Source organism: Equus asinus, chromosome 17, assembly GCF_041296235.1.
Source record: "Equus asinus isolate D_3611 breed Donkey chromosome 17, EquAss-T2T_v2, whole genome shotgun sequence".
Taxonomy (NCBI): Eukaryota; Metazoa; Chordata; class Mammalia; order Perissodactyla; family Equidae; genus Equus; species Equus asinus.
This window is the reverse complement of record NC_091806.1, coordinates 17,667,822-17,812,000: the sequence shown is the minus strand read 5'-3', so window position 1 is coordinate 17,812,000 and position 144,179 is coordinate 17,667,822. Positions and strand designations below refer to the sequence as shown.

General features: G+C 38.0%; 2 protein-coding genes and 1 pseudogene across 4 annotated transcripts; all 3 read left to right on the top strand.

Moving 5' to 3' along the window:
* The first annotated feature begins 33,162 nt into the window (after nucleotides 1-33,162).
* On the top strand, nucleotides 33,163-129,148 carry LOC123284635 (ubiquitin carboxyl-terminal hydrolase 25-like). Its single transcript, XM_070487734.1, has 10 exons — nucleotides 33,163-33,352; nucleotides 60,251-60,337; nucleotides 60,961-61,038; nucleotides 64,312-64,462; nucleotides 74,482-74,565; nucleotides 82,025-82,148; nucleotides 93,091-93,253; nucleotides 101,931-102,017; nucleotides 125,412-125,465; nucleotides 128,171-129,148. Exons 1-10 carry the CDS (start codon nucleotides 33,308-33,310, stop codon nucleotides 128,174-128,176), a joined length of 879 nt encoding a protein of 292 aa, XP_070343835.1. The 5' UTR covers nucleotides 33,163-33,307; the 3' UTR covers nucleotides 128,177-129,148.
* LOC139040758 (olfactory receptor 5L1-like) lies at nucleotides 115,346-139,712 on the top strand. 3 transcript variants are annotated; one of them, XM_070487732.1, is made up of 2 exons: nucleotides 115,346-117,544; nucleotides 137,289-139,712. In XM_070487732.1, the coding sequence occupies exon 2, from the start codon at nucleotides 137,370-137,372 to the stop codon at nucleotides 138,303-138,305; it is 936 nt and encodes a 311-aa protein (XP_070343833.1). In that variant the 5' UTR covers nucleotides 115,346-117,544; nucleotides 137,289-137,369; the 3' UTR covers nucleotides 138,306-139,712. The 3 variants fall into 3 exon arrangements, with proteins under 3 accessions (XP_070343833.1, XP_070343834.1, XP_070343832.1); XM_070487733.1 differs by lacking the exon at nucleotides 115,346-117,544 and adding an exon at nucleotides 135,476-135,603; XM_070487731.1 differs by lacking the exon at nucleotides 115,346-117,544 and adding an exon at nucleotides 135,996-136,126.
* LOC139040757 (olfactory receptor 5D18-like) lies at nucleotides 128,201-129,137 on the top strand (annotated as a pseudogene).
* Nucleotides 139,713-144,179: the final 4,467 nt, after the last annotated feature.

Here is a 144,179-nt window from a genome sequence, read left to right as displayed (position 1 = left end):
CCAGAAATAGGGGCTGGCCCAGTGGAGTAGCAGTTGGGTTGGCACAATCCACTTCAGCTGCCTGGGGTTTGCTGGTTCGGATCCCAGGTGTGGACGTGGGAACCACTTATCAAGTCATGTTGTGGCAGATGTCCTGCATATAAAGTAGAGGAAGATGGGCCCAGATGTCAGCTCAGGGCTAATCTTCCTCAAAAAAACAAAACATAAAAAATCCAGAAATAGCAAAATTAAAAGCATCAAATAAATAAATAATATTTGGTAAGAGTTAATTGTGTGTATATGATAGTGTGTGAACTGGGAGCTTCCAAACTCAAAGACTGATATGAAGCTCAAGGATGGCTTGATATGAAGATGCAGGATGGCTTCTAAAGTGAAAATAAGGAAGTTGTGGACCTTTATAATGATTGGTAATTACGATGGGAGTTTCCAGATGGCAGGGGATTGGTTGAAAGTGATTATCTTGTACCATTTTTAGGAAGATGACTTTTAAGTTTCTTTTATGATTGTCAGAGACATTTATAAGAAATAGCCTAAGTTAAGTTTTGCTCACATTCATGAAATAAGCTAGATTTGGTTTTGCTTACGTGGCTTAAATGGTATTGTCTGCTCAGGGGATTCTCAAGTTCTGTGTCTATTTTGTATTTAATTTTAACAATTCCCCCCTTTTTGCCATTCTCTCAGCAAGGTGAGTGTGTGACCAACTAGTACAGCATTATTCTTGGTCTCCACTGTTGATGTAGCCACACTGAAGAATTACATATGTGCAGTTTCCACTAGTTGAGTAGTCAAGATGGAGAGTCATGTAGTTGCTGTTACCAGCAGTTATATCATCATCATGGTGATGGGCAGTCAGATCATTGAATTCCTCAAGTTGTCTAATCCTGATGGATAGACTTTGATGTGAGTGGCTGTCAAAAGGCACTTAAAACCCTTGAGAGGATACAGTGCACTAGAGAGGTTAATATAATGACTATCAGGAGAAAAATAGCCAAGGACTGAAAAATTCCCCAGAGCAGATATTCCCAGAAGCCACGATTTAACCAAATAAATAACTTATATGGGTTATAATCAGATTCAGGTCTTACCTTTCTATGTCAATGTATTTTTTTTTTAGTTGTTTACTTAGGCACAACATGATGGGTTAAGCAATCACATAACTTCATGATTATTTAGGACAGGATGAACATGAGGATATTTTATTTCAGGAGGTAGTATTGCAGGTAAGGTTTTGTCTAAATTAGGTCTGTATATAATGTGAATAATCAAGAAATTTAATAAGAGGCATTTCTTTGGAAGTAAAATAAAAACAAAAGTTGATAGTTTGAGTAAATTATAAATTCAGTTTCTGTGTTTGGAGAGCAGCCAGGTGAGAAAATTCATAAATTTGATTTTGAAGTATCTTTAGATAGTGGAATGAGGATGGTAGTTTCAATCAAATTGATTTTCCTAGTTTGCAGTTTGACTGTTTCTGATGGTGCCATTCGATGTTCATTGAACTTTCTTAAGTGGCACAGACAGGAACGGCATGAAGGATGTCCATATGTGATCTCGTGTGCTGGTTTCTCTGAGGTCTATAATTAGATAAAAAACCTCAAAGACAATTAACAGGACTAGAATCTGATAATGGATACACCACCATTTTCTCTTGAAACAATTTTTTCCATAATTATTCCATTTTTATCAAAGATATTTACAATTAAACTAATTTGTTTGTAAAATAAGTCTAGTCTTATCAAACTGGAATTATTTACATAAACGTAGCAAGAATAGTAATTCTATGCATATTCTCAAATATGACATTTCAGTGAAATCTTTGGTAGTATCCAAGGGGGCTTATCAGCACCATAAAGTCAATCTTAGTTCTGTAATATTGGCTTGTAGTAAGAAATCTCAGATTAAACCTTTAATGTCTCTTTAGGTTAAGATGGCAAGCTAAGGACTTGTCTACCTGTATCCTATTACAATAACAGATTCTTATTTAACATGTAAATACATATATAATCATGAAACATTAAAAAAAAGAGTTTCTTAAATCTGGAGGAAACAGGCAGGGAGAAGAAGATAAATATTTCAACTTTGTTTACAAAAGTATACTTTATCATCTAGATGTACGTTATAGACAGTTTCATAGAGAGGAGTAAAAAGAGTCCTTTAAATCAGGAAAACAAAGCATTAAAGAACCAGCAATGCTTTAAATGAAGTCATAAAAATTATAATCATCCTCATCATTCAATATCCTGGAATTAGTTCTTATTTTGCTTAATCTTTGGTTATCAGCTTTATGAATCAATCAGCTTTCCATTAGAGTTTTAGAAATTCCTACCCAATTCAGTGTTATGATCTAAAGTTATCAGAAAACTGTATTTTAAAGTACTTGTCAGATTCTTTACCATGAATCTCTTTGAAAATGGAGCATTTTTGCCTGTAGTTGATTATAAACGATTTCAGAGAAGACTCAAGAGTAAAACAGTAACTGTCTGTGAATGATAAAAATCTTAAAATTAGCCATGGTTAAAGATCTGGTGAAAGTTCACCAAAAAAAATTTATGAAATTGAGAAGCAAATTGTTACTTTTGTAATATACAGTATTGAAAACTAATAACTGGAATTATGACTGATAACATTACACTAGAACATATATTTTTAGAAAATTTGTATAATTTTTGGAACACATTCATAAAATATCAGATGTGAATGTATTCTGAGAAGGTTAAACAATACTTTTTATTTAATGATGTTTCTCATGCAATTTAACATATAAAATAAGCCTAAACAAATTAACATTTCTCTTTTATAAGGAGAGAGAGCAAATCTTTTGAAATCTTCCCTGGGCCCTGTGGAAAATTCCAAAGTTAGTTTGAGGTCAAAAAGACGTCATTGAGCATTTGATTTGGGGAAGTTTGTTAAAAATGTCAAAAGATTTAAACACTTGATCAATTAGGATCATAGGTCACTGTGAAACAATATTTAGTTCTTTAACCAAAGCAACAATTCAAAGATTTCAAAGGCAAATATAGAAAGTTACATAGTTGTAAAAAATCTTAGCTTTTTTAAAATTGAAAAAACTCAGTTTTCCTAAGTAATCAAAGATCTGATAATGATAATGTGGAGCACAGGAAATATTTCCTAAGACACAGAATCATGTTTTCCCAGGCAGGTTACACTAAAAGTGAAGAAAACCTTTTAGATTTTTTAAAAGAGTTTGATCACTTTCTTATTTATGCTTTCTTTTTGGGGGGAAGTGGTGAGGAAGGTTGGCCCTGAGCTAACATCTGTCGCCAACCCTCCTCTTCCTTTTTTCTCCCCAAAGCCTCAGTACGTTGTTGCATATCCTAGTTGTAAGTGCTTCTGGTTCTTCTATGTGGGATGCCACCACAGCGTGGCTTGATGATGCTGTGTAGGTCCATGCCCAGGATCCAAACCTGCAAACCCTGAGTCACCAAAGCGGAGCATATGAACTTAACCACCACGCCACCAGGCTGGCCCCTAGAATTTTTATTAAAAGCAGACCAATAATCTAAGAAGTTTTGTGATTTTAACAGGAAATTAAAGTAATTTTGTGTCAGTACATCATTGAGCTCATTTAAAAATGCTTATATATAAATCTATTTAATTTTAGCCAGCTCTGACCTCATAACATAAAATATCTTTTCCATAAAACTTCTGCTACTTTCCATATCCTTTTAGATTTTTTCTTATTCTTTTTCATTTCTTATTCTGCAACAACCAATCATGTTATTTTAGAAAACATTACTCTTTTTCCTTCAGAAAAACACATCCTATACTCCTTGCATATTCTACATATAAAAATACAACCAATTTTCTTCTCATACACTGTAAACAAAGTTGTTTCCCTTCACTCTTATTGTTTCTAGTCATTCTAGTTTTACATATTTATTATAGATTTTAACTATTCATAATCTTTACTTTCCAGAGAATACTAGAAAGCAGGTAATTGTGAACTATCATATATTAGCTTTCTGTAGTAGATTAGCAAATTTACAAGTACACAATTATACAAACTTATACTTTTTAGAGATATATGTTTTTCATAGTACTATTTTTTAATATGACGAAGGATATATTTATTAATAGACCCAAATACCTTTTGTCTCTCTACAAAAAATTAAGAAGCCCAAAGTAGATAAATTATAAACTTATGTTTAGCAATCAATGTCTTAGTTTGTTATTTTATTTAGAAAAGATCTAGATATTCAATGAATATCCATTATTTAGTTTAACTTAGTATAAATTTTTATTTACATTTATTTAAATTACGTGTTTTTAGCAATTATACTTAGATTAGACATCAAATAGCTAGCTAACATCTTAAGTTATTTTTCTTGCTGACACGTTTGATAACATATAGTATGAGCTTATTTGACTAGTAAACCCAGGTAGATAGTGCTGTATGTTTGCATTACATTTATTATTGACAATTCTGAAGACATTCTTGTTTTTATTAAAACAACAAACTTAAACTAGCTTTTATTTATCAAAGATTATCCTGATCATATGAACTTGAAAACCATTTGGGTTTGATTAAATATTTCTGAGAGTTTTAGGAATACTTAATTTATATAAGTGTTTATTTTTCTTTAAGCCAATTAAATGGAACTCTTTTAAAAATCACATGTACATAATATACATAAACACATAGATACACATAAACATATAGATAGACACACAAATCTTATAGCTTTTATTTTAAAATTTTAGCCATGTCTCAGGTATAATAATACAAAACTCAAAAGAGAAGCTTGATCCAAATTGTGCTTCTGCAAGATGGACTAAGCTAAGGTTATCTGCTCAGTTGGAAAAAGTTTTTAAGATTTTTTATTTGTACACTATAAGGATTCTTTTAGAGAAGCTATTTTTGGATTCCTTTCAGTCTTTTAGAAGCTTCCACATACCAATCAAAGAATGCATTCCATTGTCCCCAAGATGTTTGAGATGTTCTTTTCAAAGGTGCTTCTTAAGGTTGACTACCTTATCTAAGTCAAAATTTCTCCAAAGTGGTCCCTAAAATTCCGAATTATCCAAAAGTTCTCCCATTTTTCCAGAAAGCACAAGATCCCGGTCCACACTTACTATACATATGACAGACAGGAGTCTTCTCTTTTTCTTTTTCTTTTTTTTTTTTTTGCTGAGGAAGATTTGCCCTGAGCAAACACTTGTGCCAATCTTCCTCTGTGGGTCATCACCACAGCATAACCATCGATGGGTGGTGTAGCTCCACACCTGGGAACCAAACTCAGGCTGCCACAGTGGAGCACGTGAAACTTAACCACTAGGCAATGGGGTCAGCCCCAAGACAGTAGTTTTTAAGGGAGGAGCAGAAGGAGATTTTGACCACCTGGTTATTGGATTTTGGATTCCCTGAAACAAATAATCCATGGGAATCCTGGTAATTTTCCTGCTGCCTAAAACCCAGGGAATCATGGGTCTCTCCTCTTACAGACAGAAGGGTGACCCACCAAGAAGCTTCAACAAACAAAATACAGGTATGCATAACAATCTACATGTTGTAAACACATTGCACATGATTCATCTTCAAGGTAAATCAAAATTGAAAGAGCACAAACTATCAGCTCTCTATTGAATATAATCTCTTTTTGTTGAATTAATAAATAATAATAAAGATACATAAACAGGCTTCTGTTCCTGGATGAGATTCAATAACGTGTGGCCTAAAGTGTTGTTGTCATGAACAACTAGAAAAGCCAGAAACAATAGAGAAATCATCTGTATGAGGTACTGGAGACCTGCTGAGGTAAGCGAAACTGAAAGGGAGACAAGATCTTCAATAAAGTGAGTTGAATTCTGTGGCTGCTTTTACCCTGGGAGCATTTGTTCACTCTGGGCATAGACAAGAGGCTGAGAGTCTGGGCTTTACACCAGTGAAGTGTTCCTCCTGGGGCTTGGGTGAGGTCAGAGACAGAAGCAGAGTTTTTGGAGGAAATTTGGAGAGTATCAATCATACAGTATTTTTCCTTTAGGACGTGATCTCCAATTCTAGAGGCTGTATAAGGTGTGTTGTGGGTTGAATTATATCCCCCCCAAAAGATCTTGAAGTCCTAATCCTGAGTGGCTGTGAATGTGAATTTGTTTGGAAATAGCGTCTTTGCAGGTGATTAAGTTAAGATGAGATCATTAGAATGAGCCCTAATGCAATATGACTGGTGTTCTTATTAAAAAAGGAGAAGGGGCGGAGCAAAATGGTGGGGTGAGCTGACCCGGGACTCTCTCCCCTCCAAAATACAACAAAAGATTGGAAGAACTGAATTTCGGAGAATAAACATAATGCCAGCTCGTTAGAGACCTACAGTACCAAGAAGGCAGAGATCATAAACCTAGCTTTATCCCTTCGGAGGCGCTGGAACGGTAGGAGAGAACATCGCTCCCTCCCCTAGAGTCTGCGATCGCTGCGGCGCGGGTAGGGAACGAGCGGGGGAGGGGCCGCATGACCAGGGGATCATCCAGGACTCCTGCCGCTGATTCAGTGGAGACCCGCTGATGGGGGGGAAGCTTCCGTCCTTGGGGACCCTATAAATCAAGGGCCTTGGGAGACCAGAGAACAGAACTGATGTGAACCCAGACCAGCGCGTGTGAGTAACAGCCACTCCCCCCCAGCAAAGCCAGTGGGCGCAGCCATCTTGCCCCAAGGCAGAGAGCCAACGCCACTCTCGACCCCCATCTAGTGGCGACAGGCTGTAACTGCAACTGAATTCTACCACCATGAGAAAAAACCACTCCTCTACCATCCAGCAATTTATAAAAGCCCCAGACCAGAAGGAAAACAATAAAAACACAGAATTAAGTCCTGAGGACTTGGAATTAGGTAAACTAAGTGATAATGAATTCAGAGCAGCTATAATCAAAAAACTCAATGAGGTAGCGAGAAAGATAGAGAAACAAGCTGAGTTCTGGAGTTACGTCACAAAAGAGATTGAAATCATAAAGAGGAATCAAACAGAATTACTTGAGATGAAAAACACAATGGAACAGATAAAACAGAATACGGATTCCCTGAATGCCCGTGTAGACAACCTACAGGAGAAAATCAGCATAATCGAGGACAGACAGGCTGAATGGCGCCAGACAGATGAAGAAAGAAAACTAAGAATTTTAAAAGATGAGGAAAATCTCCAAGAGATAATGGATTCAATGAGGAGTAAGAACATAAGGATCATAGGAATTCCCGAGAATATGGAAAAGGAAAATGGAGCAGAAAGTGTGCTTAACGAAATTATTGAAGAGAACTTCCCAAATCTAGGGATCAACGGAGAAATGTGTCTAGAGGAGGGTTTTAGATCTCCTAGATTTGTCAATGTAAAAAGACCCACGGCAAGGCACATAATAGTAAAGTTGGCACATAGGAATGATAAGGAAAGAATACTCAGGGAAGTAAGAAAAAAAAAGAGAATAACCTATAAAGGAGCCCCTATCAGACTGTCAGCCGATTTCTCTACAGAAACCCTACAAGCTAGGAGAGAATGGAGTGATATATTCAAAGCTTTAAAGGATAAAAACCTTCAGTCAAGAATACTCTATCCAGCAAGAATTTCCTTCAGATATGAGAGAGAAATGAAGTCTTTTCCAGACAAACAAAAGTTAAGGGAATTTGTAACTAAAAGCCCTCCATTACAAGAAATCCTCAAGAAGGCTCTCATACTTGAAAAAAGAAAAAAGGGAGAAAGGGGACACAAGCCACAGACTAGGGAGACTGATGGATAGAACCAGAACAGGATAGCAAATATTCAACTATAGCATTAGGGTAAAAATAAGGAAACTACCAAAACAAGGACGATCTTAGCAGTCTAACTACCAATTAATAAGACGAGTTGGAATAAAAAATGAAAATAATTATTTAGGAGGGGAAGAGCAAAGGGTCTAAATCAGTATTGGTCGAGTAAGTAAGAGACCACCAGAGAATAGACTATATTATACACGAGATTCTAAATTCAAACTTCAAGGTAGACACTAAAATAAAGTACAGAACAGAGTCACAAATCATAGATAAGGAAAAATCTAAGAAACCCAGCATAAGAAATTGCAGTATTAAATGGGTAGTCTAAAGCACACAGGAAAAGAAACACAGGAAAACAAGATAATGAGCGACAGATTGACAGCATTAAGTCCACATGCATTAATAGTCACTCTCAATGTGAACGGATTGAACTCTCCAATAAAAAGACACAGAGTGGCAAAATGGATTAAAGAAGAAGATCCAACAATTTGTTGCCTCCCGGAAACACACCTCAGCCCCAAGGACAAACACAGACTCAGGGTGAAGGGGTGGAGGACAATACTTCAAGCAAATAGCAAGGAAAAAAAGGCAGGTGTTGCAATTCTCATATCAGACCAAGTGGATTTCAAAATAAGACAGGTAAAGAGAGACACAGAGGGACAATATATAATGATCAAAGGGACACTTCATCAAGAAGAAATAACGCTTATAAATATCTATGCACCCAACACAGGAGCACCAAGATTCATAAAGCAACTGTTAACAGACCTAAAGGAAGATGTTAAAAACAACACAATAATACTAGGGGACCTCAACACCCCACTCACATCAATGGACAGATCATCCAGACAGAAAATCAACAAGGAAATAGTGGAGCTGAATGAAAAACTAAAACAATTGGACTTAATAGACATATATAGATCACTCCACCCTGAAGGAGCTGAATACACATTCTTCTCAAGTGCACATGGAACATTCTCTAGGATAGACCATATGTTGGGAAACAAGACAAGCCTCTACAAATTTAAAAAAATTGAAATAATAACAAGCATCTTCTCAGATCATAGTGCTATAAGGCTAGAAATTAATTACAAGAAAAAAGCTGAGAAAGGCACAAAGATGTGGAGACTAAACACACTACTGAACAAGCAATGGATCATTGAAGAAATTAAAGAAGAAATAAAAAAATACCTGGAAACAAATGAAAATGATAGCATGCCATACCAACTCATATGGGATACAGCAAAAGCTGTATTAAGAGGAAAATTCATGGCAATACAGGCACATCTTAACAAACAAGAAAAATCCCAAATAAGCAACCTTAAAGCACACCTAACTGAACTAGAGAAAAAAGAACAAATGAAGCCCAAAGTCAGCAGAAGGAGAGAAATAATAAAAATCAGAGCAGAAATAAATACTATTGAAACGAAAAAGGCAGTAGAAAGGATCAATGAGACAAAGAGCTGGTTTTTTGAGAAGATAAATAAAATTGACAAACCACTAGCCAGACTTACAAAGAAAAAGAGGGAGAAAGCTCAAATAAACAAAATCAGAAATGAGCGAGGAGAAATAACAACAGACTCTGCAGAAATACAACAGATTATAAGAGAATACTACAAAAAACTATATGCCAACAGAATGGATAACCCAGAGGAAATGGATAAATTCTTGGACTCCTACAGTCTCCCAAAGCTCACTCAAGAAGAGGCAGACAATTTGAACAGACCAATCACAAGGAAAGAGATTGAAACAGCAATCAAAAACATCCCAAAGAATAAAACCCCAGAACCAGATGGCTTTCCTGGGGAATTCTACCAAACTTTCAGAGAGGATTTAATACCCATCCTTTTCAAGCTATTCCAAAAAATTAGGGAAGATGGAACACTTCCTAACACATTCTATGAGGCCAACATCACGCTGATCCCAAAACCTGACAAGGACACCACGAAAAAAGAGAACTACAGGCCAATATCACTGATGAACATAGATGCAAAAATTCTAAACAAAATTTTGGCAACCAGAATTCAGCAATTCATCAAAAGAATCATACATCAAGATCAGGTGGGATTCATACCAGGGACACAGGGATGGTTCAACATCCACAAATCAATCAACATGATACACCACATCAACAAACTGAGGAATAAAAACCACATGATCATCTCAATAGATGCAGAGAAGGCATTTGACAAGATCCAACAGCCATTTATGATAAAAACTCTGAACAAAATGGGCATAGAAGGAAACTACCTCAACATAATAAAGGCCATATATGACAAACCCATAGCCAACATCATACTCAATGGGCAAAAACTGAACGCCATCCCCCTGAAAACAGGAACGAGACAAGGATGCCCTCTATCACCACTCTTATTTAACATAGTACTGGAGGTCCTGGCCAGAGCAATCAGGCAAGAAAAAGGAATAAAAGGAATCCAAATAGGGAGGGAAGAAGTGAAACTCTTGCTGTTTGCAGACGACATGATCTTATATATAGAAAACCCCAAAGAATCCATTGGAAAACTGTTAGAAGTAATCAACAACTACAGCAAAGTTGCAGGGTATAAAATCAATTTGCATAAATGAGTAACATTTCTATACTCCAGTAATGAACCAACAGAAAAAGAACTCAAGAATACAATACCATTCACAATTGCAACAAAAAGAATAAAATACCTTGGGGTGAATTTAACTAAGGAAGTGAAGGACCTATATAATGAAAATTACAAGGCCTTTCTGAGAGAATTGGATGACGACATAAGGAGATGGAAAGACATTCCATGTACGTGGATTGGAAGAATAAACATAGTTAAAATGTCCATTCTACCTAAAGCAATCTACAGATTCAACGCCATCCCAATCAGAATCCCAATGACATTCTTTACAGAATTAGACAAAGAATCCTAAAATTCATATGGGGCAACAAAAGACCCCAAATTTCTAAAGCAGTCCTGAGAAAAAAGAACAAAACGGGAGGCGTCACAATCCCTGACTTCAAAACATACTACAAAGCTACAGTAATCAAAACAGCATGGTACTGGTACAAAAACAGGTGCACAGATCAATGGAACAGAATTGAAAGCCCAGAAATAAAACCACACATCTATGGACAGCTTATCTTTGACAAAGGAGCTGAGGGCATACAATGGAGAAAAGCAAGTCTTTTTAACAAATGGTGCTGGGAAAACTGGAGAGCCACATGTAAAAGAATGAAAATTGACCATTCTTTTTCACCATTCACCAAAATAAACTCAAAATGGATCAAAGACCTAAAGGTGAGACCTGAAACCATAAGGCTTCTGGAAGAAAACGTAGGCAGTACACTCTTTGACATCAGTATTAAAAGGATCTTTTTGGACACCATGCCTTCTCAGAGAAGGGAAACAATAGAAAGAATAAACAAATGGGACTTCATCAGATTAAAGAGCTTCTTCAAGGCAAATGAAAACAGGATTGAAACAAAAAAACAACCCACTAACTGGGAAAAAGTATTTGCAAGTCATATATCTGTCAGAGGCTTAATATCCTTAATATATAAAGAACTATCTCAACTCAACCACAAAACATCAAACAACCCAATCAAAAAATGGGCTGGAGACATGAACAGACATTTCTCCAAAGAAGATATACTGATGGCCAATAGGCACATGAAAAGATGCTCATCATCGCTGATCATCAGGGAAATGCAAATCAAAACTACACTAAGATATCACCTTACACCCGTTAGAATGACAAAAATATCTAAAACTAATAGCAACAACTGTTGGACAGGTTGCGGAGAAAAAGGAACCCTCATACACTGCTGGTGGGAAGGCAAACTGGTGCAGCCACTATGGAAAACAGTATGGAGATTCCTCAAAAAACTAAAAAGAGAACTACCATTCGATCCAGCCATCCCACTACTGGGTATTTATCCAAAGAGCCTGAAGTCAGCAATCCCAAAAGTCCTGTGCACCCCAATGTTTATTGCAGCACTGTTTACAATAGCCAAGACGTGGAAGCAACCTAAGTGCCCATCAACAGACGAATGGATAAAGAAGATGTGGCACATATATACAATGGAATACTACTCAGCTGCAAAACAGAACAAAATCATTCCATTTGCAATAACATGGATGGACCTTGAGAGAATTATATTAAGTGAAATAAGCCAGCAAGAGAAAGATAATCTGTGTATGACTCCACTCATACGAGGAATTTAAAACTATGGACCAAGAACAGTTTAGTGGATACCAGGGGAAAGGTGGGGTGGGGGGTGGGCACAAAGGGTGAAGTGGTGCTCCTACAACATGACTGACAAACATTAATGTACAATTGAAATTTCACAAGATTGTAACCTATCAATAACTCAATAAAAAAAAATTGGAAAAAAAAAAGTGCCATGGATGGTGCACAGATTGAGGGAATCAGGTGAGACTAGAAATAGGTCACTGGAGGAAGGTTTATGTACAAAAGGATTATTTACAAAAGTGTGGGTATAGGAGAACTTCAAGGCATGATGCATGGTGACGTAGAGACAATAATGGTCCCAATGATGTCCACCTTCCAATCCCCAGAACCTATGAGCGTGCTACCTTCCCACGGCAAAGGGGACTTTGCAGGGGTGATGAAGGCAAGGGTCTTGGGATGTGAAGAGTTCCCTGGGTGATCCATGTGGCACCAATGGCATCATGAGGGGCCTAATAAGTGAAAGAGGCTGGTGGTAGGGTCATAGAGGGAGATGTGGTGACGGATAGAAACAGATATCACAGATGAGAGAAGGTGCTGGGTGGCTGGACATGAAGATGCAGGAAGTGGCCACAAGTCAAGGATTGTAGGTGGCATCCAGATGCTGGGAAGTCAAAAGGAGACTCCAGAAGGCACTAGCCATACAGACATCTTAAATTTAGCTCAGTGAGACTGATTTGGGATGTTTGTCCTCCAGAATTGCAAAATAATAAATTTGTGTTGTTTCAAGCCACCAGGTCTGTGGAAATTTCTTACAGCGGCAATAAAAAACCAATAGGTAGTAACAAGGGGTCCTTACAGCCCAGTTGTCACCACCTACAGGCCTCAAGTAATCAAGAGAAGAGAGCCCAAGGAAGAGAACCATGCTGAGTCAGCCCTTGAGAGGAGCTGGGCCTCTAGCCACAGACGGAGCCAGCGCAAGGCCATCTTTTCAGGAAGTAGCCAGGAGGTTCAATGCTTGGGCTCACACTCCTGCCTCCCTCCAGTCTGTTCTTGGGCTTCCCCATTGGTGACTCCAAAGGGAGCTGGAAGGATATGAATCTGCTTGTGGCCAACACCCTACAGGTCGGCAGCAGACAGCAGGTGGAGAAGGACAGAGAGTGGATATGAAAGGACATACTGATGACATCTTAGAACAGGAGGTCATGAGCTGTCGGAAGCGAGGGACCCAAGTGCTGGATCAGAGGAAGGCACAGGCCCTTTCAACATAGGCCTAGAGTTGATGGCTTACGACAATGTAGTTCATCTTTGCCATGCATCAGAACCCTGAGAGAGACTTGCACAAAATACAAATTTTGGGGTCCCACCCAAGAGCCACTGAATCAGAGCCTGGCAAGGAGGGGCCCCAAAGGAGAAGGTCACTACCTCCCTATCTTCCTCCTTGTGCAGTCTTTCTAGGAGCCCTGTTTTGGGCATAGAACTTCATGACTGTCCAGGGTTGCATTTGGATTTAGATTGAAATCATGCTGTCTATTTTCTCATGAGCTTGTATTTTTTTTTTAAATTTTGCACTACTGTTTGGAAAAGTTTGAACTCATGCAAGGTATTAGTTTGGTGGCCATCAAATTTCTTGTCAGAACTGGAGCCATTTTATGAGTGAAAAGGGGAGCTATCCATAACATGCCAGGCACCCACCAAGCACTGCCTGAGCTGTCCAGGCTGCACTGGGATGTGTGCTCACCCTTGCCGTCCATGACCCAGAGGCAGGAGACAGGGGGCTGAGGGCAGGGGTCAGCCGCACCTTCATCACACGCACGTCCAAGCCTGGCTTTGTTCTGGCCCTGCCTGGGTCATGGGTTAAAGAGTCTGCTGTGTCTGCCGAGAGGAGGTCAATGGGAGGATGCATGGTGACCTGGGCCCCATAGGCAGGACAGTCAGCAGAGCGACAGTGACCCAGGCAGGAGACAGAGTGGTGGTCTGTACAGGAGGGTGTTGGCAGAGATGGAGAGAACAGAGGGAGTTTGAAGGAATAATCTATGGACTGCCCTATGCATTGCATGGAGAGGGTGAGGACGAGGAACAGGTCAGGAGGGGTTCCCAGGTGCCTGGGCTGTGCGAACCGGGAAGGTGGAGCTACCAACTGACTAGGGCATTCTGGAGGTAAAGCAGGTCCTCCATGGCTGGCTTCCCCAAGAGTGACCCCAAGTGTTTGGTTCCTCATGCTCCTCTGAAACAGGACATGAACTTGGGACAGGACCCATCCATGGGAGATAGGAGTGTTTCAGAGGGTAATTGGGGGCAGGTCACTTGCATAAGTTCTACCTCTGCTCTCCCAGGCTGTTTGGAGCTTCGCGTCTGTGCCTGGGCTGAAATGTGGCCAGAAATGGTGCTTCCCTCTTTATCTTTCCCACACTTTTCCCCACAATCATCTCAAGATCCTTGCTATTCTATGTCCAGTCCAAGCATGGATATCACTGGGGAGCAGGGCAGTCTCAGACCCACTCAGGAGCTGATGAACTGGGATCTGCCCTGTAACCAGATCTCCAAGTGATTCCTGTGCCCCGGAAAGTGTGTCAAGCACTGTGGATAACTCCTTTTCCCTCAGCATTCAGCTCAGGGCCACCTCCTCCAGAGACCCCTCCCTGACCTCCCACCCACCGCCCAGCCTGCTGCAGGGACAGTTAGAGAGCCGGGCACAGCGCCTGCAGTGGGTGCACACGCCACCTCCACGAGCACTTCTGGTCACTGTGTCTTCCTCTTCCACTGGCTCTGCGCTCTGCTGGGGTCCACTGAGTGTTCCTCTTGGCATCTCCACGAGCAGCATCGTATCGGCTCCACTCAGGGAGCGGATGCATCACCCTTGGGAATCCTCACCGTGCCCTCGAGCCCCTTCCGGAGCTGCCCTTGGAGCCCCTGTTGTGGGAGCGCCTGAGGGGTGAGACCCTCTGATCCCCAGGGCCTTCAGGGATGGTCGAAACCCCATGGATGTCCAAATGGGCATGGCTACTCCCTACTCTATTCCTTCGAAAAATAGGCTTCTCACTGGGTGTACTTCATCTGTGCCCAGCTGCCTTCTTTTCGGATTCCCCTGCAGAGATTGTACAAAGGTGTCCTTAAAGTAGCGCAGGCAATACACAGGTTATCAGAAGCGTTCTCAGTCTTCCTTCGTTCCTCTTCTCAGACCCCACAACAGTCACACACACTCCTCATCTGAATGACAAACACCCCAGTGCCAGCCCCAGGGCTCCCTGCAGACTGCTGTGAGACCCCTCACCAAAACGCTGCGCCTCTCCCCTGACCCACATTCCACTGTCTCCACAGCCACAGACATCTGTGTAGAAAGCACATCACACTATGTCCCCAGCCACCCTGTCTCCCCTCCAGGTCTACACCCTTCCCTGGTGTCACTCCCCTGCACTACAGAGACATCTCTGCTGTGGGCCCTGCTCCCTGCCCACCTCCCCTCCCCCTCATCTTAGTCCCATTTCCGCTGCCCCAGAAGCCACCTCTCAGGCCTCTGTACTTCCTGTTCTGTCTGCCTGGAACATTCTGCCCATGACCTCCCAGACTAACTCCTCTTACCTTTCATCTCAGCATAAATGTCACCCACTGAGTGTTAGCCTGTCACCGCCCTTACCATCCCCCTATAGGAATCGTCTGTAGAGCACGTATTTCCCTCCTTCATCTCTTTTTCTTTATTATGTGATCTTGTCCCTTGCTAGAATGTAAGCTGCGGGTCCCCAGGCCTCATTAGACCGTTTTGTCCATCACTGCATCTTAAACACCTGGAACAGCGCAGAAGACATCACAGAAGCTCCACATGTAACAAAACAATGGATGGGAAGGAAGGCAATGAAACCCTCCCACTTCAGATTCAGCAGAGTCCAGTGTGCTGGTCACTCTCCAGATTCCTTTGGGGCCCCTTTCTGGCCGGCTCTGTGCCCAGGCTGACTCCTCTGCCTGTGCTTCCCGGGCCTCTGGGGGGCTCCCAGGCTCCAGCAGGAGGTGGGACAACAGGAGGGCAGAGGGTGGGGGCAGTCTTCCCTGTTCCCTGACAGCCCCTCATGGGCCCAGAGGACACCACTTCCCCTCCTCCCTCCAGCCCAGGGCTGGGAACAGCTTCCCTCCCGCTGGCCCCTGGGAGCCCCGCATCCCTGGCCTTTCCCTCCTCCCTGTCTCAGCTCCGGAAACGGCTGCATCTCAGTCTCTTCATCTGCACCATTGGGGTGAAGTGTTTGTAGTGGGAATTTTGTCGGCTACATCAGGCACCTCTCCTTTTCTGTGTGCAGGACTTAGGATTCTTGTGTGTACATCGCGGTAGATTGCATGATCTTTTTCTTTTATTTATTTTAAATAATTTTTCAAAATTGAATCTCTTAATTTTACATTTTCCTTAGGTACTGAAATAACAAACTATTCTACATCTTTACTGTAGTTTGTGCATGTCTGTGTGTGTGGGTGTGGGTGCATATGTGATTGCCACCAAGGGAAAACTGCATAAAATGGACTGCAAAACATTGAGAAATGTTTTGGCAAGAAACACTATCTTAAACAATACAACAAAGATTTAAAAAATTACAGAACAAAAAACAGAGTGCAAATTATCTAAAATTACCCTCTAAATTAATCTATAAATTTAGGAATAAATCAAAACATTATGAAATGTGAACGGGAGTATGTTGAAGTCTTTTTTTTTCCCGCTTTTCCATTGGTTTTTACTAACAATCTAATTCATTCAGGCAAATATTGTCACTTCGCAGATTCCTAATAAGGGCTCAGGGCACACAGAAACAGTCTTTATTGTTTTCTACATCTCTATGTCCTACTCTAATGATGGCTTAATGAATAGTGACCTTTCATTTAAATCTAAACTCAATCCTTACACTGTCTTATTCTAGAGGGTCCAAGGACAGAGAATGCAATTGATAAGCAATGTATTAAATGAAACTTTATTTGAAAAAATATCTTACACATTAGAATGCTTTATCTACTTGAATAAGAATAATTAAGTAAGTAATAGGAGCTAAATTAAAAACAGAAAAAAATCAAAATTCCTTTGAAAAGAGAACACCCGTGCAGATGTCCTGCTGTGGCTGGGGTGCTGAAGGCCCAGCTGCTGTGGATGCTGAGTCAAATCTGCAGGTGACCCCAGGCCCCTGAGGCCTCATGGCAGGGCCATCCTCCTTCCTGGGGGGGTCCTACCGGCCCAGGGGATCCCCCACACTTCTGGGCCTCTGGGGACCGTGGGAGGAGCAGCTGGAGGAAAACTGCCTCTTGGCAAAGGCTGGAACGAGGCCTCCAACATGGCCAGCCTTTGCCTGTTGTGCTCGTTTTCTCTTCTTAGCTCCTCGAGCTTTCTCTCCGCCAACACGGCTGCCCTCCCGCTTTCTTTGGCTCTTTGCATCTGGAAGAGGTTCTCCTCGTGATAGTAGGAAGTGCACATCTTCACTTCTTGGGCCAGGTCTTCAGCCATCTTCTTGTAGAGGTTGTGAAGCTGGTACGTGGAGTTCATCTCCCAGCACACGTTGAGGAGCTTCTTGTTCAACTCGGAGCAGACCCTTTCCTCCTCAAAGAATTTTCTGTAAAGTGGCCCAACTTCTTCATCATGTAGCTCATGCAGATTTTGAAATTTGAGCTTCAGCTGCTGAATCTCACCTTCAAGCTTGGTGTTTTCGTGCTGCAAAGTTGCTTCCTCGGTTTGGAGGGAGAGGATTTCTCCTGGAAGCTCTTCCTCAATTTGCTTTTGTTGCTGCAAACATCTGGCTCTTTCCTGATGTTCCTCTTCATCAGTTGCTTTGGAGACTTTAACAGGCAGGCTCTTCAAAGCCTTTTCCAGAAGGTCGACAGTGTCCTGAAGTGCTGATGTGCTCAGGATTGTATTCATCGCTGCCAAGCACAAGGTTCGTAACGGGAGAGGACTGGCCTCCACCCGAGGGCACTGAAGGGCTTCCACGGCTCGGTTCTCAGGTCCGGTATTCTCCCCACATTCTCCACTGACTTCACCGCAGGCAGAACACCTTTCGCCTGGAGACTTCCCTCTTCTGAAAATATGTCCTGTCTTGACTATCAAAGCCACCACCACAGTACATACCAGGACCTCCCAGGGGAACGCAGGGAGACCTGGCCTCTGGCTCAAGCTTTCCGAAATCACCAGCAGAGCACACCACAGGTGCCCCAGGATCAGCTGGAAAGCGGACGCGATGGCAGGCAGCAGGCCCTCCATGGCTGGGGAGAGCTCCGCAGCTGTGCCTCTGAGTGCCAGTGCCCTGTGGGCCACAACTGACCGCTCGGAACCCTGAGGAGTGTTCCATCTCCAAAGTAAACAGGTGGCTGGAACCAGGGTGTGTCAGTTGGTTGGGGGAGGGGAGGCCAGCCAGGGTCTAGGAAACAGACTCCTAAGTGGGCTCTGAAAGTGGAAGGGGTCTTACTTCTCCAGGCACTGGGGGAGGTGGACAGGGCTGATGGCAGCCTGGCTCTGCCAGTCGAGGCCCACCTGGCCCTACCACACCCCTCAGGGGGCAAAGCAGGGCCAGGCCATGTCCCTTTCTTGCACGAGAGCAAGTCAGGGCAGAGTGGTGGGGGCCGTCCCTGAACCAGAACCGGTCTCCCGTGTTAAAGTTCCTTTCTGCACAGGCGCACCTTGAACTGCCCGCAAACCTCCCAGGATCTTCCTAGTCTGAGGCTCCCTTTCTACTCGTGCTTGGTCACTGGGGCCCACGACTGAAGGGTGTCCCCAAGGGTATGAACTAAGAGACTAGGATTCCACTCCAAACAACTCAAGAGTCATTAATGGGAAGTGGCAGTCTTAACATTTGATGGATTTTGGTTCAGTCCAAGTGTTCCTGGGTATGAGTGACTCTCTTGGGGTGACACAGTGATTAGGGCTCCTTTTCTCGTGTGACCTTGCCATTTTCACCACAAGCCTCCCAAGGTGGCCCTAAGGAGGGTCCCCTCTGCCACATGGTCTTCAGAAGTGGGCCTCTGGGGAGGGCCCAGGTCCTCTTCTGGCTCTCTTGCCATCTTTTATTTCATCACACCTCCTCACCGGGCCGGGCTCAGACCCTCTAGTCCATCCCTGGGATTCTGCCGTGAGGGGCTGCTCCGTACTCTCATTAGTCAAAGGGAAGTGAAAGAATTGTCATCTGAGTCCTATTTAAAGGTGTTGAGGGTATCAGGGCTCAAGAGCTCCATGGGACACAGAGTGGGCTTGGGGACAGTGGCCCTTCCCAGGGGATGTCAGACTCCTTTCAGGGCAACAGGAGCCAACTCTGCTACTGCAAGTGGTTGGTCTTTATAAAGGATCAAAAATGGGTCAAAGAAATGATAATATTCTCCCAAAGGCCGTGCCAGTCCCAAAGAGAGTGAAATGGACTTAAAACAGTTCTTATAAAGAGGTCCAGGATATGTTATGACGTCAAACAGGAAGATGCAAAATAACATGTGGACATAGGATTGCAGAAAAAATTCTGGAGGCATAGCCCATCCACAATCCCCTATACTGGGAACATGGAAAAAGGCATGTTTATGTTTTTAGGGGGTGACAAGGTGGCACTTTGGAGGAATATGAGAAAGCTGCATTCCTTTCCTATCCCTGCTGTAGCAAATTACACTCACGCATAGCTTAATGGCAGGGGTACGTACGTCATTAGGGGATTTCATTTTTGTGCAAAAATCACAGAGTGCACTTACACAAACCTGGATGGTATCGCCCACTACACGTAAGCTCTATGGTACAGCCTATCGCTCCTGGGCTCAAACTTGCACAGCACGTTACTGGACTGAATACTGGAAGGAATCGTAACATAATCATTAAGTATTTGCACATCTAAACATATAAAAGATAAAAAATGGTGCACCTGTGTAGGGCACTGACCATGGATGGAGCTCACAGGACCGGAAGTTGCTCTGGGTGAGTCAGTGAGTGAGTGGCTAGTGGCTGTGAAGGCTAGGACATTACTGGACACCACTGTAGACCTTATGAACTCTGTACACTTAGGCTACACTAAATTTATAAAAAAATTTTCTTTCTTCAATAATAAATTAACCTTAGCGTACCATAACTTTTTTACTTTATAAACTTAAATTTCTTTAACTTTTTGCCTCTTTTGTAATAACCCTTAAAACACAAATACATTGGAGGGGTGTAAAAAATATTTTCTTTCTTTAGATCCTTACTTTTAAAGATTTTATTTTTTTCCTTTTTCTCCCCAAAGCCCCCCATTACATAGTTGTATATTCTTGGTTGTGGGTCCACCCAGTTTTGGCATGTGAGACGCTGCCTCAGCATGGTTTGATGAGCAGTGCCATGGATTCGAACCAACGAAACACTGGGCCGCCTGCAGCGGAGCGCGCAAACTTAACCACTCGGTCACGGGGCCAGCCCCTTTAGATCCTTATTTTATAAGGTTTCTTTTACTTAAAAAAATTTTTATTACAAGGTTTAAAAAACTTTTTTATTAAAACTTAAGAAACAGGGGCTGGGGCTGATGACGCAGCAGTTAAGTTCTCACATTCCACTTCAGGGGCCTGGGGTTCCCCAGTTCGGATCCCGGGTGCAGACATACACACTGCTTGTCAGGCTGTGCTGTGGCAGGCGTCCCACAAATACAGTAAAGGAAGACGTACAAAGATGTTAGCTCAGGGCTAATCTTCCTCAAAAAAAGAAAAATTAAGACACAAACACACTCATTAGCCTAGGCCCACACAGGGTCAGGATCATCAATATCACTGTCGTCCATCTCCACATCTTGTCCCACTGGAAGGTCTTCAGGGGCAATAACACGCATGGAGCTGTCATCTCCTGTGATAATAAGGCCTTCTTCTGGAACACCTCCTGAATGATCTGTCTGAGGCTCTTCTTGAGAAGGTGTCACCCTTTTCGGAAATATGTCCACGATGCTTTGCTTGATTTGTTTTTTTTTTTTTCACATCGTAGAATTGCGTGTAAGCAGATACTCCACCATAAACATTCCTCTCTATTAATAAAAACCTTTGAGTGTTGGGGCCCATGTTATCAAATGTTTAAGGAGCCTATTGAGGTCTGCAAAAGTGTCTGCGAAACCCTACCCTGCAAATTTTCTTGGAGGTTCTTCTTTTTCTTCTCTGGTAGTGTAGAGAAAAGGTTCTCTTGCTTCTTCTTCAGCCATGCATTCCTGTTTCAGGTCCAAGAACTCCTCATTCATCAATCCCTCAGGAACCACCTCTAGGAGCTCCTCAATGTCATCCTCCTCCACACCCAGGTTAAAGTTGTTTGCCGTCTCCACCTCAGCCTCATTGATTTTTGCAACCTCCTAATACTTGGCAATCCCTTGAAATTACGACTGAATGTCTTCAGCATCTTCTTTCAGATGCCAATCATACACTCCTTGGTGACATTACTCCAAGCCCAAACAAGGTTCCTGATGCAGCCATAGAATTACATAGCGGTAATTCTCCCAGAATTGCATCAGTGTCTTCACAGCATCTTCCTTAGTTGCAGTAATAGCCTGGGCAAAGGTCTTTGTCAGATTGTAGGCCTTATAACTCCCCGATCCGTTGTTTGAGTCAAAGAGGTGGTGTTTGGAGGGAGAAACACTGCTTTAATATCAGGATAAAGATCACCAAGAAAAGGAGGATGTCCAGGAACATTATCAGCAATAAGCAAAATCTTGAAAGGGATGTTATTCTCCAAATGGTACTTCTCCATTTTACTCTCATAGTAATTGAAGAGGGCCTCTTAGAAGAGCAGCTGGGTCATCCATGACTTCTCATTGCTCCTGTAGTACACTGGCCATGTGTCCTTATTGATATGCTGGAAGGCCCTGGGGTTCTCACTGTGCCAGATCACAAAGGGTTTCAATTTGTAGCCTGCAATAAGCAAGACTGTTATCCTGTCCTTAAAAGCTTTGAAACCTGGCAAACTTGCCCTCCTTATGGATGAAAGTCCTTTCAGGCATTTGTTTCCAGAATAGGGCGTTTTCATCCATATTGAATATCTGCTCTGACAAGTAATTTTCCTCCTCAATCAGCTCATCTAGAGTTTCCAAAAATTCCTCAGCTGCCTTCACATCAGCGCTCACAGACTCACCGCTCACTTTCACATTATGTGATGAATAAGGATTCTTGAATTGTTTAAGCCTCTCAGAGCTGGCAGTAAATTCAACATTGTAGTCAGGTCCAGTCTTTTCTTTCTACATCAAAAACAAACTTTTTGCTTTGGCTATGATGGTCATGGTGCTGACAGAGACTTGCTTCTCTGTCTGGTCTTTAATCCAGGGCATCAGAAGTTTCTCCGTGTCTGATGTGGGCCCTTCTCAAAGTTGTTTTAGTCTCTTTGCCTTCATGATGCAGACGCTTTAACAGCTTCTCTCACTTTGTTCTTGTTCTTCACATAGCTATGGAGGAAAGGGACATGCCTGACTGGTGAGCAACAACCTTGACTGAGTTTCAGTCTTTGTACTACTTAGTCACTGAATTTTGTTTCCAGGCTAGTCACTCAATGTGGCTTCTTACTCGCAACATTAGCAGTGGATTTTGTATGCTTAGGGGCCATGATGAACAAAACAACACTAGATTAAAGTATAGTATAGCAAATATGTAAACCAGTAACATAGTCATTTATTATCATTATGAAATATTGTGAATTGTACATAACTCTATGTGCTATACTCTTAGACGATTGGCAGTGCAGTAGGTTTGGTTACAGCAGCATCACAACAAACATGTGAGTAATGCAATACACAATGATGTCACAATGATGTCACAATGGCTGCAACATCACTAAGTGATAGGAGTTTTTGAACTCCATTATCATCTTATGGGACCACCTTCTTTATTTACTTTTTTTATTGCAGTAACATTGGTTAATAAGATTATATAAATTTCAGGGGTATATCATTATATTTCGATTTTTGTGTAGTTTACATCATGTTCACCACCCAAAGATCGATTACAATCCATCACCACACACATGTGCCTAGTCACCCCTTTTGCCCTCCTGCCTCCTCCCATTCCCTCTAGTAACCACCAATCCGATCTGTTTCTGTGCTTTTGTTTGTCGTTGTTTTTATCCTCTACTTATGAATGAGATCATATGGTATTTGACCTTCTCCCTCTGACTTATTTCACTTAGCATAATACCCTCAAGGTCCATCCATGCTGTCACAAATGGCTGGATTTCCTCATTTCTTATGGCTGAGTAATATTCCATTGTGTATATATACCACATCTTCTTTATCCATTCGTCCCTTGATGGGCACCTAGGTTGCTTCCAAGTCTTGGCTATTGTAAATAATGCTGTAATGAACATAGGGGTGCACGCATCTTTATAAATTCGTGTTTTCATCTTCTTTGGATAAATACCCAGCAGTGGACTAGCTGGATCGTAGGTAGTTCTATTCTTAATTTTTTGAGGAGTCTCCATACTGTTTTCCATAGTGGCTGCACCGATTTGCACTCCCACCAGCAGTGTATGAGAATTCCCTTCTCCAAATCATCTCCAACACTTGTTTCCTGTCCTGTTAATTATAGACGTCCTGACATTGTAGTTTTGATTTGCATTTCCCTGGTAGTTAATTATGTGTAACATCTTTTCATATGCCTGTTGGCCATCTATATATCTTCTTTGGAGAAATGTCTGTTGAGATCTTTTGCTCATTTTTTAATTGGGTTGGTAGGTTTTTTTGTTCTTGAAATGTGTGAATTCTTTGTATATTTTAGATATTAACCCCTTATCAGATATATGATTTGCAAACATCTTCTCCCAATTGTTAGGTTGTCTTTTCATTTTGTTGATAGAACAAAAAGAAGGATAGACAATTTGGCTCAGAAAATGGGTAGGAACCTGGGGAAGGCAGAGGTTAGAACTCCAGCTAAAGAGATGATCTTTAAGTAAGCAGTGCAGTGTGTTGCTACATCCTTGCCTTGACACTGGGCACCACTCATGAAGCCCTCACCACCACCACCCTTCTACCCCCTCACCACTCCTTCCATCAGAAAGAATTCTGAATCATTTCTTTCTTTGCCTCATTAGTTAAAGATTCAGTGGGCCTGGGGAAGCATCTGATTGGCAGAGTTCATTCTATGGCTCTGAGAAAGCAAGTATCTGGAATTTTTGGTTTTGGGGGCAGTAGATGTGGCCCTACCTTTCACCAAGACACAAGTGCCAACTGCCCAAACATAGGGTTCAGATAGTGGGCTGCACCCACCCAAGAATACAACCCCTAATACATACAGTACAAAGTGTTTTTTTCGAGAAATTGGCTTTGTTTGACAACATTATTGAAAGAAAATATGCAGCAGATATGAGTTTCAAGAAAGACTTGAAATAAGGGCAGAGAAATCTAGAACATGCAAGTAAGATTATTTAATGGCCAAGTGTACGGCCGTACTTGGCAATAGTTACACAAAGAAGGAGATAACACAAAATGGTTCTGGAGACGTCTCATCTTCCCAGAAGTTGCCATTTATATGCACAGCTGTGGATAATTCCATTTAAGTGGAATGAAGATTCTGCAATGTTCAAGAAGTGTGATTGCCATTCTCAAGGGTGTTTTTCCCCACCAATGTCTCCTACTCACTAGTCTCACTGTTATAGAGACTCTGCCTATGGGACTTCCTACTCATCACATGCAGATAATTGGTTCAAAACAAACACAATAGGTTCGTGATCTTTTACTTCAACTTTCTACGATGCAAAGGGAAAGATAAGGTCGTTTTTAGTGCCTTCATTCAGTAGGCTGGGACCTGAGGCCTGTGCTGTCAATTACTTCTACTTCATTCGTTCTCCAAAATGCCACCTTCTCTGTGAAATCTTGCTTCATTCTCTCAGACTGAGTCCATTTCTCCCTCTGACTTCCAGTAATTTGCAAATAAATTTGCTTATTAACAGCTCCTATTCTGTTGTTGATATTCCTGATTCTCATACCAGATTGTGAACTGTCAGAGCAAAAATGTCTTCTTTAGGCAGGGTTAGAGACACCCTATTCCTGGTGCCCTCATTTTCTTGTACGCTAGGACGTTGTTTCTATAGCTGACTCCCCACCAGGCTGTATGCTTCCAGGGGGTAGCAGAGCATTTGTTTTATTTCCGACTTTGTCCATGGTACTGAAATTTGAAAGAGCCAATAGGGTGGGATCATTGGTTTGTTTTCAGTGGACTTGTCATAAACAAGATGTATGCTAAATTCCATTTATTTGGTAAAATTATCATACTTTTAAAGTTCCAATGAAACTCATGTGTGTGTGTGTGTGTGTGTGTTTCTGTTTTTTGGAAGTTAATCCTAACACGCCAGATGAAAAAGAGTTAGCATTACATCACTTACTCTTTGAAGATGGGAAAACATAAATTTGAGGATTGAATATAAGCCTTTGATATAAGAATGCATATCATCTTCATCTGTTACTGCTCTCCTGACAAAGATCTGCATAAGTGAGAGCTAACTGAATACCACCATGTGCCTTTTTGAATTCATTTTGAATACTCTTGGCAAATGAGGCATGTTGCAAAATCCATTACCCTTTTAAATCAGCATATGCCAGAGCTAAGACACTGAACCAGGAGTCAGAAGACCTGACTTAATTTTTTTATTTGATAAATATTTGCTGAGGTATTATGCTAGCTACAAGTTTTAAAACAATCATATATTTGCTGTGTACTGTTGGCAAGTCATTCAACTACTCTGAGACTAGGTTGCCACATTTGTAGAACGGATATAGAGTATGTCCTGCCTTGTCTCATAGCATAGTTAGTGAGATTCAAATGAGACACTCTGTATATTAAAGTGATTTATATATGGCAAAGCATTTAAATAAATATAAAGTTATGGTATTTATTATGTTAGTTATAACACATATATAATATAGCTATAAATTATATTAGCACAATAAAGTTATATTTATTAACTAGCACTAAGGTTATCTCTCAAAGCCAATTCCTTACTCCCATAATTTCATAATTACAAAAATATTATAATAAATTATAACAATATCATACATTTGAATTGCCTTTAACCATTTTCAGAGTACTTTCAAATAATTCATCTTTCAACAACAAAGAAGGTGGTTTCACACATTTTCATCCACTCAGTTTTAGGGTTCTACTTTTCTACATGATAATTTCTAAACCTAGAGCTAAACTGGCTTTTAAATGGCACTTGGAGAAGGAAGAAATTTTGATTCAGTTTATTTCTACCTCACTTTCTCGAAGGATCACAATAGTGATGCATGACACCTGAGAAACATAAAGAGCTGTCAGATCAGTTTTATTTCTGGTTCTTGCAAAATGCCTGATGACAGTGGAAGTCTACAGCAGTGGGTCTCAACATTTTTGGTCCTAGGACTGCTTTATACTCTTAAAAATTATTGAGGACCCCCATGAGATTTTATGTCTGTAGGTTACATCTATTACTCTTTTTTGTATACAAAGTTAAAATGGAGAAATTTCAAAAATGTTTATTATTTCATTTAAAAATAAGAAACCCATTATGTTTTAACATAAATATTACTTTTATGAAAAATAACCATACTTCCCAAAACAGAAAAGATTAGGGAGAAGAATGACATTGTTTTACATTTTTGCAAATCTCTAATATTTGGTTTGACAGAAGACGATGGAATTCTCTAATCTTCTGTATTCTATCTGTTATCATACATTGTTTGGGTCGAAGTATACAAGGAAAATTTAGTCTTACATAGACATATAGACAGAAAAGGGAGCATCTTGCCAACCCCTGAAAGAGTTCTGGGGACCCCTAGAAATCCATCAATCACACTTAGAAAATGGGTGGTCTACAGTGCAGGGGGTTTAAATTCAGAAGCTTTGAAGTCAGACAGACTTCCTTTCTGGGTTCAAACGGGTTTAATATATTTGGGTTGTGTGTCCTTGGGTAATTACTTAAACAATAAGCCATAGCTTCTTCCTCTGTGAAAAGAGTCTAATAACTCCAGCTTCATGGGGTTGTGGTAAAGATCAAATTTCTTGAAGTGTAGAGTGCTTGGCACAGGTCCTGGGACATAGTAAGTGTACACGAAATAGTGGCTGGCTCTGATGTATCACAGACTGTTTCCCGTACGCCTCTCAAAATAGAAGGCCTACAAGAGCCATCCCAACTCACCTGACATAAGGCCAGTCTTAGAGGGAAGGTCCTGAAATTGAAACCAGTAGGATCTAATTTTAAAATAGGCTATCCTATTTTCACTTATACAGGATTTATTCCCAGTCAGTACTCCCATACAGTTATGGGTGTTTATAACACGATAGCCCAAACTTAAAGCTGTGGTAGATTTGAACAGAACCGTTTAATAATCTTCACATAAAAAAATTCCCTGTATTGTTCTCAATGAGAAACAGACCAAACTAATATGCTGAGACAATAGTCGATTACTGTATATTTAATTTTATAAGGTGATAGTAGATATACTGAATATACTAAAAACAGTTTCTGAAAGCCTAGAAAGTAGGAAAGGAGGTTTTTAAAATTTGCTTTTATTTTTGTTTATAAATTAATTTTAATTACACTTACTAAGCAACCATTCAGTATAAAGATTTGGATTCTATGCAGAATCCAAAATGAATAGCATTTCTGCCTAATATGTGCATTTTTGGTTTGTTTCTACTTGCTAATAGCTTCATTTATCAAAAAATCAATTTCAGGCTTGCCATATCTCTAGTATGTATTTTTTAAATGTAAAGACACGTACTTCTGAACTTTGCATCTTTTCTACTATCCAAGAGAGAACACCAATAATCACCAAGGGTCTGAAGCTAGCAATAAAGCCTAGGAATAACTAAACAAGTTCTTTTGTACATGATTTGATATATGAAACTATCACAGAAATGTCAGTGGGACAGCCCCTTCTTAGACTGGCAGATTTTGTAAACTGACCTCACTTAACTCAGCTTCTTGCCTTGTTTTCCTGGACTCAGAATATTCAGTCCAACCTAATTCTTCTTCATGGTCATTTAATGGTTTTAATTTCTCAATTTATAGGTCAAAAGGAAGCCCTAATAATAATAATAGCATGAACTTGCTCACATTTATTACATACTTACTTTGTGCCTTACAGAGTTCTAAATATCTTACATGTACTTAATCATTTAATCTTCAAAATAACCCTATATTATTATTCTCGTTTTATAGATGAGAGAACTGACCCAGAGAGCATAAGTCAATAATGCTCATGTCAGAAAAATAGAATGCTCTGTAAATATTTAAATCAAAGGATACCGAAAAATTGGTTTTACAGGTAATGGAAGGCGTCAAAAGGGGCAGTGAGTTAAACTAGGGTTTAGCAATAGCAAGAAATTTTTGTGACTCTTAATTTGGAGGGGTGATGGAAGGAGGCAAGATTTCCAGAGCTCAGGGAACTACCTCACTGAGAGGACCCTGAACCAGCATAGGCCAGTCTGGTGAGAGCTGGAACCACCAAAGAGATACATATGGATCCTCGATTCACAATGGGATTACATCCCAATAAACCCATCGTTAAGTTCAAAGTATCATAAGTCGAAAATGCATTTAATACACCTAACCTACTGAACATCATAGTTTAGCCTAGCCTAGCTTAAACATGTTCAGCACACTTACATTAGCCTACGGTTGGGCAAAGCCATCTAACACAAAGCCTATTTTATAATGAAGTGTTGAATATCTCATGTAATTTATTGAATATTGTACTGAAAGTGAAAAATAGAACGGTTGTCTGGGTGCAGGATGGTTGCAAGCGGATTGGTTGTTCACTCTCGTGATCGCGGGGCTGCCTGGGAGCTGTGGCTCGCTGCCACTGCCCAGCATCATGAGAGAGTATCATATGGCAAATCGCTAGCTTGGGAAAAGATCAAAATTCAAAATTTGAAGTACGATTTCTACTGAATGCATATCACTTTCACATGATCATGAAGTCAAAAAATGGTAAATCAGGGATGTGCCCTGTGGCCGAGTGGTTAAGTTTGCGTGCTCTGCTGCAGCGGCCCAGGGTTTCGCTGGTTCGAATCCGGGGCATGGATATGGCACCGCTCATCAGGCCACGCTGAGGCGACATCCCACATTAGAGGGACCTGCAACTAAGAATATACAACCATGTACTGGGGGCCTTTGGGGAGAAAAAGGGAAAAGTAAAATAAAATCATCTTCTAAAAGATGGTAAATCAAACCATTGTAAGTCAGGGACCATCTGTATAGCCCAAGGAGATGCCACCCAAGGGGAGGAGGAGAAGGAGAAAGCAAATAGCCTGGCATCTCCCTTTGTCTAATCCCCCAATACCCAACCTATGCCTCTCATTGGCCAAATCCATTCTGAATCCAGCTGATCTGAGAGCATGTGACATGCAGGGATAGTCAGTTTCTGATGTGTGGGTTTCTCTGTCCATGTATGTCTTAGGGTAATTTCAGGGAAACATATGCTTACCACTATAGAAGGGGAAGAAAGGTAAGAAATGAGGAAGGGTCTGGGGACTTTAAACCATTTTCAGTGTCAGAGTATGGCTTTGGGCACGTTCAAGGTGAGGGGAGCAAACGATCCAAGAAATCTCTTCTTTTGCGCTCTTGCTTGACAAAGTGTAGCTTTTTCTCTATGTAGCCCTTGCTTTCAAAGAAATCCTTATAAAGAAATAGTTCACATTAGACTAGATTCCTTTTTCGATTCACAGAACTCTTTCCCCCAAACTATTCCAATTGAAAGTGTCAATATTAGCAGAAAATGTGGAGATACTATCCTTTAACACGTTAATGCATCTCTTACGAACCTAAGAGGTTATGGGACAGGGCAGGAAAAAAGACAGTTGATGGCATTTAGGTATGAAGTGGAGGATTAAGTAAAGCAGACTGAACATCACTGTCATGGGCTGAATTGTTTCCCCTCAAAATTCATATGTTGAAATCTCAATGCCTAGAACCTCAGGATATAACCATATTTGGAGAGAAGGTCTTTAAAAAGGTAAGTTAAAATGAAGCTGTTAGAGTGGGCACTAATGCAATCTGCCTGGTGTCCTCATAAGAAGAAGAGACCCCAGGCCAGTGTGTACAGACAGTCAAACATCTATGAAGGGGCAGCAAGAGGGTGGCATCTGCAAGCCTAGGAGAGAGGACACGGGAGAAAACAACCCTGCTGGTACCTTGGTCTTTGACTTCCAGCCTCCAGACTCGTGAGAAATTACATTTCTGTTGTCAACACCACCTAGCCTGCGTTAGTAAGCTAATCAACTGACCAAAGAAGCGACATCTGGAGACTAAGTATGTGAGGCACCACTGATGTCTGGAGATGCTAATAATGATATCCTTTATCATATAAAACAATATGGCTGCCAGGACCACAAAGCTGTTCCAGTTGGAATGAAAAGCTAGAGTTAGACATGCACTGTAAAAGCATAAATAAACTTGTTTTCTCTCCTTCATGGCTGCCCATTTAATTCAATATGCATTGTACTGTGCATGTATTAGGCAGATAGTTCTCTTACAGGTTCTCATCTATGAACACCGTGTCACTGAATGACATCTCTATCACAATGGTGACATCACAGCAACTTCCTCTTTGAATGATTGCTTATGGTTCCCTTATTGGTGAAAATAAAATTATCCCAGAATGTCAATATACATAAAGAAGGAAAATAATTCTTGTCCTCCTCAAAGTAGATTTAAAAACCACTCTTTTGTCATGGAAATTGTTCCAATCTACACTATGAATTTAATGTTTCTCTCTTATTTATGTCTCACAAATGTGCTTTAGCAACATGTTAGACTTTTGGTGTCCAGAAATGGATTTTTCAAAACTTTCTAAATAAAAAGAAATGAATAGCCAAGATAGAAGAATACCAGTTTCCTTGGTTCACATACAAGGCACACACTGAATATTCTTAGAAACATCACTTTGATCCAAAATAGAAAAATAGACTTGGTGTTAAGAACTATATTTTTAATTTTATATGAGATCTATCACTTTACCTGTTTACTTGAGTGTCAACAACCTAGAATAATGCAACAGTTTAGGAATTATTAAGTAAAGTCCTGAGAATAAGTGATTCCAACAGCCATACATATTAAGACTGACTCAGGAGCAGCAAAACTGACATTGCTGTCTGGCAATTAGGATATCTGGCAATGGGTCTTATGTACAATTTTATCTTAAATTCCCATCCTCAATTCATTCCAATTGTACACGTTCTAAAAAATATTGTCTACAAGGAAACTTGAAGTTTTCTCCTCGAAGTTTTACAAAAGAACAGTTAATATTAAAAAATAAAAATAAGTAGAAAATCATTAGAAGCAACCTGGGAAGGTATATCACTGCGGGCAAGTATGACTACACGATAAAGAGCTTTATTTGATGATTATGTAGTGAGCGTTGATAGGTAGTTTTTTTCATGGAACTAAAAAATTTAACTCAGAGGAACATTTATTGCCAAATTCTTGAAACTAAACTTTAGCATCTGGCAATATTTTTTTAAACCACACTACTAGATTTTTACGTTACATTTAACTTTCTTAAATTCAAATGTCATGAACTGGATAGATCTTTTTGTTAAACCTAAAATACAGAGAAACGTGAAGCGATATGTTGGAAAGAACTTTGGGCTATAAATGAGAAAAACTGGACTCTGGTATGCTCCCTTTGACAAGTCGCCCTCTTTGGGTCTCAGTGCTCTCATAAAAATTTGTGCATTCTATCACGAGTGTTGCATTATTCCTAAAATTCTGGGTTTCCAACCATTTCACAACTTTACAAATTCTTCTAGCAAAGGCATAAGGTATCGATAAAATAAAATTTGCAATTTGTTAAAATCAAATGAAAAAGGTCTTAAAAGGTGGTTGAAGATATCTAGGGTACACAGCCAAGACGGCCGTAAAGCGCACAGATTTGTTACAAAGCCTTGAGTTACAATGATCCATGAAGACTAAATAAAGCCAGACAATATTTCAATGATCATTTTCTTAGCTTGGTTTTCTTGTCATCAGATTAAAAAATATACCTGGATTAGCATATGTGATATTGTATTTGTAACAATGTGCACTGATTATTCCGCCCCTCCCACAGCCGCACCCTCACCTCCTATCCCCGGACTAGCTGTGAAACTCGAGATATTTTTGAGGCCGGAGATTGGTTTCTTAAGGTTAGGTTTTCTCTATAATTCCATATAGAGTCAAATATTCCATGCGGGGTCGTTAACTGATAATTGGCAACTGGGAATTAGAATTCTGTACCATCTAGGCAGTGAAACTTTGTAATGTTGCCTGTTGTATAGACCATATTTCACTTGTATCAAATCTCCGGGAAATAAATCTTATTTCCCCAGAGCCTACTAGTGACTGGCACATGTTTGAATGAATGAAGTAGACGGAGAATGTCAATATTCATTTATGTAATAATTAGTTAAGGAAAAAAGTACGTTTCAGCATAAGAACTTCGGACAGCCCTTTGCATAAATCGCACTTGACTTTTCCTGTCAGGCAAGTTGATGGCTTGTGAAATTCCTAGAAAAGCGAGGGGAGAGGACTCAGAGACCAGCCGGCGTTCCGGACCCAGCGCGGTCTGGGGACCTTACTGGGCCTGAAGGGAAACATTTTGTCGCGGAGGAGTTCGGAAAGCCAGCGATCCCACAAGTCCTGGGCACGGGGAAGAAGCCGCCCTCCAGCCTCGGGTTGGAGCTTCGCCGAGTCAAGCGCAGGCGTCGCGCAACCTGCCGCAGGGGGGATTCCGAGGCCGGACCCGCGGGGCTCGCCCTCGCCCCACCGCTGGAGCGCCGGAGCCGCGAGCGGGGGGCGGGGCTCCGAGGCGGCCCCGCCCCGCCTCCCCGCCCCGCGGGTCACAATGTAGGGTTAGGGCGGCCGGCGGGCGGGCTCGGCGGGGCTCGGCGGGGCTCGGCGGGGCGGGGCGGGGCGGGGCGGGGCGGGGCGGGGCGGGGCGGGGCTCGGCGGGGCTCGGCGGGGCGGGGCGGGCGGGGCGGGCGGGGCTCGGCGCGGCTCGGCGCGGCTCGGCGGGGGCCGAGCCGGCGGTTGGGAGGGAGGAGGAGTCGCGGCGGCAGGAGGACAGCGCCGTTCCGGCCGGCCGCTCCCTGCGTCCCCTCTCCCTGCCCCGCAGTGGCCCGCGAGCCGCCGGCGAAGGAGCGCGCGCCTGACGCGGCCCGCCCTGCTCGCTCCCCGCCGGCGTCCGCCGTCCGTCCGCTCCTGGCCCGGGCCGCGGCCAGCGAGCCGCTCTGAGGCGGGCCGCGCGGAGTCGTGGGGCCGCCGCCGTGGCCCTCGCTGTCGGCGCCTCGCCGCCCGCCCGCGGCGCCCGCGCACGCCGGCCGCCATCGTCTTCGCGCCTGGCTGGCGGGGCGCTGTCCTGCCCGGCCGTCCGCGCCGCACATTGGAGCTCGGCGGAGCGCGGCAGCCAGGGCCGGCGGAGGCGCGAGAAGCCGGCCGCCGGCGCCGCGGGGGCCATGACCGTGGAGCAGAACGTGCTGCAGCAGAGCGCGGCGCAGAAGGTGAGGCGGCCCCGGCCCCGGCCCCGGCCCCGCCGCCAGGTCCTCCTCCCCGCGCCCCCCGCCCCGCCGCCTTTGGGGCGTCGTTCCCAGGGCGGGCTGCGTGTGGGAAGCGGGGTGCACTTAGCGGGCTTCCATCCGCTCCCTTCTGGCCGATTGTTTTCCTGGAGCAGACGGTGCCGGGTCTTTATTGGGAGCGACCCTTACATTCCTACACTCCTCTATGTGGCTGCTTAATTAAACTTTCTCCTCCTCCTTCCTTTTTAAAAAAATAGAATAGCCACTGGTCATCCCTGATGAGCACGGTTTGTGTTTTGAAGGTGGGAGCCTTCTGGGCCTGCTCTTTGCAAAAGGGTCTCCAGCAGGACCGAATTGCCTGCCTGGCGGGGCAGGTCCGTTTACCAGGTGACTCTCTGTGGAAGTAGAGGGTTCGGTTGGTTCCTTTTCCTCTTTCTGTTTCTTTTTCCCGTTTTCCCCCCCTTGAGTATAGAAACTGTCCTTAAGAAGGGAAACCTTTCTGGCCATGTTTACTCCAGGAATCTTTTGTCCCCTGGGTTTGACCTTGTTCCATCGTTTACCCTTTGCTCTTGACTCAGCCACTCATTCAAATGGTCACTCACCTAAGTTAAAAAAAAAATCTGTTTTTGAAGCTTCAAATCTTTTATAGTGAGTAATGAGAAATGCTCATTTTGTTCTGGATTTTGCTTTCAGGATGTCAAGTGCACTATCATGGCTTGCACCATATCCTGAAGAGTAGTTGGCTATGACTTATTTGTCTTTTGGGTGAAAAGCATTTTGGGCAAAAGGATAACATTGCTTTAGTCGTGTTGGGGTTACGGGGGTAACTGGAGTCTATTGTGAGCAGCTCCCGAAGCCATGTTGGTTTATCAGGGTGAGTAACGAGCGCCCCACCCTGTTGTAGTTTTGGCATAGTTATCTCCTACCTGTGCTTGGTTTTCGAATAGGGTCTGCTGTCCTAAAATGGACTGTGTATATACTCACAGCCTGCTAACTTTCTGCTTTGAGATTATTTTTAGAATTTTATGGTAGTACTTGAGGTAATTGAAGATGCTCAAGAATTTTGGAAAGCAAGGATAGTGCATTGTTATTTTAGGCACTTTGGGAAAGTTGATTTTGGAGCTCTTGTGTGTTAGTTAACTGTTACTGGTTAAATTTAGAAGATTATTGCAGGCTGCAGTTTATTTACAGGGAAATAATTTTGGATTTAATATTGGGAGTTAGAACAGTTTATCTGCTAATCCCCTCTATTCTACTTTGAATACCTTAAACTTTAGTTTTTGATGTTGAGTATGTGATAAAGTGTTAATACTTAAAGCAGGATCTCGTGGTCATATGTATACTAAGCAATATTTAATAGATTTGGTATCATTTTTGTTTATAGTTGTCTTCAGTGTTGAGTATTTATTCCACACAGCCAATTTGTTTCAAAGTGGGAAAAGTAGCTCATATTTTTCACATCTCTTAAATGTGAACAGTGGAAAGAAGTTTGTGAGTTTTTTAAATTGGTTTTCACTAGAGTACTTCTTTAACATAGAATCAGATAATGCAGATCTGCCTGCTTCAGAAGTTTAGGCATAAAATTGTAGGATCGAGAATCAAATTACTGAAAGTGGTCTTGGCCATCAAGTTTAATGAACTCCTCCTTACACAAAGGCAGTAGTTGTTAATCCAAAGTATTACCATTGTGCTGCTGTTTTCAGTGTGTGTGTCAGATCGTCTCACTGGTATTGGGGAAATTTTTTTGGTGAGGAGGATTGGCCCCGAGCTAACATCTGTTGCCAGTCTTCCTTCTTTTGCTTGAGGAAGATTGTCGCTGAGCTAACATCTGTGCCAGTCTTTCTCTGTCATGTGAGATGCCACCACAGTGTGCCTGACCACCGGTGCTAGGTCGCCGACCACATAGGAACCTGCAAACGCCTGGCCACAGAAGGAAGTGGAGCCGGAACTTAACCACTACCCCATGGGGCCAGCCCGAGGGGGGAAATATTTTTGGAGCAGTATAATGCATGTATTTTTATACTTCCATCAAGGTATTCATGTGTTTTTTAAAAAGAAACAATATATTTGTTTGCTTTCCATATTAACATAGTATTATATTTTTACTCATATTGGAACTATTTAAAAAATATTTGTATGGGTATAAATACTTTAAGCCATCTACTTCAAATAAGTTGGTAGATTTAAATCCACCAAGCTAGTAACTAGGAAGTGGACTTAAGCTAGTAACTAGGAAGTAAACTTCAAACTTTAGAAGAAACAAAAGTGAAACACTCTGTTTTCACTTAGAAACTTTATGAATTGTCAGTCAAATGAGGTAACTAGTGATATTGCATAACCAAAATTGAGCCTATTTTCTGCTCTCCTCAAAATACTTGTGTGTGTGTATGTATGTGTACAACATTAGTTTCATGTGAATAGCTGTGTTCTGGGGATTGGAACGCTTCCCTATATTTTCAAGATTCTTTTTTTTTCCTTCCAGAAGGATGACTCTTTCATAAAATAATATAATAATCCTTTATTTAAAAAAAGCGTGCCGCAGAACTTTCATAGATCCCTTTTCACCTGCAAGGTAGCTTGTCACAGTATATTTGTAAGGAGAGGGGCTGTCTTTTCCTCTGATGTGTTCTTTGCGTGATGGCTGAAGTTTGGCCGTGGCCGGGCGTTGTGACATGTAATAAAACTGCAGAGAGCTGCTTTTCTGAGGTTTAAAGGAGACAAGTGAGGTGGAGTTGGGGGGAGATTAGCTGCAGTTAAATCCTGTCAGAATTTTGGTCTTGAACATGTCTTCAGCCTTTGAGCTTAATATTTACCTAAGTGCAGGATCTTTAGATCTCAGAAATTTGATACCTAGATTCAGGTCCCAAAGAGGATTCTTGAGGGCAGCAATAGATGGCTTCGTCCCAGGGACCAAATTAATTTATAGCGTGAAGTGAGCTGGATACCATTTACATTAAATGTATCTTTCTGAGTTGAATAAAATATAAAGTTCCTAAGGGCAGGTATTTTGCCTGTTTTGTTTCACCCTGGTTCCTTGCACATAGTACGTTTCAGTAAATATTTGATGAGTGAAGCAGTGTGTGAATGTTTTCTAAGAAGAATGAGAAGTGCAGTAGTTATTTTAGTTCCCTAACTGAATCTCAGATTTAAGATTATTGAGAAACGGTGAAAGCTCAAGACTGCGGACAACTGTTGGAATTTAGGCAGTGTAGTGAAAAGATGGTTGGATCTGTATCACCTTTCTGTGACCTTGGACAAGTCATTAAATGCCTCTGAATCTTCTTTTAAAGCCTTAAAGTTAGTATGATTAGACATTAGCAACTTTTTTAGATCTGCGTGTTCGGTGGAGCTAAGCATACATTTATTCCAGACAGGGAGTTTAAAAAAAAATAGTAGGGGATGGCAGCAGAAGGAATTTTATGGATCAACAATTTTCAGTTAATTACGGGTGGGGGAGGGAGGGGTTAGGTGGGCAGGATTAACCAATCACAGATTAACCAAATTAAGAGTTTAAAACAAAACTTGAAAAATAATACAAACTGGATTCAGAGTAAATTTCTTAGTTAAAATAATGGAGTATTTTCTAATTGAGGTTATCATCTAAAGTTATAGAAATAAAGTAGAGCCTTTCAAGGGACAGTTAACATTTTGTAAATTGCTGTAAACATTATATACAACTGACATTCCGTAGTACTAAATAGTTGGTTATCTTGTTATCAGCATATGCCTTCGTTTGGGCAGAGAGATGGGGAGCCAGCTGCTTATTCCCACCTATTCCTTCCCTTTCTCACCTCATTTTGATTTGTATACTAACATTGTATGCAGCTGCCTTAATGAATTCTCATCAGATCTGATAAATATTCTGTGAGTTTTCTTTACTTTTCTGTGTATACAGTCCATATCATTTGTGAATAATTATCATTCTGACCTCTTCCTTGTCAATATTCAGATTTATTTTTTCATTTACTATTTTTATTGCTTTAGCTAAGATTGCAGAATACTACTAGGATTGATGTTAGTGTCTGTATGTATTGTTTCATTATGATATGGAAATTTCCCTATAGTCCTAAGTTTTAAAAATATTTTGAAATCAGATTTAGATGTTGACTCTTTATCAAATGTCTTCTTTTGTTGTTGAAACGACTGATGTGGTGTTTTATGTGTCAATAAGAACAACAATTGTAATAGATAGCATTTATGGGATATTTACTATGTACTATGTTAAGGAATTGTAATAAGAGCAACAATTGTAATAGATAACGTTTATGGGATATTGACTATGTACGATGTTAAGGAATTGTGCTGAGAGTTTTTTAGACTGTTTTTCATTTCATCTTCCTAACTGCCTTATTAGGTGAGCACTACTTTTTCCCTTCATATTGTGATTGAGGAAACAGTACTAGAGAAGCTAAGAGCTAAAGCAACATTTCACTGCTGGTGTGTGTGAAGGGTGGGCTTTAACTCAGGGCTGTGAGACTCTCGAGCCCCCCATTATGATGGATTGCATTCTGGTAAAATCTCATGTAGTCGTGATGCCTCCAAATTCAATATACTAAATTTTAATCTGGAATTTAATATCTGTATTCTTAAATGAGATTGGTTACACGGTTTGCTTTTGTGTAAGTGGGTAACAAGGTAAAATTAACTCATAAAATTATTAGAAAGCTTTTTGTGTTTTCCTATGTTTTTGGAATTGTTTAATGTAGGATTGGGTTAAACCATTCAAAATTGGGGACATTTAAGCATTTTTTGTCATTCAATCTAAGTGCTTGCTACTTTGAAAGGTTGATGAATATGACTATATCAGGCTGACTTTTTAGAGCAAATTTTAGATGAACTTTCCAAATTTTATCTTTTTTTTAGGTTTTCTACCTCTTCCAGTGTCAATTTTAAAATTGTTTTTTAGATGTGGATTTTATTTCATTTAGCTTTCTCTCCATATAGGTATGTATATGGATCTGATGTTTTCTCTTAAATCTGTGGGTATATAGATAGATCTCTTTCTCATTCCTGTTAGTTTTGTTCTCTTCTCAGTGGTGTTTGCCAGAAGTTGATCTATTTTATTGGTCTTTGCAAAATTCAGCTCTTTGTTTCATTTATAACTTTTGTCTTCTAATTTACTTTTATTTTTCTTTAGTAATTCCACCTTTCTACTCTTTTTGATGGTTATTATTCTTTTTATACTTATATTCAACGTTTAGTGAATTTCCAATCATGTTTAATGAAAAACATTTTGGGCTGTGGATTTTCATCAGTTTTGTTTTGAATTTGAATTTATTTTTTGTTCACTGTTTAAAAGATTTTTTTTGGTTTACTTTCCAAGATGTTGCATTTTTAAAATTGTTAACTTTTAGTTTCCATATACTGTGTTTAGAGAACATGATTTATAATAGTTTTAGAAATTTATTCAGATTTTCTTGGGGCCAGCACCGGGGGCGTAGTGGTAAGTTTGTGCGCTCTGCTTTGGTGGCCCACCGTTCGTGGGTTTGGATCCTGGGCATGGACCTGCACACTGCTCATCAAGCCAGCCTGTGGCAGTGTCCCACATACAAAATAGAGAAAGATCGGCACAGATGTTAGCTCAGGGCCAATCTTCCTCACACACACAGAAAAAGATTTTCTTATGTACATGAGGTTTTAAGGAGCATATGAAAAGGATGGGTATTCTTTGAAAGTTGTAGAGTTTGGGGCCAGCCCCGTGGCCTAGTGGTTGAGTTCGAGAGCTCTGCTTCAGCAGCCCAGGGTTTTGCCAGTTTGAATCCTAGGTGCGGACATGGCATTGCTTGTCGAGCCTTGCTGGGGTGGCATCCCACATGTCACAACTAGAAAGACCCAAAACTACAAATACACAACTATGTACTGGGGGACTTTGGGAGAAAAAGGAAAAATAAAAGTAAAATCTTAAAAGAGAAAGTTATAGAGTTCTTTATTTGTATATTAAATGAACACAGTGTGATTTGAATATTTCATGTTTTTTTCCTTTATCTCTTAAATTCTGAGGGATGTGATATCTCTACTTTTAATATAATTTCATCAAATTCTCTTTGTATTTCTAATGGATCTAATCCAAACTTGTGTGTCTTTGCTGGTGTTTTAGTAGAATTTCATCATTTACATATATGGTGATAATTGATAAATTTTTTTATTGTCATCTGAGTTTCTGTTTATTAGTCTTGTTTTCCCTACTCAGTTTTTTTTTTTTTTTAAAGATTGGCACCAGAGCTAACAACTGTTGCCAGTCTTCTTTTTTTTCCCCCCTGCTTTTTCTCCCCAAATCCCCCCAGTACATAGTTGTCTATTTTAGTTATGGGTCCTTCTAGTTGTGGCATGTGGGACACCGCCTCAGCATGGCCTGACGAGCGATGTCATGTCTGTGCCCAGGGTCTGAACCAGCCTGCTCAGTTTTCATGGATTGATCAGATTTTCCTTGTGTCACCTCCCTTACCCTTTCTTTTTTACAGCCTGTCATGATTTGGAAATCGCTTTCTCATTTCTGCTCTTTTAATTTTAAACAAATATATCTAAACGTATTTTTCTGGTAGAGTCAAAAATTGATAATTAGCTTTCCCTCCTTCCCTCTACTCTCAATAAGATAAAACTTTTTAGCTTATTTTTATTTACAGCATTCCTGATTTTGTTGGGATAATATTGAATGTGATTCTGAATGGTCACTTCTTAAAAAAACAATTCTTTTGTTGAGGTCATATTGGCTTACAACATAGTGTAAATTTCAGGTACACATCACTCTGTTTCTGTTTCTGTATAGACTGCATTGTGTTCACTGCCAACAGTCCAGTTTTTATCCATCACCATGTGTACATGTCCCTTTCCCCCTTTGGCCCTCCTCCCACCCCCTTCTCCTCTGGTAACCACTCATCTGTTCTCTAAATGATGACATTTTAAATTTCTTAGGGTGTACCTTGTGTCAAAAATATTACTTAATTGTGTTACACATTAGCAGTTAGTTTTTAAAAATTATTTTAACTATATGTTTTTCTGTATAGTATAATACTGTTTCATGTTACTCTTTGTTTTTATTGTTGTTGACTCTTCGTGGAAACTTGTATCATTTCCCCTTTGGTTTTGGAATCCAGAAATTTCACTGTGTGTGTGTGTGTGTGTGTGTGTGTGTGGTGTGTTTATCTTTTTAACAGTTCTGCCTAGGATTTTTGATCTGAAAATGTTAGTGTTCTTCTCAGTAAAATTATTGCTTCTACTGTATTCTTTTTTTTCCTTCTATAACTGCATTATTTGATTAGATACCATTCATGTCTTTTCCTTGCTTCAAATTTTATTTTATGATTTCTTTCTCTCCCTTTTTGTCCTATATGCTCAGATAACTTTTCAGTTTGATCATCTATGCTAGTTCTATATTTACTGCCTCCATAGGTGGTCAGATCTTTTGGGGGTTTGTTTTAATAGTATACATTTTTAGTTGGTTCTAAAGTGCATAATAATAATAGAATTATAAACATTGGTTCATAATAGCTGTCCATGAAAATGTTTATGAAATTTCTTATCAATTTTTAATAATAAACACACATGAACCCCCTAGTTAAAACAAAAGCTGCAACTTTGAAGGGAATCTATATCTAATCATAGTCCCCTTATCCCATCCCTCTCTTTTAATTTGAGATTGTAATCATCTTGAATCCTGCGTTCATTCTCCCTTTGGTTTCTTTTTACTGCATCTCTATATGAGTTCTTGAAGGTGTACATTTTTAATTTTAGTTGTTTTAACTTTAGGAACGTTTTTCTACCTCTATATCTAAAAGATATTCACCTCTGTTTTCTACTAAGAAGTTTAAAGATATGTTTGCAACACTTAAACCTTATTCCATCTTTACTTAATTTTTGTACTTGGTGTGAGATAGGGATCCAGTTTAATTTTTGTTATGTATATGATTTATTGTTGTTAGTCGTAGCTTATTGAAAAGTTACTGCTCTCCCTCAATGAACTGACATGCCATCTCTGTCATATAGAGAAGCTTTATGTAAAGTGTTCTTTTTTCCCCGTTGTCTCAGTTTTGTTTCATCATCCATTTTGTGAATAGCATCCTGTCTTCATTGCTGTAGCTTCATAATGATCTCTACTACTGGAAAAGTAAGTGGGCTCCTCCTCTTCCAAGGTTTCATGGCACTTCATTCTTCCTTGGAAATTTTAGAATAATCTTACCAAGTTCTCTGAAAAACTCTTGTTGGAGTTTTTTATTAATTCCATTGAATCTTAGACCAATTTGGGATCATTAACATCTCTACAATATTGAGTCTTCCTATTTGTGAACAGAGTATACTTTTTCCTTTGTTTAGATCTTTCTTCATTTCTGTTATTCAGTTTTAATTTTAACTGTAGAATTCTAACACATCATTTGTCCTAATAGTTGCTAATTTCTTATAACAATTATATGTAGCGTTTTAAAATATTTGTTATTGGTTACTGGTGTGTACAGATGCAACTGGCTTTTGTATGTTGCTCTTATATCAAGCCACCTTGCTAAATTTTTCTATTTTAACACTTTTCCAGAGATGATTTTGGATTTTCTCTGTAAAAGATCATACTGTGAGTAAATCATGAGAGTTTTATTTATTTCCAATTTTTATGCTTGTAATTTCATTTTTTTCTTGTGCTAGATGAGACGTCTAAGAAGTAATAATACTGACTAGAAGCAGTAATAGTAGATATTGTCTTATTGCTGATTTTAAAGGACAGTTCCTTACTTTGGTACCTAAGGCATTTCTAAAGTATTTACACGTGTTAGTTGCAGAAACTCGTATGTTATAAAGAGGGTTCTATTTCTAAAGAACTAAAAGATATTGTAGTATTTTAAATTCTGATGCTTGCACATACTTTTTCCTTTGAGTGCTGGTGACTCTTGTGAAAATTTTCGCTCTAGGCATCCTGGTGTGGAAATAGCTGGTTTGTCAGCCATTTCTCTGTCATCCTAGGGCCTCTAAAGTCAGGCATTGCATTTCTTTTTTATCATGGGCAGTCCTTTCTCTCTTTTCCCAGCGACCACTTCACAATTGTTCATTTCTGCCCTGATATGCTTAGTGTAAGAGTGGTTACAAGAGTCTTTCCCCTGACACTACACACACACTTACTCTCTAATGTCACAGAACTACCATTTTTACTGAAACCCAAGTGGGTTCCTTCCTGGCGAGTTGAATCAGACCCCCACCAGAAGCAGTTGTCACACAAAGTAGGGCATGTTTGCAGCAAAGAGGAGGCCACGCAGAATCATTTCCAAAGTCATGGCATCCCCAACAAAGGGAAGCAGGGGCCTTTTATTTTGGGTGGGAATGAATATTCAAAACAGAGAGGTGGGTATTCGCTTGCGCAGGCTCAGTTGGAAAACATGCTTCCACATACACTGCAGGTTAAGGCAGTAAGGCCTAAGCTCCTCCCAGAGTGGATATTTTAGCATTAAAAATGAGGCAAAGGTCATAGGTCTCTCCCTTGTGCTGGGGCTCAGTCTGCTTCAGGTTGGTTGGTGATTGCATCTCTTAACAGTTAAATGCTTCTGACCCCACCGTTGAGTTCCTTGGAGCAGTGAGTCCCTGACACCATGAGCACTGACTTGCAGCAGTGGCCTGCCTTTTTCCTGCAAATATAAGTGATGAGTATGGTGACATAGCTCATAATAATTGTTGATTTGTGTTATACAGGCACGCCTCATTTTACTGTGCTCTGCCTTATTGTACCTCACAAATATTGCAGGGGGTTTTTTCTTTTTCTTTTTTTCTTTTTTTTTTTTTGGTGAGGAAGATTGGCCCTGAACTAACATCTGTTGCCAGTCTTCTCTTTTTGTTTGAGGAAGATTGTCGCTGAGCTAACATCTGTGCCAGTCTTCCTCTGTTTTGTATGTGGGATGCCGCCACAGCATGGCTTGATGAGCGATGTGCAGGTCTGTGCTTGGGATCCGAACCCGTGAACCCTGGGCCGCAGAGCAGAGTGTGCGTACTTAACCACTATGCCACTGGGTTGGCCCTCAAATACTGTATTTCTTACAAGACCCTCAACCAGCAAAAATATTATGACTCATTGAAGGCTCAGATAATGGTTAGCATTTTTAGCAATAAAATATTTTTTATTTAAGATATGTACATTGTGTTTTTAGACATAATACTCTTGTACACTTAATAGAGTACAGTATACTGTAAACATAACTTTGATAGTCACTGGGAAACCAAAAAGTTCGTGTGACTTGCTTTATTGCAGTATTTGCTTGTTGCAGTGGTCTGGATCCAGACCCACAATATCTTCGAGGTATGCCTGTTTATGAAAGACCAAATCTGGCCTCTGAAAGCCAGTTTTGGAATGTCACTATGCAGTGTGGGTAAGTAGATGATGTGAAAGTTGAATTTATGAAATGACCTCTTGCGTTTATTTTGGCAAACTTGTGTAAGTAATTTTTCTAAGTTTTCTCTCTCTTTTTTCCTCCTTGACTATTTTAATACAGTTTATCTGCTTTGTTTATAGTCTTGGTCTTTCGAGCCACTGAATATTTTAAAATGTACGTTTTCCTTGTTTCCTTAGCCTTGTTCAAACAGGTGTAGATCAGAGCTTATTCTTACAGTGTGATTTGTGGACTATCTTCATTTCCTCTAGTGCTTGCTAAAACTGTAGAATTCTGTGCCTCACCCCAGACCTGTTGTTTCAAGACTCTGATGGTTGGACTACTTTCTTAACAAGAATCAGTGATTCTTCTGCACTTAAAGTTTGAGGAGCACTAGTTGAAAGTATTCTTGAAGATGAGAGTGCCTTAGCACTTGTGTGAATTGATTGCAGAGGTTGAATTATTACAGTACACCCAATTTAACACGCAAGCAGAGTCTCTTTGAACACATTGGCTTTCTTACATTTCGAGTGTTTGTCCCCATGAGTGTACTTACACTGACCTGCTTTTCTGTTGTAAGGGAAATGCCGCCTCCATCAGGCTATCATGGCCACCATCTCTTGGAAACCCAAAGCTTCAGGTGCCCAGGGGACACTGGAACCCTGAACCCAAATAGGGCAAAGTTAGTTGTCTTTTTATTCATTGAATCATATGTCAGGGAGTTGGGAAGCTATTGTACATGCTAAGGTTGCAGTCTCCCTGTTTCTTTTCTTTTTGGGGTCTGTGTGTGTGAATCATTTTTGAAAGATTTTTTTGTGTGTGAGAAACATAGCATATGAGAACTTATGTATACCTCAGAGATACGTAATAAGATTACTGCCCTTTGTACCACCTTAGATGTGAAATAGAACATCTTATTGTTACAGAAGTTTTCTTTGTGCCTCATCTGAACTGTCCCTTCCTTCCACATCCCTCTAGCTGCTATCTTGACTTTTCCAGGTTGATGTTACCATAGTGTAATTTAGAAAATATAAAATGAAAATACCCATTTAAACTGTTTTAATTAGATGAATTTTGGCATATGGAACATTTTTGACACTCCAGAAGATTTTCTTGCATCACTTTTCCCATTTAGTATCCCCACCCTCCCTTTCCAGATAACCACTTATTGGATTTCTATCACAGTAGATCGCTTTTGGCTGTTTTAGGTCTTCACATAAACGGAATCATAAAAATTCCTTTCTTTTTTTTTTTGCATTTGACATTTCTGCTCAGGAAACTGTTTTTGAGATTCAGCCATGTTATTGCATGTGTTAGTAGTTTGTTCCTTTTTATTGCTGAGTAATATCTTATTATATGAATATTTTGAAACTTGTGTAAATATGTACCTATTGGTGAACTTTTGAGTTGTTTCCAGTTTGTGGCTTTTATGAATAATATTGCCACGTGTATGTGTGTAAGCAAGTCTTGAGTAGACATATTTGCATTTCTCTTGGGCAAATACATAGCAGTGGAATTGTTGTAAAATATTGCTAAATGGTTATTTAAAGTGGTGGTATCACTGTCCATTCCCATCAGCAATGTATGAGAGTTCTGGTTGGTCAACATTTTTGGCAGCACTTGATATTGTCAACTTTTATGTTTTAGCCATCTTAGCGAGTATATAGTGGTACCTCATTGTGATATTAATTTGTATTTCTTTAATGGCTCATGGTTTTAAAGTCTTTTCAGGTGCTTATTGGCCATTTTTGGATGATTTTTAAATATTGCTTCTCATACATTTTCCAGTTTTATGTTCTTAAAGGATTAGCAATAACAATAGCTAGTTGTTCTTCCAAGTCTGAAAATGGGAAAAAAGTTGAAGATATTGCTAGAGTTAAAACATTTTAGGAGCAAGTACTGATATGCTCTCGAAACAAAATGAAATTGCACAGTTTTTTCTTCATTTTATTTTTTTTAAACTAATACGTGATAAAAAGGCTCACTGCTGAAGAAGGAAGTCCTTTCTCTTCTTCATACCTCAAACTAGCATTGAGTTAATCTCTTAGATAGTTAATTGTGCACATAAGAGAAATCTCTATGATGTATACTTTGTTCACAGGGTACAAAATACTTTCACACTGTAGTTGGTTTGGAAGTTTGGAAAGGGCCTGGAGGACCAATGGCAGGTGGGAGGAACTGTGGAGAGGTAAGCAATTGGGCAAAGAAAAACTTTTCTTACAGTTTCTGGTCCATGTGAGAATCAGAAAGAAGAGGAGCTCGTTTTGAACTGGAAAGGAAAACACTTCCTGTTTGCTGGGTTTTTATTGGTGCTGTTCAGCCTGGAAGTGGGTGGGGTGGGCGAGCTCCGCTAGGCCTGAGGGCAGGATTGACTTCGAGCTGAGAGCTAAGTCCTCAGAGAAGCAGGAAGGATGTAGAGGAGTAGGGAGAGAGGGACCAGGAATGAAGAACCATTAGTGGCCAGGATCTGTTACTATGGTAACAGTAACGTGAGAACCACTCACATATACACAAGTTGGTGTGTTATAATTCATGCCAGAATACATGCAAGATCAAATGTTTGATTTCTTTGAGGTGGAGCTACAGAAGCGAGTTTGGGCTGGAGGTGTGGGGCTTGCTGTGTCCTCCACTGAAGCATCTGAGCTGGTCTGCGTTTCTCATCAAGTAGGCCCCACTCTTCCCATTAGGCCTTACAGAAAGCCTCTGGGGCAGAACAAGGCCAAGGAAGAGGATTGAAAGGAAACCAGAAGTGATACCACACCTCTCAATCTCAAGTTCGCGTGCCCGATGCACAGCAAGCCAAACACTGAGACATTGCTGTTTGTAGATGGAGACAGATTTTATTCGAATTGGCCAAAATGAGAAGGTGGGAAAGCCCCTGGACAATCTGACTTCCGCAATTCCATGGCTGCTGAGTGCATTCTCCTTCTTCTACAAAACAAACTCACAAATCTTCGAGACCCCTGAGTCACCCCCTCAAGTTAAACAGGAAACAGCAAATTGGTTTAATATCTACAGTGACCCTCAGGTACCCAGCTTCGGCCCAGTCCACTGCCTCAGGTTTAAAATTCCCAGTTTTTGGAGGGCGGAACAGCTCTCTGCACAGGCCTCCTGGGGTCAGTGGACACTCTTTGTGCCTATTCTGGTCACATCATTCAGGTTCTCAGAACTGACTTTTGGGCTTCTTCCCCAGTAGAGCGGGGACTTCCAGTCGGTGATAAGACTGCAGAACTAACGGAACTGACAGTATTTCCGTCCTTGCTGCTGGTGTCAGAGGGAAGGCTCACTGCGTCTGCGCTGCGGGGCTGTGGCTGGATAGATGAAGGTGGCGTAGCTCAGGCTGGAGTCAGCTTTGTGGTTTCTGTGATGTTTGCTGGCTAGGGGCCCAGGCTTCTGGGGACGTGGGGATCAGAGTAGCCCGCCAAGGGCTGGGGTCCCGTGCGAGGAGGTGTGGTGCTAGGGCCCTGTGAACATTGTTGTTGCCATTAGCTTACTTGGCCATCTTGGGGGTTGCCTCAGGCAAATTCTAAACTCAGGGTCTGCAGTTTTTGGATGGAAGTGAATGCCCTTCTGTGCATTCTTGGCTGTGCCTGTGGTGCTCAGGGACCCTTCATACCCCTTGCACTGCTGGAAGAGAGGGTAGAGCTCTCTGGGTTTAATGTGCGAAGGGAGGGGCTGACTAACAGTGCCTCTGTTCCTCCTCTTCCGCCTGTCTTAGGGCCTCAGGGGGCTTTCTGTGGGGGCGAGGGGGAGCGAGGGTGGGAGGTGGTCAGGGAGTGTGGCCAGGAGGTACTGGGAACCTGCTGCCTTTGTCTTTTCCTTACTGACCGTTGTTATATCTTCTATAGATATACCTTGTTATTGAGTTGCAGGGATTTATATATTCTGAATATGTCATTATAAATTATAAATATATTTTTTCTCAGCATGTAGGTTCTTTTCATTTTCTTATTAGTTTCTATGAAGTCAAGTTTTTTAACACTGTTCATTGTACCACTTTTTTTTTTTTTACGGTTAATGCTTTAACAAATTTTTGAAACTTAATTTGCAAAAACTTTTTTCCTGTGTTTTCTTCTAAAATGTTTTATCATTTTAGTTTTTACATATACGTCTGTAATTTATGTGGAGTCCGTTTTTGTGTGTGCTCTGAGGTGGAAGAGTTCAGGTTTATATGAAATAAATGGCCCTTGTGTTATAGTTCATCTTTACTTCTGGATGCACCAGAACTTAACCATCCTACTGTTGGTAAACTATTTGGTTATCTTTTTATGTGTTCATGGACCTTTGAGATTTTTTGTGTGAAATTTACGTTTGTTTCTCTTGTTTGTTTTTTCTTTTGGGTGGTTTTACCTTTTCCTTTTTGATTTGAAGGAGTTCTTTAGTCTACAGATAATTTTTATTTTCTACTTAGATATTTTGAAAATATCTTTTCCCATTTTCAGGTTGTCTTTTTACTCCCTTTATGCTATTCTTTCATGAATAGAAGTTCATTTCAATTTAGTCTCATATGTGATTAGTTTTCTTTATTATTTGAACTTCCATACTCTTTCATTAAGATGGTCTCTCTCTCTCTCTCTTTTTGTTTTTTGGTGAGGAAGATTGGCCCTGAGCTAACATAAGTTGCCAGTCTTCCTCTTTTTGCTTGAGGAAGATTGTTGCTGAGCTAACGTCTGTGCCAATCTTCTGTTTTGTCTGTGGAATGCTGCCACAGCCTGGCTTGATGAATGGGGTGTAGGTCCCTGCTTGGGATTCGAACCACTGAACTGCAGGCCACCAAAGCAGAGTGCTGAACTTAACCACTATGCCACCTGGTGGCCCCAAGATACTCTCTTTTATTGTCCTCTAGTCTTTTTCTTGTTTTGCCTTCAGTATTTGTCTTATTCCACTTGGATTTGAAGTTTGGGCATATTGTTTGCATAGGTGTCCAAATTCATGATTGGAGAACCAGCAACTGTATTGAAAAATTTCTCCTCCTCCTCATTAATGCTCCACCTGATGACAATATTTTTTATCCTTGAATTGGGACTTTTTAAAATAGGTCTCAGGGACTCTCCCTTGAATTAAAGTATTTTTCATTATAGTTTTACTGAAGTGTGCGTAAACGTAAACGAGGCATAAATTTATTATGTTTTATTATATAGCTCTTATGCACCAAGATCAAAACCCAACTAATAACTTAGATATAACCAAAACTAAAAAATTAGTAAAATTTGGAAGAATAAGGTTAACTTAATTTTAACAGAATGGTAGTGTTTTACAGAAGCTAATTTGGCACTTCCAACTTCAGCCAAGGAAATTAATATATGTGCATCAGGATAGTCTTGTAATAGTTATTGTTAAAGTTTGGGAGTAGATTTTATTGCCATTGTCGTCCACTTTACGTCTGTGACCCTGGTACTCAGTTGACAGCCATTGTCTTAGAGTGAGGTTCTCAGCCTTTTTGTTGCAGTTTTCACAGATGTGCCTTCAGGTTTGGTCATAGTTTAAAACTTTTTTTTATTTTTTGCTATACCTCAGTATAGTAGTCCCATTTTATCCGCAGTTTTGCTTTCCATTGTTTCAGTTATCCACGGTCAACCGTGGTCCAAAAGTATTGAGTGGAAAATTCCAGAAATAAACAATTCATGTTTTAAATTGTGCATCATTCTGAATAGCCTGATGAAGTCTCACTCCATTTCACCTGAGATGTGAGTCATTCCTTTGTCCAGCATATCCACACCATATATGCTACCCACCTCTAGTCACTTAGTAGCTGTGGGTTATCAGATTGATGGTCGTGGTATCACAGTGCTTGTTTTCAAGTAACCATGATTTTACTTAATAATGGCCCCAAAGCGCAAGAGTAGTGAGGATGCAATTCGGATATGCCAAAGGGAAGCTTTAAGTGAAAAGGTAAAAGTTCTCAACTTAATCAAGAAAAGAAAAAAATCTTATGCTGAGGTTGTTAAGATCTTGGGTGACTTTTATTATGCCATATTGTTATAATTGTTCTATTTTATTATTATTGTTAATCTCTTACTGTGCCTAATTTATAAATTAAACTTTATTATAGGTATGTATGTATAGAAAAAAACCAGTATATATATGATTTGCTACTGTCTGTGGTTTCAGGCATCCACTGGGGGTCTTGGAACGTATCTCTCACAGATAAGGGGAGACTACTGTAAATGTGCTGTAATTATTGCTGTATCTCTCAAGCAGAATGTTGAACTGAACAGGTTGTGTGGTTTAGTGTAGAGTGGGATACAGATGATCCTCAACTTACTATGTTTCTACTTAGGATTTTTCGACTTTCATTGGTGTGAAATTGATAATGCATTCAGTAGAAACTGTACTTTGAATTTTGAATTTTGATCTTTTCCCAGGCTAGCGGTATGTGGTACACTCCTCTGTTGTGACGTTGGGCAGCGGCAGCGAGCCACAGCTCCCAGTCAGCCACGCGATCACGAGGCTGATAACACTTACAACAGTCCTGAACCCATAAACCATTATGTGTTTCGCTTTCAGTACGATACTCAATAAATGACATGAGATATTCAACACTTTGTTATTAAACAGGATTTGTGTTAGAGGATTTTGCCCAACTGTACACTAATGTGTACTATTTAGTCCTTTTTTCTGGTCACTGTTACAAGGTTCCTGTAACTCTTGAAATTTACTGTCTTTTGTATGCTAACGAGAAAACTTTTGGTTGGAGGACAAGATAGCTTCAGGAGAGGGGCCGGACCTCAGAAAAACCAACCACTGTGATTAGAGGGTTAGAACTTTCAGCCGGTTCCCCAGTCCAGGGAGGGGAGAGGGGCTGGAGAGTGAGTTCAGTCACCAGTGGCTAATAATTTCAATCAATTGTGCCTACATAATGAAATCTCTGGTGCTTTATATACTTTTAATAAGTGCATAGTAAATGAGAGTTCTAGGATAGAACTTTGCATGTATGGTTAACTTTTTTCCTTCCTAATTTTTTCTGATGTTTAGTCTCCTAAGAATACAGAATTACATCATTAATATATTGTTAGAATACAAAAATTGCTTTTAAGGAAGTTAGATCAGTAAGGGTCCAGTTAGGACACAGAAAACACACAATAATTTGGACAGGGAAAGTTTAATACGATTCACTAGTAACGGTGATTGGCTACTAAAGACTAAAAACTCTAGAGAAGAAAAGGAGGAGTAAATTTTGGAGAGGTCCTCCACAAGCCCTGAGGCTCAGATTCAGGTTTTGTTGGAGAGGTTGTGATTGAAGCCCACTGGATAGCGGGCAAGTTTGCTGAGGTGCTGGAGGTGGGGACACTTCTGCCAGTTGCTGTTTTATGGGTCCAGGAAAGAAAGTGATATAGAGCGTATGCTTTTTTACACCTAGCATTTTATCTAGATGAATGGAGTTTCTGATAGTCTGGAGGGTGTGTTATGTGTGTAATTAGTATGACCAAAAACTATATTTGCTGTAAGGAATTGTTTGTGACAGATGTAGCTGCTAGGAATCGTATAGTGTTGTAGTTTATTTTGTTTTATTAGTATAGGGATTTTATTTTTGGACTGTAAGTTAATTATGAAAATTTAAGTATGGAAACTAGAGATATGTAAAGATTTAATTGGATGAGAGAGATATATTAGGAATCAGTCAGATTATTAGCATCAAAAATAAGTTAAATATGTTTTGTCTAAACTGCTGATGTCATAGTTCAAGGATGTCATTTGATTCACAAAACTTTTTTTTACCCACGTTTTCCAGAATATAGGCGCTCTAATTTAAAAGCACACTGTTCCAAAAGCTTTTACAAATTGGGTTTTTGAAACTCAAAATGCATGTTCCCATAGAAACCATGTTTCATCATGTTGGGTTCTTATTTGGCCTGGAAATGTATTTAATTCTGTATGGACTTAGCTTATAGTGCAGTGAAACAATATTTTTTGCATGTAGAGTTTCTACTTATGATGCATTCTTTTGTCTACTAGTTAATAGGGATGGGGGATTCTCTTAGGGGCATGGACATTATGTGGATGTTAGATTGGTTGAAGGGTTGAGGTGGCAGGTGGGGTATGAACTCTGAGGTGAGGAAGGATGGAAACAAACATTTACTGAGGACCAGCTATGTCCATTGCTCTTTGCTGCCTGTTTCCCGTAAAGCATCTCATTTCTTTACTTTTCTTCCTTTTTCTTTTTTTTGGATTATGTGAATGCTTAAAGATTGTTTGTAGCTCTGGGATTCTGTAAAAAGGTAGGAAAAGGTTTTTTAAATTCAGAAATTCTGGCATTTCTAAGTCTAAATGTAAATAGTGAAGTATAAAAAAGCACATCTTGGGGCTGGCTCTGTGGCCGAGTGATTAAGTTTGGGTGCTCCGCTGCGGCAGCCCAGGGTTCAGATCCTGGGCGTGGACATGGCACCGCTCGTCAGGCCACGTTGAGGCGCCGTCCCACATCCCACAACTAGAAGGACATGCAACTAAGATATACAACTATGTACGGGGGGTTTGGGAAGATAAAGCAAAGCAGAAAAAAAAAAAAAGAAGATTGGCAACAGTTGTTAGCTCAGGTGCCAATCTTAAAAAAAAAAAAAAAAACTACCTGCTTCGTTTATATTAAAAAAAGAGTACATCTTCAGATTTTTACACCCAGAGGAATATATGATTAATTTACTTTAACACTGACGTGCTGTTAACCCAAAAAGGTTGAGATAAACCTTGGCTCTGTGCCAGTAGGAAGTACAAGGTACCCCAGCCATTCATGAGATAGCTCTTTGGGGTATTTGCAGTGGAGAATTTCAATAATATTGTCCTGTGCACTCACCTTCAAGCAGGATTGACAGGACCAGAACTAAGAAAGGAAGCCTTCTGGGAAATTCTAGATAGACTGTAGGAGAGTGTAGAAAGTTTGTTTAGTAAGTGGGCCTGATTTAGGTATGCCTCTTGTTCCTGTCTCCAGTAATTAGTACCTCTTTCTTGTGGATGAGTTCAAGCCCTGTGATCTGACTTAGTCCACTTATCCTCTGTAAACTCTGCTATGTTCATTTATTCAGTCAATATTTATTGAGTGCCTACCACGTGCCAGCACTGGTACTAGTTGCCAGGACTACAGTGATGAGTGAAATAGACAGACTGTGCTCCTTTTGGTGATTAACCGTAGTATATTATTATAATGTGGTGAGTGCCAGGAGAACCTCTAACCTTAACAGAAGGCAACTGAATATACACAGATCTTTGAATTAGGAAGCAGAGTGGTATTTTGTAGACCCTGAATAAAAGTTAGAGGGAAGAGGAAGATGGGAAAGTAGTACAAGGTGAGGCTAGAGAGAGCCGCAGCCTGCAGACAGCCCGTTAGGCCATGATAAGGATTGTACTGCAGGAAAATTCTCAGAGAGTTCACGGAATATTACATGTGAAGGGAAATGAAAGATCACGTTGTCCTCCTTAAAATGAGAGATAAAAATAAAAGACAAGCCTCGGGAAATAAAAGTTTTTTGTTTTTGTTTTTTGCTTATAGCTTTTAGCTGGCCAGGGGCAGGTTTGGGGCTTACGAAGAGCTATTCGAAGGACACGTGTACTAGGAATTATCTGTCAACGAAGTTTGGGGATTTCTTGTTATGGTGAGATAATACCAACTAGGGCAGTTTAGTGTTATCAGGTAGACGCAGAAGGTATTTGTGGAAACAGATGTGCGTATGGTTATGTACTTTAAAGGCAGTGGTGTTATTAATCCTTTCATTGATAGGTAACTTTGACCTGCTTACCACTCAGTGCCGGAAATACTTTAGTCTTTAGTGCATATGATTCGAAGTTTAAGAATGCCTTGGGATTGTCTATCTCATTGGGGTTTTTTCTTTTTTCTAAGAGAATTTGAAAGTTTTTTTAGAGGTCATTCTAAGAGTTGCCTTTTTTTCCCCTGAAGAGGGAGACCTTTGACTTTGTTTCTTTTGCGCTAAACCAAGTTTTATGTATATTTGGAAATGCAGTTAAAGGAACCAATGACTGACTTATGAGGCATTCACCTCTTAACACAGAAAGCTTTCCTGCCTTCTAGTCAGCAGTGCTCCAGTCTTCTCGTACCGCTATCTAAGTGTTTTACATCAACATGGTAGGGGATTTTTCCACCGCTTACATTTTTTACTGCATCTTTAATCTTCAAAATCAGGTACCGTAGAGGAGAGAAAATATGGAAAGGACATGGGCTGTGGGATTTGAAAACCCTGTTTTCATTGCTGTCTCTGCACTTGTTCATCTCTTGAAGCCCGTTAGCTATAAAATGAGAGGAACTTCCTAGAGGGTGTGTGTGCATGTGCACATTTGCATGTGTCAAATGAGATTATATGCTGGGAACACTTAAAGCAGAGTCTGGCATACAGCAAGAGCATAATTGCTTATCTTTTTCCTTGGCCTAAACCAGTGATCCCCTATTTTTGATCCTCAAAAAGTTATACCGATGTTAAATATTCTGCAGTCTTTACTGAAACAGATTTAAAACAGACCCAACATTAAGTAGGGTCAACTGAGGGAGGAAAGAATTTCAATGAAACCCTCTGATCTTTAATTTATATTGAAATTACTGATGTCTCCTTCTCCCTGGAGTGTATACTACTGTCTTTTCCACAGAGTAGGCACTTAAGGATGTCATCATGTAGTAAAAATTACTTTGAAGAAGGAATCTGAAGGTCTGTAGGTAGTCTTGGCTTGTTCCTTATTGATTTTTGTGGTATTTGCAAGCCACTGAATCTCTTTGAACATTGTGCCTTGCCCTTCTTGGTTGAGCAGTGTGTTAAACAACAAAAAATTCAGCTCAGGGGGCTGGCCTGGTGGTGCAGCAGTTAAGTTCACGTGCTCGGCTTCGGCGGCCTGGGATTTGCTGGTTTGGATCCTGGGCACAGACCTACACACCGCTTGCTCATCAAACCGTGCTGTGGCAGGCATCCCACATATAAAGTAGAGGAAGATGGACACAGGTGTTAGCTCAGGGCCAGTCTTCCTCAGCAAAAAACAGGAGGATTGGTGGTAGATGTTAGCTCAGGGCTAATCTTCCTCAAAAAAGAAAACAAGGAAAAGAAATTCAGCTCAGTCGATTTAAAAAGTCAAATTGACTTTATTGAGCAATTTATTATTGGGCCATAGTTCTTAGCCATAAAATAAATAGGTGTGCCAGAAGGTGACATGCTTGACTCTTTAGAATTTAAAGATCCCGTTAGCTAAGACTTTGGGTTTTTTGGAGCCAAATTAATGTGTAAAAAGAGTGTGCTGCTGGGTTGAGGATTGTGTGTGTTTTACAGTATACCTCGTTGCATGGAAGTTTTCTTGAGGTTGGCAGGTGGCCTGGTGTCAATCTAACCTGTTCCGTGACCACCTTCTCCTGACAGGAGTCTTTGAGTTAGGTGATGAACTCTCTAACAGCCTTTAAATACTTGATCTGTGCCCATGATTTTTGTGATTTTTTGACTTCAGAGATTCCCGTTAGCCTTTGTCTACATGAAACAAGACAGACAGGTGCACCTTAATGTTTCGGCAGTAACCAAGAGATGTTACTGTTCCTGGCCAAGAAAAGGCCCTGTGTGCAAAACCAGCAGTTCCCAACATTGGAACCTGAGACTGGGGAACGACTGAACCAACAGACCTCAACAAATGGGGACTGTGGACTGATTCCAAAAAAATGGGGAAGTGCACTTGCTGCTAGCAGTTCCCACCGTGGAATCTGGGGAAGGATCCCAAACAAATGGGGAACTGCAGACTAAACCACCAGCAGTTCCCAACACGGAATCTGGAAACATAACCAAGGGCTAGAGTTTCCAATCAAATAGGGAATTGTGGTCCAAACTGCTAGCAGCTCCCAACGTGGAACTAGTGATTCTAGACAAATGGGGAACTAACTGGAAAGCCAGTTAGATTGGGAGCTCAGTGCAAAGAGAGCCGAGCTCAGAACCCAGAGGGAACTTACTCACAGCCCTTGGAAATGGTGAGAAAGACAGTGAACTCAAAAACGGGTTTGCAACTACCATGCCTGTGTTTCTTGTTGTCCCTGCATGCCACTGGAAGTCTCCTTTAGTTCTGCTGCTGCCACCAAATCTTCTAAACAACAAAAAATTCAACTGAGTAAATTTGAAAGAGCAAATTGGCTTTATTGAACGATTCATGAATCAGGCAGCATCCTGTCTACCAAATAGAAAGGAGCTCCATAGAGTTGGAAAAGAAATGATTTTAAAGGCAGAGAGGGAGGGGACAAAAGGCAATTATTACCAAAGAATGCATTGTTTTAGGCAAGGTTGCCCTCCTAAGGGGAATGGAAGTGGTCTGTCAGTGGATAACCCACTAGGGCTGACCAGGAAATTCTGTGTTGACTGGTCCAAGGTTACATTCCTGGGGAGTTGAAACTGCAAATTAGGTTAGGTATTAAGTCTTGGTTTTCTGACTGTGGGGCCTTAACATTAGTGACTCCATTTTGGGCCTGCTGTCTCCTTATTTATTTATTTAGGAAGATTGGCCCTGAGCTGACATCTGTTGCCAACTTTCATTTTCTCCCCAAAGCCCCAGTAGTACACAGTTGTATATCCTAGTTGTAAGTGACTCGAGCTCTTCTGTGTGGGTTGCTGCCACAACATGGCTTGATGAGCCATGCTAAGTCCGTGCCCAGAATCTGAAGCTGCGAACCCGAGGCCGCTGAAGCAGAGCGAGTGAAATTAACCATTCGGCCACAAGGCTGGCCCCTGCTGCCTTCTTTTTAACAAGTGTGAATATGTTGCACCCACCTCCTTATGCTTATTAGATATGAAATCTGTACAAGGAAGACCTCAGAGCTCAGAAGAGGAGCTCTAGACATGCAAGTGGGTTGGATCCACCTTGGATCCCAAATTGCTAGTCAAGGAGGAGAGAATCATATGCAGGACATTTTCAGTTGAGGATCAGGGTGTATCACAGACCAGAAGTTTGGTAAATAGGAAAGTGCAAACCTTGAAAGAAAGACCAGGGTCTTAATCACAACAGAAATAACAGCAATAAAAACATATGATTACGGGAAATGAAGGTGCAGGTTTTCAAAGACAGGAAAAGCACAGCTGTAAGATGCCAATAACAAAGGGGAAAACCTTACAAATGAGGTGGTTTTTCTGCCATAAACTGAGAATTTTTCTCATAGGTCACCTCTTTCGATTTCTCTCCCATTTCTTGGTAACTTAGCTGAGAAAGTTCTTTCACCTTCTCTCCTTCCTGCTCAGCCTTCTTTGGCACCTTAATCCTTTTCTCTTCATTGTTTCATTTTCAGTCAAAATTCATGCGGTCATAAAACTATGCTAGAGATACATCTGGATTATTTTTTTTCCTAGGTTTTAGCTGACTTAATCGTGAAAGATGGTAAACTACCAAACCATAACAAAATTTCAAAGATGTTGCTTTTCTTGATAAAATACTCAGTGTTCTTATTGCACTCTGTATCGGTCAACTAACATCATAAGAGCTCACTCCAAAAGTTGGTGACATACCAAAATATTATCATCACGTTCACAGATTTGTGGGTTGATTGGAGTGGCTCTTCTCTACAAGCGCCTCATTCTTCTGGGGCAAGTGGGCTTCCCAGGTCATGTTCTTCTTAAGGAAGAAGATGAAGAGGGCAAGCCCAACCATGTAAGCACATTTCATGTTTGCTTGCATGCTGTCTGCTATTATGTCATTGGTCAAAGTGTGTCACATGGTCAGGCTCCTCAATGCAGCAAGGAAATATATGGTATCTCTAGTGAGAGAAAGGGAAAAGTTGCAAAAGGTGTGAGAGCAGAGATGGGAGAATTGGGAGTCTAACAGGCCCTGTAATGTTTTCTGGGTTTTACATTTGTATTTACATTTCATCTTGTCATTAATGTATATGTATACTATTTTGTATCCTACCACTTCAGCTTAATGCGATTTTGTAAAGATAACCTTCTATATAGATTCACTACTTAAAAATATACAGTTGTTTGGATTTGTCCATCTGTATCAAAATCTTTTGAGATGCTTATTAAAAATACAGATTTATTAGCCTTAACTCACACCCTCCTGGAATCACAGTCTCTGGGGTGGGGCCGGGGAATCATCATTATTAGAAAACTCATCAGGTCATTCTTCTGTACATTAAAGTTTAGAATGTCTTCCTTAGTGGAAGGACATTTGCATCTTTTTTCATTTTTCTAGCATTATAAATAACAGCCAGCGACGTTTGTACAAATGAGTAGTTTCTTTGGGGTATTCAATAGTCTTTCCCGATGCACGATTGAATAATTCGCAGTTGAGGAAAATAATGGTCTGTGTAAAGGATGGAGTTTGGAGTGCTGGTGGTGGTGAAATTGCAAACAGGCTTATAAAATCTTTCAAGTATTTTATGTTCACTAAAATAAAGCCTTGAATTAGATAAGGGGAATTTCTGTAAAATTTTTATACATCTTTAATTTGTAATGTTGGGTATTATGTAACTTAGTCATGGTTCTGTTGCTTAGTTATTGTAAACTTTTTAAAAGAAAGTAGAAAAGTTGACAAGTTTAAAAAGAATTTTATTTTTCTTGTATTTCAGCCCTGGAAATTTGGCAATTTGGTTCTTTTATTCAACTATTTTGATTCTTCTTGGCATTTATATGACCTTGTTTATGTACTTTATTATCTATTTTATTGTTAGATAGTCTTGGTTATCTCAACTCTTTAATAAGATTTTTATGGAAATGAAAATTCATTGATGGCATGGCAGATAGTGCCAATGCCTATGCAATATACGTTCTTTCTTTTCCCTAACAAACAGAGCCTTGATTTCATCTTCAGAGTGGCTTTTTGCGTTGCTGAAAAATACATTTCCCAACCGCTTTTGCACTTATGAGTGGCCAGGAGGCTTTGTTCTGTTCAGTGAGGCTTTAAGTGGAAGTCGCCAGAAAGGGCTTGATAAAGAAGGCAGAATCATTTGGTAGACACCTTTTGTCCTTTGCCCTTCCCTTTGTCCTACCTAGAACTTGGACAGGATGCTGGAGGAGGAGACATGGAGTGACAGACACTTGCTGAATGTCATATATAGGAATGTTTAGTGGGAAGACAGAAGGAGCTTAGATCTTTGATATCTTGTGGGCTGTCCTTATCAGATCTGGACTGCCCACCTCCAGTCTAATTATATTAGGAAAAGACACTGCAGTATGTTGAAGCTACTATTTAGATGGGACTCTGTTACATGTAGCTGAATATAATTTGTAACTTATATGTGTGGCTTTTGTAAAAGATATCTCGACTATGTTCTCTCAAACCTGACTTTCAAATTGCTTTTATTTATTTATTTTTTTCATTTCATTTTCTAATTTCTTTAGGACCCTTCACTTCTGAATGTATATACATTATGCATGTTTAAATTGTCAAGCATGTTTTGAAACACACATTTTACAATCCTGACATCAACAAATCTGTATGCATAACATTTTAAAACTTTATATTTTGAAGTAATTTCAAATTTAAAGTTGCGAAATTAGTACAGAGAACTTCCCATAACTTTTTTCCTGAACCATTTGAGAGTAAGTTGCAGACATCATGTCCCTTTACCTCCTGAAATACTTCAGGGTGTATTTCCTAAGAAAAAAGATATTTTCTTAAATAACTATAGTGCATTATCAAATTCAGGAATTTAATATTAATAAAATATCATTACTAAGCAGTCCGCATTCGTCTTTCTCCAGTTGTCCGAATAATATCCTGTATTGCGTTTAGTTTGAGATGTACTGTGGTCTCCTGCAGTACCTTTGGTTACCATGCCTTTTTGGTCCCCTTTAATCTGGAAACTTGTCCTTTGTCTGTCATGATATAGACATTTTGAAGATAACACAATAATTATTTTGCGAAATGTTCCTAGTTTGGATGTCTGATACTTCCTCAAGATTCGATTCAGGTTATGGTTTTTGGCAGGAAAACCACGGGTGATATTGTCTTCTTGGTGTATTGTATCATATCATATCAAGAGGCACACGCTGTCAGTCCCATTATTGGTAATATTAGCTCTGATCACTTGGTTGAGTTGGTATCTGTTAGATTTCTTCAGTATAAATTTACTTTTTCTCCCTTTATAATTTGTAGGAAGAATTTGAAACTGTGTAACTATACTGTTTCTCATTAAACTTTCACCCCGTAAAATTCTTACTGAGATGACTGTAAAACATTTTCAAGAAAGATTTCTGCAGATCCTTTCATTCTAGTGACGACTTGTCTTCCAGATCATATCCCTTGAGCTTGCATTATGTCGTGGTGCTGTCTTACAGTTTTTGGGAACTTGTTTTGAGAAATACAGAGATGTAGGGAGGAACATGGTTCTTAATTAGGGAAGTTCAGGGAAGGGTTTGGTAGTGGGATGCTATCCCCCCAATAGAGTGTAATAGATTATATGGTACATAGACCAGTAGACTGTAAACAGATCTGAAGCAAATGGGGGCAAATGATCAATTCTGTTTAGGATCTTTTATGACGGATGGGAGGATGAGATGGTCCTCTTTTTCCTCAGACAGATCGTAGGATGCCAGTGATATAATATACTCACCTAGTGCATGGCCTGCCAAAAGCGTGTCTTTTTCACATATCCCAGGGGCCTGGATGCTGGCTGTCCATAGGGACAGGGAGAGATTACCAGAGCTGCCTCGATCTCCATCACTGGTTCCATGCCCTAGTTAAAGTAAGCCAATGGATACTTGTTTCCTTAGTTTCTCAGGGTTAGCCTCATGCTAACCACTCCTTTTCTTGTTGGGTGGCATAAATGAGGTGGTGAAGAATGGACCAGAAATTGTTAATTCAGTAAGACTTCTTCTTGGGAAGTAATGTAGAAGTTCCCTTTTGGAAACATGAAAATGGAATAAGGGCTCCCCACAGCATGGTCCCTTCTTCCTAAAAGAATGAAATTTGTTCAGTCTCTCTCAAGTTTGTTTGTTTTTTCTTTTTGAAGAAGATTAGCCCTGAGCTGACATCTGCTCCCAATCCTCTTTTTGCTGAGGAAGACTGGCCCTGAGCTAACATCTGTGCCCATCTTCCTCCACTTTATATGCGGGACGCCTACCACAGCATGGCTTGACAAGTAGTGCTATGTCTGCACATGGGGTCCAAGCCAGTAAACCCCGGGCCGCCAAAGCAGAGTGTAGGAACTGAACTGCTGTGCCACCAGGCCTGCCCCTGATTTTGTTTTTCTTTTTTACTCTAGTTTATTTTGTTTTCTGTTTGTTTGCCCAAAGGTCATTTATTTTCTTGTCCTTGTATATTTTCAGATTTCAGAGTGTAATGATTTTGGTTTTTCCTCTCTTCTAGCACCAGCAGACATTTTTGAATCAGCTGAGAGAAATTACTGGGATCAACGATGCCCAGATACTACAGCAAGCTTGGAAGGTATGGCCTCTGTTTTATGACCTACAGTTGTGTTACACCCTCATCTCTACTGCCTGCCATATTTGAAAGTTGAGTTTTTTAGTTATACTGTGTGGTAGTAGTAGAGATATAGGAAAGAACTTGTATAAAGTAAGAGCCTTAGCTAACATATACTGCAATTTTGAGCATGTTAGCTTTCAGCAACCTAATGTTCCAAGATACCTTGGAGTGACAGATGACTTCTCTCCATAGGAAACACTTTTCATGCAAAATAGGGGGATGTGAATCCAAATGCTAATGGCTGGTTTTACTCAAGAACCATGATTTTAGAGTTTAAATAGGGGCAGAGGGTGTGGGAGAGTAGAGAGAGGAGGAGGAGGGAGAAATAGAAAATTAATAGAGAGTCAAAAGCTTACATTTTTTCCTTCCAAGAAGGAGAAATAGAAACTGGCTAACATTCAAGTAATTTACCTTAAGAACATTCAACATCAAACTTTTGAGTATATGCAACAGATAAGATGCATCATTTTGTTGTATCTTATGAAGTACCCTCATTTCCACACAGAGGCACTCACATGAGTTAAATCACATGGGTATGCACATGGAAAAGATCAAGCGAGTGAAAGATGTTCAAGAACTATATATATATATAGCTACAAAGGCTAGCAGTGAGAGCCTTTTTGCCACTGTAGGCATGCACACAGCTTCAATCCTTTGGAATTTGCTCCATGAGACAAAATTATGTAATTTTTGATGTTGACACAAAAGTTCTTCATTTGTGTCTGGAAGCAATTTATCTTTTAGGTGAGTGTAATCATAATCCTCATAATAGTAGTGATAACAACAAGCACTTAGTAAGCACTTACAGTACTAGGTGCTATTCCTAATAACTCCATGGGGTATTATTTTCATCCCTTTTTAAAAGATAAGGAAACAGAGGTTAAAGTGACTTGATCAAGATCACACAGCTGGTATGTGGAGGAGTTTGAAATAGAAACCAAGCGGCCTGATCCCAGAGCATCACACTTAATTTCTGCTTTCACTAGAGGCTTTGCTTCGTTTTGGCCTCATCAGGACAGTGATGAAGCAGTACTGTTTAGAGCATTAATGCAGGGTTTATGAAGCCACTGTAAGCATTTAGGGAGGAAACAAATGTGTTGTATGTCAGTTTATATGATGATGTTTAGATGATTGCCAGTCCTTTCTTTTTTTTTTTTTTAAAGATTTTATTTTTCCTTTTTCTCCCCAAAGCCCCCCGGTACATAGTTGTGTATTTTTAGTTGTGGGTCCATCTAGTTGTGGCATGTGGGATGCTGCCTCAGCATGGCTTGATGAGCGGTGCCATGTCTGCGCCCAGGATCCGAACCAGCAAAAAACCCTGGGCTGCCAAAGTGGAGCACGCGAACTCAACCACTCGACCGGCCCCACTAGTCCTTTCTTTATTGTGATAAATATGACTAAATCATGTCTATTTTCAGAATGTACTTTTTCCATTCTGTGTCAGTGAGTGTGACACTACAGTCGGTACCTTGTCAGGGCACTTTTCTTTTTCTTGACTTGGGAAACATGTAGAATATGTTTAATTAAATAAATGTAAAGAATTAATCCAATTACTTCTTGTCCACATTTCCTTTGAGGTAGGCTGTGTGACCTTAGTTTTTTTTTTTAACTTTCATTTCAGTTCTCGGTAGCTGGAAGTGAAAACAGTGTACTTAAACCTTAACTGTTGCCCGGTATAAATTTGTAAGAGGTTTATTAATGAGTTGAGTCTCTCAGTAAAATACTGATATGGAGTCTACTTTTGGGAACCACATGTCGTTGATTGATTTCAGCACTTTTATTTATTTTGAGCATCTATTTTTAGCTTCGCAAAGTAAGTGACCTTCGCGTTGTGTAAGTCCCTGTTGTAGTCAGCTAATTATTATATGAGGTAGTCTGTGAAGAGTACTTGGCACATGTTTTGGCACATATTACTGCTCAGTAAATCTTAGCCATTGTTATTGCAAGTTGTTTTACTATAGTTTACTTATCTAACTATGGGATATGTTATACCTGTATTTTGGATGAGTCATTTGAGAATCTTACAGTGGTTGTGACACCTAACAAAGGTGAAAGCAGTGGTGCTTTTCCAACTGTACTCTTACTTTATCTCTTCAGCAGCTCCTAGAGTTGGAGTCGAGGTGGGTTGGGGACTTCATTCTTCTAGTTGTTCACTCCTCAAATCTTGGAATCATTCTAATCTTTCTCCTTCTATCACCCGCTACATTTAATATGATAGCAAATAATAGACTCTCTGCCCTTTCTCTCCTATAGTCTCAACACACAGCCAGAATGATCCTTTTAAAATGTAAGTCATACCAGGTCATTTCTAGGCAGAACCCTCGACTGGCTTCCTATTACACTCCTCTCGTATCCTAAAATTTCTTAAGGCCTACACAGTCTTAATGTGTTCTGGCCTTGTGTCACAGAGATAACTTCATTATTAATACCTGGATTTCCTAATGTTGTTTCAACTAGCTGTCATAGAGCTAGTGTTATATTTATTGTTAACTGGACAGAAAATATAGAGATATAACTGGGCAGGTCTCTTATTATTTTACTGTTTCAAAAATTCTTAGTTTTTTAGCAGCTACTTCCTTCTAAATTAACTTTAGAATTTTGTCCAGGTATGCTTTTGATGAGAACTACATAAAATTTATATTTAATTTGGGCAGGATTGTTATCTTGACAGTATTGAGTATTTCTGTCTAGGAGTTCTTTGTGTTTCTCCATACTGTCAAGCTTCAGAACATTTTGCTATTTTCTTCCTATAAGTCTTTGACATTTCCTTGTTAAGTTTGCCTTTAGGTATGTGTTCAGCACCCATTTTAAAGGGAATACCTTTTTTTGTTCTTATTTGCAGAAGCACTGTTTTAAATATTCATTTTTCATCCTTGTGTATGGCAAGTTCCAGAAAACATGTTTTAGTTTGTTCATTTGTTTAGAAGTACAAGTTTGTGATTGGCTTTTGTTAAGCAGATATGAAAGTAATGGAAAACTGAGAAATTAGTTATAGAGTTGATTTTTATGTTATATTAGTAGTTTTAATTAATAGAGAAAGGAATTACCATTGATATGGTGTTCTTTGTTTATGATGAATTTATACTATAAAATCAGAATCACACAGAATGATTTTGAATCTGAAAATGATTTTTGCTTTGAGAATTAGTTGTTATGGAAAAGCTTACATAAATCATGTGAGAATGTACAGAGTTATTCCAAAATATTTGATGTTCTGTTCTGGATCTTTGAAAGATAGCAATGGAAACTTGGAGTTGGCAGTGGCTTTCCTCACTGCGAAGAATGCCAAGACCCCTCAGCAGGAGGAGACAACTTACTACCAAACCGTGCTTCCTGGCAGTGTTTAGTGATAGATACATCAGTGTGGGAAGCCAAGCAGATGCGAGTAAGTTTACTTCTTTCTTAATATTTTGACAGGAATGTAATGAAAAATTTTCCTTGGGGATATATTAATTTTGTTGAAGCAGAGGTAAAGGACAAAAGAAAAGACTACTTTAACCTTGGTTCTTCTTAGTGTATTTGAAAGGAGCATGTTTTAATTAGCTGCATTATATTTTTTTCCAGATTGTATTTCATTGGTATATCCTTTCATAGAGCACCTCATGGAGTATTCATTGTTTTGAAATATGGAACAGCTACAGTGTTACTCATTAAAGAAACAAAAATTTCTAGAATTTTAAATGGGCAAAATCATTTGTTTTATGGATTTTAAGTGTTGGTAGAGGCTTAGTATTATTTTTGAAGATAAAGTAGTATTTTTAATTACTGATAGCTTTACCATTTAGTAGAATTTCCCTTCTTTCACTCCCTGCCCCTCCCCAAAATAAGCACACATACATGCGCACACACAGGTCCATATGGAAAATTTTATGGACTAATTTTTATTCATAACATGAATACTTTGTGCTTATATAGCACTGAGTTTTTCAAAATACATTCAGTTACCTCCATATCTCATTGTGGTGTAACTGTATTCTATAAAATGTAGGTATTTATTTTTATGCATTCTCAATTAGAGAAGTTTGATTACTAACTTGTATTGGAAGAGAATTTCTGATTTTGTTTATAGACTTTCTCAAAGTTAGGAAATAACCAGGAAGAACCCATTCACATAGATGTTTATAGCTATTAATTGGCATTAAATACTGTTTAATGTTGGTTGATGTCAAGTTTTCAGGATAATCTTAGTATTTTTGCTCTACAAATGATCTTATGTCGGCTAAGCCTGGAATACTTCTACTTCACACAGATAATAGGTGATAATCGGGAGAAGTTTTATGTGTGTAAGACAGACCCAGTTGCTGTGTCCAAGTTGAAGACACACTGTGGCTTGACTCCTGTCTGCATCTCTGACTTCGTTTTCTACTGTTTTGTTCTTTTCTCTTTACACTGTGATGACGCAGAATGGCTTGAAGTTCTCATCCACCCAGTGCTATTTAATTTCTTTTGTCTTTATGCTTGCTTTTCCTTCGAAGGAATCCCTTCTAGCCTTTATCCCCAGCCTAATTTCTTCTGGCGTTGTAGGATTTAGCTCAGGAGCTAATGGCTCTAGGATGTTTCCCCTGGCCTCTAGTATGGACCAAGTGCTTTTCCAGCCCCCAGAGCATACCTGTGTCTTAATGAGTACTGTGTTATTTTAAAATTATTTGCTTGTGCCTTTCTTGCTTACCAAACATGAAGCCTAACAGGGCAAGAGACTATTGATGTTCCCATCATCATATTAGAATGTCATAGTTTCTCAAAAAGTGTTTGTTGAGTTATTTTTGATAATATGTGTAAAAACGCCATCCCCAGAGGCCCACCTCTGAAGACAATTTGGTGGACTGGACCCTCCTCAGGGCCACCTTGGGAAGCTTATACTGAAGATGGCAGGGCCACATGAGGAAAGGAGCCCTGGTCACTGTGTCACCCCAGGAGAGTCACTTCCACCCAGGAACACTTGGATTGAATGAGGACATATTGTCTCAACCAAAATCCATAAAATGTTAAGATTGCCAGTTCATATTGATGACTCTTGAGTTGTTTGGATTGGAATCCTGGTCTCTTAGTTCATACCTTTAGGGACACCCTTCAGTCTTTGCCCTTGCTTGTCCCCAGTGACCAACCAGAAAGACAGAGGGAGCCTCAGACTAGGAAGATTGGGGAGCTGTGTGGGCAGTCCCAGGCGTCCCTGCACAGAAGGAAACTTGAAAACAGGAGGAGAGTGGGCCTCACCCAGGCATGGCCCCCATCACTTGCTCTTGTGCACAGAAAGGAACGTGGCCTGGCCCTGCTTTGTCCCCTAGGTGTGCTGTAGGGCCAGGTGGGCCTAGACTGGCAGAGCCAGGCTGCCATCAGCCCTGTCCACCTCCCCCAGTGCCTGGAGAAGTGAGACCCCTTCCACTTTCAGAGCTCACTTAGGGGTCTGTTTCCTAGACCCTGGCTGGCCTCCCCTCCCCCAACCAACTGACACACCCTGGTTCCAGCCACCTGTTTACTTTGGAGACGGAACACTCCTCAGGGTTCCGAGCGGTCAGTTGTGGCCCACAGGGCACTGGCACTCAGAGGCACAGCTGCGGAGCTCTCCCCAGCCATGGAGGGCCTGCTGCCTGCCATCGCGTCCGCTTTCCAGCTGATCCTGGGGCACCTGTGGGGTGCTCTGCTGGTGATTTCGGACAGCTTGAGCCAGGGTCCAGGTCTCCCTGCATTCCCCTGGGAGATCCTGGTATGTACTGTGGTGGTGGCTTTGATAGTCAAGACAGGACACACTTTCACGAGAGGGAAGTCTCCAGGCGAAAGGTGTTCTGCCCGCGCTGAAGTCAGTGGAGAATGTGGGGAGAATACCGGACCTGAGAACCGAGCCGTGGAAGCCCTTCAGTGCCCTCAGGTGGAGGCCAGTCCTCTCCCGTTACGAACCTTGTGCTTGGCAGCGATGAATACAATCCTGAGCACATCAGCACTTCAGGACACTGTCGACCTTCTGGAAAAGGCTTTGAAGAGCCTGCCTGTTAAAGTCTCCAAAGCAACTGATGAAGAGGAACATCAGGAAAGAGCCAGATGGTTGCAGCAACAAAAGCAAATTGAGGAAGAGCTTCCAGGAGAAATCCTCTCCCTCCAAACCGAGGAAGCAACTTTGCAGCACGAAAACACCAAGCTTGAAGGTGAGATTCAGCAGCTGAAGCTCAAACTTCAAATTCTGCATGAGCTACATGATGAAGAAGTTGGGCCGCTTTACAGAAAATTCTTTGAGGAGGAAAGGGTCTGCTCCGAGTTGAACAAGAAGCTCCTCAACGTGTGCTGGGAGATGAACTCCACGTACCAGCTTCGCAACCTCTACAAGAAGATGGCTGAAGACCTGGCCCAAGAAGTGAAGACGTGCACTTCCTACTATCACAAGGAGAACCTCTTCCAGATGCAAAGAGCCAAAGAAAGCGGGAGGGCAGCCGTGTTGGCGGAGAGAAAGCTCGAGGAGCTAAGAAGAGAAAACGAGCACAACAGGCAAAGGCTGGCCATGTTGGAGGCCTCGTTCCAGCCTTTGCCAAGAGGCAGTTTTCCTCCAGCTGCTCCTCCCACGGTCCCCAGAGGCCCAGAAGTGTGGGGGATCCCCTGGGCCGGTAGGACCCCCCCAGGAAGGAGGATGGCCCTGCCATGAGGCCTCAGGGGCCTGGGGTCACCTGCAGATTTGACTCAGCATCCACAGCAGCTGGGCCTTCAGCACCCCAGCCACAGCAGGACATCTGCACGGGTGTTCTCTTTTCAAAGGAATTTTGATTTTTTTCTGTTTTTAATTTAGCTCCTATTACTTACTTAATTATTCTTATTCAAGTAGATAAAGCATTCTAATGTGTAAGATATTTTTTCAAATAAAGTTTCATTTAATACATTGCTTATCAATTGCATTCTCTGTCCTTGGACCCTCTAAATAAGACAGTATAAGGATTGAGTTTAGATTTAAATGAAAGGTCACTATTCATTAAGCCATCATTAGAGTAGGACATAGAGATGTAGAAAACAATAAAGACTGTTTCTGTGTGCCCTGAGCCCTTATTAGGAATCTGCAAAGTGACAATATTTGCCTGAATGAATTAGATTGTTAGTAAAAACCAATGGAAAAGCGGGAAAAAAAAAGACTTCAACATACTCCCGTTCACATTTCATAATGTTTTGATTTATTCCTAAATTTATAGATTAATTTAGAGGGTAATTTTAGATAATTTGCACTCTGTTTTTTGTTCTGTAATTTTTTAAATCTTTGTTGTATTGTTTAAGATAGTGTTTCTTGCCAAAACATTTCTCAATGTTTTGTAGTCCATTTTATGCAGTTTTCCCTTGGTGGCAATCACATATGCACCCACACCCACACACACAGACATGCACAAACTACAGTACAGATGTAGAATACTTTGCTATTTCAGTACCTAAGGAAAATGTAAAATTAAGAGATTCAATTTTGAAAAATTATTTAAAATAAATAAAAGAAAAAGATCATGCAATCCACCGTGATGTACACAAAAGAATCCTAAGTCCTGCACACAGAAAAGGAGAGGTGCCTGATGTAGCCGACAAAATTCCCACTACAAACACTTCACCCCAATGGTGCAGATGAAGAGACTGAGATGCAGCCATTTCCGGAGCTGAGACAGGGGGGAGGGAAGGGCCAGGGATGCGGGGCTCCCAGGGGCCAGCGAGAGGGAAGCTGTTCCCAGCCCTGGGCTGGAGGGAGGAGGGGAAGTGGTGTCCTCTGGGCCCATGAGGGGCTGTCAGGGGAACAGGGAAAACTGCCCCTGCCCTCTGTCCTCCTGTCGTCCCACCTCCTGCTGAAGCCTAGGAGCCTCCCAGAGGCCTGGGCAGTGCAGGCAGAGGAGTCAGCCCGGGCACAGAGCCGGCCAGAGAGGGGCCCCGAAGGAATCTGGAGAGTGACCAGCACACTGGACTCTGCTGAATCCGAAGTGCGAGGGTGTTATTGCCTTCCTTCCCATCCATTCATTGTTACACTTGGAGCTTCTGTGATGTCTTCTGCACTGTTCCAGGTGTTGGGGATGCAGCGATGCATGAAAGAAAACAGCCCGATGAGGACTGGGGGCCCCAGAGCTTACATTCTACTGAGGGGCAAGGTTAGATCATAAAGAGCAAGAGACGAAGGAGGGAAATACGTGCTCTACAGACGATTCCTATAGGGGGATGGTAAGGGCAGTGACAGGCTAATACTCAGTGGGTGACATTTATGCTGAGATGAAAGGTAATAGGAATTAGCCTGGGAGGTCATGGGCAGAATGTTCCAGGCAGACAGAACAGGAAGTATAGAGACCTGAGAGGTGGCTTCTGGGGCAGCGGAAATAGGACTGAGATGAGGGGGAGGGAAGGTGGGCAGGGAGCACGGCCCACTGCATAGATGTCTCTGTAGTGCAGGGGAGTGACACCAGGGAAGGGTGTAGACCTGGAGGGGAGACAGAGGGTGGATGGGGGTATACTGTGATGTGCTATCTACATAGATCTCTGTGGCTTCGAGACAGTGGAATGTGGGGTGGGGGAAGAGGGGGCAGCGTTTTGGTGAGGGGCCTCACAGGGGTCTGCAGGGAGCCCTGGGGCTGGCACTGGGGTGGTCATCACAGAGGTGGAGGAGCAGGACTGATGGGGCTGTGTTTGACTGTTGTGGGGTCTGAGAAGAGGAATGAAGGAGGACTCAGAACTTTTATGATCACACGTATATTATCTGCGGTACTTTAAGAAAATCATAGTAAAATCTTTGCAGGGAAATCCGGAAAAAAAATCAGCTGTGTGTGGATGTAGTACACTGAGTGAAAAGCTTTTTTCGAAGGAATAGAGAGGGGAGTAGTCATGTCCATTTGGACGTCCATGAGGTTTCGACCATCCATGAAGGCCCTGGGGATCAGAGGGTCTCACCTCTTAGGCGCTCCTACAACAGGGGCTCCCAGGGCAGCTCCAGGAGGGGCTCGAGGGCAGGGTGAGAGTTCCCAAGGTTGATGCGTCCACTGCCTTAGTGGAGCTGATATGATGCTACTCGTGGAGATGCCAAGATGAACACTCAATGGACTGCAGCAGAGCGCAGAGCCAGTGGAAGAGAAAGACTCACGGACTATAAATGCTCATGGAGGTGGCGTGTGCACCCGCTGCTGGCGCTGTGCCCGGCTCTCGAACTGTCCCTGCAACAGGTTGGGTGTTGGGTGGGAGGTCAGGGAGGGTCTCTGGAGGACGTGGTCCTGAGCTGAATGCTGAAGGAGAAGGAGGAGTTATCCACGGTGCTTTACACACTTTCAGGGGCATATGAATCACTTGAAGATCTCGTTACAAAGCAGATCGTAATTCATAAGGTCCTGGGTGGGCCCGAGTCCCTGCACTGCTCCCAAGTGATGTCCATGCTGGGAATCCACATAGAATAACAAGGATCTTGAGATGAATGAGAGGAAAAGTGTAGGGAAGATAAAGAGGACAGTGCCATTTCTGGTCAGGGTTCTGCGCAGACACAGACAGGAAGGTACAAACAGCCTGGCAGAGCAGATGTACAACTTCTGCAGGAAATCTGCTCCCAATTATCCTCTCAAACGCTGCTAACTACATGGACGGATCCCGTCCCAAGTACACGACCTGTTTCAGAGGAGCATGAGGAACCACAGACTTGGGGTCGCTCTTGGGGAAGCCAGCCACGGAAGACTTGCTTTAGCTTCAGAATGCTCTAGTCAGTCCACAGCCCCCCACGTCCCCTCGCTTTCAGCCCAGACCTGGAAACCCCTCTTGACGTGTCCTTTTTCCTCACCGTCTACATCCAATGCATCAGGCAGTCCATAGATATTTCCCTCAAACTCCCTCTGTTCTCTTCTCTCCATCTCTGCCACCACCCTCCAGTATAAACCACCACTCTCTCTCTTCCCTGGGTCACTGTCACTCTGCTGACCGTCCTTCCTACTGGGCCCAGGTCACCGTGCTTCCTCCCATCGACCTCCTCTCGGCAGACACAGCAGACTCTTTAACCCATGACCTGGGCAGGGCCAGAACAAAGCCAGGCTTGGACGTGTCTGACCAAGGTGGGGCTGACTCCTGCTCTCACCCCCATGTCTCCTGCCTCTGGGTCACAGATGGCAAGGGTGGGCTCACATCCCACTGCTGTCTGGACAGCTCTGTTGGTGCTTGTTTTGTCCCTGGCATGTTATGGATAGCTCCCCTTTACACTCATAAAATGGCTCCAGTTACGACAAGAAATTAGATAGTCACAAAACTAATACCTTGCACGAGTTCAAACTTTTCCAAATAGTAGTGCAACATTTTAAAAAGTATATAAGCTCATGAGAAAAATAGACAACATGATTTCAATCCAAATCTAAATGCAGCCTCGGACAGTTGAAGAATCATCACTATTTTGTCAATTTAGCCAGAGTGAGGACATCACGTTTTTGGTTCAGATGATTTCACATTCCTTCTTCCAGGCCAAATAGAAGCCATCTTTGTTTTGAGAAGCTCACAGTAAGAACTGAATGATATCAGGCATAACATAACACCAAATATGTTGGATTCAAGTCAAGGCCTTTCCAACTTATTGAGGAACCAGAAGGGACTGCTCTTGAAAATCTTTTTGCAAGAGTCCAAGTAATGTAGATTTCAAAGATTGAAATCATCTTGTGAATTATAGATAAATAACGCCTATGTTTGTTCGACTCAGTTACAAGCACGTTTTGTGGGGAAGTAAGAGATTGAGTCACAAGGTAGAAGGTAAAGACATGAAGTTGCTATACCCAGAAAAGGGCTCCTAGAAAGACAACACAAAGAGAAAGACAGCACAGTAGTGATCTCCTGGTGCTGGGGCTCCTCCCTGCCAGGCTCTGATTCAGTGGCTCTTGGGTGGGGCCCAGACATCTGTATTTTAAATATATTAAATATGAATTAGTATCCTGGTTAGAAGCACAGCACATTTTATTGATAAAGAAACCACAACAGCAAGCAATCTGCTCAGTATGACAATTAATTGAGATAAACCAGAAACTCCATTTCTCTACCATTTCTTTCAAGTGGAATATAAAATTACTTAGTGGATATTTTTCAAGAGCTACACACACATACACACCCACGGTGAAAAGATGCTCAACATCATTAGCTATCAGGGAAATGCAAATCAAAACTACAATGAGGTATCACCTCACTCCCGTCAGAATGGCTATAATTAACAAGACAGGAAACAACAAATGTTGGAGAGGATGTGGAGAGATGGGAACCCTCCTACATTGCTGATGGGAGTGCAAACTGGTGCAGCCACTATGGAAAGCAGTATGGAGTATCCTCAGAAAATTAAGGATAGATCTACCATATGATCCAGCTATTCCACTGCTGGGTATTTATCCACAGAACTTGAAAACACAAAGGCATAAAGATACTTGCACCCCTGTGTTCATTGCGGCATTATACACAATAGCCAAGACTTGGAAGCAACCTAGGTGCCCATCAAGGGACGAATGGATAAAGAAGACGTGGTATTTATACACGATGGAATACTACTCAGCCATAAGAAATGACGAAATCCAGCCATTTGTGACAACATGGGTGGACCTTGAGGGTATTATGCTGAGTGAAATAAGTCAGAGGGAGAAAGTCAAATACCATATGATCTCACTCATAAGTAGAAGATAAAAATGACAGAAAGAAAAACCACATAGCATTGGAGATTGGACTGGTGGTTACCATTGGGGAAGCGGGGAAGGGGGAGGGCAAAAGGGGTGATTAGGCTCACATGTGAGGAGATGCACTATAATTAGTGTTCGGGTGGTGAACATGATGTATCCAGAATTTGAAATATGATGTACATCAGAAAAAAATAAAAATTAAAGAAAAAAAAGAATTCACTAATTTGGATAGTGTGTCCATAAAGTTGCTTTGAGATTATTGAGGAAAACTGTTGTAGAAATATAATGTGGTGATTTCATTATAATAATATTAGTATCAAACTGGGAAAAAGTAGCCGATGAATAACAATAATTCTTTTCCAGTTAACAAATTTGTATCATATTTTATCAAGTTCTAAGAAGTACAGCTGCCTTTTGGAGATAGTCTTGATCCAGCATTTAAATTTGGCAGCGTCATAATAGTGTTTCATAGTTTAAAACTGAGAAAGTAAGGAGATGTCATGCATTTAGCAGATTCTTTAAATTATTATGCTATATTGCTGATAAGAAATGAAATCTTTCATGTATTTTTAATTCTTGAAAGGAGTGGTAAAACGTGGGAAGGAAAGATGTATATTCAGACACAGGCCTCCTTTGAAAACACTACCTGCGCGCTGAAGGAATGTGGAGTATTGGAGTGATCAGAGTCTGAGGAAGTTTTCAAGGCAATGTTCTAGATACAAAAACTCTTTTTGAACATTTTCTTAACTTTATGTGAAATATATTTTTATTTGAAAGTTGACCATGGCTTAACTAATTCTTCAAATATGGCAGGAGTTTTTATTTTTTTTAATTGCTTGTTTTCTTTTTTAAGTAAAAAGTCTATTACAGACAGGACTATAGCATAGACAGAGCCTGGCTAATTTTAAGTGTGTCATCTATTGGTTGTAGTAGTGACAAAACATCTGTATTTTGACGTGAAAGTCTTTAATGCTAAATACATATGATTACTTGTATAAGCTAGAATATAACTGTTTATGACTGGGCGTCTCTTTTAGAAGGAATAAAATACATGTGTTTTTAATGACTAGAAAAATTTAGCTTTTAAACTAAAATATCCCATAAAAGTTACATTTGGGGCTTGTGGGGAAATTTTCATTTATTCATACCTGGGTACATCAGAAGATAAAGTAAATTATGTCACTTGATTTGAAGAACATATATTTTTGAACCTTCACTTAATATTCAAGAAGTTGTTACATTTTCACTAGTTAGTAGGACAATGATTGGCCTTTAGTGCATTTTCACCTTCCATTTTTGAGAGAAGAAAAAGAAACATTTCAAGGAAAGCTTGTATTCTGTATCATAGAGAATTAAGAAGTGGTGTACCTGGTGTTTGATATTGTTTTGGTAACATTCTATACTGTAATTTAATACTCTGTTGAATTCTGGGAAAAAGCCCAAATCATTTAGAGTATTAACAACACTTTTAGGTACTTTTTTTCATTACTTGGATTTCCTGTCCAGATTGGATATTGTGAATTGTCAGATGAGTGCCTCCCACCTCCAGCTTAAATTGGAAATAAAATTGTGTTGGAGTTTGGCAGTAAAAAATGCAAATGCAAGGAGGCAGCAATGCAGGATACTAAGATATCGTAGGTGAACTTAATAGTCAGAGGAGAGATTCTTCGAAGTTTTTGTGTGATGGCAAACTCTGTCATAGACATGACCATACCAGGCTTTTGCCCACTTGAAATTAAATAGTAATATTCTTTCTTTCATGATCATTAAATTCTTTTGAACTTTTTTAAAACAGGAAAAAAACAGTATATGCCCACCAGAACGAGATGTGCTACAATTGAGCAATCAAAGAATGGATCAAAAGATAAGAGGGATTTGGGTAGGTAATTTTAGCACAGAAAATAATGCCACATATTGGCTTAAGTTTTAGAGAAGTTGATATAACACATTGGAGTAAGTGTTAAGTGTTACCAATTTAGAATCGGTTTATTTGGTAAGGATTGCATAGAAAGTGAGAAAAATGTTGAAGTTCTGTCCTAGAACTCTGCTCGTAGTTATGTTGCTTGGCCAGCCTCAAAGTGATCTAAAGGACAAGTGACAGATCCAGGTCTAGTGCTCTCATCTCTGCTGAGGGCAGATCACGTATGTTCAGCAGTTTAGGAATTTATTAACTGAACCCTGGTATTTTTCCCACCCCCCACATTTGTTAAACAAGTAACTTCAGATAGAAAAAAATTAATGCCATGAAAGTTAAATCTCTTTTTCCGTAGAGATTTCTAATGTAGAAAACTGTTTTGATGATTCACTGAAAGTTAAGGTTAAGCTTAAAAATGAGATTCTACAATGCTCTGAAAGTTACTTGTAAATGATTGCATGCAATTAGGCTTACGTTCTATTACAATGTTCTGTAGAATGACTTGTATAACTTTGTGAGTTTTCTTTAATTTTAGGGAAGAATGGTAGCCATGGACCTTTGTACTTTTTGTTGACTTATATAGAATGTTAACTTTAATTTTTTTTCACAATTTTAGTTTGAAAACATAGTAAAGTTGATGACAGAATTCCCAAATGGCTCCTTTGCTATTCACTTTGCCTTCTTACCAATGCTGCCATTATAATTTTAGCAGGAATTATTAAAAATAGAACAAGACCATTTGGAGCTGAGCTGTTCAACATAGTTGCCAACGGGCACATGTGACAACTTAGATTTAAATATAAATTAAAATTAAATAATATTAAAATTCAGTTCCTATGTTGCACTAGACACATTTTAAATGCTCAGTAGTAGGCAGATGTGGCTAGTGGTCACCCTACTGGACAGCGCAGATAATAGTACATTTCCATCATCATAGAAAGTTCTAGTGGAGAGCACTGTTGTAGAGAATCTGAGTTCCGCAGTAAGAAGATTAGAAAAGTAGGAACATCTTAAGAGAGCTGACTGAGGGCAGAGGAGAATGGGAGAGTCAGGTAGGAAACACAATTTACATTATTTATGTCTTCTTGATTTTAAGTATTCTTTTAACGTGATACCTTATTCTATTTGTCCTTTGACTTACTAGAAAAAATTTTATATGGATAAAGCCTATGTTCTTAAGTCTTCTAGTTAGTGCCACTATGAAGATGACTCACTAATTTTTATCTCTATTCCATAGTCTAGATATCAACCTTTATTTGCTTAACAAATATTTATTGATTGCCTAATATGTATTAGATAGGTTTTTAGGCCATTAGAAAAAACACAAAGTGTCAGTTTATATAGGGGGAAGACAGACAGTAAGCAATAAATAAATAATGTCAGGCAGTGGTAAGTTCATGAAGAACAAGAGAGCAAGGTCAAGGGACAGATGGTGACAGGGTTGCGGTTGTAGGTCAGGCATGGGATATGCTATTTTAGATAGAGGATCCGTCAGGGAATGTTTCTTGGATGAGGTCACATTTATACAGATACCTGAGTGAAGTGAGGGAGGGAAGCTCGTGGATGTCTGAGGGAAATGCATCCCAGGCTGGGGCCTCCAGGCAGGAGTATATTTGGCTCAGGAGATGAATAGGGAGGACGTCACTGTGGCTGAAGCAGAATGAGTGAGGGCGAGAATGGTAGTATTCTCCCTTCTCAGCTCCTGCTGACCATCCCTGTGTTCGTATTTGCCTTTCTCTCTTAAGGGCATCCCCATCCTTCCGGGGACCCAGTGATTTTATTTTGTATTAAAGGTTTAGTTTTTTTTACTGCTCTTCATAATCTCCCAAGTCAGCCATTTAGTCTGCAGTTCTATGAGTTTTTGTCTGCGTACTTTTCCTTTAGTTGCTCCTGCCCTGATACATATTCTTACTACAACTCTTCTCCAACTGTTGTTCAACACTTAACCTCCTCACTCCCAAAACAGAGTTCTTTTTGCTCATATCATTCCCCTGCCTAGAGATCTTCGCTGGTGGTAAATATAAATGTGGTTATATAAAAAAGTGTTTCACCTATGCCTGGGCTTATGTAAATAAGGAAAGCAAGGAAAATCACTTTCTTCTAAAGTCAAAATCTCTGCATATATTGTAGTTCAATTAGATTATGGGCTAAGTGGATTTCTTTTGAACTAACTTGGAAGGCTTTTGTCATTTCATACACTGTCTTCATGGGAAAATGAGTTATGAGTTGTAAACAATGCATACAGTTAAAGTCTGCTTCATTGACCAGTTGATGATTGCCTGTATTTCAGATTTAGCAGAAAAATGTTTGGTAGTTGGTATTTAAGTTTTACTCAAATGCTAACTCTTTGGAATGTACAAGATTTTTTTAGGTTGAGTGTTATGTTTTGGTATATATACTTGTGACCTTACAGAAAAAATGTTTTAATTTGAGCAGTCTTGAACATGTTGAAGATTCCTGTTCATAGGCTTTTGTAATGTGTGATTTTCTACACTGGTATCCAACTAACACTAACATGCTTGTGCCCTTGAGTTGTGTTCACACTAATACTAGAGGGAGGGTTGGTGAAAACAAAGTTTGAGTGTTTTGCCAAGGTCCTCGCTTGGTACAGATATAAAAATATTTATAACACTTTGGTATTTGGATGGGATTTTTGCATAGGCTCAACTTTTATTTAGTTTGGCCAATTAGAAATTGTTTCCGCCAAGTTTATTCTATGTTCCTTTTTGAGTGTGAGCGTATAAGAAAATCACAGAGGGCTAGTTTTCATTGTGAAATTGATAGTTCATTACGTGTTTTTGGAAGTCATTCCCCTAACTCCAGAAAAAGAAGAAATTCAGGTTTTACCATTCTAGTGAAATAGCATTTTATTTTCTTAATATGTGGTTTTAAAATCTTATCTGTATTTAGTATGCGAGTAAGTTATAATAGTCTTTCACGATTGCTGTATTGTTCTAAAATATCTTCTGGAACGAAGAGGATTTATGGAGTAATGGGAACATCCTGGAAAAAATTATGATAATTATAGTGAAGCTACAAATAATAAATAAACTTTCTCCACTGCTTAAAGGAAAACGTCTCAGCTTTTCAGTTAAGGACCAATAACTTCTCGCCAACCAGCCTTTCTAGCATCAAAAGCTACTATTGCTTGTTTCTTCCTCTGCCCTCACTCAATACTTCTGACACCAGATATGTGAGTTTTTACCCCACACCCGACCAATTTTCTGATACCAGCGGAGTGTCCTGCAATTCAGTTCAATTCTGACACTACCTGGAGTTGGTATCGGATCCCACAGGTTAAGGGCTCAGTTGCACACAACTGCCTCCACCTAAGATGCCAGTTACAAGTAATGGGTTCCCAGGTTACTCACACTTCTCTCTGACTGGGCTACAAATTGAGGGTTCCCATGACCCCCTCCTCAAGTTTGATAATTTGTTACAGTCGCTCACAGAACTCAGGGAAATACATTTACCTGTTTATTATATAGTAAAGAATATGATAACGGATACAGATGGATAGCCAGATGAAGAGATGCATAGGGCAAGGTCTGGAAGGGTCCTGAGTGCAGGAGCCTCCGTCTCATGGATTTGGGGTACGCCACCCTCCCACCATGTGGATATGTCACTAACCCAGGAGCTCTCAGAGCCCTGTACTTCAGGGATTTCTATGGAGACTTCATCAGGTGTGCTTGATTGATTTTAATTTAATTTCCAGCCTCTCTCTCCTTCCCAGAGGATGGGAGATGAGGCTCAAAGTTCCAAGCTTCTAATCATGGTTTGGTTTTTCTGGTGATCAGTGCCCACCCTGAAGCTATACAGGAGGCCACCAAGAGTCGTCTCATGAGAACAAAAGATGCTCCTATCACCCAGGAAGTTCCAAGTGATTTAGAAGCTCTGTGTCAGGATCCAGGGTCAAAGACCGAAGATGCTAGAAGCGTCTTTATGGCTTACCTTGCTCTTTGAATGGATTGTTTACCTATGCATGATTTTGTAATACTGTGCATTGGTAATTTGGAAAAGATTTCCTTCCAAATCTTGGAAGAACGTCTGCATCATAAAACAAATTAAAATTGTCAATATCACCTGATTTCACCAGAAATCCTTTAAGTATTGGGGAAATATCAAGCTCATAATGGTAGAAACAAGTTTTCCAAAATTCTGATTTTTGCTTGAAAATTCTGTGTTAATCATTGTCAACAAATGCTGTCATTCATTCTCCCTCATGTGACAGGTTCACTTTATTTTCGAGAAAACATCTGTCAAATACTCAAGTCTGCATAATCATAGTTTGTGGTTTGTCAGTTGTTCTTTCAAGTAAAAATAGTGTTCCATGAAAAAAAATCAGTTCAGTTTGCAACTCAAGCGTTGCACTTGTGTTTTTTCTTTAGCAACAGTGTGCTTTGGATATACAGCAGAAGTACTGTGCATACTTCTTATTTGTCATGTAGAATTAAAAGAAAATTTAAATCAGTATTTGAGATTTAATAAAATTGATTTTTCCATTTTTATCAAGGACTTAAGAGAAACTGGCTTTTTCTTTTTTGAGTAACGAGTGTGCCTATTTGTGAGTAATAACAATGAATTGCTCACACAACTTGGTGCCACTGCCTTGATTTGTGTGCTAAGATGCAGCAGTTTAATGCATTGTTGTTTCGTATCATCAGTGCCAATATGACCACGGTAGAAAAGGCAGATAACACCTTAATATTATTATGAGAATATATTTTACTTAAAGACCTCCTTTCCCTCATAGGGCCATAGGGGATCCCTGAGGATCCATGGACTCCACTTGGAGAACTGCTACTGTGGAGGAAAGCCCACTGGATTTAATAGAAGACTTAAATTTGAAGTCTCGCCGCCATTTTTTATTCTTATGATGATATACTTCATTTCTCACAATGTCAGTTATCTGTCTCTTGTATCAGATAGAGTTAAAAATATCTTGCCTTGTGTTTTGCTTTTGTGTTGCTTGAGTTACAATTGATAAATTATGAAAAAGCTCTAAGTTTAAGTTGTTGCTATTTCTGAGTGAGTTTCTGCCTTAGCTGGTTTGGTTTACTTGTCAGTCACGAAACAGTAAACACTCTAGATAGTTTCATAGAAGAAATTTAATCCAGAGGATTAGGTTCTTAAAGAAATCACTGGAAGCACTGGAGAGAGGATCTCTAGCTCAGCTTTCAGAAATGACTCCTGGATTCTTGTGGGACTCACCAGCCAGGGAAGCTCTCCCTCTGCCACAATCAGGAGGGTAGTGAGTGAGTGAATCAGGAGGCTGCCTCTGGGACTCCTGGGTTCAAGAACATGCTTCTGTAGCTGCAGCCCAGAGAAGAATAAGCATCCAAGATTAGGGAACTGCCGCTGAGCTCTGCCCGGACATTGGAATGCAGAGTCTAGTTGCCGCTTCTACTCTTATCTCTTGACATCCCTGAAGCTGGAAATTGGACACTGGAATGCCACTGTGGAACAACCCACATCTCTTCAGTCATGCTGGAGAGAACAGCCAAAAGCAGCAGGAGTAGGGCTTCCCCCTCACTCTGCCTTCCAAAGCTCATGTTAGTGCATCCAGTTGGTGGAACCTAAATTTTATCCAGAACCTTAACTGCCCATGAATTGGGAAAATAGATTTGTTTGTATCTTTTAATCTTTCCAGCTTCTATAGTTGAATAAAGCATACTTGGAGGATGAGAGAATGGAGTCTGAGGGCTAATTGATCATATCCCCAAAACCTGTTTTTCTGCTGCTTGGTGATTTTCAAATTGTTTCCCTTACTTCCATTATTCTCTCTTTACTCACCTCTATTCTAGTCATTATTTAATGACCAAGGTAGTTCTCATTTTCATAAGGCCATTTCATCCCTCTCTAGTCCTGACTTCTGCTTCATCAATATTTAAGTTGTTATACCCCGGTGACACCCATGTTCAGCCGTGGTCGACCTGTACTTAGGTCTTGTAAGCCGGACTCAGAAAGCCTTTGGCCTGCTGATAGATCTAGGCATGCTCCATCGTTTCAGTTACCTTGCTATGTGTTCTACATTTTACTTGACTGAATTTTTTTGGACCCTACTTACTACATTTTTGTGAGGTTTTATTATACTTTCTAAGAACATTAAAAAAAAATCTTCCATGGCCAGTTATTATTTCTAATATTTTTAATATCCTTGTAAGCTACCCTTTGGAGAAAAAGTGTGGATAACAATAGAAATAGGCCAATATATATTATTTATTTCTTATTAAGTGTGGAATATTCTTTTCTAGCCTCTGTATGTAACCCTATAGCTAGATGGTAAAATGCAAGCATCTTATCTCCCATCACCTACTCCTTTTTGTTTGTCTCCCTTTTATAAAATTCTAGGATTACAATGAAAAAAAATTAGTTTTTAACATGTCTCAAATACAAATAAATGAAAGGAATACAAAACTTGTCCAAAATACCCAGAAGCAAAATCCCAACCACACAAAGATAAGGTAATAACAGATATGGTTTTTTCTTTCTCATCATATTGTTTTATAATCCCCTACTTGGCAACATATTATGGTTCTTACCATTGTTTAAACAATAATGTGAGTATTATTGGCATCTTTTGGGTTAAGGAAATTGATGAATATCTACTGGGAAATTGGTTAAAAAGTGTTTTTTCTGTAGGTGGTAATAGTTGTAGCCTTTATTCTTTGGAAAAAGAATACTTATAGCATCAAAACTATTTTCTTTGCTTAGTGTATTTCTTTTTGTGAAATGCAAACATTTTTAAATTAAAATTATTTAGTAAACTGAATGATTATTAAATAATTCAGATGGTAGAGAAGTGTTTGAAATAGAAAGTGAGAGATCCTTACACTTCCTCCTCCATAACCCTCTTCATCAAACTTAACCACTGTTGACAATTTGGCACATTCTTCCAGACTTTAAAACAATGTGTATATAAACGTATATATATCTACGGTCAGTTAGTTTCTGAAACATAATTTTTGAGAGCTCAGTTGTTAATTATTATACTTTGATAGACAACGTCTAGGTGGTATTGTGGATGAACTGTAACGTGTGTATATTTGGATTAACTTCCAAAAGCGTAAATGTAAATGTTTAATTATGTTAATTTCAAATTTGTTTGGTAAAGAAATTTTTTAGCAGTCTTCCTGCTTATTATATACTTTTAATCAGGGACTTCATAGTAAATATTGTTTCCTCTGTAATGAAAAATATTTATGCCCTTATTGCTTTTAGCTATATTTTACAGAGAGGAACATTGTTTCGAAGTATGTTCCATTTAAAATGTTTGTATTCTCTTCAGAAAGGATCTTATAGAGAATTATGTTGGTGCTGACTTTGGTTTGAAAGGGTATAGTGGGTGTAAAATCTCCATGATAAGAATTACCTTTCATTCTGTTTGACTTTTCATTTTGAGAAAGTTAGTTTTGCTTTTCAGATGTGATTGATCTCACTGGAGATGATAAAGATGATCTTCAGAGAGCAATTGCCTTGAGTTTGGCGGAATCAAACAGGGCGTTCAGGGAGACTGGAATGACTGATGAGGAGCAAGCCATTAGCAGGTAAAAACCTAATTTATATAAAGTGGATATAAGTTCTGTTTATAATAGAAATAATAATTGGCTTTAATTAATTTCAAGAGGCACAAAATATACTTTGTTATTCTAAATAAATTATGAATATATTTCAGTATTTTTTTTATATTTTATGTAACCAAAATTTTCATTTTCTAGTTCCAATTGCGTTTGAAGCTTAGATTTTTAGGACTTTGGAGTGGCATTATGGGCACTAAATTTAGGTGTATGTTTCAATGTTTCTCTGATTTTTTTTTTTCCTCCTAATCCGTTTTGGATACATCGTCCAATTCAATTTATAGTCGTTTATAGAAGGCGTCTGCAAACATTTTCCTGTAAAAGGCCAATGGTAAATATTTTAGGCTTTGTTGACCATATGGTTTCTGTTGCAGTTACTCAGTCTGGTGTTGTAGTATAAAAGCAGTTATAGATAATACATTATTTAATGAGTGTGGCTGTGGTCCAGTAAATCCTGATTTACAAAAATAGGCTGCCAGCTGGATTTGGTCCATGGGCTGCAGTTTACCAACCTCTGATCTATAATATGGTAGTATGTTTATAGGGGTTTTTTTTTTTTTTTTTAAAGAATTAGGCAAGATTCTAAGAGATGTGATAAAATGCATCTTTTGATTTAATAAGGAAAACTTTTTAGTTTAAAGCAATTTGATCTACTGAAGGATCAAATAAATAAATTTGATTTTATCACAAAAGAATGTTGACTAAAAAAAACTTTAAATTATAACTAGCTGCAGTCATGTGCTGCATAATGAAATTGTGGTCAGTGATGGACCGCATATATGATGGTGGTCCCATCAGATTAGTACCATATACCCTAGGTGTGTAGGAGGCTATACCATCTAGGTTTGTGTAAGTACTGTCTAGGATGCTCACACGATGGCGAAATCACCTAATGATGCATTTTTCAGAATGTATCCCTGTCGTTAAGTGACGCATGACTGTGTAATCTTCTAAACAACTCTTTGCAAGCAGTGATAACTTTGTCTTACTGAAGAAGAACTATATCTTTTAAGAGGTTAAATGATTTTCCAAAGGTACACAGCTAAGATGGGTCTTATGACTCCAGTGTTCTTTTCTCTGTAGCAGAGTTGTTTGGTAGCAGAATGTGCCAGCTTCCTCACATAATTTCCCTTGGCACAGTATCAATAGTATATGTCTTTCTAAGTAATCTGAGATTACTGTATTGTAGGAGTTGTCTCAAAATGCTATGTTTAGCAAAGGCACATAATTTTTATTAGTAATACTTTTTAATGTTTTTAAATGATACTTCGGAAAGTACTTTTTAAGACGTTATTTTAAGATGGAAAGACAATTAAAATTCATTATTCTCTTTCATTGCAGTTAATAGTATTTAACACCAGTAATTTTAAATGAAAGCCAAAAATACATAAACTATCTTTAGACATTTTAGTTAGGCTTATTTTGTAAAGGATTTGGAGAAATTATAAAATTAGGTTTTGTCTTAAAGAAATAGATTGGAATGAAATAATTATCTTGAATATTATAAAACTTGACAGTACTTCAGCTTTGTTGAGAAATATTTGAATCATGAAATCCATGAGTTGGATTTCATATTTAAGGGGAATGATCTATTATGTAAAAAAGAGGTTATAAAACAGAATATATACTGTGTTACAAATATTATTTTAAAGAGTGTACTTTTTATGAATTTATAGTAGTATATAAATTTTAAAAACTCTGGAAGCTTATATACCAAATGGTATCAGTAGTTTTATATTATGTGTTTTCTCATTAAAAGAACATGTACTAATTAATTAGATAATAAACAGTAGAAATAACTTAAAAGTTAAGGGATTAAAACTATTCCTAATCTGTTACTAAGTTCAATGTATATGTTATATATTGTTTTAGATACTTATATTTGTCCAAATGGAAAAGAAAATAAGATACTGCTCTTTTTTATTCTTGGTCTTTTACATTTTAATGTACTTTTAAAATAGTATATATTTTATAAATACTTTTATTGTAGATAACATTACAGAGATTTGGCATAGTGTAATATGCTGTAAAATTTTACATAAAATTATACTCTGTAGAAGTAAAAAGTCATATTAATTTACTGTTGCTAAATGTTATTTTTTTGTTATGTGTAAGTTTTATAATTTACAGTTAACAGTGTCAAATGCAAAATAGGCAGTTAATAAGCACATATGTAAATCACATTGTATCAGTAAAAAGGAAATGTCAGGATTCTAGCTAAACATTTAGCAAAGATGTGTTTGTTTCTATGGGTTTTATTAAGGCTTGGAAGTCTAAATTCGAAAGGGAAAATGATGCAAATTATATGTCATGCTTAAAAGTAAATTTAACTACTTGTTCGTTACCCAAGTTCATATGACAAAATCTTGCCAAAAGAAAATCCTAGAATCATCTGACTGTGGTTATATTTCAATAGATATACTTTAATATGAATTCACACAATTGGAATACTACATTATTATGTATAATTAGATGAGATAAAGCCTATCTTTTTATATCTTACAATCCTGTGTTTAGGCATTCATAAATTTCATGGTAAAATTTTTTATGTTGAACATCTTGGAAGTGTAATTCTTAATATAATTACTCCTTAATGTCTGCATTGGATGTATTATATTATAGTTATCTCTTGGTTGTCATTGCTTAGATAGAGAACAAGTAGAGTATGGTTAGTTGAAATTTACTAATGAGCTACATTGGGACTGGTTTGTGTCTCTGGCATATTTCTTGTGAAAATGGCTTGCCTCGTGAAATGATTTTGAACTAGCTGGATAGAAGGTAGGGCTAGGTTCTAGTTAAAACCGTTACAAAAAACACATCTCCAACTATTTCAAGAAATATAGTAGACTAAGACACATTTTCTAGTGGAAACAACCAGAATTTTGTGTTGTTTCTGTTGGATATAAAATATTGTAAAATTTTACTGAAATCAGGGTGAAAGCAGGAACCCAAAGAAGTAAGTTCAGCACACTGAAAGTCAGTTTTTGACATGATAATATTTGCTTGTATATAAATTGGCTTATGTGTATAAACTTCAGTTATGATATCCTTGTTGAACGTGGAAGAAATAAGTCAAAGAACATTGTGTATGGTAAGGATCTTTAATAGGAGATCTTGCCCCTTATTAAGTTGTTTGTCAAAGGGTGACATATTCACAATAAGGGTAAATCAGAAGTATCCCCGTCTTTCAGAACTCCTAGAGCACTGCAAAGATGGTTACCTTGGCTCTGAAGGGTGCTGTTGGAGGTGATGAGACTTGCCCCTGAGAAGTTGTACCATGTTTTGCAGCTAATTTGTGTCACTTCAATGGTCCAATAAATACCGACTTGGGAATTTAGTTTTAAATGGTGTTGGATTTGTGTTGTCCATAGGTCCTGGCAGAATCAAAAATGCGTTCTCTCTCTAGGAAGTTGTCTTTATCCTTGGCCTCAAAGAATCCCCTTCAGTAACTTTAGAAGTTCTGCAAGTTCCACTAGTCAAAATTACCAAGCATAATTGGAAAAAAGTCACTGTGAGAATCAGCAAAAATAATAGGCAGCAAAAATGCACTCATGTGTTTAGATATGGTGATCGATAGAACTATACTTTAGCTTTTAAAGGAGACAAGAAATGCTTGAAAATATGCCCTGACGAATTTGAAAAAGAACTGAAAATATATTCTGAAAATGAAAACCAGAATTACTGTAGTAAAAAAAAATGTACAGGACCTAGGTTTAATAGCAGATTGGATGTAGTTAAAGGACATATTAGTAGACTGGAAGATATGTGAGGAGAAATTATCCAACTTCTAAGACAGCTAAAAGGATGGAAAATATGGAGAAGAAAGTGAGTAGGTCTAACACACATTAATTGGTGTTACACACGCGGAGAGGAGAGAGTGGGTTAGGCAAAATTTAAAGAGAGAATCACTGAGAATTTTTCAGAAGTGAAAAGATAACCTGTAATTTCATGAGGCCCAACAAATCGCAGTCAGGAAAATTAAAAGAAACCGTTACGCAGATTCATTATAGTGTTAGTCCAGAGCACTTAAGACTGAGAAAATCTTGGGCCAGCCCTGGTGGCCTAGGGGCTAATTTTGGTGTGCTCCTCTGTGGCGGCCTGAGTTCAGTTCCCAGCTGTGAACCTACATCACTCCTCTGTCAGTGGCCATGCTGTGGTGGAGGCTTACATACAAAAAGAAGAAGATTGGCGACAGACTTTAGCCCAGGGTGAATCTTCCACAGCAGAAAAGAAGGAAAAAAGGAAAAGACTAAGAAAATCTTAAAAGTTTTCAGAGAAGAAAGGTGGAATTATCCTAAAGTTAGTGACAAATGAAACAAATTGACGCAGCAATAAGACGCATGAAAATAATAAAATGGTTTTCAAAAATGAATGGAAAGAAAATAACTGCCAGAATTTTATACTCTGAAACTGTGTGGGGTAGTCTCACCAAGGCACTTTTCTTTGTGACTAAGGTTTCAAGGGTCTGAAAGACAAAGATTATTACTATCCCTCCTGTTTCCATGTTTCCTACACCCCTAGACGTGGGGTGCTTCTATTGCCTCCCCTGCCACAAAATCTGTGTGTCCCAGTAATTTTACCTTTTTTCCCAGTAATTTCCTACTTGTACCTGACTTTTCCTCCAGAAGGGCAGGTACAAGAGGAACAAAGACATTTTTATAAAATTAACACGGACTCGTTGTGCCTCCCACTTTGCCACTGTAGGGGAACTAGGTGAGCAGTGTACTCAACCAAATAGTGGTTATCTTCGCATTCTAAGACCACTCAGTTCAACACAGAAATCCAGGTATCTGAACTGGAGTTAAGTCTGGGAGCCTCCTGGAGGGTTTACCAACCAGGACGGCCTAGAGTTGCCCTTTGGAGAAAGAAAAGAGCATCATATCCAGGAATGGTTAGGGTAGAATTCTGAATTTTTAAGTTGGTCTCCATAACTCCTCTCATTTTCATTCTGATCATTACCTGGGAAGCAGCTGTGAGGGGGAGCTTCCCTAAGAATATGTGTGGAACAGGAGTAAGTGAGGGAGGCAATTACAGCCTTTTTAAAGTTGATTTATGAGGAGAATTCTAATGCTCAACAATACCAGTTGTCTGGATGATAGGGAGCATAGGAGGTCCATTGACTGCTTTGACTATCATTCCTTTTTGAGTGTTTTTTATGGTAAGAGGTACACCAGTGTCAGATTACAAGTGGTCTGGAATGGTTGAAAATATGAAGCATATTAGTTCTAAGGGCCAGAGTTGCCTGATCAGACTGGAACAGCACGAGTGTCACTTGAAAAAGTGTCAACAACACTGAAGTACCACTGATAGTCCTAAGAAGGATTGGGGCAGGAGGGGGCTGTTCAAAGGTTTGATATAGTCAGTCTGCCAGGAGTGGGCAGCCACACCCCATGCAATGTGGCCTCCTTCACCATGAGAGAAACAGGTCAACTTTTGGCAGGAGTCACATGTCTGACATGCAGTGGTAGCTTCTATGTTAGAAACAGAGAGTCCCTTAAATGGTACTTAGTATATGATTGTGGACATGTTGCTGTGGTGGATGTGATGATAGATTGAAGCAATGGTGGCGATCTGGGTAGTGCAAGCTCGAAAGTCATCTCATTAGAGAACAGGCACCGCTGTATATCCATCACAATGGCTAAAGTTAAAAAGACTGACAATACCAAGTGTTGAGCATGTAGAGCAACTGGAACTGTCATAGACTGTTGGTAGGAATGAATAATGGCATAACCACTTTGGGAAACTGGGAATTTCTAATGAATTTCAACACATACTGTGCTAGGACTTAGCATTTCCACTCCTAGGTGTGGACCCTTGAGAAAGGAGTGTAGAGTAGCTTTATTCATAATAACTAAAAACTGAGCGACGAAATATAAGAACAGAATAGTAAACAATGGGTGGTATATTCACACAATGGAATAGTAAGCAATATAATGGAAAACATTTTCCTGGTACTGGCAAAAATGTGGAGGAATCCTCAAAGCAAAATGCTGAGTGAAAGAAACTTGACATAAAAGAGTAACTGCTGTGTGATTCCGTTTACGTGATGTTTAAGGACGGGCAGAACTAATTTATGGTGATAGAAGTCAGGATGGTGATTATTGAGGGATGGAGAAGCCGGCACTGTTGGCTGAAAAAGGGCATGAGAGGCTTTGCTGGAATAATGGAAATTTTCTATATTTTCGTCTGTGGTGGTCACATGGGTGTATACATATCTAGAAAAATTTCACTGAACTGTCCATTTAAGATTTCTATATCTTATTATATGTAAATTATCCCTAAAGTACTCCTACCAAGAAAAAAAGAATATTTAGCTATGTTGATTAATAATCAATATAAAAAAATTATATTTCTATGCATAAGAAAGAATGAGAAAGTGAAATTTTAAAAGCTACCATTTAAAACACATAAAACTATTAAAGACCAGGAATAAATCTAATAAGAAATGTGCAAATACTCAAAGAAAATTGTTAAATATCATTGAGACACATTAATGAATATGTAATGATTGGAAATGTAGTCTATTTCACAAATTGGAGGACCGAACGTTGTAAAACTGATCAGTTCTCCTTAAATTGACTTAGAGTTTAGTGTGATCTAATCAAAATACCAATAGGTTTTTTTTTTTCTTTTAAGACTGGCACCTGTGCCAACATCTGTTGCCAATCTTTTTTTCCTTCCCCCAAAACCTCTAGTGCATGGTTGTATATTCTAGTTGTGGCATGTGGGACACCGTCTCAGCATGGCCTGATGAGTGGTGCCGTGTCCTTGCCCAGGATCCGAACTGGCGAAACCCTGGGCTGCTAAAGTGGAGCGCGGGAACTTAACCGCTCAGCCCCAGGCCAGGTCCCGCAATAGGTTTTTTTGAAGGCAGTCAACAAGATGATTCCCTCCACTCTCTTTCTCTCCTTCTCTCCCTCACTTCCTGCTTTTTTCTTTTCTTTTTGGATGATCTATACAGCTTAAATGATAATACTTGTTTTCCAGTGAGTATGCTGCTTCCCCAAAATGGACTTAGATAATCTAAAGTGGAATGTTTTCAAGATTACTGCTATAATTCGGTTTAAATAACAGTACAAAACAAAGTAAAACAAGCAAACCCTCCCCCCCCCCCCCAATCACTGCAATAAAATTTCACTGGGAAGGTGAACATTTACCCTAAGTTCTCTGAACATTCAGTATGGGAGAAAAAGAGACACAAAACATTTTGTCGTCTTTTTCTATTGCTGAATGCCATGGTCATGACCAGTGTTGGGAAGATAAGAAAGCAGGTGATGTGTAGGGGGTTTGGTTTTTGATTGTGGCTTTTGGGGTTGCCTCTCTGGGCATTTTGTTATGAGCTGTTTCTGAGCTCTCTGAGATTTGCATTGTTTTTTGTTTTTCCTTTTTTTCTCTCTCTCTCCTGGCAGCTTTAATGCCTAGAATATAGTTATTGCATACTCTTTACTAGTTTAAAGCCTGGCTGGTATCACTGGCTTTAGTCTGGTGAGTCCAGGGAAGGGACCCTTATGTAGAAATTGGCGTTATAGAAAGTTTATGTTCATTAAACCAGTACTGGACTATAGAAGGGGTCAAGGGCTTGGGAATAGAGTAATATTTAGCTGGAGATGGGCTTTAGCTAAAAAATAAGAGAGGTATAGCATCATCTAACATCTTAATCATCCATTTACTTTAAACACTCGTTTAGCCCCTATATTTATCATGTAAGCTCTAGCGAAGAAACAGATGTGTGTTTCTACCCTCCACATGCTAATGGGAGAGACTGAGTAATTAATAAATATTTTTGGTGCAGTGTAATAGATGTGTTTGTAAAGTCCTTCATGATCCTGGAGGAGGCGGTAGGAGGAAACCCACTGAAGCATGTTGTAAGTCCCCGGTGATACAAAACTGAATGAGTTGTAAGCTCTAAATCAAGGAGATCACAAAGTCATGGCATTCTTTCATCCACTGTCTTTTAGTACCATAATTTCACCATATGGTGTGGCTAAGGAATTTATAATAAACCTATTTCTTGAACACCTATACTTTTGTGATAATGAATGATATTTACCATATGACAGAATTGAGTTATATGAATAATTATATATATGTACACATAATACACACAAAATATAATTTAGGAAATGGATATTCTTTTATTTTTGTATCTTAGGTAACTTTGAGCAGCAATGAGCATGTATCTCTTGAGTCCTAATCAAACAGTTATTACAGTTTGTACCTAATTTTACCTCTGTAAAAAAGGGTACATAGGAATGCTGGGGAGATGGTATCTTCAATTTATATCCTTGACCTTCTTTCCCTTCCCACTTGCTTTGAGGAATAGTATAACAAACAGTACAGGCAAGCTACTTGGTCCTAGGAAGTACATTTGAGGCCATACGTTCTCCCAGTCCTACGGGGAGAGATTAGGCAAGGGAACCAAAAAGTTGACGTAAGTTAGCTCATGCCATTAATGTAATGTTTAACGTACAAATTTGTGTGTAAACATACAAATCAAGAGGTGTATTTTCTGTGTAGGAGGGGGCAGAAAAGGAGGGTGAGGGAATTGATTGCATCAAAACATTAAAAAAAACCTTCCTGGATTTTAGTAATCTTAACCAGATCTAGAATAAGAAGAATATCATTATCTCAGGGCAGTCTGGATTGTAGATTTGGGTTGGGTCGTTGACATTTGTGGGCAATATGAGACCTAGTTTAAGTCAATCTGGTCTTGAGGCTGAATTTCCTTTTGTTATTACTTCGTGTGACTCATATATGCATTTTAATTTTTGCAGATTGGGTGTATTTTGTAGAAATTAGGTATTCTCATGTTTTTCATAACAAATGTCTATGTGACCCATTGCCTGGTCGTTATGATGGATGTGATCTGGTCTGTTGACATTATTAAGGGTTCATTTCTTAGTGGTATTTTATTATAATAGTAGGTTAAAAATATGTAATGGTAGAGGTTTATCCACCAGGAGATTCAGGATTGAGTGTAGTTTTCCTAGACTTTTGACCAGTTTATACTTTTACAGTATGTTGTAGAATCCTCCTTTTAAATGGTGATTGTACATGCCCGCAGGTGCTGGTCAATTGCCGGATGCCTCTTCTCTCTCTTGTGTATGACCTCTGGCACTAATTCTTCTTTCCTGTTTGTGGTATTGTTGCTTCTTCCCCCAGAACTCATTGCTTGTTTTTGTTCATTCATCTTGAATTGCCAAGATACAAATAAGATCCCTTTATTTAAACTTCTAAATGTACATGTGCATTACAAAAGGAACAAAACTTTCAAATGAAAACACTCCCGTTTGTGAAAGTCAATAAGAAATTAAATATACCTTTCTATATACAGCAGTCTTTGTGTTACATATACGTTTTGCATACTGTTAACTTTTCTCTTTTGAGCATAACCTAGTTGCTTTGTACATAATCCACTGTATTATTGCTATTGTTTTGTATTATCCTGAACTGTGCAGTTGAACAGTAGGAAGCCTCTCAAGTTGGCTCTGACTTTTTATCTTCCCTTAGGTTCTTGAAAACTTGCTTTCTGGCCACAGTGGGATGTTCTAGATAAATTCTGATTTTCTTCTGACCCAATTTATCTACCTAAATACCTTCCAAGAAATTCTGGTATACTTTAGTAGTAAATAGTTTAAGAGAAAAAGCCCAGGGGTGGAGGGCGCATGTGAGAGTTAGTTTTGGGGCAGAGAATACTGCTGCTAATGATGGATCACACTTAAAAGTGACAGAGGTGTAACCTGTTTATTTTTAAGTATATAAGGTTACTTTGACCTTTACATTTTAACAACTGTTGTTGTTACTTACTTTCTTTTAGTATGTGGTTTCGTTGTGTCCCAAAGAAAGACTTTATTCTATTTTCACGTAAGTTATTTTAAGTAATGATGATTTGGAGTCCTATTACATTGTGTCTAATGTCATGTTGCAAATACTGCAGTGAGAGCTAATACAACAATTCACTTTTTCCCCATCATTAAGAAACATAGCTATATTATTTTGACATTGATCTAGTCAGGCAAAATCTTGAGCATAAAGATGATGTAGCATGAATGAGATTATCTCAGGAAGCCAAAAAATTGGAAAAACTCATTCTTGCTGAGGTTTTTGTAATTAACATAAAATGGGTTAAGACACCTGAATATTACTTAAGGCTTATTTAGAACACTAAGTAACACATGTCTTGAGCAGGCAGTTTTCCAGCATGTAATTTCTTGCTTAAGAGCAAGAAAAACGTCATTGAGCCAAGTAGCATTACTCTTGCTGCGTTTAGATATATTTAAGATATTCTGTAGGCTGAGTTTATTTTCAGGAGGTTAGCCTTTTATTATTCTGACGTGTAGATATTTGTTTCACTAGATTTTTCGCTAGGCAAACTTTTGGGTGAAGAAGTGAACACTAAGTATTCTCTGCCTTTATTTAACTGTCATAGAGTCATAGATATCTAGAACTGAAAAGAATCCCAGAGTTTACGTTATTTAACATTTTTTATAGGCAAGGAAATTAATGGTCAGAGGAGTAAAAGTGTAGTTTGTCCAGTTTTTGATGTTTTCTTGATGACTCAAAGTAATTGTTATAAAAACGAGTCATTATGTTATATTTTAAATATATACTTTAATAAAGTGATTACTCAGAAAACTTGTCTAGGTGCTATATTCCTGTCTTTTTGTGTTTGAAATTTCATTTTTCTGAGGAAAACTGCATGTCTCTTGATCTGTTGGCATTGCCGCTGCTATATTCTTAAAGAAAGCTAACCTCTACTTGAGTAAAGTTGGCATTAAATATTACTTCCTCAAATACGTTATCCAGAGCTTAAGTAATTAAAATAGTTAGTTTGTGATATGCTATTTCCTACGGTACAGCACTAGATTAATACTTTATTTTTTTTTTCATCATTTTCTCCCCATGGCTTAAGAGTTCTTGAAGCCAGCATAGCGGAAAATAAAGCCTGTTTGAAGAGGACACCTGCGGAGGTTTGGAGGGATTCTCGAAACCCTTACGATAGAAAAAGGCAGGACAAAGCTCCTGTTGGACTAAAGAATGTGGGTAATACTTGCTGGTTTAGTGCTGTTATTCAGGTAAGGGTCTTTTTGCAGATCTTATTTGGTGGGCACGATAGCAATAGAAACTGGCTTGGGGTTGTGTTTCTTTTAAGTTGTATACTTGAAACATAACTGCAGGCTAAGTTTTAATATGCCTTTCTATCTAATAAACTAGTTTGGGGATTGCAGTATTCCCCACCCCACTCTGTTCCTTCTCCCGGTATGGAGTTTTAACACTAGAGTACTATCTGTGCTTTATTTGAAATTATTTTGAATTAATTTCTCCTCCTTCCCGGCTAAGAATTGTTGTCAGAATGTAAAGAAAATATTTTTGTATGTCTTGCAAATTAAGGGAAGGATGTAACCAAGATGTGAAATTAGAACTGCTTTTTTTGTGATTAGATTGATTTGTATATAATGGAAAGTGTTATTCATAGAATTATAGTCATTTAAATACTATTTTTAATACAAGGAAGCATTTCATTTGAGGAGGGTATAGATTGGCAGATAATTCTCAATGTATAGGTGAAAATGATGTAAAGAATAAATATTGATGAATCAAGAATAACACATGTTCCTTCTAACTTGGGAAGCCCTTAATGGAATGTTTTTTGAGCCCCTTATTCTAAAATGAAAAATCTTTGTATGCATAGATATCTGTCCTCTTCTCAATTTTAACTAATTTTCTTTTCTTTTTTTTCTTACTCTTTTATGTGATGACTATTGTCATAATTCTTTACCATTCTCAGTTAGACATTAATAAGGTTATTAGATTGCAAAACCTTAACAATCTCCTTAATCTATGAATAATAACCCTTTAGGAAAATTAATATTTATGTTTATTTTGCTAATACAGTAGAATTGTAGCTTATTAATTAGTGTTCCTGATGAGTACTTTTTAAATCATTAGATGTAGGGGCCGGCCCAGTGGCACAATGGTTAAGTGCGCATGTTCTGCTTCTCGGCGGCCCAGGCTTCGCCGGTTTGGATCCCGGGTGCAGACATGGCACCACTTGGCAAAAGCCATGCTGTGGTAGGCGTCCCACATGTAAAGTAGAAGAAGATGGGCATGGATGTCAGCCTTCCTCAGCAAAAAGAGAAGGATTGGCAGTAGTTAGCTCAGGGCTAACCTTCCTCAAAATCAATCAATCAATCAATCAATAAATAATAAAATCATTGGATGTCTATGCCACTTCTTTTTATATTAAAAATATCTCTTCATTTGTAGCTTTCCAAACCTGTATGTATGACAGTGTAAATTTTCATGTGATATTAAAGCAGCTAACTTGGTTATGCAGTTCATTTTCTATAAGGTTAATTGTGTTCTGTAGGATATTAATTTGTAATTTTACCATTTTTTCCACTTCAGTGTAATAAATTTCAACCTTTTCCCCCACTTTTTTTGCTTCTGGCACATGATACCATGCAATTTGAATTCCTTTAGCTTTCTGGATTTATGCCTCACTCTTCAATATACTATGGTAAACACTAGTTAGCATGTAGTATGTATGTATATTTCTTTTCCAAGCTATTGAAATATTAAGGAATACCTGGATTAACCTAAATCTGTAATAATAGCTTTGTTCCTAGGCTTGATTACACATGAATTATTCACTTACATCCCAACAATATCTAACATTTTCTTTGCTATCTTAGAGTCTCTTCGATCTTCCTGATAGGCTATCTTGCTTTACTTTACTTGCACTATTAGTAAGGGGTTTTACATTTCACTGTCCAATCTAAATTTTATAATTTAGACATCATTTTAAAATATGAAGCTCACTATGAAGGCTGTGATCTGAGTGTTCATGAATAAGCTTCGCTGCCTCTATTTGGACAAGTGGATGCTATCTCTGCACTATTATGGCCAATAAGTGAGGCTCATTGATTAGACGCTTCTCTTAGAAAACTTTAAGAAGAAAGAAAGTACTTGGAAATAATCAATATTTGTTTGTTAGAAGAGGAGTTCTTTATTTTTCCTGTTTGAAATAACTAAATTACTATTAATAGGTATGGGGATCATAACTTATCATTTTCATAGGTTAAACTCCTCTCATATCTTAATTCAAATTTGAATCAGTTGTTTATCTATTTCTATCTTAAGTGTTATTTGCTGACCTTAGATTTTGCTTTACATTTCAAATTTTTGGTGTTTTTTTGGTAGAGAGCAGAATGAACTAGAAAAATCGCTTGTTTTCAAAATTTGAAGTAATTTTACTAATTTTTAAGTTTTATCTTAGATGAGTGGCTACTTAACTGGTAGCATGGCTTTACCACACTCCTAACATAGGCAAGTATAAGGTTTTCGGAATTACTTATTTTTTCTTTTGGAGAGATTTAGACACCTAGGAGAAGTAACCTCTAACTTTAAAAAATTTGAGTTATAGTGAATTATTAAGATATTGACTTGGGGATTTGGAAAAAAATGTTAAGCGTCAAATTTTGGAAAATTGTGGACGGGAAAAAATTTGTCTGAAGATCACTTCGTGGTTTTTTTTTTTCCTTACTATAATTATTCTATTTTAAGTAGTTTTTTATTTTCATCTCTAGTAATGAAAACTTTTTGTTTTTTCATTTTCTGACATTATTCCTTAATTCCATAGACATAATCTGAGATATAACAGTTTATCATCATAATTGGAACTTCTCACTTATGAAAGAAAAGTTGGGCAGGAAGTCTGTATTAGTGTTGGAAGTGTTTTATTATATTTTCCAAAGTGAGTTGGAGCTTGTTCAAACTGTGACGTAAATGTACTATAAAGTTTCAATTACAAAATTTCTCAGGGATGGAATTTACTTAGTTGGCAGGACTTGCAGGAAGCAACTGGGATTCTTTTCCTTCTAAGTATATCTACCAATTATAGAAGGTTACTGAGATTATAAACTGCTAACTTTGGAGTAGGTAGTGGGAGTAGGCTACAAAAGGTAGAGCTTTATTGTACTTGTTCTTTTAGCTATTGGGACCGATAATTTGGGAGAAAAGTGGTAGAGTATCAGAAAGGGATTATAAGAGGCAAAGAGAAGATTTTACAGAGAATAGCTTAAATAGTCTTTTGGATGCTAGCAATATTAGCCTGACTGTCTTTAGATTGAGCATCGACCCCTTATCTAGTCAGGACTGTTTTAATCCTGTTCAAATGAATTTTTATGTAAAAAGTACTAAGTGGGGCTACTTTCTCCACTAGGGTATCCGTGAGTGAGGTAGTTATTTAGAGGTATGTATTCTCCTCTCTCTCTAGTTTGGAGTGTAATCCGTAGATTCTCAGGATGATCCTTAGCACCTTTCCTATTTGGATGCTTCTGAGATGCTCAGAAGTAAGGTGCTCATGCTTCTCAGTTTGCCTGGTACAGTCCAGTTTATTCCTCTTGTAGATCCACTAGTGCCTATTAATTAGTCATAAAGCCCTCTTTCATCCTTGGATAATGAAGGATATGGTCACCCTACTCATAAATCATGTAACTACAGGTTGACTAAAATACAAGCATCCTGAGGGCAGAGAACATATCTTCTAGGTTATTGTTCTATACCAGTATACAGTACAGTGTCTGACACATTGGAGGAGCCTTTTAAGTAATTATTGAATGAGTGAGTGAATGAACCAAAAAGGACCATATATTATTTATGGTGGAATTGAAGACTTTAATTGCTTCTATCACCCTAATGCTGTATGGGATTGAAAAGATGTGGCAAGTTTTCAAAAAATCTCAAGATATCATTTAACATGTTTATTCACATTACTTGCTCTTATCTCTTTAATCTTCATCAAAGAACGTAAGTACATAGTTCAAACAGAAAACCAAAACCCCATAGCAATAAAAGGCTTACAGTGAAAAACAACAGTAATCAGCCTCAATCCTCCCTATCTCATACTCCTTAAAGGCACCTACAGCCACTTCTAGCTGTTTCTCCTATCTCATTTTTCTAAATGACATGCCTTCCTGCTGAGAAGAATGAGGATTTAGCTCTTTCATTTCAGCTACCTAGAATTGCCTTTCCTTTCATCTCCCAACATAACTTATATTACAAGTTAAAAATAGTCAGTAGTGTTGATGTTTTCTGTGACTTTATATATTACACTGATTTACTACGACTACCCCTTTGAAATCTTTTGTTTTCCTGGAATTGTCAATTGCCATTATTTTTCCTTTCTGTTTTCTATATACTTGTTCTTAAAACTTTCTATATGCTCCAACATCTCTGTTACGGTCTTATCAATAATATGTTTTATTTGCTCGAACATATTAGATCCATTTTTAGGGGGGTTGGGGGAGTACAGAAGATTGCCCTGCCTCAAATCCAGACTGGATTGTGATTCTTTTTGTTTTAAGCACTGTTGCTGGCTTTCCAGAAGCAGGTCTAGAGAAAGGGGATCCGGGAAGGGTCGATTGGGGCTCAGTTGGCGAGTTTTTACTTAATCCTCCTGTGTGTAGCCCAGAATCTCATGGCCTCTCCTACCATGGCACACACTGCGACTGATTTTCCTGAACCTCAGTCACTTAAGTTCAGTTATATCCAAAGACTAAACTTTCTGTATCCCACGCACGGAGGGAGTAGTTGTCTGATCTTCTGGGTCTGGGAAGGACAGAGGGACTTAATTGCTCTGTATCGAGACTTTCATCTTGTAATCAGGCCATCTACATTTAGTCCCTACCTTACCTTGAAACTTACGTGGTACCATTTCATTTTTTTTTAAATCTACCAAGGAGAATTTATCTTGCTTCTCCTTGGTATCCTCCATTACAGACAGTTGATACCTTCCTTTGCTCTCTTGTCATTATTCTTTTTGTTTTCCACAAATTGTTTGAATTCGCATCTCTCATAGCTCTCTGCTGTTAGCAGGAGTTTAGCCAAAGTCCATTTCGGCAAGTGCTCTTCAGCATTCACATTTTAGCTTTAGACTGAATGAAAGGATACTTGTTTTCAGTGTGCATCAATCATAAGCACAATTTAGGCAGTAGTGATATTTACCCTTTCCCATCCCTTTTGGAGGAATATGTTGACCACTACTATTATGACTGTGATTTAGAGTACAGAGTGTTTTGGACTTAAAAAAGTTAATCTCTATGATTTGTGTGATGGTCACAAGTTCTACTTCGGGTGATAACTTGTTAGGTTGTTCTAGACCATCTTATTGATCATATTTTCCTGGACTGCAAAACAAAACAAAACGAAAACAAAAACAGCTTTTTGAAGACATCACATAACCCTAAAGCAGTGAATAATTTTGAGGCTAAGCTTTGAGAAAACAAGATGTTCAGAGAGTAAGCTTCACATTTTGGGCTGATTTTATTCTCGAGGCAATTCCAGAAATAGTTCTGAATGGCTGCGAAGCTAAGCAAAGTTTTGCACAGATTTAGAGCCCTAGTAAACACCTCAGACTTTCAGTTAGAATTATAAAGGGCTAGAACCTAGGATTAACTGAGACCCGAAAATAAAGCGTGCTTTATAGTTTCTGAATTCCACCTTCATCTCAGAATTGATTGGATGAAATTGATCTTGGATTGCAAATAGCCTCACTCTTTCTTCCTGCCAGAAGCAAATGTAAATTCTTTTGGAAGATAATATCATCATTGAATTTTCTCCAGTTTGTCGTGTATAATGTCTAGCACTCACATCAGCTGTAATCAGTCATATCAGCAAATAAGATGTGTCTAAAAATTAATAGAAAATAATGGGCAATAGAAATATGCCTACAGGAAAACCTGAAAATTGAATTGATATAACTATTAATATGCTCAACAAATTAAAAACCAGAATGAGGATTTTTTTTTTATTGAGGTCTAACTGGCTTTTAACATTGTGTAAATTTCAGGTGTACATTATTATATTTCAGTTTTTGTATAGATTGCATTGTGCTCACCACCAATAGTCTAGTTTTTATCCATCACCATTCACATGTGCCCCTTTACCCATTTTGCCTGCCCCCATCCGCTTTTCCTCTGGTAACCGCTAATCTGTTCTCCTTATCTATGTGTGTGTTTGTTTCAGATTGAGAATTTTGATAGAAAACTAAAAACTATTAAAAAAAATAGAAATTTTAGAACTGAAAAATATAACAAAGTCACAAAATCAATGGATGAATTATAGCAGCATATTAGAAACAGCTGAAGAGAGAGTCAGCTAGACAGTTGGTCTGAAGAACATTTTCAGATTAAAGCCATGAAATGCAGATAAGAGCATATAAGAGATTTTTAACATGGTGAATAGTACTAACATAGTGTATGTGTGGTTCAAGGGAGAGTAAAAAGAGAATAGGGCAAAAGTAATATTTGAAGAAATGACTGAGAGTGTTCAAAACCTAATGAAAGAGATTGAGCTACAGATTCAGGAAGGAATAGGAATCAAGTAGTATGGACATAAAGAATACTGTGACAAGGCATATAATAAAACGGAAAAAACTATAGACAAAGAGAAAATCCTAAAAGTAGCCAGTTGGAAAAGGTATATATCACCTCTATGAAGGAGCAAAAATAAATCTAACAGCTGACTTCTCAACAGAAATGCGATCTTTAAAGTGCTGGAAATACTAACTGGCCATATAGAATTCTAGAACTAGCAAAAATATTACAAAAATGAAGTAAAAACAATTTTCATTTTAGCAGATGGTGAAATAATTCACCACCAGCAGACCTACACCAGATGAAATTCTACTGGGTGTTCAGGAAGCAGGAAAATGTTCTCCAGCGGGAACTCAGAGCACAGAAATAGGACTGGGATTCTCCTAATTTGTCCATATTCTCTTTCCAATTTAAATTCCTCATAAGAACAGCCCATACTTTGCCCCCCTTACTTATATCTCATTTCTTCAGTACTTATTACTGCTGTTCTTCTCCCATTCTACTGAAAAGATGGTTTTCTAATTGACGAATCCAAGGGTTGTTTTTCCTGCCCTTACTTTACTGGAATGTGGCAACCTTTGAGAGTAATGCTCATCTTGTCCTTCTTAAAATTTGCCGGTATTCTTTGATGTGCTTCAGAATCGTCTGTGGTACTTTGTGTCTTTGTTGACACAGGTTCCTTTTAAAGCTCCACTGTTATTCTGATACACAGCTATATGTGAAAGCCCTTGGTTTCTCTACTCCTTTTTCTTCTGTGATCTCATACTCTCCATTTCCCTTACTATTCTTATTTTGTCTTTCTCATCGTTCCTCTGGCTTTTAAATGATTCTTTTTCCCTAGGATTCTGAGCTTGGTCTACTATTATTGTATTCACATTTTTTCTGATTTATAACGTCTATACTCATTGTTTTAACTTGTAATCACAAGATTGTGATCAGGGCAGAGACTTAATATATTTTATTCTCTTTTGCCTGTCTTCCTTGTGTCTGGCCATGTAGTGAGTGCTCCATAAATATTTGCTAAATGAATAAATAAATGAATTATCTCATGTTCATATTGTTGCATTAAGAAATACTTCCAGATCGCAAGATAACCAAAATATTTTCCTACAGTTCCTGTTATCAGCTTTATGGTTTTACCTTTCATATTTAGGCCTTTAATCCACATCTATATCTATATATCTATATCTGACTCTATTTCTTATATATACTAGGCCAATTTTCCAAACACCCACCTACTAAACAAAACTTTGTTTTTATTTGTAGTGCCACCTTTATCTATGTGTTAGTCAAGTTGGCTAACCCATCTTTACTAAGATTTAATACATCATTGCCTCCTGTCCAGTGATTTTCAAACTTTATCAACTGTGATTCTCAGAAAGGAAGACAGTCTACATTGTAAAACACTTTACATGTACACATGTATATAAAATCTATACAAGAAAAATTTTACAAACAGTATCCTGTGGTGAATTTACAGTGTATGATATGTTCTGATGTTTTCCATTGCATTTTATTTCATGTTTTAAACATGTTCATCGTGATAACATTAATGGATTATAAGTTATAGTTTAAAAAACAGCTCCAGGAAACCTTCCCACGGACGTCTTTCATATGCTCTCGTTATGCTCTGTATGATCTGAATTAGAGTATCTTGGAATCATATTTCTATTGCTATAATTATATGTGTGTCTCCTTCTAGGTTGTGTGTCTCCTTGAGTACAGAGATAATATGTAATTTCTTTGCTGTGCTATCACTGAGCATCTGATTTATTTATTTATAAATAAATTTGTTTATTTTAAATGAATTAGAATTATTTACAAAATAAATTATTTATCATTATATTATAACAGATAATATAATAAATAATATAATATATTATAATAAATAATATAATATATTATAATATAATATACAATAATATTATTATTAAATAAATTTAAATTATTATAAGTTTATTTGTGCTATATCCTTGTAGAATTGATACGTCTAGATAACTCATAGTGAACATAACGTGTCTGAAAAGTTGTAGACTTTACATTTGTTTATCTTCTATTTTGAGGAAACTGTTAAGCACGTAGTAATATAAAGAAAGCTTTAGTAATAAAATATGGTGTGGGTTTTATTTTTGCATTGTCCATGTATACTTTTCTGCTTTGCAACACAATAAATATTGTTAATGATCAAGAATAGTATGTTAAGGTATAAGAAATTTGACTTTTTCTTGGGGAGAAAATAGTCTTATGCTAATTGCATCTGTTCTGTGTATAAGCAGTATAATTGTCAAAAACAAATCTCTAAGACCCGTCATATTTTTATGGTTTTGTTAATAGAATTTTCCCTTCGTTATCTTAAATTGTTGTTCTTTTTCAGTCATTATTCAATCTTTTGGACTTTAGAAGATTAGTCCTGAATTATAAGCCTCCATCACATGCTCAAGATTTACCCCGAAACCAAAAGGTAAAATACAAAAAGATTTTTAAGCAGAGCATGTATGATATGGTCTTCCTGTATTATCTGTGCTTGTTTTAGGAGCACTTGCCCCGTCAAGTGTGAAACAGTGTCAAACTTGAAGGTCAACCCATTAATCTCACTTTAGTAATTGCTTTTTTCCTTCCTTTTGAGTTGTCAAATTTCGGTAAACTTTATAGCTTACAATTTACAGTTCAAGGTCTTTCCTCAATTGTCTGCTGAAAACTTGTGTAGAAATCAAAAAGTTTTTCTATTGTTTCTGTAGATAAGCCCTTGAGAAGATTAGTTTTGCACTGGCTGTCTTTGCAGTACAAATGTATAACTTATATTTTGTAAGTTAATGTTGTTAGGCAATATAATGTGAGAGCTCAGACACAGGGCCAGATTGTCTAGGTTCTGGCTGTGAAGCTAGAGCAAGTTACGTGATCTGTCTTTGTTCACTTTGCTTATCTGAAAAGTGTAAGTAACAACAGCAGTTATTTTATAGAGTTACTGTGAGAATCAGATGAGATAAAACACATAAAGGGCATAGAAGGGCCTGGTACATAGTAAGTACCAGATGTCAACTCTTGTCTGTTACTATATTGTTTATATTAGCTTTTAAAAAGATAAGACTTGATTTACATGCAGAAATTCATACTTAGTGGAAAAAAATTGCTTATGGAGATAGTATGCTTGAGTATAGGGCTTTTCTGGTCTTGTCATTAAAGAATTTGTAGCCCTGTAGGGAACTAGTCTCAAAGATATAGAAGTTAAAATTTTAGGTTTCAGTAAAGTCTTGAACTTTGTGTGACCTATTGTTAGTAGTAATGATACATTATTAAACTATAGTTTTCTTTTAGTGTATAATTTTGAAAACTTTTACTGTAAACATAGGAAACATTTATAATACAAGCCAGTGGGAATATAATTTGATTTATAACTAGCTTTTTAAGCTATAATCGTTGGGCTATAAAATGTCAGGCTGATAAACAAGCCGTTTTTTTTTTTGTTGTTTTTTTTTTTTATTTTTTTAAGATTTTATTTTTTTTCCTTTTTCTCCCCAAAGCCCCCCGGTACATAGTTGTATATTCTTTGTTGTGAGTCCTTCTAGTTGTGGCATGTGGGACGCTGCCTCAGCGTGGTTTGATGAGCAGTGCCATGTCCGCGCCCAGGATTCGAACCAACGAAACACTGGGCCGCCTGCAGCGGAGCGTGCGAACTTAACCACTCGGCCACGGGGCCAGCCCCTAAACAAGCCGTTTTTAAAAGGGAACTCAGATCACCTGACAACCCCTCATACCTCCAGAGAAATTAAGAAAAACTCCTTCAATCATTACAGTTTGTACATGAAACTTTTTGAACCTATTGCTTCCTGTTATTGCAGTTTGTTATTATCGGTGGTTCTTTCTTCTGATGTCTCAGTTGAATTATATTTATAATTTATGTGACATTATTTAGAATTATTACTTCTGGTTAGGTATTCATATGTATATTGACCTTTTTTTTATGTTCCGGGATTTTAGGGCTTTACAGAGTTTTAATTTCTCAGTTGTAGCAGATTTTTGGCAAACTGAATCCTCAGTATATATAAAGGATAATATCTCACTTGCAAGTGGGATTTTTGTAGGACTGCAAGACTGGTTTAGTGTTTAGAGTTCAGTGTAATTCACCGTTTTAACAGACTGAAGAAAAAAAACCATATGATTATCTCAGTAGATGAAGAAAAAAGGATTTGACAAAAGCTAGCATCTATTCATGACAAAATCTCTCAGAAGCTAGGAATAGCAAGAAACTTTCTTATCCTGATAAAAGCTCATTTATGACAAATCTACAACTTATATAATATTTAATGTTGGAAAGGCTGAATGCTTTTCTCCAAAGGTCAGGAGCAAGCAAGGATGTCGGCCCTCACTACTTCTATTAAGCATTAGACTGGAGTTCTCAACCAGTTTTATACAGCAAGAAAAAGAAATAACATGCATGTTGGAAAGGAAGACAGAAAGCTGTCTTCTTATGTATATGACTTGACTGTCTATCTACAACATCCTAAGTACTCTCCACGTACAAAAAGATGCTAGAACCAAGAAATGAATTCAGCAATGTTATATGATACAAGGCAAACACACAAAGATCAGTTGTATTTCTAAATACCAGCCGCACACAATTGGAAATTTAAATTAAAAAAATACTTATATACAATAGCATAAAATATGGAATATTAGGGCTAAAGTGGACAAAAGATATATATGAAAACAGCAAGATATTGTTGAGAGAGGTTAAAGAAATAAAGTGATATATTATGTTCATGGATCAGGGGATTCAATATTGTTAAGATATGAATTGTCCTCAATTCAATCTATAGATTCAGTGCAATCCCAGTCATAATCACAGCAGGCTTTTTTATCGGAATTGACAAACTGATTCTAAAATTTATATCGAAAATCAAAGGATATAGAATAGCCATAGCAATTTATAAAAGAAAGACAATGTTGGAAGAATTAATTCTCAGGCTACAGTGATCAAGACACTTTGTTATTGGTGAAAAGATAGTCATATAGCTCAATAGAACAGAATAGAGAGTCCTGAAATAGACCTACATGTACAGGGTGAATTGATTTGAGTCAAAGTTGCCAAAACAATTCAATGGGCAAAGGGAAAATCTTTTAAACTAATGGTGTCATAGGCAGAAAAATAATTCTCAACTCTTACAGGACACTATATATGGGGAAAGAAATTCATAATAGGGTATAAACCCAAAAGGAAGAAAACCATAGGAATTCTTGAAGAAAACACAGGAGAAAATTTTAGTGTCCTGGGTTAAGAAAAGATTTCTTAAGTAGGACAATAAGAAGGCACAAATCATAAAAGAAAAAAGTGATAAAATGGACTTCATCAAAATTAAAAACTTTGAATCTTTGAAAAATTCATACAAAATGAAAAGACAAGCCACAGACTGGGAGAAAATATTCTCAAAACATGTATCAGATAGAGAGTGGGCGGAGCAAAATGGCGGGGTGAGCTGACCTGGGATTCTCTCCCCTCCAAAATACAACAAAAGATTGGAAGAACTGAATTTCAGAGAATAAACATAATGCCAGCTCATTAGAGACCTACACTACCAAGAAGGCAGAGATCATAACCTTGCTTACACCCTCGGAGGCGCTGGAACAGCGGGAGAAAACATCGCTCCCTCCCCTAGAGTCTGCGATCGCTGCGGCGCGGGTAGGGAAGGAGCGGGGGAGGGGCCGCATGACCAGGGGATCATCCAGGACTCCTGCCGCTGATTCAGTGGAGACCCGCTGATGGGGGGGAAGCTTCGGTCCTTGGGGACCCTATAAATCAAGGGCCTTGGGAGACCAGAGAACAGAACTGATGTGAACCCAGACCAGCGCGTGTGAGTAACAGCCACTCCCCCCCAGCAAAGCCAGTGGGCGCAGCCATCTTGCCCCAAGGCAGAGAGCCAACCCACTCTCGACCCCCATCTAGTGGTGACAGGCTGTAACTGCAACTGAATTCTACCACCATGAGAAAAAACCGCTCCTCTACCATCCAGCAATTTATAAAAGCCCCAGACCAGAAGGAAAACAATAAAAACACAGAATTAAGTCCTGAGGACTTGGAATTAGGTAAACTAAGTGATAGTGAATTCAGAGCAGCTATAATCAAAAAACTCAATGAGGTAGCAAGAAAGATAGAGACTCAAGCCCGAGTTCTGGAGTTACTTCACAAAAGAGATTGAAATCATAAAGAAGAATCAAACAGAATTAGTTGAAATGAAAAACACAATGGACCAGATAAAACAGAATACGGATTTCCTGAATGCCCGTGTAGGCAACCTAGAGGAGCAAATCAGCATAATCGAGGACAGACAGGCTGAATGGCGCCAGACAGAGGAAGAAAGAGAACTAAGAATTAAAAAAAATGAGGAAAATCTCCGAGAGATAATGGATTCAATGAGGAGTAAGAACATAAGGATCATAGGAATTCCCGAGAATATGGAAAAGGAAAATGGAGCAGAAAGTGTGCTTAACGAAATTATAGAAGAGAACTTCCCAAATCTAGGGATCAACGGAGAAATGTGTGTAGAGGAGGGTTTTAGATCTCCTAGATTTGTCCATGTAAAAAGACCCACCACAAGGCACATAATAGTAAAGTTGGCACATAGGAATGATACGGAAAGAATACTCAGGGAAGTAAGGAAAAAAAAGAGAATAACCTATAAAGGAGCCCCTATCAGACTGTCAGCCGATTTCTCTACAGAAACCCTACAAGCTAGGAGAGAATGGAGTGATATATTCAAAGCTTTAAAGGATAAAAACCTTCAGCCAAGAATACTCTATCCAGCAAGAATTTCCTTCAGATATGAGGGAGAAATTAAATCTTTTCCAGACAAACAAAAATTAAGTGAATTTGTAACTAAAAGCCCTCCATTACAAGAAATCCTCAAGAAGGGTCTCATACTTGAAAAAAGAAAAAAGGGAGAAAGGGGACACAAGCCACAGACTAGGGAGACCGATGGATAGAACCAGAACAGGATAGCAAATATTCAACTATAGCATTAGGGTAAAAATAAGAAAACTACCAAAACAAGGACGATCTTAGCACTCTAACTACCAATTAATAAGACGAGTTGGAATAAAAAATGAAAATAATTATTTAGGAGGGGAAGAGCAAAGGGTCTAAATGAGTATTGGTCGAGTAAGTAAGAGACCAGCAGAGAATAGACTATATTATACACGAGATTCTAAGTGCAAACTTCAAGGTAGACACTAAAATAAAGTACAGAACAGAGTCACAAATCATAGATAAGGAAAAATCTAAGAAACCCAGCATAACAAATTGCAGTATTAAATGGATAGTCTAAAGCACACAGGAAAAGAAACACAGGAAAACAAGATAATGAGCGACAGATTGATAGCATTAAGTCCACATGCATCAATAATCACTCTCAATGTGAATGGATTGAACTCTCCAATAAAAAGACACAGAGTGGCAAAATGGATTAAAGAACAAGATCCAACAATTTGTTGCCTCCAGGAAACACACCTCAGCCCCAAGGACAAACACAGACTCAGGGTGAAGGGGTGGAGGACAATACTTCAAGCAAATAGCAAAGAAAAAAAGGCAAGTGTTGCAATTCTCATATCAGACCAAGTGGATTTCAAAATAAGACAGGTAAAGAGAGACACAGAGGGGCAATATATAATGATCAAAGGGACACTTCATCAAGAAGAAATAACGCTTATAAATATCTATGCACCCAACACAGAAGCACCAAGATTCATAAAGCAACTATTAACAGACCTAAAGAAAGATGTTAAAAACAACACAATAATAGTAGGGGACCTCAGCACCCCACTCACATCAATGGACAGATCATCCAGACAGAAAATCTACAAGGAACTAGTGGAGCTGAATGAAAAACTAAAACAATTGGACTTAATAGACACATATAGATCACTCCACCCTGAAGGAGCTGAATACACATTCTTCTCAAGTGCACAAGGAACATTCTCTAGGATAGACCATATGTTGGGAAACAAGACAAGCCTCTACAAATTTAAAAAAATTGAAATAATAACAAGCATCTTCTCATCATAGTGCTATAAGGCTAGAAATTAATTACAAGAAAAAAGCTGAGAAAGGCACAAAGATGTGGAGACTAAACACACTACTGAACAAGCAATGGATCATTGAAGAAATTAAAGAAGAATTAAAAAAATACCTGGAAACAAATGAAAATGATAGCATGCCATACCAACTCATATGGGATACAGCAAAAGCTGTATTAAGAGGAAAATTCATGGCAATACAGGCACATCTTAACAAACAAGAAAAATCCCAAATAAGCGACCTTAAAGCACACCTAACTGAACTAGAGAAAAAAGAACAAATGAAGCCCAAAGTCAGCAGAAGGAGAGAAATAATAAAAATCAGAGCAGAAATAAATACTATTGAATTGAAAAAGGCAGCAGAAAGGATCAATGAGACAAAGCTGGTTTTTTGAGAAGCTAAATAAAATTGACAAACCACTAGCCAGACTTACAAAGAAAAAAATGGAGAAAGCTCAAATAAACAAAATCAGAAATGAGCGAGGAGAAGTAACAACAGACTCTGCAGAAATACAACAGATTATAAGAGAATACTACAAAAAACTATATGCCAACAGAATGGATAACCTAGAGGAAATGGATAAATTCTTGGACTCTTACAGTCTCCCAAAGCTCACTCAAGAAGAGGCAGACAATTTGAACAGACCAATCACAAGGAAAGAGATTGAAACAGCAGTCAAAAACATCCCAAAGAATAAAACCCCAGGACCAGATGGCTTTCCTGGGGAATTCTATCAAACTTTCAGAGAGGATTTAATACCCATCCTTTTCAAGCTATTCCAAAAAATTAGGGAAGATGGAACACTTCCTAACACATTCTATGAGGCCAACATCACGCTGATACCAAAACCTGACAAGGACACCACGAAAAAAGAGAACTACAGGCCAATATCACTGATGAACATAGATGCAAAAATTCTAAACAAAATTTTGGCAACCAGAATTCAGCAATTCATCAAAAGAATCATACATCAGGATCAGGTGGGATTCATACCAGGGACACAGGGATGGTTCAACATCCACAAATCAATCAACATGATACACCACATCAACAAACTGAGGAATAAAAACCACATGATCATCTCAATAGATGCAGAGAAGGCATTTGACAAGATCCAACAGCCATTTATGATAAAAACTCTGAACAAAATGGGCATAGAAGGAAACTACCTCAACATAATAAAGGCCATATACGACAAACCCATAGCCAACATCATACTCAATGGGCAAAAACTGAACGCCATCCCCCTGAAAACAGGAACGAGACAAGGATGCCCTCTATCACCACTCTTATTTAACATAGTACTGGAGGTCCTGGCCAGAGCAATCAGGCAAGAAAAAGGAATAAAAGGAATCCAAATAGGGAGGGAAGAAGTGAAACTCTCGCTGTTTGCAGACGACATGATCTTATATATAGAAAACCCCAAAGAATCCATTGGAAAACTGTTAGAAGTAATCAACAACTACAGCAAAGTTGCAGGGTATAAAATCAATTTGCATAAATGAGTAACATTTGTACACTCCAGTAATGAACCAACAGAAAAAGAACTCAAGAATACAATACCATTCACAATCGCAACAAAAAGAATAAAATACCTTGGGGTGAATTTAACTAAGGAAGTGAAGGACCTATATAATGAAAATTACAAGGCCTTTCTGAGAGAATTGGATGACGACATAAGGAGATGGAAAGACATTCCATGTACGTGGATTGGAAGAATAAACATAGTTAAAATGTCCATTCCACCTAAAGCAATCTACAGATTCAACGCCATCCCAATCAGAATCCCAATGACATTCTTTACAGAATTAGAACAAAGAATCCTAAAATTCATATGGGGCAACAAAAGACCCCAAATTTCTAAAGCAGTCCTGAGAAAAAAGAACAAAACGGGCGAGGCGTCACAATCCCTTACTTCAAAACATACTACAAAGCTACAGTAATCAAAACAGCATGGTACTGGTACAAAAACAGGTGCATAGATCAATGGAACAGAATTGAAAGCCCAGAAATAAAACCACACATCTATGGACAGCTTATCTTTTTTTTTTTTTTTTAAAGATTTTATTTTTTCCTTTTTCTCCCCAAAGCCCCCCGGTGCATAGTTGTGTATTCTTCATTGTGGGTTCCTCTAGTTGTGGCATGTGGGACGCTGCCTCAGCGTGGTCTGACGAGCAGTGCCATGTCCGCGCCCAGGATTCGAACCGACGAAACACTGGACCGCCTGCAGAGGAGTGCGCGAACTTAACCACTCGGCCACGGGGCCAGCCCCTGGGCAGCTTATCTTTAACAAAGGAGCTGAGGGCATACAATGGAGAAAAGAAAGTCTTTTCAACAAATGGTACTGGGAAAACTGGAAAGCCACATGTAAAAGAATGAAAATTGACCATTCTTTTTCACCATTCACCAAAATAAACTCAAAATGGATCAAAGACCTAAAGGTGAGACCTGAAACCATAAGGCTTCTGGAAGAAAACGTAGGCAGTACACTCTTTGACATCAGTATTAAAAGGATCTTTTCCGACACCATGCCTTCTCAGAGAAGGGAACAATAGAAAGAATAAACAAATGGGACTTCATCAGATTAAAGAGCTTCTTCAAGGCAAATGAAAACAGGATTGAAACAAAAAAAACAACCCACTAACTGGGAAAAAATATTTGCAAGTCATGTATCTGACAGAAGCTTAATATCCTTAATATATAAAGAACTATTGCAACTCAACCACAAAACATCAAACAACCCAATCAAAAAATGGGCTGGAGACATGAACAGACATTTCTCCAAAGAAGATATACTGATGGCCAATAGGCACATGAAAAGATGCTCATCATCGCTGATCATCAGGGAAATGCAAATCAAAACTACACTAAGATATCACCTTACACCCGTTAGAATGACAAAAATATCTAAAACTAATAGCAACAAATGTTGGAGAGGTTGCGGAGAAAAAGGAACCCTCATACACTGCTGGTGGGAATGCAAACTGGTGCAGCCACTATTCAAATCAGTATGGAGATTCCTGAAAAAATTAAAAATAGAACTACCATACGATCCAGCCATCCCACTACTGGGTATTTATCCAAAGAGCCTGAAGTCAGCAATCCCAAAAGTCCTATGCACCCCAGTGTTTATTGCAGCATTATTTACAATAGCCAAGACATGGAAGCAACCTAAGTGCCCAGCAACAGACGAATGGATAAAGAAGATGTGGTACATATATACAATGGAATACTACTCAGCTGTAAAACAGAACAAAATCATTCCATCTGCAATAACATGGATGGACCTTGAGGGAATTATGTTAAGTGAAATAAGCCAGCGAGAGAAGGATAATCTGTGTATGACTCCACTCATATGAGGAATTTAAAATTATGGACTATGAACAGTTTAGTGGATATCAGGGGAAAGGTGGGGTGGGGGCTGGGCACAAAGGGTGAAGTGGTGCTCCTACAACATGACTGACAAACATTAATGTACAATTGAAATTTCACAAGATTGTAACCTATCATTAACTAAATTAAAAAAAAAGAAAAAAAGATGCTTTGTATGGTTTTAATCTTTTTAAGTATACTGAGGCTTGTTCTGTGGCCTAACATTTGGTCTATCCTGGATAATGTTCCTTGTGCACTAGTTAAGAATGTGCATTCTGCTTTGGTTGGGTGGAATGTTTTATATATGTCTATCAGGCCTAGTTATTTTAAGTGTTGTTTAAGGTCTCTATTACACTATTGATCTTCTGTCTAGATGTTTTATACGTTATTGAGAGCGGTATATTGAATTCTCTAGATATTATTGTAGAACTCTCTCTGTCTGTCTTCAATTCTCTCAATTTTTCCTTCATATACTTTGAGACTGTTAAAAACAAGACAGCAGGTCCAAAATGGAGTCAGTTATGCTAATTCCAACATTACCAAACCAAAACTTGACTTAATTATAGTTTTGGCTCTTCCAAAAGTGGAATCTGAAGTCGGTCAATCAGGAATTGTCTGATCCTCACTAGTCAGGTAATCTGCATGATAGATTCCTGCCATCCCCTAAAGGAAAGTAACCTTGCAGCAACCAATCTGTTTTTATGCCTAGTATAACTTCCTTGTTCCTGCTCCCTTCTTCCAATAAAAGTCTTTCATTTTGTATAGTTCTTCAGAGCTCATTTCTATCTGCTAGACTGGATGTTGCCTGATACAGGAATCATGGAATAAAGTCAATAAGATCTTTAAAATTTAACAGGGCTCATATATATATACATATATATTTATAATTGTTATAGCTTCTTGAGAAACTGAACCTTTTATCAATATATAATGTCCTTCTTTTTCTCTTGTAGCCATTTTTGACTTGAAGTCTATTTTGTCTCATATTAGTACTTCCAAACCTGCTCTCTTTTGCTTATCCTCTGCAAGGTATATCTTTCTCCATCATTTCACTTTCAATCTATTTGTTTCTGTGGGTCTAAAGTGAGTCTCTTGCAGACAGCATGAAGTTGTCCTCCAGGCTTTGCAGATTGGCTAAGGGCTGGGACACTCTTTCAACAATCAGCCAGGCTTATACTGAGCCTAGGGATCTGCCAAAGATGAAAGCCTAGGGTCTTCTCAAGTTCTTTCTGAGCATATATCTTTCCCTGAACATGAACATATCTTCCTAATTCCCCCATATTCAGACGTGCTTTTGAATGTCCTAATTTCCCGAATAAACTCTGCTCTGTATTTTCTGCTGGAATTTAGGCATCAGTAGATTCTTATTCATCTTGCAGTGTTTTCACGCAATACCCATTGTTATTCCCACCTGAGATTTGTGTTAGATGGAAGAAAAGATACTTTGTATCAGTCTTTCACGTAGCCTCCTAGCCTCCAGACAGATAAGAATAGACATACACAATAATTTGCAAATATGATTGTTTCTGCTCCCTCCAGAACGAGAGTTCTGAATCCCACACTGGGAATGCAGGCTACCATTTCAATACTGCAACCACACCAGGGAGAGGGTGGCCAAGGGCAAGTAAAAATGCCGCAAAAATTTGCTAACTCTTTTAAGTTACTTTTTATTTTTTGTTTTGTTTTATCATCACCTTGGTTGCTGTACATCTTTGGTGGTTTTCCAGTTTTCTGATAGTTTGTTCTGGCAGTATTTGCTTTTTTCTTTTTTTGTGATTCTGGAGGAGCAGGAAAGCTGGGAGTGCCTACTCAGCCATTTTAATACATCAAGGTATGCACAAGAAGAAATAGAAAACTTGATTTGAGATATCTGTTCATTTCATTTTCATGAATAAGAATGATAATTGGCTTCTCTCTCCTTTACTTTACAAGAGGAATGGAGAGTGGTATTTTGTTAAATGCTGGGGACTGACAGCCCTAAATGAATTCTATAAAAGTCTTTAGATTTCCCAGAATATAGGAAAAGAATGAAATCTGCATATCTCATTCTAAGTATCAAATTTTAAAGATAATATTTTAAAAATGTGATTAATTTCTCTTGCGAACAGATATGCAAAAATCTGAAATAAAATTTTTGCTATTGAATTCACTAAGCCTTTTATAATAGTATATTTAAAAATAAATGTATGAGACAGCATCAGAAAGCTTTCCATTTTATTTCACGTATGTGTTACATTGGTTTAGCATAATAAGAAAAGTCCTGGCAAATCTAAAGAGAAAGATAAATATGAGGTATATGATAAAAAATGACAAAATTATTTATAGTATTTGCTTATTATCTTTCTAATATCTATAGGATATCTTTTTTATTTTTTTAAAAAAATTCTTTTTTTCTTTTCTTTTTGCTTTTTCTCCCTAACTGCCCCCAGTACGTAGTTGTATATTTTAGTTGTGGGTCCTTCTAGTTGTGGCATGTGGGATGCCGCCTCAAAATGGCCTGATGAGCATTGCCACATCCATGTCCAGGATCTGAACCAGTGAAACCCCAGGGCAAGGAAGCAGAGCACGCGAACTTAACCACTTGGCCACGGGGCCAGCCCCAGGATATCCTGTTTAAATATTGATATTGGTAATGTTTTCTTTTTCTTTTGATACAAAAGCTGTGCATTTACTAATTGTATTGATCTATCCAAAGACCCAAATATGATTTCATTGATTTTTTTCCTATTATTTTTTTCTTCAATTTCTTTATTGAGATCAGTCAACTCTCTTTAGGTATAATCTCTTTTTTCTATTTAGGTTGTATTTTTTTGAAGTTTTTATTCAAGGCATATTTTTAATATTTCTAAGGTACTATTTAAGGATATTTAGTTCAATTAAAAATGTTATGTTATAGTTTCCTTCTGCTTATTTTGTGTATACTATTTTGGGGATTTTTAAAAATCGTTTTGACTCTTATTTTGTGTCCCTCACCCCCCTTATAGAAACAGTGTGTGGATATAGACATTTTTATTAACTTTGTGCACTAAGTTGAGGGGTCTTTTCGGTTTACAAGATTTCTGGTTTAAGAGGCTTTATTGCTTTCTTCTGACAGTATAGTGAAGTGAAGTGTGTGTGTAGTTTAAAAACAACACTTACATACTTCCTTTTCTCTTAACCATTACAACTCTAAAGGATGCTGTCCTTGTTTTCCTTCCCTACTTTCCTTTAGAAATATTTTTCATTGAGTTTTTCACCTCAAATCCTATATAATTGCTATACTTTTTCCTGTATCCAATGCTGTCCTCTATCAGACTTTGGAGGTGTTTTTAATTATTGGTTATGTAAGAGGAATTTTCTTATTGATTTTATCTGTTTTATATTACTAACAGTATCTCCACTTCCCTTTTCTCTTTTCTAAACCATTTCTTCAGACTTCTTCACTGGTCACTCATAGAATTATGGTAATTGGAGGGCCAGAGATAGTTTTTTTTTACTTTTGATAAATATTTCTCTACTTATAGGCATCTTCAACTTCATAAGATTATCTTCCTTACAGTGATGCAGAAAGTGTGGGAAGTTCATTTGCTTTATCTGGTCTGAATGGGTTTTGGGCGGATGAGTGGGAAGATGGAATTTTAGGTGTTATTATCTTAAGACCTTCTTTTCGACCTTCGGAATGGAGTGTTTATTTATTTTCATTTAATGAGTTTAATAATATCAATATGCATTTCCATAAAATTTCTTCTGAAACTTGCCTAGTATATATCTCATATAGTAATTTTGCAGTCGTGGTCTATATTTTTCCTTTGTTATTTTCTAATGGCGTGCTTTTACATTTTCAAATGGAATGACTTATTGTTTGATAAACATTGTTATTAGTTTATGTTTGGATTTATTAGTATTCAGGGAATGCTGTTTACATTTTTATCTATTTACGTTGTATCTATTAGTATTCAGGGAATGTTATTTACATTTTATTTTTTGTTGGATTTATTGTGGTTACTCTTGGTTTAAACTATAGTCAGTTTTCATGAATGTTCATGTGCAGTTGAAAAAAATTGTATGTCTTATTACTGGAGTTCCATGATATATATGCGATTGTGTTATTTGGGATTATAACCTTAGTTACTAAATGTCATTTCTTTTTCTTTTCTTTATTTCTCTCTTTTTTTGTGCGTGTGAAGAAGATTGGTCCTAAGCTAATATCTGTTGCCAGTCTTCCTCTATTTATTTTCTCCTCAAAGCCCCAGTACACAGTGGTATATTATAGTTGTAGGTCCTTCTAGTTCTTCTGTGTGGGATGCCACCACTGGCATGGCTTGGACGAGTGGTGTGTAGGTCTACACCCACATTTCAAACAGGTGAGCAGTGGGCCAAGGAATTGGAGCATGCAAACTGAACCAGTAGGCCACTGTTTGTTATTTTCCTTTTGTCTTGAATTGAGAGTCTCTGTTACTTCTCCTCTCATCTCTTATAGTTTTTGGTTTATGGAAATCATTGCTTTGTCATTAGATATATAAATATTAATAACTGCTATATCTTCATTGCGGATTCTAGCTTTTGTAATATAGTGTTTGTTTCTTTTACTACATTTAAAACTTTATGGTCTGCATTTTCCTTTGTCACATGTCATGATTTTGACATCATTTTATTTCCTTTTTTCTAATACCTTTATCAAATTGTAATTATTTTTTTAGTTTTAACATGCATACAAAAAAGTGCATGAAAGCCAGCATGTGTTTTTACAAAATCAGCACCGCTCTGTAACTAGCATAGAGACCAAGAAGAAGGACTTTAACAAAACTCAAGGCACGCTTGATCATTTTCATTTACCAACCTTCTCTAATTCAAATAAAATTACTATATAAATTATAACATCAATATTTTATGTTTTTAACTATAAAACTATACAGAATATTTTTGTATCTAGTTTCTTATGCTCAGCATTATATTTATAACATCTATTCATCTTGTTTGCAAATTTCTTTGAATATATCCCAAATTATAAAAGTAAAAATGTTGATGGCTTTTTAAGTTTTTTTGTTTTTGTTTTTTACTTTGCAGGTATTACAGATAGTGGCAGTACGAAGAATCTTGCTATATTGTTTGATGAACATAAATATTTCCATGGGGTATAGACCTGGGTAAATTTCTGAGTAGTATCTTATGCATGTGTTTATCTACTTTAAACATTATGAAACGAGACACAGAGCTAAGTCTCTCTAGAGAAACTCATGCAGCTATAATAATATAAGACATACTATATTTTAAGTAAAATAAAATTGCTAAATATAAAGAGGATTATTTCTAAATGTTATAGAGCTCTACCAACTAAGAAGAAATTACAATTCAAATATCCATACACTTGATAATAGATCTTCAAAACAGGTAAAGAAAAGATCCAGAGCTATAAGAAGAAATAGATAAGTCCTTCATTGCCATGGCAGAATTTAACGTACTTCTCCCATTGATGAATAAACAAGCAATACAATATCTAAGAATATAGAAGTTGTGAATTACATAATTGAAATATTTGACTAGTTAACTTTCAAAGAATATGACTACCAACAAAAACAGCATACATATGTTTTTCAGTGCACATAGAAAATTTACTACAATTGACTATTTGCTGGATCATAAAGCAAACCACAACAAAGATTGAAGGACTGAAATCATTCAGAATATTTTCTGTGACAATGAAATTAATTTAGGGATCACTAACTTATTCTTCAATTTTAACTTTACTGAATCTCCTTGTTTATGAATTTCTCATGTATATAGCACAGTGTTGAATTTAAGCATGTCCTTAAATTTATTAATCAGTATGTTCTGTTTCAGTTCTGTAATATTTTGTCATGTATAAGATATTTTACATCATACACATGGATGTATATTTATACGGATATGTAATACTCATAGGTGTGTATATATCTAGAGAAATGACTTTTCACCATTTTGGGTTTTTTGCTCATCTTTTAAGGAAGGTTTGTATTTTTGTCTTTATACTAATATCTGTATATATTGTTGATCCCTTTTATTTGTGTATTTACTTATTATAAATGAATTGAAATGAACTGTTAATGCTCTTTATTACTCAAACTGTGTGATGTGTAAGCAACCAAGAGACAACACATTACTCCTAGTTTAAAATTAATAAACAGAAAAACAGGATAAAAATAAAAGGTGAGTTGATGCTTGAATTGTTACGTAATTTATCATCTTTGCACATATAGTCCCTTATCCCTGAAAGAAAGAGGATGGAATAAACGATCTTCAAGGTATATTCATACTGTGAACATCTTGTTTTCTATTCCTTTTCTCTGTTACTCTTTAGAGAAATTAATACACTGTGATTTTAGTGTCTTGATTTAAATTATGGTATCACTTTGCCATCTAGTCGTTATTGTATTTGTACCACTTGTAAAGGAAAGAAATTCATACTTTGCTACTATTTGCAGAGGGATTTTTGTAGTACTGGACCTTATGAAAGAATTCTGCCAATTCCTATATAATTTGGTTGATAATGAGATTACAAATAGATGAAAGCTGAACTGGCAATGTTGGAAGTAAGTGAAACCAATATTTCTTTCTCTTTATGTCAAATTAGAATAACCTTAAGAAAAAAAATTACCTCTTTTCTAATAACAAATAAGACTAAACTGAGATTTAAGAGATTCAATATCAAGTGTACCTTAACTCTTTAATCTTTTCTGAAATATGTGCCAGATTGTAGACTCAACTTAGATCAGAGAAAGATGAAGAAAATTGCCTGTAATCACATTAATTGAGAGTTATACTACACACAGAGCGCTAGTCATGGGCATACAGTTTATACTTTCCATTATCAAAGCTATCTATATCTCTATCTACCTATCTACATCTATACTAATATCTATATATCTCTATCTCTAGCTATATATGTATATATCATACTGGATTTGGGAGGCTATTTTGAATTGAATTTCTTCTTATTGTATGCTATACTTACATACTTATATATGCTTGCATGAATGGTATCCTCATTTGAAGGAAAGAATTAATAAGTCTTACATTGAACCAAATCCCTTTTGGTTAGGAAGGTTAGAGCATGCTACTTAATTAGTGTAAGAGTCACTTTTTTTGAAAGGGTGGTTAAACCAATCCATGAGATACTTCTAATTTCTGAGATCTGAGAAACATAAAAATAATTTAAAAACAATAGAGTATTTGGGAACGCCCAAAATGAAGTGATCTTAGCTAGAGCTCCTGTGAATATGAGGATTAGTCACAGAATATGGGAAATGCAGAGAAACATCGTAGAGTTTTGTTGTTTTATTGAGGAAGACTAGCCCTGAGCTAACTGCTGCCAATCCTCCTCTTTTTGCTAAGGAAGACTGGCCCTGAGCTAACATCCTTGCCCATCTTCCTCTGTTTTATGTGTGGGATCCCTACCACAGCATGGCTTGCCAAGCAGTGCCATATCCACACCTGGGATCCGAACCGGCGAACCCCTGGCCTCCAAAGCAGAACATGCGCACTTAACCGCTGCGCTATGAGGTCAGCCTAAGGAGTTTTATTGTTTGTCTACATTCTTCCTCAAGAACCTCCCCGTTCCTTTTACTTACATTAAAGTTTTTATCTTTATAACCTCTTCTTATATCCTATTAATAAAATTGAGCAACAAAGGGATGCTAAGAATCATTCATACTATTCTATTTTTGGACACTCTGGAGAGAAAGTTCTTTTTCTTAATTCTGAAATTGGTTTTCCTGTGGTTTTTAATTTAATGGAATTAATTCTCTTTCTTGAATACACGGTAAACAAGACCAGCCAGTCTTTCACATTTTAGCCTTGAAATATTTGAAGACATTGGTCAGAGTCTCCTTTTACTTTTCTTCTGTGTTCCAGAAATCTCGAGGACATTAATTGGTTTATTAGATGCTTTATTGCAATATATATTTCTCACTGCTATTTACTTGACACTGCAGGGTACCTACACAGTTATTAATAGTTATTGGGAACCACTGGCTCACACAATGAGATGCTATCCAGGACACAATGCTTCCTTCCAAATTAAAATGAAAATGGGAGTTGCCTCTTTCTGTCTACATAATCTATTTATGGAGTCAATATATCATAATATTAGAATGGGATCAATTTCATTCACAATATCTGTACCTTTTGACAACCACAACTTCTTCATCATTCCTTACTTGTTCTGTTGGCATGGGATCCTATTAAAGAGTTCAACCACGCTGACCCCAACTGCATTCTCTTCACAATTTGGCTCTTCTGATCCTCCAACCTTATCTTTTACTGCTACCTGCATAAACTCTACTTCTAGTTGATAGGAACATGAGCATCCCTATTACTACATTGGCTCAGACTATCTTCTGCTTAAAAATTATTTTGTTTTGCTTTCTTGTCCCTGCAATCCTATCTTAACATTATAGTTCAGCTGGAAGTTCAAAATCCTATTGTGATTTTGCCAATAAGAAAAAATCTTGGATGTTATTCAATTATCAGAACTTATGAAGAGTATTCCTAATGTGCTTGACAACAGTTTAAAGTAAAAAAAAAGAATGATAAAACAATGAAAACTTTGTGCATAGTGATCATGTAAAAAGTGTAGTATCTTTTTTTAAGATTTTATTTTTTCCTTTTTCTCCCCAAAGCACCCCAGTACATAGTTGTATATTCTTTGTTGTGGGTCCTTCTAGTTGTGGCATGTGGGGCGCTGCCTCAATGTGGTTTAATGAGCAGTGCGATGTCCGTGCCCAGGATTCAAACCAACGAAACACTGGGCCGCCTGCACGGGGCCAGCCCCAAAAGTGTAGTATCTTTTAAAACAGCTGTTGTGCTTGATAGGTGGGGCTTCCCCACTGAGTCTGTGCCTGTGCCACTCCCTGTGACCATGGTGGGATCCTGGACTCTCCCACTGGTCAAGAGAATAACCACACAGGGGCTCGGCATTGTCTCCACCTGCTCCCACAGTCTTGCCAGTTGTACTGCCCCTTTGGGGATGCTGTAGTACTGTGGACATTTGTGGCAGCTGAGGGCACTTTCCTATGTGCTGCAGATATGCCACATCTGTTCCTAGGGCACACCAGCCTTTGTGCTTGGTGGGCAGGGCTTCTCCACTAACACTGAGCTGAGTCTCTCCCTGGAGCTGTGGTGGGACTGTGGATCTTCCCACTGGACAAAGGAGTGATCAAGCTAGGGCTCAGGGTTGTTACCACCTGCTCCCATGGTCCCACTGGGACTCACTTCCCCTTATGGGACTACAGTAGAGCTGCGGGAGTTTAAGGAAGCTGGGGGTTTGTTCACTCAGAATTGCAGTTGGAAGTAAGAATAATCACTAGGCTATTTATTTCATTGAATGCAGCAGTCACTAAAATAATCTTCTGGCCAATGTAGGGGTCAGAGCAAAACACAGAAACAAAGAGCTCGATCTTCAAGATCATAAACAAAATTACAATGAGTACCACAGAAATATAAAATATTATAAGAGAATACTATGAAAAATTATATGCCAACAAATTGGACAACGTAGAAGAAATGGATAAATTTTTAGATTCTTATCAGCACCCCAAAGGGAATCAAGAAGAAATAGAGAATCTGAATAGATCCGTCACAACTAAAGAGATCGAAACAGTAATCAAATACCTCCCAAATAAAACTCCAAGACCCAGATGTCTTCTCTGGATAATTCTATCAAACATTCAAAGGAGATTTCCTACTTATCTTTCTCAAACTATTACAGAAAATTGAAAAAAATGGAACACTTCCTAAGACATTCTATGAGGCCAACATTACCCTGATATCAAAGACAGACAAGGACAACACAAAGAAGGAAAATTACAGGCCAATATCACTGATGAACATAGATGCAAAAATCCTCAACAAAACACTGGCAAACGGAAGACAGCAATATATTAAAACAGATCATACACCGTGATCAAGTTCTATTTATACCAGGGACACAGGGATGGTTCTGATTTGCAGGAACATCTGCTAATGAATCAATGTGATACACCATATTAACAAAATGAAGAACAAAAACCACATGATCATCTCAATAGATGCAGAGAAAGCATTTGACAAGATCCAACATCCATTTCTGATAAAAATTCTCAATAAATTGTTTATAGAAGGAAAGTATGTCAACATAATAGAGACCATGTAAGAGAAACCCACAGCCAAATCATACTCAATGGGGGAAAACTGAAAGTCGTCCCTCTGAGCAAAGGAACAAGACAAGGGTGCCCACTCTTACCACTCTTATTCAACATAGTACTGGAGGTTTTGGCCAGAGGAATTAGGAAAGAAAAAGAAATAAAAGGAATCCAATTAGGCAATGAAGAATTGAAACTCTTGCTGTTTGCAGATGACATAATTTTATATATAGAAAACCCTAAAATATCTATCAGAAAGCTATTCGATGTAATCAACAATTACAGCAAAGTTTCAGGGTACAAAATCAACTTACAAAAATCAGCTGTATTTCTATATTCTAATAGTGAGCTAACAGAAAAAGTCAAGAACACAATCCCATTTACAATCACAACAAAAATAATAAAATATCCTGGAATAAATTTAACCAAGGAAGTGAGAGACCTATACAATGAAAACTACAAGACTTTGCTGAAAGAAATTAATGATGACACAAAGAAATGGAAAGACATTCCATGCATATGGATTAGAAGAATAAAGATAGCTAAAATGTCCATGCTACCTGAAGCAATCTAGATTCAATGCATTTATCTTCTTTCAACGCATTCACAGTTCTAAGAATCTATTCCAAAGATAGAGTAACAAAACTATGTATAAATCACATATTCCCAAGCATTATTTATAATACCCATAGACTGGATAAAATCCAATATGAGGGTTGTTGATTAAACTATGGGTCAGAATAAAGAAGTATACAGCTATGAAAATGGAAAAAGGAATCTTTCTATATATTGCAATGGAGTGCCCTACAGGAGATTTTCTTATGTGAATAAAGACAAGACAGAAATTTTTTGTAGTGTGATAAATTGTGTGAGAGAAGAGGGAAAGATAAAACAAAAACTAATAAAGATAGGAAGAGATGAAAGAAAACTTTTAGGAATATAAGTTATAATTTAGCTTTAATTTGGGGGAATGTAATATTTTACATACTTTAAAAGACATATTTATCTCAAAAAGTAAACAAAAAATCTCTAAAATTTAAAACAACAACAAATGAATCTATAATGTTGGACACATGGTCACACAGTGTTTCTATAAAAGACTTTAAACACAGCGTTTTGAGAGTATGTCCTCATTGTGTAATGTTTATTTACTATAAATTAAATAAGTAACTATTGAAATATCATTGAAACTAAAGTTGCAAACATAAAAGAGTTACAGCTCTAAAGGAAGAGAAGATATGCAAAAAACTTTTCATCTTAATTTGAAATAGAAATTTAGTTTGAAACACTTTTTCTCTTAAAAATAGTGTCACTCATAGTGAGAACCTGGTAGCAATGAACATCCCTATTCCCAAAATTTTCTCTCAAGGGAAATCTTTGATCTCTAAACAGAACCAGAACTTTTTGGAAAAACAAATGATTTGAAGGCTGAGGTAGAAAATGTTATGACCCTTAAGCAACTTAATTTTCCAGAAAGCAAGAATGTTTTTAACAGCTAGTTGAATCATTTCAAAGAGATATAGAAGGCAGTTTGAAATGGTTCCCACTGGCTTACAATTAACATAAAAATGAATGTTGATTGCAATTCATTTAAAGGCATGAAATATGTTTAAATGTAAACATTTAAATCCAGATGCCAACAACACAAAAAATAATGTCACTGGTTACTATTAAATGAACTTTGCTGGGGGATCAAATCATTACTTTGAAAACTGGTAAATAAAGAAGATAAATATTTATACTGGCTTTCCTTTATGAACTTTATATCAGGATTACCTAATAGTTTATGAGGGGAAATTCAGAAGAAATAAGAGCAGATAAAAGGATTGAGTTGATAAATCACAACTTTAGAGCTCCCAATAAAAAATGGTTCAAGGAAATGCTTTCAATAGATAGTAAAATCATTAAGTGAAAAGTTGATAAGAACTGTTAAAAGGAAGTAATCAAGCTGACGCTACCTGAATCCACAGATCAGACTAAGTGGCACTAAAATTTGGAGAACTAATTAACATGTACCTTACAATTTGGTGCAACCAGAAGTAGTCAGAACCACCTATGAAGAATTCTTGCCTAAAAGAAGCAGAGTGAAACTGAAGTAATAAATCTTGATGTGAGTATCAATTTACAAACATTGGTGCAGGAACAAGACAAATGACAAAGCAATAAGCTAAATACAGAACTTGCAGCATTCTACAAACGGTCCATGTTTTCCAAAAAGTTACCCGAACACACATATGTGTACAAACTCATACACGCGTGCAAACACACGAGGAACGGTACATAATAGAACATAATGTTACATAATAGAGAAAGCTTAGTTATAGCAAGGATATTTTTTTGATTTTTGAATCAAACTAACTGTAAAAATATATCTTTGAAGCAATTGGGGAAATTTAAACATGAGTTTGGTATTAAATTATTTAAGAATACATTATTATTTTTATTAGGTGTAATTTTGACATGAGTGTTTATTTGAATGTTTTTTATCAGTTTACATTTTTTATAAATTCCTTTTAATGACTTAGTTCTGTTAGCAAATGGATTGATAGAGAAATATAATACCCTAAACATATAATTATATTTTAACTGACTCAAATTTATAAGACTGGAAGTCATGGACTCGCTGTCCCTAAAATGTCTCAACCCTTCAGGACAAAGAACACCACACATAGTCCTGTTTTCTGGGCTTCACACAGCACTTTTGGCCAAAAATACATTTGGGACAGGAAAAATATCGATGTAGAAAGCAGTTCTTGTAGTTCTTTGTTTTGAGACCTGCAGCATTGGCTGAAGTACTTTTTGTTTTCATGAATGCCTTCAAAAGACTTAAAGTTTGAAAATTACATTGATAAACCTCTTTTACATTTACAATCTCAGTTTATATTGCAGACCTGAATTTATTTCATGGTAGTTTATTAATGAAAATGTACTGCAAAAGTGCTCAACTAATGTCATCTCATATTTTGTTATCGTTCTAATAAATAACAACACTGTGGCATAAATACAGCTTTAAAGGACATCCATAAATGTCCCAGATAGATGTCCTTGTTTTTCTTTCTGCCATAAATAATGTCATTCTGAAAAACCCATTGTATTTTTACAAAAGGGATTTAGAAGGCATGAAATATCACCACAAACTGCAAATTATTGAGATGCATTAAAAAAAAACAAACCTGATTGTCGATTTGAAAATCAGTAGTATTTGCTGCTCTTTGGCAAAAACTCAACACTCTTCCCCCAGGTATTTGCATAATTTACTCTCTCACTTCATAATGGTCGATACTCAAATAACACCTCATTATGGTCTTTGCTGAGCTCCCTGTTTAAAGTGACACCTTCAATTTTATATTTCTTCCATTTATAATTACAGGAAATTATTATGTATTTTTTTGTTTTTTTGTACCCCCAATTACGTATAAATTTGTTGACAAAGGGGAGTTCTTTGTCTTTTTCCCCAATACCTAAGAGAGTACCCAGCTCAGGGTAAACCTGTAATAAATATTTATTGAATCAATGAATGAAGGAAAGAAAAATTAGCAATTATGTATCCCTATTATGTACTCAAACTTCTTTCCCTGGTTTCTGACTAGAGAGAAAATTCAGCAGAGTGCACATTTGTTTTGGCATGTTTTTCTTTTATTTTGACTGCCCAGTTTCAATAATCACATCTAAAGCATCCTTATTGTTCTTTGTGAAGTATCTCTTTTCTCAAACTTAAACCCTTCATGGTTCAGGTAGGTTTGGCTCTATTCCCAGTTCCTTGAAAGGTCATGTTTATCATTCCATAAAGATTCATGGTATACTTACTTTATGCTAGTCACTGTTCTAGACACTTAGACTATATCAGTGAATATATTCTCTGCTTTCCTGGACATTTTATTCTAGGAGGGGGAAACAAACAATATGAAAGAATGTAATAAATAATGATTAAACATATATTTGAACCATGTTACATACTTGAAACACTAAATTGGGTAATGCAGTAACCCCTGGAGTATAATAGTATGTTCATGGAAGTTTTCACTGAAAAGGTGCATTTGAACAAAAACTTAAGGGAAAGCATTCCACGGTAGACAAAAAAAGTGGTAGAAAGGACCATAAGGAAGGAGTGTGTGATATTTTTTGAGAAACAAAAAGTGAGGAACAAAAGCCAGGCGGCCAGATTAGCTGGAGAAAGTAGAGGGGAGAAAGAGTAATAAAATAGGACAGAGATTTTAAAGTAACAGGACAGACGGTTTTCCCAAATTAATATTTAACTTTGTAAATATCATTGATTTAGCTCTCTATGGATCACGATGACCTAAAAGATGAATCTTCACACTTGTCCGATATGGTAAGAATGGATGGTATAGAGGAAGAGGGTTGTGCCCAGCATATAGTAGTCAATCAGTTAATACCAGATAATGATGACTTCTATAATTACATAGTTTTGATAATTGTAGGAAGGTGTGGAAGTGATTGGGGGCTGGAGGAAGAGACTAAATGAAACTTCATTTCATATAAATAAAATGCCCCTCATGTTGCTCCAGGTTTTCTAGTACACAAGAATTACATCAGAGAAAAGTCATTGATTTTAACTGTTTACTTAATGACCTCAAGACAATGGGGCAATAGGTGGTCTCTAGGGTTCCTGTCCCAAAGGTAGTGACTATAGCTATAAGAATGCATACATCACTCTCAACCTGCAGTGGTCCTTCCTTTGCCATCAGCAGATTTGTTTTAAGATTCTGCGGAAAGATTGATGTTAATTTCAATGTGTGGTATGTAGAAAACAACATGAGGGATGGAACTTGCCTTTTATATCTAGACAGTTCTTGAAAATATTTAGTCAAAAGTTACATATCTGAACATGCAAGGAAGAGGTTGACCATTTACTTTACAGAGCTTTGCGTTAGAAGGCCTGGCTCAGCTGAGCTCCTCACTAACAGCCCATGAACAACAGCTACTGGTGTGGATGGGGAGAGAAGAGCTCTGAGAATTTGAGGGACTGTGCATTGTCTTGATTCTGTAAAATTTTTGAAGGGGAGTCAAGTTAGAATACAAAAATGTTTAAATAAAATGAAACAAGTAGAGATTGAATAGACTGTCTAGTGAAAATTAAAAGGGACCAGCTTTAATTAAGATTATAAAGCAGGAAACAGTTGTCCTGTGAGAGCAAACATTACAACAAAATGGGGAAAGAATTATAAGAAAGAAGATTTTAACTGTTATATTTTCTATATAGCATTTGGGACACAAGAGGCATTATATTAAGTATTTAATATTAGTTTAAAGTGAATTCCTTTTTTTTCAAAAAAGATTGGCACCAGTGCTAACATCTGTTGCCAATCTTTTTTTTTTTTCCCTCCCCAAAGCCCCCAGTACATACTTGTATATTGTAGTTGTAGGTCCTTCTGGTTGTACTCTGTGGGATGCTGCCTCAGCATGACCTGATGAGTGGTGTCATGTCAGCACCCAAGATCAGAACAGGTGAAACCTTGGGCCACCAAAGCAGAGCACGTGAACTTAACCACTTGGCTACATGGCTGGCTGGCCGAAAATGAATTCTTAAATGCCCTAGCTAAATTAAATATTGTATTAAGAAAAAAAGCTTGATAATTAGAATGTCTGGCTTTGCAATGGATTGTCTTTTGAGGTTGTCTTTAATATTCAAATTTATGGGTATAGAAACAGGACCATTGAGGGTCTCAGTTTTGCATATGATCTGACATTTTATTGATGAGCCATCTGAAATCTATTTCTTGGGTCCTGAGACCAGAGATAATCTTACCACAAATGATAAAGAAAGAGTTTTCCAGAATGGTAAGATCTTAGAAGTATTGGCAACAGTTTAGAGAAATATAATTCTCTTGTATCACTATTTCCTCATGAAATGTCTTCAGAGTGCAATACTACCTCAATTTATAATCTCTCCCCTTCATACATAATATAGGACAGAATGAATATCCTATATGTCTTGAAGGGAGAACAGAAAGAGAGTAAGACAGAGACTTAGGAAGGGGCAGTTTCTAAGTCAGAGTCTTTACTATAGTTCCTTATTCCTGAGAGAGAAAATTTCCCTAAATGTCATTCCTATTTCATCTTGATGTTGCTTTCTAGTATAACTCTGTGGCATGTATGCTGTCTTTGGACTATTTCCCATAGGTTTAGAGTCTCTAGTTTGTCAATTAAAAGTATGATGATTTAATAAAGGAAATATGTTAGCATCTAGACTAGAATATGGATCAGAGTCTGGTGTAATAAAATGGATACAGGGCTGGGAGTCTGGGGATCTGGGATCTAGTCATAGTATGTAGATTGGTCCTTATTTGCATTTCATTGGGAAAGCCAAGACTCTCCAGCTTTGTGTTTTGTCACCTCCACAATAAAGAAGTAGACTACATTATCTTTATCATCAGCTCCATTTTTATTATTGCATAAGTATTCAGGAAGGATTGACTCCCTGAACTGAAGGGCATACTCTGAAAATAATTAATTAAGGTTAATTTTGATAACAGATTTACTGAGTCAGATCCAAAAGCAAAGATTAAAGTGCTATATGGAATTAACAATAAAGGCACAGATGTAAAGTATTAGGGGTGTTCATTCTTAATGTCACAGTGTGAGTGTACAATGCAAAAATTAATATTTTCAGAAATTTCTCATTTTTGTTACTGACTATAGGACTGACTTAATCAGTCATTGCATTATGCTAGGCTTATCTTTTATGAACTTACAATGTTCAAGGAGAGCTGAAAAAGTCATGAAAATATTTGACAACATAACTATAAATCTCTCGATTTCGTATTATTTTTAAATATTAAAAAATTACAATTGAGAACTTAAAAAAGTAATTCAATAATTGTATTGTTTTTACCTAAAGAAAAATTTAAAATTTTAAATGGTTATCATGTTTGAAAAGTTTAGACATTGAGCATGTCGTAAATAAAAATTACACAGAGAAATCCTGAAAGATATTTTGCTTTGTTTTCCAATCTTGGTAAGGTTAGTTAACCAAGCTTCTTATATCCTCACTCTCCTTAATCTTTTTGTTTTCAGGACTGATTCAGACTCTAACAAACAGAAACCATGTTGCTGTCAGAGAGAAATAAAACTTGGGCCACGTTCACTCTCTTGGGCTTCTCAGATTTCCCAGAACTGCAAATCCCTCTCTTCTTGATTTTTCTGGCCATCTACAGTGTCACTGTTGTAGGGAATATTGGGATGATTGTAATAATCAAAATTAACCCCAAACTACACACCCCTATGTGCTTTTTCCTCAGCCACCTTTCATTTGTGGATTTCTGCTATTCCTCCATCATTACTCCCAAGACCCTGGTGAACCTAGTTGTAGAAGACAGAACAATTTCATTTATAGGATGTGTAGTACAATTGTTTTTCTGTACTACCTTTGCAGTAACTGAATTCTTTTTATTAGCTGTGATAGCCTATGATTGCTTTGTGGCCATTTGTAACCCTCTGCTCTACACATTTGCCATGTCCCAGAAACTCTGTGCCGTGCTAGTGGTCAGATCATATGCATGGGGAGTAGCTTGTTCCTTGATATTCACATGTTCACAATCAAGTTATCATTTCAAGGTTTCAACACAATTAATCATTTCTTCTGTGAATTCTCCTGATTGCTGTCCGTCTCTTGCTCTGATACTTGTGTCAACCAATTGCTGCTTTTCATTTTTGCCACCTTGAATGGGGTCAGCACACTACTCATCATTCTCATGTCTTATGTGTTTATCATTGTCAACATCCTCAAAATGCATTCAGCCGGTGGGCGCTGCAAAGCCTTCTCCACCTGTGCCTCACACCTGACCACCATTACTATCTTCTACTGCACCATCCTCTTCCTCTACTGTGTGCCCAACTCCAAAAACTCCAGGCGCACAAAGTGGCATCTGTGTTTTACACCGTGGTGATCCCCATGTTGAATCCTCTGACCTACAGTCTGAGAAATAAGGATGTCAAGGCTACAGTAAGCAAAATAGTGGACAGTAAACTATTTCCTTATTAAGAATATTATTTTAGGGTCGGCCTGGTGGCGCAGCGGGTAAGTGCACATGTTCCACTTCTTGGTGGCATGGGGTTCGAAGGTTCAGATCCCGGCTGCGGATATGGCACTGCTTGGCAGGCCATGCTGTGTTGGCATCCCACATATAAAGCAGAGGAAGATCGGCACGGATGTTAGCTCTGGGCCAGTCTTCCTCAGCCAAAAGAGGAGGACTGGAAGTAGTTAGCTCAGGGCTAATCTTCCTCAAAAAAACAAGAAAGAAAGAGAAAAGGAATATTATTTTAGTAGAGTTTGTCCCTGACATGTAAATAAATACTGCACATAAAAGTTGATTTTAAAGAAACCTTTACAATTATGAAGAGTTAATCTTGTATAATGGAAAGATCATGGATTTTGGTTCAAACAGAGTAAACTTGGCTCTGTCTCTTACTGGAAAATAAGACAGCCATCTCTCTCATCTTGAATTTTTCATCTACAAAATTGAGATAACATAAAATAGCTCTTAACCTGACTGTGAAGATTAAAAGACTATATGAATATCATGTGTAAAACCTTGTATAATCTCAATAAACAATTTTGTCCTCTTTATTATGCATGTAATACACTACGCTTTCAATAAATATGTGAATATCTCTCACAAAAGTACCAATAGCAGTTAAAATACAACTAGTTTTCATCCTTCAACGAATGTAAAATCCAGTGTGGACAGTAGGGCAGTGAAGAAAGTGACCTTTGTCTAAGGTAGAAAATAATAAATATCATAGAGAATTTGAGAGAAAGAAAAGTTTCAAATCCATTTAAAGACTTTAGAGAAATTCCTTCATAAAATAGATATTGTTTGAATTTGTCCTTGGATAACAGAACAGACAGAATTTTAGGAGACACATTTCAACAAGCTTTGTTGAGAAGACAGAAGCATGGTAAGATCAAGGAAACCAAAATGTAGTACTGAGTCAATGATGCAGCAATTTTTTTATTGAGCAAATACTTTATAGCATGCATGTATGTGTATTCGTGTGTGTGTGTATTTTTGTGTATACAGGTTACTTGGAATGAATGGAAAGTTGGTAATATGTGATCTGTATTCTGAATGGGTTTCAAAGGAGCTCCTGTATGGCAGGATGATAAGCTGTGATAGGCTCCACCAGAGCCTGAGAAATAGTAGAGTGGATCTCAAAAAATATTATAGGCAAAAAGTAAGCAGGATGAGTGTCTACCCAATCTGTATTTTATGCTATCATTTTGCCTATAACCCGTCAAAAACATGATCAGTTCTTTATGATTCTTTTTTCTGAACATCAGTGTAATCTCTGAATCCTCAACTGAACATCCACCTTAAAAAAAAGTGTGGGGTATGCCTAGAGGCATAGCAGTTAAGTTAGCGCTCTCCACTTCAGCAGCCTGGGTCCACCGGTTCGGATCCCTGGTACAGACCTATGCACTGCTTATCAAGCCATGCTGTAGCAGGTGTCCCACATATAACATAGAGGAAGATGGGCACGGATGTTAGCTCAGGGCCAATCTTCCTCAAAAAAAAAAAATCCTGTTTGGAGTTGCCTCAAGTGTTGAAAATTAATCAGCTATGTAACTTCATTCAAAATAAAGTGAAAACCAGGCAGTCATTAGCGTTAAGACCTATTTCACCTGGTAAATAAAAAATACTAGATTTCTCTAACATCAATAACTCACTTTTGCTTGAATGTCTTGTAAACCCTTTTGCTTCTCTTTACTCAATGTGTCTACATAAAATTCCAAGCTAGTCATCAGTATAATGGAAGAAATAAATTTCCAAGTGTGTTTTGGTAAGGCAGAACAACTAAGGTGGGGGATAATTTTATATGGATTCAAAACACTTATTTGGAATGTTCATATTATTTTAAACTTATGATCATTATCAAAATGTTGCATTCATGTATATTATATGATAAGAAATCAATGAAACAACCCCATTGTACGGAAAGATAAAATATGTAAGAAACAGTGTTTTGGATATTGGATGTCGGATGAAGGAATGCTTTTCTCTTCTATTGACTTCTGTTTCTCTAGGTATTCACAAATTTCTTGTTTCATACATATTTAGCAATTACACAATTTCTAATTTTCTTTGAAATTAAAAAATTATTTATATTAATCTTAAATTGAATTCATGATGATTAATGCCTCTTTATAGAGAATTTTATTTTACTTCTGTCCTGCTTGGAACAAGGATGACCACATTTTGTGGTAGAACTAACGCAACCCATTTTGCTTTTACTTTGAGGAAATCACAGCATATGATATTTAAATGACCTGGCCCATTGTTGATGGAATTAATGCAATCATTCAAGACTCCAGACACATCAGATGTACAATTTCCACTAAATGCCAGCATACAGTCATATTGTTTTCATTTTCAATTTGTGACATTTCAGACTCTTTATGGTAGATTCTGTAGCTTCTATGTAGAACATGAGTTACGTTAGTAGCCTTCACATTTTTTGGTCATGTACTTCTCAAGAATTTAATTTTACATATAAAATATTTCATCATGAATTTAGCAGCAAAATGTGTAATTTGCAGTGCATAGCATAATCTGTTTAAAAGACATAAATAATATCTGAAAAAGCTTTGTGCCTTTCCTTCTCTTGAACTTATATTCAATCCTACTCTCCCCACTGAACATTACAATTTTATTAATCAGATTCATACTTTTTATTTCATGATGCTTTTGGGAAAATCAGAAGTTTTTCTTTCTGTATTGAGTTAACCTTGTAATGATTCAATAATAATTGCACCACTAATTAAAAATATAATTGCATTGAAAATTTGGATAAATATAATTAATCAAAATTAAAAAATATTTTAGGACATATTTCTTCATATGATTAATATTATGAGTATATGTCTGCATTATTTATTTTGATTAATTAATGTATCCTTGGAAAGACATCACTTAATTTTAGAAAGCAAGAGGGTTCAGAATCATTTATATTTCCATTTTGTAAAAATGAAAATACTGAGACTATTCGGTCATATTAAATGTAAATGAGACTAGAAATTCTGCCAGAAATAGTGCTTTAATAGGAATATCACTCAACTCTTTCAACTCCATCCAAGTTATGTGACAATTTGTCACAATGATCTTTCATGAAAATATTTTTCAATAATGCATTAAACAAAATTAGATTGTCTTCCAATTTTGCTAAGGGTCAAAATTTTGGAAATTATATCTTTCAAAAGGAGTTGTTACCCAGGGACATAGAAAACTTGGTTCAAATTCTTTAGTCCTTTCCATATCCAAGCCTCCTTTCAACTCTTCTGATCAAATGGCAGAATCATTTTCTCCATTCCTGGGATGTAAGCTGTTTTTGTGCCTAGCTTTGTCTAGCTGAAGTGACACCGCATTAGTTTCAAGCCTCTGAGAGGGCTTGTGAATCTTTCACAATCTGGAATTTTCATAGTCCCTTAGAAAGCTGTTCTGTGAACAAGCACAGGCTAGCATATTGGATAATGAGAAACATAGACACCAGACTTGAGTCTGAAGCCTCCAATCATCTAACCCACCAAGCTAATATCATACACATAGCTAACCACGCCAAGATCAGCCATGTCAGGATCAGATCAACAGAAACTAACTTACTGACTCATGCAATACTGACCAGTGCAATAAATAGCTATTGGTTTTAACTAATATGTTTTGGAGTGGTTTGTTATGCGATCATTAGAACCACCCATGTTCACGGCCACCAGCTGGCTCAACGGTTAAGTTCTCATGTTCTGCTTCAGTGGCCTGGGGTTTGCTGGTTTGGATCCTGGGTGCTAACCTATGTACCACTTGCCAAGCCATGCTGTGACAGGCGTCCCACATATAAAGTAGAGGAAGATGGGCATGGATGTTAGCTCAGGGCCAGTCTTCCTCAGCAGAAAGAGAAGGATTGGCAGCAGATGTTAGCTCAGGGCTAGCCTTCCTCAAAAATAAAAAAGAAAGAAAAAAAGAAAAAAAAAGAACCACGCATTTTCTTAATTTCTGAAAATGTTACCACAAAGACTTTCCAAGTCTTATATAACAGTTAAGCATATCTGCTATTCTTCCAGTTACAGTTACCTTTATTAAAACAACGGAATTGAGAAGTTTAGAAAATTTAACATACTGTTGATTTCATTGAGCCTTACAATACAATATTTTACTTCAATGGTATTATTATATGTGTTTTAAATACAATTCATCAAAAACTGAGAGCTTCATATTGATATTATTCAATTTAGGGATAATGACCATGAAATCAATTTCAATAAAATTTGTATATTTAAATCAGTTTTTAAAAACTCCTGCCATGTCTTTAAGTCTAAGACAAATAGATAAACAAAGTAATTTTCCTGTATGTGGGTTGCTGAGATGATATAAAACATCACTGCCAATGATACTCTTTATAGATAGTCTTTTAGTTTTTCTGTCATGGGACTCTCTCCTTCAGGAGGATGCATTTTGTGACAATACTTTCATGGTGCACTAAGAACAAAAAGAATAGATGTTAAAAATTCGTGTCATCAATCTACTATATATCTGATTTCAAAACATCACTGTATTGGCTAAAATCCATGTCTAATGCCATCATTTTCCATGAAAAGAAATATGTACTATATCTCAGAGTATGACAAGAAGTCAAGCCATGGGTTTGAAGTGTCTTCATTAAAGAAAACTACAGGATTCATGAAAAACAGTATTTCAAATTGTCCTTATGTTTTGGAAGTTTGCTTTCATTTTTCTAATTGGGGCAATTCACATAGTAATATGCAAATAGTAAGAGGAATCCTTAGTTTTGAAAAATGTGAGAAATGGGATTGTGAGAGTGCTAGGTGGAACACAGACCTGGAAACACTCTTCAAACTCAGAAAATGATCAGATGGATCAATTTTAGGAAAATATGTATAGGTCGTTGAGAATTTCAAAAGTGATTACCTGTAACTAATTACATCGATGGAGTTCTTGAAATGTTGGGTATATCCAAGAGCACAAACACCAGACAGTAGTTTGAACACTGTTGGTTTAGGAAGACATTATACGGTCAGAAAAGGAGCAGACCTGGGAGAGGTCCTCGAGGCAATCCCATTTAATGGTGTCTGTCATTGAATAAGGAGTATGATATCTCAGCACCCTTCAGTAGCTTTGCTTTTCCTCACAGGGTCATATGTGTGGCACAATATAAAATGCAGCATTTAGTCTCATTCTGTCAGTGATTCTGTGTGTGACTTTGGGCAAGTTGGATCTGACTATGCCTCAGTCACCTCACTCATAAAGTTACACAACTATACCAGGCTCACTTATTTTTATAAAGATGAAATTTGTTAATAGTTGTATTCAGGATAGTACCAGAATATAGGAAGTGGTCAAGAAATGTGAGAAATTATTATTATTTTCAGTAAAAGAGTTCATTATCCCCACCCCTTTCTGGTATTTGTCAGAACTCTGGTGTGGCTTCAGCCCTTATGCCCTCCAGGAAGGAGTTTTTGAGTATAAGACAGGCAAAGTTTATAAGACCTATCCATATATTTCACTAAGGCAATGCGAACCCTGGCTCACAGAGCAATGCTTGGATGTATCATATAAGGCTCTGAAATTCATCATGAACTCTGGAAGTAATCACGTTAAATTATAATAATATGTACCAAGTTGTGATAGTATTTTCCCCTGTTTATCTCTCCTAGGAGTTATTAATTGTTTGAGTCTCAAGTTGTAGTTTTCTCGATATCATGTTGATGTCCCACAGAGATCAATGATGATTTGGAGAAGCTTAAGAAATATGGGCCCCAGAGATACCCACACAAAAACATAAAGCCTAAAACATTTTCCATCATAGCATCTTCAGAAATCGGGGAAGCAATATCTATCCCACAGTTTGGTTAGTTGGACTACACTCTGGTTTTTGGGAATGGACATGAATGACATTTTCTGGGATCTGGATGCTTGCTATTTTTTTCTTATGGGATAATTTGTTATAGCCTTGTGTAAGAGAAGGAGAAATTGTAAGTGAAGGCAGTGGTATTAGACACATTTTTAAAAATCTGTATTTAGCTTTCTCTTAAGTAGAGAGTGTTTTAAGAAGTGCCATGTTTTGAGCACTCATTTATGAAAATATTTTCCATTTCTATATTGAAAAATAAGCTTAATGGAAAATGAGAACAGTTTAATCTGCAGAATCAAGTATCTTGTAATAGTATTAGTGTAAGAGGGAAAAGAATGTCAAGAAATTGGAAAGAATGCTTGATTTCGCTCTCCTTCCCTCTTTTTCCTTTCTCACATTAACTCCTTCTATGGAATGTGGTAAAGAGAGCATGGAGATTTTCCTGATAGTCACTCTGATGCTGAGAGTGGTAGTAAGTTGTCCTCAGGACTGCTCATGTGGGAACACAGACATGGAACCACCTCGGAAGCAGAAAAGAGAGGAACTATTTTGGCCTTGTGCAAAGCACTTTGAAATGTCTCTTCATAGTAGGTTTCTCAACCTTGGTCCTATTGATGTGTGGGCCAGATAATATTTTGGTGTTTGCATGTGCTATTGGTGTGTGTGGGGGCTGGGGCAAGGACTGTCACATACATCATAGTGTTTAGCAGCCTCCTTAGTCTCTACCCACTAGATGTCAGCAGGGCCCCTCCTTATCTTGACAAGCAAAAATGTGTCTAGGCAATGACAAATTTCCCACGGGAATCAAAACAACTCCTGGTTAAGAACCACTGCTTCATAAGTAATCAACAACCTGAGTTTTCATCTTTAGGCTTGAAAAAAGGAAGAAGTTTATACTCAGAAAAAGATAAATAACTTACTTTTATTGACTGTTGAAGAGAGAAACCATATCATCAGAATAATTATTTGTTTTCAAAATGGGATTTCTTAATATATACATCCTTCAACTCTTTGAAATCATTTGAAGAATCAGGAAAATACTTGGCTGTAGTGAGTTTTCATACAGATTCTCTTTCCTCCGGGGATTACCAACTAGTGCCTCACAGTCAGGTACGTGTCTACCAACGGTCAGGAAGGAGAGAACAAATGAGAGTGTTCTCATCATCTATTGTCATTTTCTATTTGTCAAAGGCCTTGAATGTATCCTTCCTTTATTAAAAAAACAATCACACCCTCCTTCCCCATTCTACTCCATAAATCTTAAATTTTGTGAGAACTCGGGCAAGTTTCTACATTGCTTTTTTAAAAAAAATTGATTGGAACAAAATACTTCTGTGTCATGGATGTTGTGAGGATTAAGTAAACAACACAATTTATATAAACAGATACAATATTCTGCCTGTACAATCTGGCTTACTGTTTTTTAACTTGCCATTTTATCATAGCCATTTTTCAGCTCATTAAAAGTTCCTCAAAATATCATTTTAATAGTTGCATACTTTTCCATAATGTATAAGTACCATAACGTGAGTTATTTTCCTCTTGTTTGACACTTTATTTCTAAGTTTTATTTTCATAAACAATGCTGCAATGCAGCAGCAAGCATTTGTGTTAATAATTTTATATTCACATCTTCGAGTAGTTCTACAAATAGATTTAAAGCAGGGGATTCATTTGTCAAATAGGTCTTTATAAGGCTTCGGAGTCATAGTTACTGGAGGTTTGAACCAGGGTACCAATTCCAGGAACAATGGTTGACATTGACTTGTATAATTAACAAAATCACTATGCTAATTTTATAGAAAAAATGCTAATATAGAGTATAAAAGCTGCTGTTTTCATCTAAAACATATTGAAAAAATAATCAGCACTGGTGGCTTAACACTTAAATAAGCATATCTTAAATAAGCATATTTCTCATCATTTCAGTGGAAAAAAGAGAAGGGTACTATGTATTACAAAAATTCTTTCCTGGGATCCCATTATTTCCAGTACTGATTAAAGGGAAATAGAGATTTTAGTTTCAAAAAATAATATGGCTAATTAGATAATTAATGACTCAGTTTCAAGCTCTTAATTGTATAGGACTAGTTTAAGGAATTGTATAGGCTTTTATGGATGTGAATGCTTTTGTGTGATCTGTGATTTTAACTGTGAGCTCTATGCATTTGTATGCTACAATGCCTGAACTTTTCCTAAACTTCACAAAAGCAACTTACTATTTCTTTGCTGAAAAAATTAACTATCCTACTTATTCTAATGTCTTTTTTAGGAGACAGTCAAAATGGAATTTGGGATCATACAATGGAGAATAACTACTAATATTGTTCTCCCATCTCAATAAAGTGGGGACATGGCCAAGGAGAACTGCACCACTGTGGCAGAGTTCATTCTCCTTGGATTAGCAGAGGTCCCTGAATTGAGAGTCTTCTTCTTCCTGCTGTTTCTTCTCATCTATGGAGTCACAGTTTTGGGCAACTTGGGCATGATTGCACTGATTCAGGTCAGCTCTCGACTTCACACCCCCATGTACTTTTTCCTCAGTCACTTGTCCTTTGTGGATTTCTGTTACTCCACAATCATTCTGCCAAAGATGCTAGCTAATATCTTAAATGAAGACAAAGCCATTTCCTTCCTGGCGTGTGCTGTGCAATTCTACTTGTTTTGCACATGTGTGGTAACTGAGGTCATCCTGCTGTCTGTGATGGCCTATGACCGTTTTGTGGCCATCTGTAACCCACTGCTGTACATCGTCACCATGTCCAACAATCTTTGTGTGGAGCTGGTGTCCTGCTGCTACCTCTGGGGGACTGTGTGTTCACTGATTCACTTGTGTTTAGCTCTTGAGATCCCATCCTATAGGTCAAATGTGATTAACCACTTCTTTTGCGATCTGCCCCCTCTCTTATTTCTTGCTTGTTCTGATGTCACTATGAGTGAACTGTTGCTATACATTGTGGCCAATTTCAATGAAATCATCACCATCATGATCATTCTCACCTCTTATTTCTTTATTCTTATCACAATCCTGAGGATGCGCTCTGCAGAGGGAAGATGCAAAGCCTTTTCCACCTGTGCCTCCCACCTCACAGCCATCCTTCTCTTCCATGGAACAATCCTTTTCATTTATTGCCGACCCAGTTCTGGCAACAGTATGGATACTGACAAAGTAGCCACGGTGTTCTACACTGTAGTGATCCCTATGCTGAATCCTCTGATCTATAGCTTGAGAAACAAGGATGTGCAAGAAGCTCTCAGAAAAGTGGTGGGCTCCAAAATATTTTCCTAGAGAATATTTTATTAACAGGACTCAGTGTCCCAAAGTGGAGACTGGTGAAAGGGTACAGCGATGGACTTCAGTGTTGAAGTGTTGAAGTGGAGGTAACAGTCAAGCAGCAGGTAGTTATGAGTGAGTCTTTTTGATTCACTTATCTGTGTGCCTCTTCCATGTACAAGGGTAGGATTCAGCATATCTTGGAATTTACAGATTACTTCTTTGCTGTTATTTATTCAAAATGAATTAATTGAGTATGGTTAATGGACTCAAGATACACATATCATTTGCTGTAAAAGCTTCATAAGCTTAATGAAGAAATCACAAGAGTCACATTTTATTTCAGTATTCATTAAGGAAAATATGATTCAATTCCAAGTTGAATTCCTATTATTTTACAATGAAGAACACACCCTTGTCAGATTATGCACAGAATGTGTACATATCCTGTTTGCTATTTCTTGCTTTCTTTATTATTTTTTGTTGTTGTCATTGCAATGTCCAGTGTTTTTGGAATTTCAGAGACTATGATGAAAAATGATGACATTAGTAATAATTATTTCACAGAAATCTTAGAAAAATTATATTACTTGTCATGTGCAATGAGCTTAGAGTAATTCCTGGCATACAACTAGCTCTCTGTCTCTGTCTCTCTGTCTCTCTCTGCATCACTCTGTCTCTCTCATATGTTTTACTATATGTAGTATATTTATATATACTTGCAATCATTTAATAACCATTGTTATGACTGGCAACATTTCTGACTTCGGCCTATTGTTTCACTTTATCTTTCAATTTTTATCTTCATGCTTATTTTACAATATTGTGGATCAAATGACTACTGTGACAGATAAGTGCACTTCTAACCCCTGTTTATGTTTTTGGTTGTGTCTTTACTGTTGATGAAATGATCTTTTTCTCCTTTTCTCTATGTGTCTAAACCACATTTCTTCTTTCAATCCTTATTCACACACACTCTTCAGTATTTGTGAAGGGGGTGAGGAATGGTCGTAAATAACTGAAGTCCATTATATGAATTACTGAATCATAGAAATGTAGATCCAGCATTAAACTTTACTTCTATGTTTTGTCTTGGGTCAAATAAAATGATTTAGTCAAAGCACATAAAACAGCAAGAAAAAGTGTAAAAAGAAACATCTTCTCTATAATAATATGTTTATATTAGACAGGAAACATTATAATGATGATTTATTCAAAGGATAATTTATTTCTGTGTCAAACTAAAATTTAGGGACAGACTAGAAAAAAAGAAGAATTCGAAAAATAGATGTATTTAATGTTCAATGATTTTTAAACTCTTCTCCGTGAGGTTTCTGTTCACTTTGCTCCTACTCCCATTGGGTGTTAATATTCTTCATAATAATTTACAAGACATTTTACATTTAAAAACATTAACCTCAGAGGATAATATCTGCACAATTTGTTAATGTCTTTTAATTTTATGTATTTGGCATTCTTTTTGATATTTAGTTTACATTTTTTATGTAGTTATACTCAATTATTAGCAAATTAAAAAAGAATGTAGTGAAAATGAATCCTGCTCCATTCTATATTTTATCTCATCGTTGTATGATTTTTATCTTAAATTTTAATAAGTACTAAATTTATTGATTTTTATTTATTTTGCATAAGTTTGCTGAATGAATGAAAGCTTACAAAGGAATTGTCCAACTCCCTTTCCCAAACTATATAGTAATGTCACAGCACCATTTATTGAGTATCCTTTTCTTCTCTCTTGTATGTAACATATCTAATTTGTAATGAATGTAATATGTCTATTAAATATTAAAAATTAAATATTTTAATAAATTGTGTTCTTAGCATTGATACTTCTACCAGACCCTGGAAAATATCCTACAGTCCTTACTCCATCTTCTTTAGTAAAGAATAAGGATACATTATTTTATAATGCTTTTTAACATTCAAAATACAAAATTTGTCTATGAGACTGCTGGTATTATGCAAGACTAAAATATACTATCTCTTATCGATTAGCCACTGCCATATTAATACATTGACAGAACAACATTGTGCCCTTATCTGTATACAAGAATCCTTGGTGACGGGAGGATGTCCATAAAAAGCAACAAAAATTAAACATCACATTTAATGGGAACAAGATACAGAGTTCCTTGCAAATGTTTTGCTGTAACAGTTGATTTATTTAGTAGTCACACTCCAAGAAGTAAATTAACTCAATTATATGACTATTTACTCATACCAGATGAAAAATGGCTTTTGAAAAGAATACTCAATAAACAGAAAAATGTATTGTTCAGAAATTTTAAAAAATTGAATTTAACATTTCAACAAATAACCATTTTAAGATCTGAGAAAATAATTTAAAGGCTAAAATGAACCATATTTTGAAATTTAATTCTCCTCTACCAACTTGTTTAATTCTTTGCTGGTATATGGATTCTAAGCAGAACCATTTTTGAAAATAGAGGAATTAGAGCCTGTTCAGGATATTGTTGCTCTACAGCAGAACATGCTTTACACATTTAAAGCTAATAACGTCTATGTCAGGATTTATTTGTCTGTTTGTTTTGATTTTCTTAGGTCACCAAGGGATGAGATTTAGCTGAGGCATATGCAAAACAAACAAGCAAACAGACAAATAACAACAAAAACACTACAAGTTATTCTACTGCTGGTTTTACTTATGTCACTATCTGTCATTTTAGGCAAATCCACTAGACTCTGTCTCCTCAGTCTCATCCCCAGACTTTATTTTGAAAGATAAGACTTCGACAGGAATAAGTCTCATTTTGTTTTCAAATTTGGCAGGATTATCCCAAGTGGATAGATGAGGACACTGTTTTCTTACCATTAATTGTAAGATACATCCAAACTCAGAGATGTTATAGTGGGTGAAAATATGTCTTAAGAAGCAGATGAAATGTAGTAGGGATTCAAATGCTAGAGCTCTTCTCTAGAATTCTGTCAGGGAAAACAAAACAAAATGAACAATTGAGTACATATGGCATCACACATTTTAAATTTAATTTTCATAACTAAAGCAAGGCTTTCCCGTGCATGACCATTTGATCCTTACACTACAAGGCCAAAGGTCAGTGTGGTATAGAAGAAGGATCGGAAGACTAGAAGATAAAATTGAGATCTAGGTTTGGCTGCAGCAATTAATACATAGACTTGAACAGTGAGCACATTCTTACTCCTGATGTGAAGAGCATCAGAGTTAATCCAAATATTTCAGGTAAAGAAAACAAAGCTAAGTGATCTGCTTCAATAATACTTATATATGTATGCCTTTATTCATGAGTAGACATAGAAATATGTGAGGAGGATACACAAATGAAAGAGAGATTGTTCATGACATCCAGGAACCCACACTGTAGCTGGAGAGAAACCCGTGTAAATATATAAACCCATAACTACATCCAATTGGTAGTACAACGAATAATTAAAGGATTATTCACAGAAATTATGACTTTCAAAGAATAATGACTTTTGTCTAGAGAAATTAGAAACAGTTTTTGGAAAGTTTTATGACTCAGCAGTGTTTTGTTGATGAATGAGATAAGTGGTAAGTTAAGGATATCTAGATGAATGAGACATTGTACAAATGTGCAGATATGTAAAACAGTATACAGATAGATAGATAGATGATAGACAAAGATAGAGGTAGATAGATATAATTACATATGCAGACAAATTTGTACAGAAAGTGGACAAGGATAAGTCTAGTAGAGAAAATCTGGGAAGAAATTTTAGGAACTTGGATATGCACCTATAAGTGACTATGAGTCACTCAAATTTACAATCCAGGGAACGATTTGCCATTATAACTTTCAGTTACTTATTTTAATTTCGTTTACGCTTATTTAATGTATCTATTTTTAGAATAAGTGATATATTTCCATGGTCCACTTCTTTTCTCTCTACCATGTGAAAAATGCCTAATACATACTCCACAGATATTTTATGCATATTCAAACAAATATCTAAATGTAAGTTGACTTCCTTTGAAAAGAGTTGTTTTAGTGGCAGTGTGGCAGACAGATATAAGAGAGTGAATCTATAGGCTTAAAGACCAACTTGGAGACTATTGAACAGTACAAGTGTGAAATGATAAAACTAGGATCTAGAGAAATGCCAATGATAGAGAAGGCAGATAAAGAATTTTGCAGCAATGTGGTATTTTAAAGGACTGCAGATTTCTGGATAAAAGCTTTATGACAAATTAGAAGAAAAGATGTTATCATACTGTGAACAGTACACAATACATTTGTTTATCCAGTATCCAGGATGTTTGCAATAACTTTAGAAACCCTAATCTGCTGGTTCTAGCCAGATGTAGCTACGTCTTGGGACAGTGAGAAACCAAATTTCCATTTCTAGTCCTATCAGCAATATATATGAGGTGATCCTCTGCTCCTAATACCATTAGCAGGATCATAACAATTATTCTTATTATAATTGAGGGACCTGAGCAGGTCCCACTCCTTCAGTGTACTTAGTGTAACTGGGAGCATTTAAGCCTTACATAGACCAGGGACACGGTAGATACTTAAGAAATATTTCTCGAAAGACAAATACTGCAAGATCTCACTTGTATGTGCAATCTAAAACAAACTTGTAGAAGCAGAAAGTAGAATGGTGGTTGTCAGCAACTAAGGAGGGAGAAATGGAGACATATTGGTCAAGGGGTACAAAGTTTCAGTTATGCAAGCTGAAAAAATTCTGAAGATCTAATGGATAGCACGGTGATTAAAGTTAACAATATTTTACTGTATACTTGAAACTTGCTAAGAGGATAGAATCCAGGTATTCTCACCAAAAAAGGAAGAAAATAGTAATTTGAAGTAAAGGATATGTTAATTAGCTTGATTGTGGTGATTATTTCACAATGTATATGTATATCAGAACATCAGGTTGTACTCCTTAAATACATATAATTTTTATTTGTCAATTATACCTCAAAAAGCTAGAAAAATTGAAGAAAATAAACAATGTACTAAAAAAGAGAAAAATATTTGTCAAGTAAATAAAAAAGATAACTTCTACTATGATTTGTTATACAAAAATTTGGGGAGACTATGCGAATTATCATGCAACAGGAAGAGAAGACATTTAAACTTTCAATGAACTTTTATATAAAATGATTCTTAAGCTTAAGTTGTTTTTCTTCAGGTTTTCCAGGAAACCAGAAATACATCAGAAAATAATCGTTAATTTTAATTGCTTAAGTCCTCTGGAGAATAAGGCAAGTAATTTTCTCTACAGTCCTGGTGGGACAGGGAGTGGAAGGAGATATAAGAGTCGGCAACTCCCATAGACTAGCTCTCCAGAGGCAGGAGAGGGCCTGCCTTTTCCACCAGCAGGTGGTTTGTAGCTCAGAGAAAATACGGACATTCTTTTTTCATGTGAGATATGTAGAAGATGCCTTAGATTCAGTCAGTTCCTCATAGGAAAAATCATTTGGAGAAACTTTTCAGCCAACTGTAAACATTAAGTATCTGGAACAGGAAGTACCTCTGTTTACAGAGCTTTGTCTGGAGAACCTGGCTTAGCTGAGCTCCTCCATAGCAGTGTCTGGAATAACTGTTTCCTGAAAGTGGGGGAATAGAAGGGCCCTGAAGGTTTTCAGTTATATGTCCATGAGCTTTTGTGATTTTTTTGGAAATGCTGTGCATGGGAGAATAAGAGGTATTTAAATAAAATAGAATTGAAAGAAATAAAATGAACCTTCTGGAGAACTATAATAAACAGGACTTACTCTAAATAAGATTGTAGACGGTGAAAAAAGAATACTGGCTCACAAGGGAAAAAAGAGAAAAAAAGGGAAGAAAGGATAAGGAAGAAGGTTTTAAATACCACACTTCACAGATTCAAAAATAAAGC

Excerpts from the sequence above, each read along its gene's own strand:
- LOC139040758 (XM_070487732.1), top strand. The coding sequence starts at position 137,370 with ATGGCCAAGGAGAACTGCACCACTGTGGCAGAGTTCATTCTCCTTGGA.
- LOC123284635 (XM_070487734.1), top strand. The coding sequence starts at position 33,308 with ATGACCGTGGAGCAGAACGTGCTGCAGCAGAGCGCGGCGCAGAAG. Across the intron at positions 74,566-82,024 it reads AAAAGATAAGAGGGATTTGG|ATGTGATTGATCTCACTGGA; the intron begins GTAGGTAATTTT and ends TTTGCTTTTCAG. Across the intron at positions 102,018-125,411 it reads ATTTACCCCGAAACCAAAAG|CTCTCTATGGATCACGATGA; the intron begins GTAAAATACAAA and ends TCATTGATTTAG.